The sequence below is a fragment of the Papilio machaon genome, chromosome 5 (assembly GCF_912999745.1).
Source record: "Papilio machaon chromosome 5, ilPapMach1.1, whole genome shotgun sequence".
In the NCBI taxonomy this organism is placed as follows: domain Eukaryota; kingdom Metazoa; phylum Arthropoda; class Insecta; order Lepidoptera; family Papilionidae; genus Papilio; species Papilio machaon.
In genome coordinates this window covers 2,470,276-2,597,590 of record NC_059990.1, presented here as the reverse complement: position 1 = coordinate 2,597,590, position 127,315 = coordinate 2,470,276, and the positions used below count along the sequence as shown (strand labels likewise).

Genomic DNA, 127,315 nt, shown 5'->3' with positions numbered 1-127,315 from the left:
ATTATCAAAAGTTATATACGATATTCAACATGATGTTTATTTTGGCGGAAGTCCGTTTATTACGAACGTTAGAAATGAAGGTGCATACAAATCCAATTAATGAGAACATTCATTTAATGTTACGAAAAGCGAAGACGTCGAGACGGAAGGAGTTGCTTTCTGACTTACCTAGATATTCTGGCGGGAATATTTAGGGTTGCCAGTTTGAAAAGCAGCAAAATGGAATTTAATAGCAAGATTTTAAAATCGATATTTGTTTATTAACTATTTTAAATTAACGTGGTTAGCAATGTATCGTGATACATGTGGGTTATAATGAATCTATTTAACGACGCGCGGGCACTAACCGAACCTCTTAATTGCTTTTTTCAATGAAAGTCGCGCCGAAATTAATGTTCGCGTTATAAAAATTCTAAATTTAAATTTTAAATTCGGCTACGGGCGTACGTTTTTACGATTTCAATAACGAGGACACGTAATTACATTTTATATCTTTTTAACCGTAAAATCAGATCATAACATAAAGTTACCACTTAAAATACTTATTTAATATCTTATAAATTCGTTTACGATATTTCGATTTCCAATCACTAGAATAAAAAGCTTCCGTATTACATATATTGTTCTTAACTTTTCATAGGCTACATAAGAGACATAAATTTTAATGAATTAGGATGTAATATAGATTATGTTTCAAGGCAGCCCTACGGCTTGCGCGCCATGCTCGCCGGATGAACACCAAATGTGTGATATTTTTAGGAATGTTGATTGCCCTCTTCCTGTTTCCGGCACAACGCTCTGATCAGCCGCCGCTCGTCGAAACGCCGCGGCTAATTACTTACCAATAATAAATTCTCATACGTTGACACCTTATATACTTTGATTGGATTCTGATTAAAATCTTCTAAACAAATTAAACTTTAGAAGTATTCTAAATATGTTTAAGAAATCTACTAATCGATTGGTATGCAGCAGCATGACCGGTTACATTTGTTTAATGGAGATTTTATTATAGCATATACAATTTAAAAAACTCTCATAATTAGCAAATAATGTCTCTGAGTACGTGTTTCACCAAGTTAACTGATTGTTTTGTCAAAGACTGTTTCATAGCAATGTTTTGTGTAGATTTGTTACGTTGATATGTTGATTACAAAACTAGTGTCTGTATTATGAGTTGTGCTGACAATTAGCGGCGTAATGTATTCGTAGCAACAACAACAATTACCGCCCACGCCCACTCCGCACCACGCAACGCCACGCCACGCCACGCCACGCCACGCCACGCCACGCCACGCCACGCCACGCCGCGGCAACTAGTACTACGCTTCCGTCAATTGTTTTGTCAGCCACGCTATTTGGAACGGATGATGACATGCGTACAGACACTTCTTTAAAGGCACAGAAAATATCTTACTTCTTACTAATATTATAATTGCGAATGTTTAGATGGATGGATGGATGTTTGAATTTATTTCCGGAATGGCTCAACGGATATTGATGAAATTTAACACAGATGAAGAACGTAGTCTGGAAGAACACATAGGCTACTTATTTTTTTTATGCTTTCACGCACAAGAGCTAGTGCTGTATACAAGGATTGCTAACTTTGAACTCGAATTGTAGCATTTGTTAATTCGGACTTTGACAAATTCAGTTTTTCGTAAGTAATTGGAGTTGATTAACCAAATAATATTAGAAACTTCGAGAAAAGCTGGAAAGCTCTGCATGCTCCTGCCTTTTATAACACTCCAAATAGTCATATTTTAAGTGTCTTGCAAGTTAAAGTGAACATGATGTGTCTAATAAGTCGCACGTATAGATAATGACCTTTAAAGTATGACGTGCAGGGTATTGTATAAGGCTGCAAGTGGCGCGGGGCTCAGAGCGCCCCGGGTCAGCGCCCCCGCCCTGTGACGTCACCGCATATACGTCACTCCGAGGAACGTTGCATAGTGAACTGAATTAAGACTTTACAATTCTTAATTGACGGCAAATATTTTATACGCACATTGATTTTAAAAGGTAAGGTTTAAAATTAAAATAAGATAAAGGTAAAATAAAAGTTAATTTAATCATTCGAATTATTGTTATATATATCTATACTCTGAGAATAAGTCGTCGAGTGACGTCTAATTTAGTTAACAACTGTGAGTGCGGTATTGTATAAAATATGTTTCTATTATGTACGTAGGCAGTAGCACTTAGAAGCAAAGTATCCGCTACTAAGTCTTAACTGTAAAAAAAAGTAAAAAATCAACATCGGACCTGACTGTCCTCCAAGTAAGGTGACCATCTATTACTGAAGTTGGTTTAGGAAAGATCATATTCACATTTATCTTTTCTCCTGGGTTCAAGTTAAATAACTATCTACTAAATCACTTTCAATAAAATATGTTTCTGTTAAGAAAAGGGTTCCGTATGCGGGCCCTACGGCATGCGTGAACAGAAATCTCTCGCATCCCGCATGCGGGCGCTAACAACTAATATATTTCCGCCTTTATCCTTAGCCAATCTATCCAAGAGGAACCTCAGTATTTGACATAGGCAAAGTAAATTAAAAATATATCCCAAAGCGAAAGTATCATGTGGTGTGATTAGCGCTATCCAGCGTGACAACTGGGCATTGAAGCGTCACCGGCTCACCGGCCAGTTGTGGGGTAGCTGTAAAAAGTGCGCGCACTCGACTATGACTGCACTGTCCACTCCACAGGCACACTTGATTAACCTTTACACCATTGCTGGATAACTAATCAATTGCTTGATAGACGTTATGATTGACTAAATCAAAGATTCTATAATGTACAATAGCTTTTGTTACAGTTGGTTAGTATAAACCCCGGCAAAATAGTACGAAGGTAAGTAACAGAGTAGACTTGATTACATCCTTGGAAGCTCTAATGGATAATTAAAACTGTAATTTACAAACAACTGTAGCGAAGTGTTCTCCTTGTTTACCTCTTTGGCTCATAGATAGATGTGATAATATTGTTTATTTGATAGAGTAATCCAATAAGACATAACCGTTAATCTGTTCCAGAAAAAGTTTGTTTATCACGAGCATTTATAATGCAGCCCGCATCCACTACACTCGCGTCTTCAAACAAACAATCGAAGACAATGATGTTTAACCTAGTTTGGCAGCTCGGAACAATCACACATGCAAATGAGCGAACCTCTAAAGATCCCATTCAATCGGCTCTGTTAGGAAATTATAATGATCATCCGTGCCGATTCTAAGAAGCGAGACAGGGGCACATAAAAACCGAACACGTGCAAAAGTACCTCCGACCACGTCCCATCAAAGAGAACAGGTCCCTAATAAAAATGATCCAAGCGATCGCCTCGGACCCTTTCGGTCGGCTCAAGGACCGCGCGCCCTTCTATGGTCCACGTTACATCACATCTTGTTTATTAAGGCGCGATGAATTTGAAATATGAAATCGGTTATCGTCATTAATTATCGATTCATCGTAAGTGCGCGGCCATCTTGGCAACGAGTGGGCGGCCATGTTGCGCGCGCGGCTTCCGGCGTGCGCGTGCGCGCGCATGCTAATGTCTCCGCATGCACCGTGTCCTGCGCGTCCTCTTGCGCGTTTCACTCGCCTCCTACACCATTACGCGACACATATGCAACACACTATGTCACCGAATTAATTCTACATAGTACATATTTGTTATTCGAAAACATTATTCTGCATATTCTATTTTGACAACGACTAATATAGTGCAGCTACATTTTACGAGATTTGAAGAGCATAAAAATTATTACTTTAACCAAGATTTAAGCAATTTAATCTGAGGTTCGGGGTTCAATTATTTACTTGTACAATCGCAAGTTTATCTTTATTGTAGTTCAGGCTAAATCTTTTGTCCGTGATTCTTGCTGTACTTATAAGATCATGGTAAGATATATAATCTTACCATGGTAAGATAGATTTTTTTTTATCATTAAATCCAATGACAGGCCATGGTTTAAACATTTCAGTTAGCGATACAAATAACGAGAAACAATTGCGAAACGGTGTCCCGCAGGGAGGCTTTCTCGGCCCTACATGTTTTCATAAAAACTATGCCCCATATTTGGTTGCGAAGACGTTCAAGACTTAATATTACATCTTTTCATCTAGACCTCCCACTGAGTTTGATCATATCATGTCAATTATGAGTCTAAAGAACCGAAAATACTCGTTTTTATTGTTGAAATATTCATTATTTGCAGATAAAAATCTTGCTTTTTTTGAAAGCTTCATGATAATTACAATCGAATGCCTCTTAAAGTACTAAATATATTTAAACTTGTAATATATAAAATAGAGTTTTAAGATCGCTGTTTCTTTATACGACTGCGTACAGAGGAGTATAGCAATCGTAACATAAGCAATATACATTCGTAGCTGCGAGGCAGCAGTGAGACAGGACGGCTGCAGACGATAGCCACTGTTAAAGTAACAACTTAGAAGCATCGATATCCGATAACATTTCCTATTCAATGACAATTACATTGTTTGCAACAATGCTATTAATGTTCAGACGCGTATAAAAATATTAAAGTTATGCACATAGCTATTACTATATTTTATCTATTCTATAATACTGTGAAAATGTAAACGGATTACATAATTAACGGATTAAAACGGAACGGAGTTTTTGTACCATATACAAGGTATGGTACAAAAATTCTCTGTTATGTAAAGTATGGTGTATTTAGAAAATAATAAATATGTAATAGAAGAATAAAACGAGACATTATTTATATTCGATGTGATAGACAAAAAGTGGATATAATTTATCACTAAATGTGGGACGTAAAACTAATCAATGGTATTTGGCCACATGCTATGAGGTCAATTTCATTACGTCAACATATCATTAAGTTTTCGCAATGCATACCTTTTGAATGAAACAAGTATCAGCTGCGTGACGAAATACTACGACCTCAGAGGACGCATTCATTGAATTAAACCTTTAATAACTTAATTTGTTACATGTGACAAGATAAGAAAGTTGTTCATTGAGTATGTTGAGATACATAATAACAGCTTATTTTATGTCTGCTTTTTGCTAAGAGACTTGAGGGATGAAATGTTTTTAAACAATTGTTCCGACGCTTAGATTCACACAATCGAATCGATGTAGTAACGGAAGAAATACAATATTATAACTTATTTCCTTTCATACGATCGCATATCTCCCTAATGATGGCATTTATAGATTTATTATTACAAAATAAAATTGCAAGCAGATGTTGAAAGCGGCAGCGCTTTGCTATGCTGCAGGTAGTGGGGTGCAATGTACAGGCTTATTTTCGCGAGCCACCCCTTCTCGGCTCACAACAAACAGTTTTACGAACGTTTGAATCTCAACCCACCCCGCATATGCTCCTAAAGGAAATGACATGTGGTTCCCGAAATTTCTGTCCGTAAGAATAATAGGATATGCCGAAATTATTAATTTGTATAATTTTAAGTATTATAATGTTATAGAGCAAGAGCCCGTGAACCCCAGACCTTCGTTATTTTATAAAAGCTGAAAGTTTGTCAGCGCATGCTCCCAACACAGGTAAGAACGATGGACTATTATGAAGTTTGGGTTACCGTGGCTTTGGCAGGTAAACGGTACTAAAGGTGTGTAAAATACCGATCTAAATTCGTCAAATTATAAAGTGTGATTTTTTGGTATTACCTTCAGAATATTATTAAAAATCACGTTATTGATTGCCAGACACTTAACATCGTGGCAACCCCTTGCCAGACACCCCTAATGTTCATGAAATTATAATTCTACTTATGTTATAGTATAAAAGCTGATTTTTATATATAATACTTAGGTAATAATTAGATGATGTTTCCTCATCAGCCAGACATTTTTGATAGTTCCAACCCCTTGCCAGACAATGATGTAGGGTCGCTGTAGGAGCGAGCGCGAGACAGTATATGTATGGTGGGTGCGAGTGAGATGGCGAGATAGGTCTATCGCGATCCCTCAATAACAGATTATAAAAAAAAAAACAAATAAATAATACTCAAAAATTTAATTAAAAATATATTAATAACATTACAAGTTATTATAGAGCAAGAGCCCGTGAACCCCAGACCTTTATTATTAGTAGTAGTAAAAGTAGTATCCATTTCAATGGAATTCTCTGCATATATTCTCTCCAATGAATCAGTATATAATTCATGTAAATGGAATTATATACTGATGACAGCGGCCATTGTTGATAATATCTTCTTCTATGATGCTACAAATTTCATTGAAAGATTCTTGGTGGTACTCTCGATAATGATGCCAATCACTTTTAACAGATATTTTCGCCAATGAAGATATTTTATTATTAAACTGAATCCTACAGTCAGTGTGATAGTATATTTTCGGACTTGCAATACTTTCCAATCTACTTAACAACTCATTATACTCTTTTTGATTTTCAATGCTAGACATTATACGAGACTGAAATTGGTTTTTATCACCTTCATGGAGTGGAAGCATTTTGATCTCACTTGTCTCTTTTTTTTATTGCAAAATAAACAAATTTTTTTACTTATATCAACACTGGTATCACTTTGAATCGAACTATTTACTTCTGTGGTTGCATTAGCATTTTCACTCACTTCTTCAAGTCCGCGAATGTCCACAGCTGCCTGGGAAGGTTGAAGTTCTGTTGATTGAGAAGCTGAAGGTGGGTGTGACACAGTTAACTCAGACAAATGCGATGAACCTGGTATTGAATCGTCTGTTGATATATTTACGTCTTTAGATGGCTCTTTTTCTTGCTCTGTTTCAACAGTCTTTTTAGAATTTTTAGGTTCTGGGGTAAAATATTTTTTCATCAGTCATAAGTCATTAGTCATTTTAATCAGTATAAGTATCACTCGACACTGGCCCAATCCGCTGAGGGAGAGCCATAATCAAGAAACTGAACAGTATAAGTAAAAAAATTTGTTTATTTTGTAATAAAAAAAAGAGACAAGTGAGATCAAAAATGCTTCCACTCCATGAAGGTGATAAAACCAATTTCAGTCTCGTATAATGTCTAGCATTGAAAATCAAAAAGAGTATAATGAGTTGTTAAGTAGATTGGAAAGTATTGCAAGTCCGAAAATATACTATCACACTGACTGTAGGATTCAGTTTAATAATAAAATATCTTCATTGGCGAAAATATCTGTTAAAAGTGATTGGCATCATTATCGAGAGTACCACCAAGAATCTTTCAATGAAATTTGTAGCATCATAGAAGAAGATATTATCAACAATGGCCGCTGTCATCAGTATATAATTCCATTTACATGAATTATATACTGATTCATTGGAGAGAATATATGCAGAGAATTCCATTGAAATGGATACTACTTTTACTACTACTAATAATGAAGGTCTGGGGTTCACGGGCTCTTGCTCTATAATAACTTGTAATGTTATTAATATATTTTTAATTAAATTTTTGAGTATTACTTATTTGTTTTTTTTTTTATAATCTGTTATTGAGGGATCGCGATAGACCTATCTCGCCATCTCACTCGCACCCACCATACATATACTGTCTCGCGCTCGCTCCTACAGCGACCCTACATCATTGTCTGGCAAGGGGTTGGAACTATCAAAAATGTCTGGCTGATGAGGAAACATCATCTAATTATTACCTAAGTATTATATATAAAAATCAGCTTTTATACTATAACATAAGTAGAATTATAATTTCATGAACATTAGGGGTGTCTGGCAAGGGGTTGCCACGATGTTAAGTGTCTGGCAATCAATAACGTGATTTTTAATAATATTCTGAAGGTAATACCAAAAAATCACACTTTATAATTTGACGAATTTAGATCGGTATTTTACACACCTTTAGTACCGTTTACCTGCCAAAGCCACGGTAACCCAAACTTCATAATAGTCCATCGTTCTTACCTGTGTTGGGAGCATGCGCTGACAAACTTTCAGCTTTTATAAAATAACGAAGGTCTGGGGTTCACGGGCTCTTAGACTATTAATATATCAGTACAAAACTACCATGCACATGTTTGTTCTACTTTAGGAATAGTTTTCACGAAGAAAAATGTTTCCTTATTTTCCCTGCCTCTGCTAAAGATATTCAAGTGCAAGAATTCACGTATAATATTAATTTTCTACCAATATTTATATATTACGAGTAAATATTTTTGTTTCTGCAATATGCTAAAAAGGCAAACTTTACAAATCTTAAACAAAACAAAGTAAAATTTCTTATTATAACCTTAGGTGTCATGTTTTCTAAAAAACATAGTTAGTAAAGAAGCTTTCCGTTCAAGTCAATAAATATTTAATTAATTCTAGTTGAATTAATCATATCCATATTATTCTGTCTGTGTTCCGACAGGCACACCTGCCGCATTCCGGCTTCCCGGGGCTTCGCAGACATCCTCCCACATTTACCGACACCGACAATACCATTCCACGTACACACAAAGACAATTAAATTCATTTCACCCTTATAATCAAAAGAACACCTTATTTCCTCCAACGCTATGTAAAAAGTCTTAGACTAAGCTGACGCGGCGCGGGACCGCGCAGTGATTCTTGTTAACGGAGGCCAATGCCTACCTTGTTTTGATGTACTCTTAACTATTAGTTATGTTAAAACAGATGCTCAAAGAACTAAGCAGTAATCCTTTTATTTGTGAAAAAGGTATAAATGTATTTTACAGAACAAACGGGACCAACGAACGCTCTGTGTTCTGTCACAAAGTTTTCTAAATCCGACAAAAACATATGAAGGTAACGCAAATTTAATATTAAAGAAGTGAACGTAGTACGAAGTATGCTAGTTAGTTTGTACATAAGAATATATAGTTCTAAAATTAGATAGAAAGAGCATTTTGGCGCGATTATTTAGCGTGCATAGATTACTAAAGTGCCAGAGAATATTTGTAGCAAGGGAGTGAAGTGTAGGATTTCTGTTGCATTAGAGCAGTACGACAAAAGAAAATAAAACGTGTAGGAGGTAAGAGTGTTGCATTCTTCTTATTGTTTGCGGGAGGCGGAGGGAAGTGGAGGGAGCCGGGGCTTTGTTTGCGGGCACGCGCCTCCGCTGCTTCACTCCTGACCAGAGCACGTCAACCTTTTAGAGTTAAACCTCGTATTTTATTCGACAAATTAAAATATTAATTAACACCAAATTATTTAAAATTGTATTATTTAAGTTATTTTAATGTAAAATACACAATTGAATTGTTGAATTTACATAACCGTTTTTAACATAAGCATATTTTTTTGTGGCTAACTTGATGTTAATTGACCACGTTTAACATTAACACAGAAGATCCTATGCAAGTTTTTGCGTAGGTAAACCAAAAAAGTGACAAAGAATAGATCGTAGAAGATCCGAATGGACTATAGCAATTCATTACTTATAAGATCAAAAGGAAAACACAATCATGAGCTTTACAGTCTTTGCAATATTAAGCATAAAAGTTACCATCAAGCGTGTCTATGGTGCAAAGTTTTAGTAGCTATGGCCATAAAGAGCGGCGTGTTAGCGTTTCACGTTATATAACGAGTTATGAGGTTCGACGTCCGCCGCGCAACCTTTAAGGTCGACCCGGGACGGCCTCCGGCCTTTATTTACTCTGTGCAAGACTTGCACTGAGGGATATGGATTCGGGAGAGGGAAAAAATACGTAAATATCATGTATTGAATACTATTGCGGGGATATTACCTAATTGGAGTGATGAAAGTTTTGGTTGCTTTATTTTCGGAACGGAGTATTGGTTAATTTTTCAAGCTGAATTACTAAGTAAATCGTTACGACTAGGAAAGTCCATGATTCGCAGAATACAGACAGTAGGGATGTCTATTTTTATTCATTTATCCTTATTCAGATCTAATATTATAGCAACGAATAGCAAATCTACAAATAGCCGTTAATGGCAGCAAATTCCTAACTACAAAACATGTCTCATATCATCAGATAAACAGTTTGCTTCTGTGTTGTATTCTGCTTAAAAAAACTGAAATGGATTAGCAAAAAATATACAGAAATATTTTTTTATTGTCACATACAATACATTACTATTTTAACTTTTCTAAGCGCATTTAATTCCGAGTAACATACAATAACGAAGCAAACAAATCCGACGGGTATTTGTAATTGGAGAAGTTTATACTGAGGAAAAAAAACAAAGCTGCTAAAATAGCCGGCACTTCCTTCCGGTGGGTTGTTATTTTTTGTTCAGAAAACGTTCACAGTAACGAATGCGTCCGACGGATGCAGGCCGCGCCAATAAAAACGGAAGGAAGCTATTGACAAATGTTTCTATGAGGGTGCTTTAAGGGTTCCGTAATATATTGTGAGAGAAGAACCATTTAAAAGTGTTTTGATATTTACTCTATTAAATGTCATTAAATATATTTTGGAAAAAAAATCAGTACACCAATTACTACGTTTCGGATTTACTATGGTGGCTAAACGGATCGTGTTGGTATATTATTTACATATTAGGAGATGATCTTTATAATGTTAAATCTAGCTTATTTATTAACTGCTGAAAAGGAATGTACAAGTAAAATTAATAAATTGTAAAATGGACACGAAAATTAAAAAAAAAACAAAAGATTATCCGAAACGGCCAGTACTTTTTTTACGTGTCAATTTAGGCATTTCGCGCGACGTGCCTTTGCCTCCGTTTTGCAGCTGACGAACGTTAGGGACGTGAGCGCAGGGCCGGGGCCGGGCTCAGAGCGGCGGGCGCGGGCGCGGGGCGGGCGCGGGGCGGGCGACATCCGGCGCGCACCGTGGGAATACACCCACCTAACCGTACCATAGATTATAAACGGATACTAATTAATTTAGGTAACGTACAAAATCGATGATCATAGACTATAGATTTATCTTAATCATTAATCTTTCAATTGTTATCTCAGAAATACTTTAGATCTGAGTAAAACTTGAATGTCATCAAAAATGTACAATTAGATAAAGTTGCATGTACCTAAATTGAAATAAATAGACATATCGTTAATGTCAATTTAGAGTTGTTTATTATTATTTAAAGAGGAAATCATAGGGCTATAAAATGAGCTATCATTTCTTTTATTCCTATAAGAGTAGGCCAGGGTCCCATGTCATGCGTCACGGTAGTCCAGTATTCAAATACGAAAGTACCTATGTGATTTTTCTGTAAATAATAATCGTACTATAAAATGTAGAAGTTCATATTGCGTCTGTGACAAGAAAACCAAGCGTTCCGTTCTACGTTGACGGTTTAATTAATATAGAAACGAGTTTAACACTAAACTAGTTATCTTCGAGAGGAATCAATGAAATATGCGATCCTGTTATTAATACTCGATGTTATCCACAGAGTATAAAACATCAGGTGTTCAGAGATTCGCAGAAGCGTTCCCTCCTTTGTTTGAAATACGTCGCTCACAGACGCAAGATGGCGGCACACCTGGCCTAGCATCTGCTTATACCATTCAGAACGGGCTATTAAATTTTATCAATTGCAGACGCACTTTGGCTCCATTCATTTTTAACTTTTTTTATTTACCAGCGAGCATCGTCCTTCAGTCGGCTTTACTCTTAATATTGAATTACATATTATGTACATAAAAAGTTGTTAAGTAACAATAAAGTTTTATACGTAGACTTATACCTTATTGTATTTTTGTACATGTAATTAAATAAAAATATTATCGAAAAAGAAAATCGTATAGTAAATTCATTAATGCTTACGCAGAGTATTTACCCAGAGTATTTACAGAAAGTATTTACTTTTGAAAAACTTAATTTAAAATTATCAACAGAATCCATCAATAAATATAGGAAAAAACAAACTATTCGTTTATAGTAAATACATTTGTCGGAGTTTACGCTAGTAATCGTTAAATACATTTATATTAGACACAAGCGTCTTCCTATTTATAAATCAACATCGTATTTATCTTATTCATGCGACTCGAAAACAAATTAAGTTGAATACGTCGTTATCTCTGAATATATTCATTCATAACTTTGTTGATAACTTCTCACGACTCCAGTCTCGACTTGACGCCACGATTAACTGATCTCGATCTGTTTCAATGACATTTTTGCCGTTGATAATTTACAAGAAAAAAATCAAGTATTTTTTTTTCAAATCGTTAGTGTTGCCTGCTAGATAATATAACGAAATGAATAATAAGTTCCATTATAAAAGTTACATACATTTCATACATTATTTAAATATTCTCTATTTTTTTGGTTTATTTACTATTTTTACATTATTTAGGTGGAAAACGGAACGTAATTGAAAGTATAATCCAAGTTCCATGTACTGGCTGTATAAGAAAAAAAATTAAAAAGATAAAGGTAGCGGGAATTCGTACAAGCTCATTTTTATTACCGCGCGTACCCACGAGTAAGTTGATATACGAAAGCGTATGGGTATTAATTCAATCCTAATTTATTAACGGCGATAAAAAGCCACATTATATTCTTATACGAAAAAAAAATTATTTAATCTTTCTCGATTCAGTTTGACGTCGACATAAATTATATCGAATATAACTAAAAAGGTGTAATCGTTTCAATCGACTATGCCAGTTTAGTTAATGAAAGCGTTGTATAGAGGTGGGAATACGACGCTTGTAACGGACCTTACATAATTATTCGTAAACCTTGTACAAAATATTACTTACTACAAACAGTAAAGTAACTAGAGGGCAACAAAATAGAGTTCAATATTGATACAGTTTTAGCTACAGTTACGTCGCTTCAGTTCTGAGAAAGAACTTCTGTACTCAATGAAACAGCTGCAATAGTAATAGTACATGTTGCATATGTACATTATATTTATATATAAGAGCTTAATTCTGTTAATGCTATTGCGACAACGATCTTTATACGACAAAACGTGACACGCACACTGGTCGTTTTGTCAATCGTACCCTTGATATGCGCATAAGACTAGTCTTACTAGTCTTAGTGACTAGTCACTAAATTTTAAATGACTAAAGTTTATGCACAACAGTTAAAGAACTTGACACTTGAATAGTTTTTTCGATAACAAGCATTTAAATAACTTATATTATTAGTATCCCATTCTGTTTAAAAATTAAAGTAGGTAATACATAATTCAGTTATCGATTTTCAAGCAAATTTATTGAATTTAAGAATCAAACGCATTTTTTTTCATAAAACTAAAATATATGGCGAAGAAATGTTATAAGATTTAATTTATTTTCTCTGTATCATAAACATAATAAGTAGATGAAGTTCTGTGGGTTGTATGGAGAACTAGATTGTCCGGACAGACCGGCCGCAATGTTAATGTGGCTTCGAATACCAAATACGTTCCGTACACTCGCCTACACAATGCTAATTATTCAAATATTTATCAGCTTTGTTTTTACTTCCACGAACGGATATAAGTGGGCTGTTTTAATGTTTAAGTAAAACTTAAGTTAATAAAATAACTTTTGTACAATAATCAATTAACTTAGACTAAGTAATCCATCGCCTATCTACTCCCAATCTCCTTCTACACAGCCGTATATGTCATCATCAACCTGCCCTTATCCCTATGGAGGGTCGGCACAGTATGTACTACTCCTCCATACATCTCTATCAGCCGTCTTATCTCAATTTACTTCCTTCTTACGCATATCCTCTTTGACACAATCTATCCATACTTTCTTTGGTATTCCTCTACCTTTATAGGCTAGGATCATCATCCCTCCGCAATAACATGTCCAAACCACGCTAACCTTCTGCTCCTCAATTACTCGATAACTGGCACTACTTTCAAACTACTTTATCTTTTCTTGTTACACCACACATCTTAGCATACGCATCTCAGCTTCATGTAATCTTCATTAATCCGAAACCGTGGTGGCCCAACACAGCTGTATATGAACGAAGAAGTATTGAATCCATATTTTTACTCCACTTTATATATCTAAAGTATTTTCTACTACTACATGTTTTGTCTTTAGTGTTGCACCACCATGGTCTCAGGGTTGAGTTAATTTAAATAAAATAAAAATGCTAACTTTAGTTAGCGACTGTACAGCGGACATTAATTATTCGCCGAAGCGTTTGCACGCACAAATTACCCACTTGGCCGTTTGCTGCATCCTTATAATGACATCTAAGACGACAAACTTTTTTTTTTATATTTCCGATTCCCCAGCGGACTCATAAATATACTATTAGTCTGTCTGACTTCGTGCGTTTATTTTCTACGAAAAAGAAAATGGCTGGGTGGCACTTTCACTAAAATAAAGCGAGATATCTATAGAAAAGCAGGTTCAGAGGTCGATTCCCTATTGTACAATATCTTTATCACATTTTTTGAGGAAAATTGACAGTTACAGTGATTAGCAAGTACGTTCTTCGTATCTACTACATCTACATCTCATGCATTTGATACATTCTTGGTTGTTTGTAACGAATATCAAGTTATATGTATTTAACTTTAGTGTAGTGACGTCACAACAAGGCGAATTACTGCGTGACGCAGACAAGACAGAACACTAAGGTTGACGTAATCACCCTCCCTCATTCAAGCTTCAGAAAATATTAGCCAATAAAATTACAAAGACCTCCCCATGACTTAAAATCACTAAATGTTACTTACCTTTTAAAAACGGCTTCTTTAAGTTCATTGAAGGCGGCTGGCGTCATGGTCTGTTCCCACGGTCGTATGAATGGGACAAGTGGGGAAGACCGGGACGCGTGGTGCAAGAGAAAGGGGCTCGCTTCCGCCGCAATGGCGTCTGCTGCTTCCGCCACCGGATGCCCGCTCCCTCACCTCTCCCAGTCGCTCCTTTGCTGCTCTCCCGCCGCTCCACCGCCTCTACCCGTTGCTCAATTAAAATTTCCTACTTACCGCTTCCTTTGAAGGGGTCGGTTTATAATTAGAAGCCATATTGTGCTCACTAGCTAGAATCTACCCAGAGTGTTAGTGGAGCCGAGAATGAACAACAACATGGAAACTTAGAACTTTAACTAGTTAAAAGGGACATACCTCTTCAAATCAAATTTAACATAAAGATAGCAACCGCTATCCTGATACTTTTTGGTACCTACAATGCCGGAATTTGTCACTAAACGTTTTATTTTAAATAAATTGACGTGTTTAATTGCGTAACGTAAAGGAATATGTGTTTTCCAAAGTAAACACACATTATAGGTACATAAGTAGACACAAGTATTATCCGATTTCAATTCAAAGTTCTCTAATCAAATCCAATTACAACAAACTAAACGTAATCTATACGTAAATGGCAACAAAGAATACTAAGATTATAAATGCGAATGTTTAGATGGATGGATGGATAGATGGAAGTTTATTTGACGGTATCTCCAGAACGGCTCAACGGTTGTAGATGAAATTTGGCATAGATGTAGAATATAGTCTGGAAGAACACATAGGGTACTAATATTTTTTTTAATTCCGTGCGGACGGAGTCGCGGGCGACAGCTAGTTAATAGTAATTTTAAAAGCAACAGAACACTATTTCTGAGCGAGCATTTGTTATACACGTACGCAATATTCAACGTTCGACCTTCAAACAAATCTCAAGTACGCAGGGAATCTATTTCGTAAAACATTCGTATACGACGAAAGACATTTAACACATATCATTAGACTGGACATCACGAACCATACCGTACCTTCAAGAATATGTACCACCGGTACAATTTCGATTGAGTAGTTTTACACATGTAACAGATAGAGCTACTGATGTTTGTGTGCGTGCGATTGCAATTTAAATATTTGAAGAAAAGTGCACATAATGTCCGCTCTATAACTAGTATTATATACGAATCTCTTTGTATACTAGATACTTTCACGGCTTACGGATTGTTTGACATCGCACTATGAATGGCATACGATAAGGCCTCTCTTTCCAACACTGCATCACTTACGAGCGCAGGACAAGGAAAAACTGCGGAAGTGAATTGAACGTGGGGTTCTCATTCATTAATATTTTTTTTCTTCAATGAATGGCAGAATTTATTCCGATTTCAAAATGAATACATGCAGTTTACCTTTACCTTAAAACAAAAAAAAATGCTCTTGAACACCCGCTATTAAAACTTATCAGTTTAATTTGATAAATATGTAACATTTTCATTCAAGAATTAAAAATAAAACCTGAACATTTTTACTGGGTCAAATCCAATTCATTATTATAGAATTACTAGCTGTCGCCCGCGACTCCGTCCACGCGCAGTTAAAAAAAACTAAATGGGGGGGGGGGGTATGAAAAATTGATGTTGGCCGTTTCTCAGACCTACTGAATATGCTCACAAAATTTCATGAGAATCGGTCAAGCCGTTTCGGAGGAGTTTAACCACAAACACCGCGACACGGCATTGCACGGCATGGCAGACACGGCGATTGATGGCAATACACATTTGAAGACAAGGATATACAAATGAAAGTATGGCCCTAAAGCATTTTCGAAAATACGTTTTTTTTTTAACCTAAGCCAACAATAATAGCCAATTATAGCTTCCAACTAATTTTCAAAGGCTCAAATTAAACAAAAGTAGATTAAGTAAAGGGTTACAAAAACATGAACCTTATCGTTTTTTTTTTCTTATTAGAATAGTAAAACTCTGCCTACACCGTAATGAAAGTTACCAGATGAATATATGCGTAGGAGAAAAGTTCCTAAGTTATTACCTCCCACTTGGGAGCGATCTATAAATAGTGCCCACGCTTTCTTTAAATATACAAATAATATATACATCTGTCTTTGCAATATCGAAAGCTCTGAGACATTTGTTCATTACCTTAGTAGAAATCACAGTATTTCAAGTATGTTTATTATCAATAAAATATTTATTACTTACTATAAGTACGTTGCCATTGAAGTTTTGATCAAGCTGTACTTACAACAACCGTATTCCAATAAAGAAATCTCATCTCCTTGAATGTGATCACAGCATTTGACAGTAGTAAATAGGTACAATCGAATCGGGATAAGCGAGAGTCGAAGGGACTTAGATATTTTCTCGCTCATAGAAGTTTCTCTCTTATCCGGATTCTCGCTTATAGAGATCGTCTGTCGTCTCAGTACAATGACTCTCGCTTATCCAGGTACGACTATATTAGAATAAATTCGTGACATCTGTAATTAGGATAGACAAATACCACGTAGATACATTCAAGAAAAGTCTTTGTAGAATCGATTCGACTAAAACGAATCATTCTTTGTTTTTATAAAAAAAAACATACATTCTCTCCCTGTATGTGTCTCAGTTGTTCCTTTTAATTACATGAAAAGCTAATATAAAATCATTATTGTTTTGTGTGTCGGCCAAGTGTGACGCAAGCTTGTTGTCGCCGCTCCCAGCAGTCTCTCCCCATTCAGTTAACTCCCCCGCTCCCGTGACGTCACTGGATTTGACGCACTCGATAGTATCGCTCCCTACGTTATCCAGCCACATCGTATGTTAAATAGATTAAAAGATTTAACTAGACGCGTATATTGTTTAAGTTATAAATTTCACAAATTTGTAAATATCTAGTTTGATATTTAATATCTTATTTATGCAACTTCCAATGCATTGCACAGACCTACTTCAATTCCAAACCAATTAACCAAAGATATGTATTTATCTTATATCAGTGTAAGTTGAAGTTATTTCTGTTTAGTAATTCATATTCGTCTTCAGCTGTTAAAAGTTAAAAATCGTTATACGACACTGTTACAGCTGTATTTTCAGTGATGCTAAATCGTAAGTCTGTCAGCTATCATACAGTTTTAATTAAGCACAATCGCCTTCGATATCCGTAGCTGTTACGTCAACACGTAGGAGGGACACGAGTATTACAAAACTTTATAAAAGCTCTGACAAGTAAAGATTAACTTACAGATAATATATAACTTGAATGGCACGAAACTGAATGAAACAGTGCGGGCCGACGCGCAGCGAACGCCGAGTGGCGAGCGGTGCGCGGCGAATGGGAGCGGAAACGCGCGGTTAGTCCACTTCCTGTTTCCTGTGGAGCGGCGCACGCGCACGCCGCACACTACGCGCACGGAGCACCGGCGCAACCAAACTTATACAACATATAAAGCTAGCTAACTAAGAGAAGTAGGCAGTAAATATAAACTCCTATTTACTATACTATTAAACTTGTACAAGTTCAACCTTGTAAAGTATTTAGAAGCCTTCTGTGTTGAACGGCTCAACGGATCTTGATGAAATTTGGCACAGATGTAGAACATAGTCTGGAAGAACACATAGGCTACTAATTAAGTTTTTTTAATTAATTCAACGCGGCGCGGCGGGCGTCAGCTATTTAATTTATAAATATGAAAATTTATTAAATTAATGTGCCTTTCCCAAGCTTTGTTGAAATGGTAAGTTAATAATTTAAAAAAAAAAACGAAAATAGTCTGGATTAAACCTACGCAAGATTCAAGAATAAAAAGTACTTTAGAGCTATTATTAGTCCTTTGTTCAAGTTTGAGATTTTTCTAATTAAGTCGTATGACGCATTTCAATAAAGTCAGTTATTTATAGAATGTTAAAAGAAAGTTAAAAATATTTTCTACTTTTAATGGAATCAATTTTACCTTCTTCTTAACAAAGGATGATTTTTCTTTTCATCAAAATTCTATTTTTGTATCAATTAGTCAATTTACGATTAAAATACGTAAAAGGGATAACGACCTGAGGAAATTTACATCAGAGGGCCTAGTACGAATGTTTGCGACACGTGCCTTCGTAACGTCATCGATAAAATATGTCAAAATTTGTATGAGATTTTTTGGCGTACTTCACGCCTGGTAGGGCGCTGCACAAATTGTGTCGATAACGTTTCGAAAACATTTTTATAGATATTCGTGCTAAGCCCTCAGAACTTCGAAAATTTATTTGAACATTTTAACTTTGCCATTACAATTTTTACATTGTAATTAGTTCTTGGCATTTTACTTAATATTTAGATTACAACATTAGTGTTGTTGATAAGACTTTTATAACCAAGGTTTAGAAAAAAAATTGAATATATAGAAATAAAAGATGAAAATTACGATTAATCCAGCTAGGTCATTATTTTTACAATTTTTTTTTATAGTATAAGGTGGCGAACGAGCAAGCGGTTACCTAAATTCGCCGATATAGTGAAGCGACCGCTGCCCAAGAACATCCGCATTTGTATATGCGTTGCCCACCTTTAATAGACAGAAGGGAACGTACAGAAAAAGGATATTTCAACTTCCCATCCTATCCTCAACAAGAAAAAGGTGGGAAGGGGACGAGACCCAAAATAAGACACACTCATCAAATGTAAGTTATGATTTATCAAAATCTATGTTTAGTATTACGTCATATCCCTCAACTTTTTTTTTTGACAGTGTTATTTACGAATCAAACTTTCTCTACCAAATTCTAGTGATGTCTATTGATTTTAGAACGTTATAGAGTATGTAAAATGACGTCACAAATGGTTCGATACTAATTACCTAAACGCGAATAACGTTGGCCTGTTCGTTGCCTCGCCTACGCTCGCCCACGCATCGCCTGATCTGCCCTGCGCCCCCTCTCCTTCGTACTAGCCCCGCACACCCCGCCGGCCCTAAAACGTACCTGTATAGGAATTCCAGTTGAAATTCAATTAATATCATAAAAAAAGCATAATTACATTCAGAACAAGAAGACTTACTTGACTTGACTTACTTATCGTGACATTTTATGTATGCACGATCTGAGTAAGGTCAAGTGATCCATTTTAATATGAGTTTACAAAATAATTTAGAAGAGATTTTTTTTTTCTTCGCTGCATCTGCAATCTGTCTTTAAAACTTTAAGCAGATATGAAGAGCGAGTAATTTTTCAGAATTATTTCTCCATCAAGAAACTTCTTTTAAACTGACCTTAGTGAGTCTTGTTTGTTACAAAAAGAGAAAATAAGCGAATAAAGTTTCTTTTTTTTTAAAGTTTTTTAAAGATAAAGAGTTTACTAAATAAGTGAATTCCACGGAAAAAACTTACAATTATAGGTATTATGCATGCAGTTGAATATTACTATTTGTTTCTTGGCAAAAGATAAAAATGAATGATAACCTCAACGCGACTTCGTGGCGCGGGTAATTCATGGCCAAAAAGGGGGGCGGCCCAACCCCACGCCCCCCGGCCCGGCGCCATTCATTCAGCCTTAGGGGAGGCACGAACACATTTGCATACTACGCCAATGTTCAAATATCATTCAAACGAATCTCACATTCACAAATTCGATACAAAGTTTTGAATTTACACTAAATTTAGGTCTATAATTTTAGTACAGTCTGTGTAAACTATTTAAGTTAGAATAAACCAAGTTACCTTGGAAAAAAATGTTTATGCAAACAGAGTAAACGATGAGATCGACAATTTAGAGTACTGCCCAAATTGAACAGCTATATTTGCTAATCCTTTATATATAATTCGTAAAATTTACGTACTGACGTTAATGTAAAGTTCTCTCCAATCTTGTTCTCTTTCAAAACAGTGAAGTAATTTATAATTTACCTGTTTCGAAACGTTAAAAAGTTACCTTTTCTGAGCTTGTAGCCCTTACGACATCTCTGCCACGACAAATAATTGCAAAACGTTAGCAACAAACGTCGCAACACCGTCGCTTGGGAGAGGAGGGCACGGCAGGGCGCGCGTGGGCGGCGGCCAACATGAATGAAGTCTCACTCCCCCCGTCCTACCTCTCCTCCCTCATATCTCCTTCCCACCGTCCTCAGCCATCGTGTCGTCAGACCTACAGAAAGTGCATCGTACGTTTTGTTGCAATTTGACTTGATAATATCATAGTATTTAAATCTTTTTTAGTCTTTCAGCCGCACATATTGTCGTTTAGGTCACTCAAGCACTGGCTTAGTGTAGATCTTGCGGTCAATTAATGATTCTAGGTATATGGCAGTTGTATAATTTATTTTATGTTGACGACAGCTGATTGCACATAATTATTAAAATGAATTAGAACTTGTTTAAAATCATTGTCATAATTTTTGTTACTGAAACTAATTTAACTTTTCCTTTGCTAAAATATTTTTTTATAGTATAAGGTAACAAACAAGCAAGCGGCTGCTGAAATTACACCGGATTCTTAAAGATAAACAGATCTAAGATAACTAAAGTTGTTGTTGTAAACTACTAGCTGAGATAATAAGGTGTTGAGTGAATATCACAATGAAAAATTCAACGAAATACATCACAGCCGCGTGATCAATTGTAAAGCTGCATGCACATATGCCACATCAACACGTTATAAAAGTATTTGCTTCACAGTTTAACTGCGCGGGAACTCTTTTGTCATTTGAAATGTATTTCAAATCCGATACAATAAATAGAAAGTATTTTTTTCTAAATGTAATGAAGGATAGATAAATATATGAGGGGAGCGAAAGTGATGACTTAGTACTCTACTTCCTGAGTACCTTTACTTCTCTGAGAACGCGGTACGTCTTCTATCGTTCATACAAGAACTAGTGCTTTATAGAATTAGTAAACGATTCGGTAAGTGATGGTGTATACGTGACTTAAGAACAGGAATCAGCACATTTGTTTATCGCAGCCCCATTCCCTGAACAAGGCTGATATTGTTACAGCGACCGGGCCGGATGCGGGCTCATTATCTGCGCCGGACGGACGGACGCGCGTCCGCCGCATCCGACTGCCCTCAAATCCGCACCACGCATTCAAACATCCTTTGCATACAGCGGACAATTGTAACACCATACTTGTTTCTCTCATATCAGACATTACTTCATAAGTCATATTTTATAAAAAAAAAAGGACTAGCACAACGAGGAATCTTACGAGTCAAGTATACCAGTGTAACTTGGTGAAATTCAAGTTGAATTCTATACAAATATGGTAAGGGAAAGGTTTGCTTTGTTGTGAAATATAATTTGAATTTTAGAATGTAGTTGACACATCGCGGGCAGGCGGCCCACGTGCCCACGGGCGAGCGGCCGCGGGGCCCACGCACCGAGAAAGTTACATTATACCTATCCCTTGTTTGATACTACTTATAATGTGTGTATTGAAATACAGCCAGTATTCAATTTATCAAGGATTGACTTTGTAGGTTCACTACATAAAACAAACGAATATCTGTTACTATTTGGAACGAAGTTCCTTATCGCGCGAAAGTAAATCTAGACAAATGATCTATAAAACTAATAACATAATTAAAGTAACTGATAAAAGTAGTGTTACTTATGTAGATGAATGAATATAAAAAGAGAATCAGATGTGCCAAATAGTTTTAATAGTCAGGGTAGACTTTTTAGATATATCTTGCAAAGAGTATTGTGCCGAGGATGAGTTCAGAAATGTTAAGTAAACACGTATGGCATCACAATAACTGGTTCTGGCAGGCGGCGATTGTGTCAGCGATCAATGGCAGAGGACAAATTGACGGCTCCCACATCCCGCTGCCCACGCGCTAACTAGTTCGCACCAACTGTTATCTTTACACTACTAGTTCCAATGATATCTGACAATTTTATAATTTACAATACCTGAGCACTATCTGACTGTAGATAAATTCATGTTAAACAATATTAGTAATACCCACATTTTGATTCGGACCCGATAAAACCCCTAATTAACCTATAACTATCAGTCACTATACAGATTTCATTTTGAGTTACGTTGTCTTTTTTTATCATAATTTTAACTTGAGAATCTTCATATATCACAGCTGGTTGGAGTTGTTCAATTTATACTTTAAATGTACTCGTAAAGGTGGATATTCATTCGAGCATTTTCTCGAGCATTTCTATGTAATGTAACGTTCTTACGAATGGTACACTAGAACACATAGGTAGAGCGGCTTGTAGTCTATACTCACGTATACTCACTCTATACAATTATACGATAATCCGGTAAACTTCAGAACGTAAAAAATGAAGCGCTTCTCTAAAAATAGATAGCCTCCAGACGATGGTTACTCATTTTGATTAAAAACAAGCTGCTTCATAAACATAACGTGACACCATTACAAGTCTGCCTTTTTAGATAATCAACTTTTTTGTATGCCAAAAGTCTGACTTGACTTGTGGATCACTGTTTCCTGACCTCTTATTACGTGCTACTGATCGCTACAAAAATCCTTTATTCTTATTAAAATTAAATTAAATCGGCACAGTTGAAACTTTTCTGATAAATTTAATTGAAGATGTCACTGATTTATAAGTAAAAAAGTAATTTTTAAACAATTAAAACTAAGTAGGTTTCCCCCCGATTAGTCAGTTTTGAAAACTTTGAAATTGTAAATTAAACAATCCCCGATCCTTTTTGAATCGATTATGTTGTTACCATTGAGAACCACTGGTATTTGTTATCAGTGCCAACTGCAGATAACTTCCCGTATATACGTGGCAGCCACGGTCATCGGTCACCCGCGACCAGCGGCTGATAAAGGCGTCCTCATTGTCTCCCGCCCACGCGTCTGTCGTGCTCGTAACCCGCACCATTCATATATGTTTTGCTCCAAACTGATCCAAATGGCTATCGGATAGCCTAAACATAGCTATTTATCATGTTCTATGTGAGTATCTTGCTCATATTGATGACTTGTTGACATCATCTTAATCTTGTGTGTAATATAGTAACAAACTTTTTAACATTGTATAGAATATTACGTCTATGGAGGTGTGTCATATTTAGTTTTTCTGAAAATGAGGCGCAGAATCATAAGTTACTTTTCGATGCTCTGTGATGGCATCAGTTACTAGTCTTTAAACAACTGTTATTCATTTTTTTAGCAAAAGACTTCTTTGAATAATTGATGTCCCCAACTTTAATATACTCCAACATAATAAATCATTACCTTTACCTCATAATTTTGTTACTTCACTGTAATAATGTGAGCTATTCTATTATCCTGCCCAACCTATTCAATGTTACATCGCTTTTCACACGACATAAATGGGTCGATATGTAAAAAAAAAAGTGTTCTCAGAATATAATATAACCTGACGTGTCTTTGTAGAGACAACTGATGGTGGATAAAAAAAACATCTCATCTACTGTGAGTGACGTCAGTTCTGAAGTGTCGGCCGGCTCGCGTACGCGGCGGCCATCTTTTATTTATACTCATACTTGATTGATTGAGCGAAACGTCGTATGAATGAATCGATTTATGGTTTCGTCGAGCGGACGCTGTTTATTTGCCCGTTTGACGTCAGGAATCTTAAACGAGAGGATTGGATAAAGTTATACTTACCTTGAACACTTTCTATATAGACAACAGCAGGCCTAGCATGAATATTTGTACCGGGCGCCATCATATCGACATCGACGTTAAAATTTCTGTAACACTCCTATCGATCGTTAAGTACACCAAAAGTCTCATACTGATGATTATAAGAAGACGCTTCTCGCAAATATTCGTCCTAGGCCCACATGTCTGTCGCCACGGACGTCCTAATGTATCCATGTTGACAATGTTGGATGCTAAATAGACAACAAGTTAAATGTTTAAAACCCATATTGTCCAGTAAGATGCCGGTTTGTACATTGTGAAGCATTTATGTCGTTATCGCGTTATGATGGGTGGCGAATTCAAAAGTAAGCTTTCATGTAAAACTCAGAATAGAACCCAAATTAAGCAATACGCGACAATATTCATTCATTCGCCATAATATCTAGTTACACGTTCCGATAAAGAAATAAGTGCCACATGACTTGATACCCGCGAACGAAGCTGCAGACATCTGGTACTAACATTAATGCCTTCATATCGCTTAAAGCCGCTTTATAAGTACACTCGAAGCCACGCTGTAGAAATAATTTCATGTTTTATAAATTATAATCTAAATTTGTAACGTTTTTGTTTTTTATCCTATACTTTTTTAGACAGTCCAAACTTTCCAAGATGAGCCAATAAAACACTCTATTTACTTCAGTCACTCAGTCATAAAGACTTATTGTAAAAATCTACACTTAGGGAATTCCTTTAGTAACCATAAAACGGCCATGAAAGAGGCAATTAGTTCTCAAACATTTAACTGTTTAATTCGGCCGTTGTTACACGATAGTTGGACAATGCTATCACTGGGCCGTTTGAAGACACCGCTTCCTGCAAGTTGCGTTATCATCGCCTGACAGCTGAGCAGCACCGCACGTCTCACAGAATTATCTGTGTACAGAGTGGTGTCGCCACTGTTGATAATAAAACCAGCAAATTGGCAAACATTATTACAGTCAAGGTTTTATATTTTGTAGTTCCTATTTTCACCACTATAGCAATACTTTGATCAGACAATAATTTAAGTTAATATAATGTCCTTATTCCATGTATTATATACTACTGTTAGAGCGTCGATGGCTCAGATGTTAAGTAAGCACCTGTAATCTGCAGATCCTGGGTTTGAATCATGTGCCAATTTGTTTTTCGATTTACACGTATCCTACGTTCTTAGGTCAAGGGCATATGTGTGAAGTTAGACAACCCGCATTGGGCCCAACCAAAGGTACCTTTCTTAACTTCTAGATACGTCATTTTGAATCACATGTTTTTCTTAATTTTCCTACCTACCCCTCGGATTTATGCCAGGATTCTCAAGAATAGGAAGCAATGCTATAACATTCAACATTCTCCTGTCATTTAATTTTATGTCATAAAAGTTAAAATTTGGACCATTTCCTTCAACCTTTATAATAGCCCGATAAAGTTATCTAACCCGGTGGACATAAGTCAAACTAAATTGACAACTCTCTAGCGCCCCCCTGTAAATACTTTTTAAGTGTCTCAAGATCCTTATTGTTCTGTACCTGTCTTGTAATTTTCCATGACATTAGTAGGTTTTACATATTTTTTACAGAACTAATCGCGATAGCATCGCCTCTCGTACCAACTTAAATAAGCTTGTCGCATTATAAGTACATATGTAACATACATCGTTGTTAGTATATGCTAACCCCATCCGGCGTTACGACTGGTGCCATCTGGTGCGTGTCCCAATTTATACACCATCCGACATTCTCTTGCTGCGACACGCAAAGCTACTTAGAAATAACATGTGTACAACACATACATGTATAACAAAGTATTATGTAGACTGTTTAATGTTACAGTTGTTAGACTTTCGAGCTAGTTTAGATTTTTATTTGTATTGAATAACTACGTATACCCAGTTTTGGTGCTTTTAAAAATCTCGTATAGCATTTCACCACTAAGGGGCTCGGAGGCTACCCTAATTAAAGGTTGACTAGGCTATAGTCAACCACGCTGGCCAATTGTGGGTTGGTTGACTTCAAACATATCTTTGAATTTCTTCGCAGATATGTTGTAGGTTGCAACAAGATGTTTTCCTTCATCTTAAGAACGTCCGATAAATGTACATATGTAATTAGAAAATTAAAAAAATAACACATTAGTAAATGGCGAGATTCGAACCCAGGACCTGCATATTACAGGTCAAGTGCTTAACCTCAGAGCCACTGACGCTTTATTTTGCCTACTCACACAATTTTCACTGAATCGTTCGAATATTCAGTTAAAATGTAGTTAATTTTATTATTTTTACATTTTTTTTGTCTCCTCTTTAATAATAAATACAGATACGTCCGTTGAAAGAAAATGTTTATGATTTATATTATCCGATTTTAAAATGCACGGCGGGTGAGAGCGTCCGTCGCGAAGGAAGCAGGAAATGTACGGGAGGCGCGCATCCCGGACGCGGTGGGAGGAAGTGAGGCGATTCACCGCTTCCTCCCGCCGTACCCCCATACCTCGCCCTCCCCCCGCACTATTTATACCCGGCCCGCCCGCGGGAACCTCGGTCACTGTCGGCCAGAGCGACCCGACTAGTCTAACATCAACGTATTCTATTACTACTCGTTCCAAAGCGTGCAGATGATAAATTATAAAATTCTAGATGAACTATTATGTATGCTTGGAGTTAAAAATTAGAAAGTTTTAGAATACGTTTTTGATCCTGATATTCTAAGCTATCCAAGTTAAAAGCTTGAAGAAATTTGAAAAGCGTTTATATTTTTTAGTATTTAGAGGCATACACGAAACAAGTCAGCTCAACCGCACGCGTAGAAGACATATACTATATTCAATGAACATAAACCCAGATTTATTTTTGGAATATCTTTTTTGTTTTCGAAAAATTGAGCTATATATATATAGGAAAGGATGTATCACGCTGTGTGGTCAGACACGCGGTAAGCTCTGATATTGCTTAGGCCATTAGTACACAAGGATTTGAATATTCAACGTAACAAATTAAAAATTCATACGAACATTTTATAATCTACTAGAATCTATAACAGGTTTTACACTTGTAATAATACCTAGCCGTTACGTAAACACTAAATAAAATGAGACGTTAAAAATCAAAGGTCAACTTAATAAGGAGATTGCGGAGACGATTGTGTTATCGCCGCCTCGTCATCCGACACGCTGCGGCGCGCCAGCCGGCTCTCAGTACCGGCAGGTCGGCTATGAACACCGCCTGCGCCGCGGCGTCACATACACCGCGCGTCCTGCCTCACATCCGGAGTGCGCCGGACGCGGCCGACGTGCGCACGCTTTCCTCTCACGAGGGTGGGGAGGTAATGCAGAAAAAACAAACAAGATGTAGTAAACATTCGTATTTATAATATAATGTCGTTTTATTTACAAATAAATACAAATTCAGTTAATAAATAAATGGTAAATTATCTACATCTTAATAAGTATGTTTTATATCTCATCTCTTAATCATCTCCGGATTCGCACTGAATCCAAAATACTAATGTTAGCGTTATATGACACGTTTCGGTCTCAAGAAAATTTGAGACTCGCGGCGTTCGGCGTTGGGCGTTCGGCGTTTGGCGACACGTTCACGTACATTCACACTATACGGCTATATTTACAGGCAGACGATCACTCGGGCGCGGGGCGCGTTCTGGCCCTCGGCCCTCCGCACTGGGCGCACGGCACACGGCACACTCACTTAGCTTCTCGTCCTCCCGCGCGCTCCGACCCGCGCGCCAATAAATATTTGTACAGCGCGTGCGCGGCGGCGGCCCGGAGGGCGCGGGCGTGCGCGACTAGATAATACTGGAGGGCGGATGCGCGTGCGCTCGCGGCGCGGGACAGCGGCAGCCGGCGCGGGAAACGCGCGCGTACGCCGCTGCGCCCGCCGCCGCGCACGCGCGCAACGGCCAGTACAGGCACAGGCACGGCAGCGGCAGCGCCAGCGCGCCCACGCACCACAGCCGCGGCCCGCACGCGCACGGCTCGCGCGCCTCCTCCTCGCCGCCGCCGCAGTGGTACAGCAGCGCCTTCACGCAGCACATGCACGACGCGTAGTCGACGCACGCCTCCGCGCTGCACAGGCACGAACCGCACAGCCAGCGCGAGGGGAGCGGCCGCGGCCGCGCGCACTGCTCGCAGCGGCACCGCCCGCACTCCTCGCACACGATTGACTGCTCGGCGGGCGCGCGCCGCTTGTCCGCGCCCGGCTGGCTCGTCACCGGCTTGAGGGGGCGCGTGGCTGCGTGCGAGCCCGCGTGCGTCGCGCTGTGCACCGCCGGCGGCGAGCGGCGCGGCGCCTCCACGTACGCGTTGCGCTCGCGCTCCGCCTCGGGCCGCGGCCGCAGCAGGGAGACGTGGGGCCGCGCGCCCCCCCCGGCTCCGGCGGACGCGGCCCCCGCGCGGTGCACGCGGGCCGCCGGCTTGGGCGGCCGGGGCGGCGCCGCCGGCCCGCCATACTCGTCCATCGAGTCCGGCTAACGGCTCTCCGGGCCGTCGCCTTCCTGTTCCCTCATCGTCCCCACCTGCAGGCAAACAAATACATTACATTGTAGCTTCATTTACTCGCGTTCGTGAGAGACATAATTACAACAAATATCATCATTATACGTTGCAGAATATTTCCGATGCCCTAAAAGCTAACAACTTTATTTTCACAATTGAAGAAAGGACCCGATCTTCTGAGGAATCGTTCAAATAACAATACAACGACGTGTACTAGAACTACGCGGTTTTTTCCAAACATCCACGTAACGATTTCAATGGCAAATAGTACAACCATTTGTCTCATAATTGACTAGATACACGAAAATGAACAAACAATGTATGCAGTATAATTAAGTATTCGTGTCGCAGCCTGGATATATAGGCATTGTGTGAGTATTTTATATCCTAGAATTAACGAGTAGCATATCAATTAAAATTGATATTTTTTACAAAATACTGCTATCACATTATCTTCAACATCTACACTTATCCTAGTATACATAAATTAATAACATTGTTTATAGTTCATTCCATGCCTAAAGTTTGTAAATATACAAACGTCACTATAACGTAGCTAGTAACACATTTATTTAAAGTTTCATCGGAAAGTTTGTAATCTCAAGGTAACTGTTGCATAACGTGAGATGAAACTGTAAAATACAAAAAGCTAACTCATATTATAATGAATAAAAAGTCTGTTTCTGTACGCATTATTTATATACATTATATATTATCTTATTCTATATAACTTTATTTTTTAAATAAATAAAACGTACTAAAAAATAGTGCACCACCGGCTGCGGAATGACTCAAGCAACCAGTGGTGAGTGACGTGAAAGGAACCTTCTCACAATGCGAGCGGTTTCTGAAATAACTGCCTTTTGTATTAGGTCTTTAATCCAATTGTTTAGCGAAAGCTTCTCATGGTGTTGAAAGCTCTTCGATATTAGCCCATTTATCGATACGACTTAGCTAGTAGTTAGCATTCTTAATCGAATAACATTATTCCGATGTTATAAAGTTTTAGAGAATATTAGTTAAAATCATTTGGAGCCGAATGGCGCGCTAAAGTTACCGAAACCAAATTTCAGATAGTTGTAGTGAGGGGACGTAAGCGTTGATATTTTTGTAAGTCTAGTGTTGCGCCGATACACCGGCACAGTATTTAATTTTCTGTGTAACAAAAGGTAGGTACACTAACCGCAGGTTTCTGAGAACTAAATCTCGGTATAAAACATATCGCCATCCCTGTACGTATAAAACATGTCGCCAAACGGAGAATTTGTACTCAGAAACTAGCATTATATTACTATTATCACTGGCACGTGCCTATTAATAACGCCATCTATTAACTCGATAGAAAAACTTATTTTTATTAAGAGATTTCACTCCAAGCTATTGCATTTGTCATGGACACTTTTCTTATAAGCCAAACTATATTCAGAACACATGACTATTATTTATGAGTCTAGAATTATCTAAAGTAAGCAAAAACTTGTGACTGGACGTATTATGCACCGTTTTTATCATGTTACGTAGAATTATGTATCCATTAAAACAATAGTTATCAACAATTTTATTCATATGCTTATTTATAAATTGTACTAAACAAATAATCAGCGTGCAATAACGCGGTTTATAATTTTAATATTAAAATTTGTTCATTGCGTAATTTATATTAAATCTAAAATAAAAAGTTAAATGTTCTTTTGCCGTCTAACTTTTCGATGGTATTCAGTTTTTTTATTTGTTGTAGGTACATATGGTTGGTCTATCAAAAAAAAAATAAACTTTTCAATTTGAGTTTTAAGTGTAAAGGGAATAATTTTGAATGAGTCTTGACACAAGAATTATTACTAGTTAGTAATAGGATTTAAAGGATAATAACGATTAGAATATAACAATAAAAGTTAAATGTAAACAAATTATAAATATTTTAAATTGACCGTTGGTATCAAAATCCCCGTTTACAGCATATTGCAATCTCTGTTTTGTTAAAGGTAATGAACTAAATCACTAATCTCTATAAATGGATAGGCGATTGCTTAGAAATGACAGCTTTTGTTTCGTTCCGATTTAAACGCGTCTGTTGATGCTACGTGACAGTTCTATCTTAATTATTAGTTCGAATCCACATTACCGCTACAAACCGCTACCAACAGCGCCAAAATGGCGAGGATCTAATAAATCACGTCTTATAGCCAGTCCATTTGTCCATTTGGGAAAGCTGCAGCAACTAGCATTTTGTCCAATAGTTCTAACTCTGCCTACTAATCTGGTTAACGGGCGTGAGTGTTACGCATGTAAAAGTCTATTTCGTAGTCTATTTTAGTTACTTAATTCATTAGTAGTAGGTGAAAAAAAAAACATTCCGACGAATTGTGAACCTCCTCCTTTTTTGAAGTCAGTTAAAAAGGACCAAAAACGTCGGTCATTGGCCGACGTAATCGGGCTGATAGGAATGATAGCATCGGCGATAGCGCATCTACTCCAGTTGCCTTCTAAAGGTCATTAACCATACAGTGAAAGTGTACACGTATGTTTATATTAAAATGTAAGCATACGTAAAATTATATTTCAAATATGTAACAAATGTATTAATTTTTTTTTAATCTGTCCCTGATTTTTTTAGCACGATATTGGAACACTGAATGATTCTTTCAAACACATTATACGATCTTCAATATCTCCTTATTTCGATCGATTTCAGTTTTTTCTGGATTATCCACAAGTTATTCAATTATAAAAATTATGACCGAAAATATTTTTGAAGCTCTATTCTATTTTAATCTTTGTGATGTTATATAAGTACTAGCTTTTGCCCGCGACTTCGACTGCGCAGAATTAAAAAAAAATGAAAAGTATCCCATGTGTTTATCTAGTCTATGTACTACATATATCTGTGCCAATTAGATTTGTTAAACCGTTGCGGAGTTATATATCAAAGATAGCCAATCTGTTCTTTCAGACTATGCTCTACCTGCATCTAAAGTTCAAATACCTTCAATTCTTCGTGCATATGTGGCTACTTGACTCTCACATAATAAACATAAATCTTACTTTATATTATAAATGCGAATGTTTAGATGGATGGATGGATGTTTGTTAGAAGGTATCTCCGCAACGGCTACATGAATCTCGATGAAATTTGACAGAGAGATAGAATATAGTCTGGAGGAACACATAGGCTACTCATTTAGCGCGGACGGAGCCACGGACGACAGCTAGTATAATATACACAACTAATATAAAAGTGTTTTAAAAAGTCTTACTAGATGTCAACCGCGACTCCGTCCGCGCGGGATAAAAAAAAAATAAGTAGCCTATGTGTTCTTCCAGACTCTGATCTACATCTGTGCCAAATTTCATCAAAATCCGTTGAGCCGTTCCGGAGATACCTTCAAACAAATATCCATCCATCCATCCAAACATTCGCATTTATAATATTAGTAAGATATTGTGAATACCATGAATCCTTTCACCATTCATATTCAGATGTTATTATTATTATATACTTTGACTACTAATAAAGAAATATGAAAATATTTATAAACCAGTGTATGGATTAGTAATTACGAATAAAAATTACAATGTAACGCTATCGATATCCTGTGCAGTTTACAATGTTCTTTCAGACTGTACTCTACATCTATGATAAATTTCATCGAGATCCGTTGAGTTCTGTAGACACCTAACAAACATGCATTCATACATCCAAATATACGCATTTAAATATAAGTAACATAAAACAACGCCTAAAAACCTTACTTTTAGTGGAGTGGATAAGCGTAACAATAGTTTAATTTTTAGAATGAGTTTTTTATTTTTGATTGGATAGATTAGTATATACCTACAGTACATTAAGTATGCAGTTTTTGTATCATTGTCAAGGAATGGTTAAGAATGTCTAAAACATGAGATACTGTGTATAGGAGAATACTTCGTGTGAAAAAAAAATTAACTTAAAATGTTTAATTTAGGAAATAATATCGATTTAGGTCACAATCGAATGAGAGTTCTCTTCTTAAATATGCCTCGTTGACAACTTCGCTCATTTACCTACAGTATCAGTTACATTTATATAAAAAAATAGTAAATATTTTTTTCGACATTTTATATAGGGACCTAGTCCGATTGTAATATGATGAATTTCACAATTTATCAGTGACATACATATTTGTAAAAAGTGCTATTGACAAATCCTTGACATAGCGTCACTAAACTAGAAAAAAAATCAGGAAAAAGGATATTTGTGATAGTTAGACAATATTAATTTTACCATCACATTAATCAAAAATATAGTACCTAAGTTTAAAGCAGATGTAACCGTTGGTTATCACTGTCCATGCACCTGTACCTAATTACAAGATGTCATATCTCAGTCAAGTACCTACGAATAAATATTTTGTACAAAATCTATCTATATATATAAAAGAAAGCCGTGTTAGTTACACTATTTATAACTCAAGAACGGCCGAATCGATTTGACTGAAAATTGGTGGGCAAGTAACTTAGAACCAGGAAACGGACATAGGATAATTTTTACCCCGTTTTCTATTTTTTATTCCGCGCGGACGGAGTCGCGGATAAGAGCTAGTTATTAATATTTATTGAGCCTTTTTAAGCCTTTTTTTTTGAGATTCGCTTATTTAAGGTTTATATTTAGTCACAACACATTTTTTGTAATTCTGACTAACGATTTTTTCACAAGTAATACTAGAGCGGAGATTAAATACACTATCCTTTAAATATTTCAAATAAAACCGCACATAATCGTCAATGCCGCTACGTGTAACAAGTGTCACTAGACAACCTAAAACCCTACTAGTACTAGTAGAGTTTTTAAGCGTACGTTTTGGTTCGTTTTAGCGCAAATAAATAATCCAACTGTAGTCAATAACAAGAGGTTAACGGAGAAGTACAAAGTGTGTTTCTGGAGGAGTGGTTTGACAGTGGAAACGCACCTTAATAAAAAGCTGAAAACGACGTTACATTTTCACTCGATTTAAAAAGAGGTACGGAACTTGTAATGAAGGCAAATAACGATAGAATGCTAAATTATAATAGGTTATAATAATTTTATTATGAATAAATTAAATCAATTCATAGAAACGTTAAAAAATTAGTTGATTGCTGCATATGTTTGTGCAAGAGGTCAATGCCCCGATAATATCAATATCTACAAAATCGATCCGGTTACGAATTATACAAAGATGCCATTTAAAAAAGTAATAATTTCCCACGCTTAGAAAATAATGTCACATACTATTTTAAAATGTTAAATGATAAGCAGTTTATCGTGTTAAGTGTCGTGACTATGGACGCTGATTTGAATCGAAAAATTAGCTCTAGCAAAGAAATTAATATACATTTTGATATTATATTTCATGAATAAAAAACGACTATCCCTTGAATTGCTATTATGGTAAGCCACAAGTTACATAATATAAATAAATATCTAATCTACTAGATATATGTGTGTAATGTAGTATTTGTAAAATTTGAAACGAGTAACGAGAATAACGAATGATTATAACTTTTTTTGTTTTCTTTTAAAACACTTGTAACGTTCGTTGAGAGATATGTTATGTATTGTTTACAATTTTATTATTCCTTATCTGCAGTTAACCGTTATCAACTCACTGTCGAAATTGGTCTCGCTGTTGCTATAACTCAAAACATGAACGCTACTGCTTGATATTATATCGTTAAACCTCTCATAAACTTAGGGACATTCGACATTTACTTCGGTCTCACGAAAAATCGTGTCCAACGCGTGTTTCGGACCTGGCAGGGTGTTCCGTGTTCCCTGTTTCATACGCACGAAACTTTTGGTAATCGTTCAAACGAATTTAATCAAATAAATGAAAGATTATTCTAAAGTTGATAGTTGAGAACATTCTTTCGGCGAACGGCGAGTGACAGCGTTGCACGTGTGCCGGCGCGCGGCCGACGACGCCTCGCCGCTCATTCATGTTCGTTGGCCTCCTGCGCGGGCCCACACCCTCCCTGCCTACGGCTAGCCCCTACCGCTACCGGCACGCTCGTATCGCCGACAATCCAAGGAATATCTAGCCCGTATCTCTATCCGCTCTAACGAAGTCCTACATTGTATCAATGCCGGCACGACGGCGGCACACGACGACGCGGTCGACGTCGCCGGGACGTCACGTCCGTGGGTGTACTTACGAAGGAGACGTTCCACGGTCACACGTCTCCTAGACACATCACACACAGGGCACTCGGGCCGCGGCCCCACACACTGCACTGCGCTGGCCGGCCGCCGCTCGCACCGGGCCCGCGCCGGACTCACTCACACACAAAAATACGGCAGAACCACCGAATTTCGGGCGCGCAAATCCACGGGAAGGCTCACGAGAGCGGCGCGGTCCGGCGCGGCACCTGGCGCGGGCGGGGGGCGGCCCACGCACCGGCCTCGATTCTCGTCCGCCCGCCGCGCGGTTATCACTGCAATATGGCCGCTACTCACTTCCTCGGTGAAGTTCTCCGTTGATTTCTACCGCCGATCTCGACTACGGCGTGTTTCGCAACCGTTCCGAACTCGTGTGGATGCACTGCACTTATTCTTATACACATTTTAATGGAAAACCGGGAGCGCTAGCGCTACGCTCCAACGAAACGACCGTTTCGTTCGCTGGCACATTCCGCACTGGCGTCGGGCGCGGGCGCGGGTTGGCGGGAGAGCCGCGCCCCGCCGCCGCTCCGCCGTCCGACTGCTCCTCGCCTTTTTATGAATGGAAGGCGGCCATACTGAATGAATCGCGTACACGGAGCGGTCGGCCGCTATTTTCGCAGGCGAGCGACGGCGTGTGGCGCGGAGGGGGGCGCGGGCCGGAAGCGGGTGCGAGCGCTGGCGGTGCCAAATTTTGCGGCGCGGGCGGCGGCGGATGTGCTCGTTTATCGAGCTTCCGGCGAGCCCTCTCCGCTTGCGCCCCCCGCCCCTCCTCGCGGCCACATCCGGGAATTAGGTTTCCGGTCGGCGAGAGTCGCACAATCCCACCTACTTTCGTCCTGCAACTGCACTTTCGTTCATCTGCCGCGCACCACGCGGTCCCTGATAGGCGGCCGCAGCCGAAACCCGCTGGTCTCGCGTAGGCGTGCGCCTGCGCAGCGACATGCAACGAGCCGCGGGCCTAGCTCTCTGACTTTCTATTATGAAATGTCAGCTGACGTATCGTTGTGTTACGATACTGGGTGTGCGGCGCGTGGCCGAGGAATGAAGACGGCATCTGTTATCTCGGACGGTAATTTTCGCAAGGTTGCGGCGACAATAAGGCACGTTGTGCGCGTTGTCTCTGTGTCAAGGACGAGCGATAACGCCACGCCGCGCCGCCCCCGCCGCGTGCCGCACAGGCCGCAGCCTGTCGCCTGTAGCCTGTCACCCTATTCCTCAACACCAAGACACATTTTCTGCCTGAGTATGGATATAAAAATATAAAACAACTATATTTCATAAATATTTGTAAATAAAACTTATCTATTATAGGATATGTGGGACATTGATTCGTTTTTATAATGTAATAGTTCATATTTTGATATGAGGTCGATCTTCAATGAATTATAGTTAGAGAATTATAAATCAACGGAGGAAACAAATTATTAGAAGTTGGAACAAAAACGTTAATCGGTCAGTGAGTATCGTGAATGGCTGCTCCTACAAAAAATATCTACCTGAGTCTCTCCATTCTGTTGTTGATCATCGTCTTAAATAATAAAACTGTGTCTTTAAATATACGACTTGGCAATAACTACATCTAGTTATTCTGAATAACAATAATTATATATAACATACGTTCTAAATTACAAAGCAAAATCAATCAGAAAAGTAACGGCCTAATCTGAGATTGTTTCTTATTATAGGCTAAGGTTAAAGTTAGAGACAGGGATGTGAGTGAACGTTTCCTAATTCAAAGCTGTGATATGTACCTACTGTATGATGTACTAATGCAAATAAATGTTGATCAGTTGTAGAGAGAAAAACGCCTTTGTAGTAGGTACCTACTAAAATTCTAGTCATAGGACACATATACAATCGGTCGGGATATAATCTTTATTACTGCGATATATCAATGCATAACAATAGAATTGAATTCTATGGCGGTTCGTTGTTGTAAACGCAATGTGCAGGTGGGTGCTATGTGGTTCCTCTACGGGATTACTCCGACCTCGCATCCGTTCGTCGCACGTTCCGTCACTAAAAATACGTTGCACGAAAGTATCGAACAAAATTCCGAGTTGCTATAAAGTTTGTATGGTACTGTACCTACATGAGTATGTGGACTTTGGTTACGAAACAAGATACCAAATGAGTAGGAACAATGCCAGTGATAATGGCCCTCCTAAATATGTACACGGAGTGAAAACGACACCCTCGCGTTCTGCCACACGCCGCATAAGGCGGTCGCTTCAAGGAACGAGCTCGTTACGTGCCCACAATAAGCTTTGTGCCACCTTCTCAGTACCTCCTTCGGTTTTATTTCAACATAATCTGTCCTGATACTGTTCTCATTCGACGAATGCACGAGCCAAGAAGCGAAAACAGCAACATCTCATTTTCTACAAAATAATATTTCGTCGGAAAGTTTTTTAGTTATGGCTGCTAATTTTCAATGAACATAGATCCAAATGACAACTGACGGCATTATGGAAGCCCAAGACTCTATCAAAATATCTTTAGTTATTGTAAAAATATGTTAAAAAAGATGGTTGGCTTAGGACCATCGCAATTGTTTTTTTAGCTCTAATTGAATGCCGTGATGTTAGCTATCAATGGCGTGGTTCCATAGACACGGCCAACTTATGGTTTACGAAGGAATAACTGGTTGACTTTTTTTCTCATCAATCCTTCGGGGCTTGTTTTAATGAATGAATGATGGCCAACCCTCAACTAGTTGACAAAATCAACTAATGAAAATTAATGTTACGTCCCAACCCTATGCACCTACAACACTGTGTGGTAACTTTATGACGTCTATTATTAAGCTTATGATATTGTTGGAGCATATTCATTAACTTCAAATTGAGTAGGTAGTATTTGGACAGTTAAATCGATTCCATGATCGCTGTCCCACTCGATAGAAATCAGGTTTCGTTTGTTATTCGGTTCGCGCCAGCAGTGAGGGCGCGGGCGGTGAGGCACGGGCGAGCGGAAACCTCCGCCCCCGCTTTCCATCCGCCTCAGATTGCAGCCATGCAACTGTCACCGCCAAATCGTATACGCTGCCGGTTTGTAATTTACCTAGACAACACCTCGAATGAATTCGTTCACAAATTTTTGGATGTGATTTCGGCAATTTGTAAAAGAGTAATTTAATTAGTAATACCACTGTCATCAGTTGCCAGCAACTCTGCGATTATTTATTGCCTGCACAGCCGAAAAATAATCGAAATACGACATTTTTAGAATTAATTCATTGAGTATAATTTTTAACGTGGGTTTCAGAGGCCGAAATCTCCGTTAAAAACATATAGTTATCGCTCAGAAACCCTCGGTTCCTTGAACATATTTGAAACGGACGGCGTGCACGATTTTCCCGTAACATAACATAAGCTCCTATCTGACAGCGACTTATTTACTTCGAAACACGACTATAAATTTTACCATTCAAGAACTGCCATTCCTTTGTAGAAGTGTAATAAAAAATTAAAAATTCCATAAGGAATATACACTCACACAAATTTTCCGAGAAAGATTTCTTGAGAAAGTTTAGTCAGAATTTTTAAGTTTTTTGATCAAAGTAAGTCTTAAAACTATTGTCAAATAATATTAAATTGCAATTGCCTCAAGACCCGGAAAGTAATCTTAGAGAAAAACTACCGAAGCATTGTGAGTAAGAATCAATTAAATAATCATAGATTGTCACAGGTTACAGCACAATGTTTCTAAATTCTTCGTAAAAATACAGTTTGTATTAGCACATTTAAAATTGATATTACAAAAATGTACATTTATAAGAGCAATACCTACAAGAAGGAACTTGCTTGTTTTTGCTACAGAAAAAAAAAACAGATAAAAAATAATTCTATAAAGGACCATGACATCTCGCAACCGAAAAAGTTGAACATTTATAAAATAAAAAAATGTAATAGTCTTTAATGCGTTAAATTTGAATATAAATATACAATAAAACGATTGTGGCGCTAGCTATTATCAATCATTGTCGATTGTTTTGTGAAAATAACCTTATCTGTGAACTTCCTTCTGGAGTCAAACGGTGCTATCGCGCGTTTTATTCGATTGCATGTAAATTTATTACTGTTAATATTTCTTATACATAACGTAGCCGAATAATTTATATTATTCACGTCCACTTATAATAATACGCTTATAATATTACATATTTGAATTTTCGACATCTATCGTATATTTTGATTTGTATGATTTTATCGTAACGTATATTTTTCGTAAACATATTATATTAATATTTACGTTTTGCGCTGAATTTATTACATAATTTTATATCGTAGTACGTCATGTTCTTTTTTCATTCATTCGTGTCGTTTAAATTTACAATATCCTGGTAACGTAAAAATTGTATTACTAAAAACAATTCATGTTTATTATTAACATGATATTTATCACAAGGCACCAGTTTTGTTGGATGAATGAAAAATATATACAGCTTGAAGTCTACGAAATCTACTTTAACTGCAGCAACTAAGGTTCAGTTTCCATGAAAACTTTTTTTTTTATTTCTCCGTAGTATCAAAACGAGCATATTATATTTACTAAGTTTGGGTCAATCACGCATGTTCAAAATGTACAACTTATTCAGCGCAGCAAATGTTCATGGCCAGTACGTCGCGTCCCATAAAAAAGTAATTTGCGATAATAAACCTCTTTCGACTGACATAAAATTTGGCGCGAAATGTAACAACGTAGCCGTGCTCTAACGTTGTAAATTATTAAAATTTAACAAATTAATACAATAAAATTGTCTTTAACCATTTGTTTTCGAATGTTTCTAAATCACGAGCACGATAAGCAATTCTGTTAAGATAAACATTTGTTTAAATTGTTTACTCGAAATCATAAGACAGATTAAATATAGCTAACGATGTCTCCGTTAGAAAACGAAACCGGATGTCAGTAATAGATAAAGGAAACGCGACACAGAGTTACGACGTGTAATGGCTTACTATTACTATGTTTCCTCCGTTCGTTGAAGTACTATAATTAAAAAATAAGGTTTTATATATGCCGACATTCTCTCTCTTTGTATTTAATATGCTAAAGTTACTAATTCCTTTATTACTTTAAAATGATAAACCTAAGTACATACGATGGATAACCAGTAGTGTACATTCATACACTTCTTTCCCGTTTAAGAAAAACACCGAAAATTTACGTATCAAATTAATTAATACTAAGAATTCAAAACCGCAATACATTATCTATTCTACGAAATAATCAAAACACGTTGTTGAGGCGGATATTCTTAGCTCGAAACCGCTTATTTTTTTTATCGTAGACGTAAACGAGCAATGGCTCATCTGATATTACATACACATACGCTATATAAGTGGAAATTTTTATGGCTCATGACCATTGTTGTACTGTTTCTTTTACACTAAAAATCACTAGAATGTTTATATCAATGAACTTGGATTGATAAATTGGAATAAAATCCAAGTTAAAACTCGGTGCTTAGACATAAATACATGGCCAATTCGCCCATACGCGTTACAAATGAAACAATTAGAGATAATCTAAAGTGCGTATTATCTGCCATAAGTATGAGAGACCGTTACGTAAGAACAAAAGCTAGAATGAAGGATGTTGTTGAATGGACGAGTGTTGGAACTCGGTCCATTCATGGCGCGGCTGACCTTAGGCCGGGCGGCGGGCGACGAGCGCGCGGCGCGGATGTTCGTTTGCAATAGCGATGTGCGACGCCAGACCGCGGCCGCAGATAAACAAACTATCGTAAACGGTCACAATTAAAACATTGTTCTAGCAAAATGTTTGTTAATAAATGTTATTTATCATGCTTTATTTTTTAAACTTTAATTTGTTCATACCCATTAAAAAGTTTTAAATATAATTTTATGAACGATAATTAAAAAAGTCGATGTTGGCAATGATATTATCGGTGTAATAAATTTGACATATGTGTCAGCCGGGTGTCACCAAATTGGCGGGCTTTTAACGAACTGTAAAGTGACAACATGTGCACCGTTTCATGTGTGGCCGAAGATGGAACATGCGATGTATGAATTCTTCTCATTTTAATTGAAGGCAATTATATGAATTCCACGTAGCATGCGGAGGGCATGAGGTGCGGGGGGTGAAGAGGGGCAGGGCGCGGAGGCGGCGAGGCGGTCGACCTTCCGTGAGGCCGTCCGCGCCCGTGCGACTCGCGGCGACGCGACGCAGCCAGCGAGACTTATTACAACTCGACATGCGACGCTCGCGGCCAGCTAGTGACGCCACAGTAAATCACATACATAAGCTTTCTTATACTCCACCACTTTAAAAAGGCAAAGATTTTATGCATTCATCCACAACACAGATAATATAAAGTTATGTCAATGAAAACTATAAATAAAAATTAAATGTAAATTAGAAAAAAGTAAGTAAACTAAATCCCACATATTAGGAATGATAGGATTATAAAAAAACATATCATGTCTTATTGTTACTAAACTAATCTTACTAATTCGAAAAGGAACTGCATCGGACAGTCTGATCGATTAGGTGAAAACTAGAAATTACAATAATACCAAAGCAGGTGATCGGTATTGTAAGCTTTTGGGGCATCGCAGAGGGATCAAATTTGTGTAGCAATGACATGCGTCCTACATAGAGTACAGCGGCAGTGCCAGAGCGAGCTACGTTACGGTTCACTGATTTTCAATGCTTGTAATCGAGATATTCCACTATTTAATATGAACCATTAATATATACGATTAGATATATTTATAGTTAAGTAGTCAAGTATTAGTATTACTAATGATTAATTTTTATCACGACTTTCGAAAAATGACGACCTTGTCTTTTTGCTATCATGTTTAAAGGCATCGGTTGTCAATAAATTCTAAAGTGACAGGAGGCTCGCCTACTAGCTACAAGTACACACAACAGCTTTGCCTAAATACTTAATTTAGGCAAAGCTGTTTCAACCTTTTTATTTAGGAGGGGGGATTCACTGAAAGAGAATATTACCCCTTTCTATGCGTCCCGTTCTCCGTAAAATTCCCTTCCCATCCTTTCTTAATAAGAAACTAGCTTTTACCCGCGACTCCGTCCGCGCGGAATAAAAAAAATAAATAGAAAACGGGGTAAAAATTATCCTATGTCCTTTTCCTGGTTCTAAGCTACCTCCCCATCAATTTTCAGTCAAATCGATTCAGCCGTTCTTGAGTTATAAATAGTGTAACTAACACGACTTTCTTTTATATATATAGATAGAGGTGGGAAGGGAAAAAAGATTGAAATTAAACCTTCGGTATCACACTCACGGACGAAAAGCAGAATATCTTTCACTTCACGGCCGTTTTCTATGTGGTCGGTGTATTGCACCGGGATAGCCGTCCATTTTGTTCAACAGATATTGTTGTTGCTGGCGTCGACTACTACTGTTATTCAAACCTAACCATCCGTTACAAGCAAGGATATTACGCTCAATGTGATTTTAGCATAGAAAATGGTACTTAAGATAAAAGTTGTTATGAAGAATACCATTGAAAGAGACAACGCATAAAAATTTGCAAATATAACCTACAAAGTACGTTGTACAAACATTTATTTACGTGTAGATAATCTATGTTGACTAGAAGCCAGTGAATATACACAATAACTATTTGATTATAACTATCCCTATGTGTAGTTCATCAGAAGTTACTGCGTATCTATGCTATTCATACACTCGTCATTACGTACTAGAGTGTGGGATGATGTACAGTCACCGACACTGACCACTTCGACAAATTATTTGAAACTAAAACTATTTGATTTTCAAAAAAACGATTCGGAGAAAGTGATATAAATTTTCTGGAGATTTTGATCCTTCAACACCATAATTAGTTAAAATATGTTAATATGTCTCTATTTACGATGAAGCAATGGCAAAAAACATCGTTGTCAATGTAAAGTATACATATATGTACGCTATATGTTGTACTGTAGTATAAAAACATTGGCCTTGTAGTGCGCATATATGGTTGACATCTGTCCGTGACTGTACTGTTTAGTTTGCGTGTTTACGCGTGGTCGTGGCGTGGGCGCGTGGGCGACGCTCGCCCACTGCGGCGCACCTAGCCTGTAAATCACCACACCCTTTGTCACCGCAGTGGTAACTGATTGCCAGTTGTTACCAGTAGAGAAACCCCGGCTGTCGAAGATAGCTTGAGTTTAGAATTAAGCAATCTTTCGTAAGAATTAAGAAACAATACATATATTGCCATCAAAAAAGCACCAATATGTAGTGAACAAAGGTCAACTTGTATTGTAATATTTGCTTGTTTCACTATAAAACAACTAGTTTGTGGTTATTTCCACATACACATTTGTATAACGAAGCTGTCTAAATATTATCTCATATTTTAATAAAGGGAAATAACATAAAATGAAAACCATAGAAATAAAATAAAAAGAAATGATGATTCAATGATTCATTTGTAAAATTCAATCGGATTCATTTTGAAAAAAAAAATAACTTAAGCAATAGTTATTTCAAAATGAGTTGAGATTTCATCTAATTTCCCGTGAAAGATATCAAATTAACCTGTTCAGAGGCAACATTTCACTATATTGAAGCTAATAAGATAGTTCAGTACAAATCGCCAACGTTTCTCGGAATCCGTTAGAAACTCGACTGTGGGAACTGATCCGAAGATTGTTCTCTCGCAGAATCGATCGGAAGCCGCATTAAAAATGATCTCGGGATAACGACGAGAATTACCTATATAATTATAGATAACAACCGGTTTCAATATTATATTTATACGTTAGAAATTTTACATAAAAATCACTTCAATAAAATAAAGTTTTTAGATCCGATTAAGCCATTCTAAATTCTCAGTAACTTAATTTTCAGTTAAACGGTCAGTTCGATTATTTTGTTTCCAACCGTATTGTAAAACCAGTCAAATACATCGACCATGAATAAATTCGTTTGCATAGTATATAATTTAACAGCAGTACAACTTCCGTGGATGTTTGATGGCTCCGATCCCACATGAGGGATTACAGGTGCGAAGAACGCACGTACATGTTATATGGGATTTTCGTATACCATAAAATGTGTCTTATATCGCCGCTGTAGAGCAGAATATTGGATGAATCTATTGTGGTGTGTTGATGGTGGAAAGTGATGTCATTGGCCTACGGCAGCAAGCGGTGTTCCACTCTCTGTCACTGCTACTTTTGCTTTTTTGAGTGAACATTGTCGCTGCGTCCTGGACACGTCAGACGTTAGGAATTTTCTAATCACTTCTGTGTCAACCGCTCCGGAATGTTCGACACACGACCGCCCCGCCACAATGCGGGATGCGACAAAAACTTTCATGTCAAAGGTTTTGACTTTCCGACTATAGTGGAAAAAAATAAAGTGCTGCAAGAAGGAATTTGATAAAGACGAATTCCAGGTTAAAAATTAAATTAAGGAAACTATAAGCTATTACGGCTTTTCACTAGTAAGAATTTAACGTTACAAATCTTAGTGTCTTGTGACGTCATATTAGCTTAATTGACGTCATATGAATAAATGACATAAGTTTTATCAAATAAATACCATTTAAAAAATTCCACCCATAATGTCAGCAAGTATTTCGATAATCTGTATTCCACTGATGTGACGTCACACAAATTCTCAACCGCCAAAACAAAATCTTATTTACAGACGTGCTTCTTGTAATTGGACTTTCCTTGTTATAGCCACAGGAGTTGTACATAGTAATAGTATAATTTCCGTTCAAGTTTCAGATTACTCACCTACATTGTGTGTCGTTTCCTTGCAACCGTACCTAAAAACAAAACAATATTTAAAAAATCAACATACGAAATGTCTAATGACAGTCGACCTTAAAGAAATAAAAAAAATATCGTTACCTTGTATTAAACTTGAAACAATTTTGTGAAATAAAGTACTTCAAGGTCATAATTTTGAATACTATCTGAATCCTAATTTTAATAATTTTGTTACACGTGTTATACTATACAAAGGTGTGCAGTAGGTATAGTAGAGCGGATGGCATTACGTAACACATATCCAGGCAGCATCTGCATCGTAAGTACGGAAGTAGGTATATTTATCGTATGACTAATGTTTTGATATCTGCTGAACGCAGTGTCCGATGCGGTCGATTAGAACTCGTTTTAGTTACCAATAAATAGCACAGCTCGCCCGAAAACTTAAATATTCTATGCATAAGTTATATACTTGCAATATATAGTAATTTAAAATTCTTTCCTTTCCTTAGGATGAGTAGATTTTTTCGATTCAACTCACCTTCGATACAACGTAACATGTCTGATTTAAGAAGGTCGACTCATAGGATATATAATATATACGTACAACATAAAATAACATTCATTTGATATAAAAATATTCATCATGAATGAATAAACAATTCCACGTTCATAGCGTTAATCAATGAGTTGCATGCAGGCGGCAGGCGGCGCGGCCCGGCCGATGTCGAGCTCATTGATCGATCGGCTCGGCGGTCGGCGGACGGCGGCGGGTGCGGGCACCACTACACGCGCGCGGCGCAGCGGCTGCGCGCGCGCACCGGACCGGATGGCGCACACTGCCGCGGCGTCGCTGTGTGCGCCGCGTCGCCACGCCGCTTCCTACCGCACGTCCCTGCCCCCGCCGCACCGCGGTTCTCCGCCCTCCGCCCCGCGGACCTGTTGCTCCGCTACCGGAGTTACGCCGCATAGTTACCAGCGGCCTGCCGCGCCTGCGCCCCTCCCGCCGCGTCCCGCGCCTCCGACCACTGCCCGCACACACGCACGCCCGCCGTCTAATTATCACGGCGCACTCGTGAAATTGCCGCTCGTTCAAACCGCTCTCGTCGACGACATCTTTTATTAATCCGATATCTTCTATCGGCGCTCGCATCCAACTAAAACACCTAAACCGATTCGATATATAGTCGATGCAGGCGGATATGTGACATCATGTGATGTTAATTCGCTCCGCGGCGGCCGGCATTATCGTTTTTGGGAATTGGGAATTAGTGGTCATTACGCCGACCGTTTCGTTAGGATTGAATGTTTTAAAATGTAAATAAGGGGATCTTTATAGTTTTATTAATTCGATTTTTCATTTGTATCTTGAATTAATGCGTGCCAACAAAGAAATAAAATTCTCTGGAAATGCAATTTTATAAACGGTCGAATTAAACTTATTTACAAGAAGACTGCCGATAAGATATAAAACGTTGTAAATGATATTTGCATATTTTCAAAGATGTTGGAGACACACTAAGATGAATTTTCTGCTTGCGACGGAGACTCAGTCCAATGCGGCCCGAAAACATTGGCAATACAACTATAAATCCAACAAAGTTTGTGTTAATACTAAAACACCTAAATCCTAATTTTAAATAGGAATAATTACATAAGTACCATACTCAAATAATTATGTTGACGTAAATGCGTTTTCATTTTGTGATGTGACTCTAAAACAACTTTCAATGTAAAATAATACGTAAAACGTTACGCTAAAGATGAAAATAGTTTGTGATCGTGGTCAGCTGTAAACCGGTGTGTACAGGCATTATAAACGAGTATTATACACCAGCACAACACAAGCGCCCCGATGGCCTCAAGCCTCAAGCTCCAGTGAAAAAACAAGTAGCGCCTTTCTGCCGTATCGATGTTTATGTTATTTTTCTTATTTATCTTTTTTTATCTGTGGCTCGCTCCGAGTCTCGGAGCCGAACGGAAGTTGTAACGATTTTTAATCGCACCAACTATCTCGGCCGGCCGTGGCCGGTTCGGACGCCAACTTCGAATTGTGTACATATATATATATTTCTATATGTGCATGTTTTTTTGTAAACAACCACCGGAAATGGTGGAAAGAATGCGTCTCCTCGGAACACATATATTCAATTAAGACTATGTCTCAGGAACATTGATTAGTAATGAAGATAACGTGTACAATAAAAGAAATAAAAATGCGATTTTTACTTTTATGAAGCAGTAATCACAGGCTTAAAGACAGACAGAAGATATTTGTATAATCAATTTAAGCACTAAAACATTCCTAAAAAATCCATAAATAATGAATGACTTCGCCGCAGAATTTGACTATACACTTCTGAAGGTTTTTTTTTTGGGATAGAAGATATAGATTACAGTATAATAATTTTTTATGATTATTTATTTTATCTCGTTTTTAATCCTTTTGCTGAAAAGAGTCAGTTAAACGATTTATACACTGCCCTTAGCCCTTGCCCTATATCTGTAATTAATACCTCAAATATTTTCACAATAGGGATTCAATAGTTTGAGAAAGTTTGATGATTCTAAGTAAGAATTCGGAGTTCGATGGAAGAATAGTGACCAATGTCAGTGGAGCAGTTGACCCCGATGAAGACCGGCACAGAATTGCGACGTTGTATTTTTGTAACATTTTTCTGCCGATAGCGGGCCCGTGGGCCGTGGGCGAGCGATAATGGCCAGAAATATCCACATTCTCTACGCCCACCCGGACCATCGAGAATATTACACCACAGACAAAAACATATAACTCTATAATATATTATAATCTATACGAATAATAACATAAATGTATGTACACTATTTTTGCCATATTGTTAGATTTATGGTATTGCTTTTTCAAGCATCAAGAACTAATTCAAAATAACGACCCTTAGCTTGTATATTAATAAGCTTTAAATATCAAGAATACGACTAAAACCTTCGTTTTAGAGCTATGAAATAAGTCATGAGCTATGAGCTAAGAAATATGTCTTCGACATAAGTTACGTGAGTAGATATTTTTCATTCGGTATTAAAAAAGATGTTTTTATTGTTCTTTTAAATTAACCTTGCTTTTCAAATTATTTTTAAGTTTATTTTTAAATTATTTTTAAGTTAAATCCGAACGTAATTGCATTTAAATTTGAAAAAAGAACGTAATTTTTTTAATTCTCAAATCACTGCGCTCAGATTCAGATTCGCAATGGCCAGTGGCAATGGCAGTACGGAGTCGCGCTGTAAGTGGCCGGTTAGCTCTGCTAGTGGGCAGATTGTTATTTTAGAGGAGACTTCCGCCCGCGCCGCTACGCGCCTATCAATTCCACAGCGCGTTGCTAATTTTAAAGTCGCTCAGGGTTGCCGTACTATTTATTATTAATCTATATCGAGACACAAGACCTTTATAAACAGTTTGATGAGTAAATTTATTGGATGTTGAAACAGTTATATTAGTTTACAATCCTTAACATTAGATTTGTTTTATTGTTAACGGTAGTGATGCAACGGAAGTGTCTTACCGGAACCAGAAACGGAAACAGATGTCAAAAATAAATTTTAGCAGAAACGGAAACGGAAACGGATGCGGAAACAGAAGTGTAAATAATAATAAAAAACATATTTACAAAAATATTTTTTTGGGTATAAACAGTTTGTATTCGTTTTAATTTATTAAGGCATTGGGTATCGGTGTCCTTTAGCCTTCAATGTATGTATTTTTACTGCACTGCAATAAGTTAAAATACGCGTTTTTTTTTAATTTATTTTCAGGAAACAAAATTACACTATTTACAAATTAATGTTCGCCAAACCACTCGTGTTGACAAACGACAAATATATTTCTTTATTAATACATTCACTGCTGACCACTCGGATCCGAGTGGGCAGAGCTATTAGTAGCAGCGCCTTCCCCACGGATCCGAGCGAGGAGCCCGTTCACTTTGTAGTAGCCAGTAAGCCGTTGGCGTTTGAAGCGAGTCCATGTTGCTTTGTGTGGCCACTCTGGCAATATAGTCAACTAACGAAAAAGAGTATTAGTTTCATTCTTACAGTGTTGTAGTGATTAGTATCACGTTCGTACGGAGGCAAACATAAATATATTATCTTGTATCACATGAAGCTAAGGCTGAACTTTGTGTTATGTATGTATATTTTTTAAATATATGTATGTCCTGTATGTGTGTGTATATGTGTATATGTGTGATGATGATCCCTAGCGCTCAAACGCAAAAAATGAGTTTTTTTTAATTGAAATAATTATAATAACATTATTAATTTATCTATATGTTCAACATTCTCAGATACTAAATAAAAATTCATCATAAAATGTTTTGGCTCCCAGCTGTTACATTTTTTTTAATTTTGTAAACAGTGAATGTGTTAAGTATCAAATACACCAAATCTAGAATAGAAAAATATATAATTATTAGGCGTCGGTGGCTCGTGGCACTTGACTTGCAATCTGCAGGGCCTGGGTTCGAATCCCGCCATGTCCCGCAATGTGTTTTCGATTTTCGATTTTCATAATATGTACATTTATCCGATGTTCTTACGGTGAAGGAAAACGTTGTGATGCTGCCTGCACATATCTGAGAAAAAATTCAATGATATGTGTGAAGTCAACCCGCTCTGGGCCAGCGTGGTTGACTATGGCCTAGTCACCCCTAATTTGGGGTAGGCTCTGATCCCCTCAGTGGGGATGCATAGTGAGCTGATGATAATAATGATGATGATATATTACATGGTTATCACTTATTCAAAAGTACATTTAATAACTCGTAAGTATGAAATAGTCACATTTTGCCAGTTGTCAAATTTTATATGGACAACAACTAGACAGTTCACTCCAGCAAGAGAAACTGATTGTTTCAAACAGCAGCAGAAAATATTACGCGCTTAAATTCACAAAATAGTACGTAAACAAACAAATGCGACAAGTGCCGAAAGGCCGCGCACGGACTGCGCGTCTCGCGCCGCGCATTTGGATCTCTCAGCCGTCGTAAAGTTCCGTTTTATCTCCGTTATAAAAGTTGCGGAAACAGAAGCAGAAACGGATGTTGAAAAGCACGCGGAACTTCCGCACTTGCGGAAACGGAAACAGACATCCGTTGCATCACTAGTTAACGGGTATCATCAATGAACACAACTAAATCAAAGAGAAAACTTGATTCGAGGTAAAGACGAAGTCAGACACCCACAAAGTCTCTCTCTTCAAAGTATGAACAAGAACTCTTGTTTTAAAGTAACGTCTTATCCTATTTTCCTATCATGTTATCTATTGATATTCTTGCTGAAGAAACAAAACTCTATCTCGCAACAAATACGAGTACTTGCATATTAATAATAATTCAGTTGAAATCAACCGTCTCTTTGTTTATCGCTAAAGGTCACAGAGTTCCCATAGCGTAAACACAATTTGTATGAACAGCTGAGTCCAAAAGATGAAAAAAAAAAACTATCTACTCGTCAAGTGCGAGAGTTGGCCACAGTTTGTTTTCCTACACTTTATCGACGTGTCACTTTGTCGAGGTATAGATATCGTGGCTCCGAACATTACTTCCTTGTTAAATTTAGTGAGAATTAAAAAAAATGGAAACTATTATAATAGGTACTACCTATTTTTTGGTATCGGGGTCATCTCCAAGGTTTCTCTCTGGATTTGGGTTCTGTGTTTTTCGTATTACAGTATTGCATAGCATGATTTCATGTATACCTTCATGCTATTTAATGCAATGCTATGTAAAGAAAACAACAGACAATCAGAGCTGTTAGTCCTCAAGTGGCATGGGCGTCAGCAAAGGGGGAAGCAGCCTTCCCTAGAGAAGCGAAAAATGTTAAATAGATGTATGATATTTCTTCGAAACACTAAGATACCTACAATCCCTACAGATTCAAAAAGATAACTCAAAAACTACTAATCAGTTTTTCATTCCATGAAAAAGTAACTATTTAAAACAAAAGCAAACAGTTACATCTTTGTTTATGGAAAAAGAATGGGGTTAAGCTGTTCAAAGGGCAGAAGGATGTACCGCCTGCGCGGGTGAATTATATACGTCAGAAAGTTTGAAAGATTAAGTAAACGGTTATTGAAAGCGGTGGCAAAGGAGCGGCGGCTCAAAGGGATTATAAATAAGTTGGCGCCCAACAACGTGAGGCTCCCGCAGGACTACTGGAAGACTGGCAACCGTAGGAATTTATTATAATTATTTTTTATTTCTGCTTACACTATTTTTTTACTTTTACACACACATAAGTAAACGATTTGGGTATTTCCCGTTCTACCTATCGGTCTACCGATCTATCGCCCCAATGAGATTTTTTTTCCCATTGGGCCGATCGATTGTATGGATTCGATCGGACCAACAGAAACACCCTTCGATATCTCGCCAAATTGACTAGCAGTTTGTTGGTGACTTTAAATGTCTTTGTTTTAAAATGCCCAATAGATGGCGCTATTTCATCCATTAGAGCCAGTCACTCGGGTACCTATTTTGGTTTTTAAAATTAAAAAAAAAATCGGTTTTGATTAAGACAAGCGCTTATTTTTATCGACAAGAAAATAACATACCTACACAATATTGACAACTCGGCCACCGCTACCGGAGATCAGTAACACAAACTTCTCGCCTTTTACTATGCGAATGAATCCAAACATTTGTCACTAAGATAGGCGCTCGGAAGACGCGTCCATTTAGGTGTTATCGTTCCCATCGCATACCCATAAATTTCATGGTAGGGGGACACAATAATTGCTGTTCGATCTCTATGAGGTCCAATAAACATAATTCTGATATTATCAGATAACTCGGTAAACAAACACGGCAACGCAAATTGGTTAAGTACACATATCTTGCATATTGTTACTACCTACACGAACGATAAGTGAAATTAGACGGTATGCAATGGGAATAAGGTTTACTTTAACTAATGGTATAATTTTAATAAACGCAGCAAGTCTTAACCACTGACAGTATTCTAGCAAATAACTTTATTACACGGACCAGAGGTGCCTTGTATTAATTATATAAATATTTATTGCAGTTCCTATTTTAGATTCCTAGCTAAATTTAAAGCATTCCGCCATCGTAAATTCTCATTAATTTATTAACAAACAAGAGGAATTAAAAAATTTATGATCTTACTGAATGATTTCCCGCCAAAACCTTATATTTTTGTCGATGGTACACACAACGTCGATAACATGACACAATATTATGTTATCTGTGTCTACGCGGCAACGAAATAAAAAATAACGTTCGGTCAACATTCACCAAGGCCACGCTGTACGCGGAACTCTCGAATCGTCAAACGGAAACTTGGTTGAAAAAAACCTAAATGGTTTTTTTTCTTCAGTTCGATGTAAACGATGAGAGCAATGTCAAATAAGTTACTGAGGACGATTTAAGGGTATTTGCTACTTTAAATTTTATGATCTGATAATAATATTGGCATTTTCAATATTTACTAATATTTATTTTATAGATTGTTTAAAATGTAAAAAGTTTTCATGTATTATGGGATAGGATAAATATAAAGAATTAATAAAGCGAAAGACATGGATTACATAGAATAACGACGTATATTAAACATAATATTTTGTAGGTTATGCGCGTTTCGCCTGATCCATATATCTATTTAGGTACCACTATTTTTACGTATTAGCTTTTTCTAGTTAAAAAAAAATGTATAGGTAGATCAGAAAAGAATTGTCATTGTTTGTTTCTATCTAAATTAGATGCAAGCGCAGATAGAGTGGTTGAATCTAATCGTTATTCTCGATATGTTAATCTATGTAAGGGATCGTTCGGTATGCTTTGCACACCGCATGCCAACATGTCCCACCCGGATTCATCATATACGGACTTTATTGTGTTTTCCTCTTTAATTACTTATACGATGTCAACTGGCAGCACAGACTAACAATGATTTTTTAACGAAAGAAGACATCAAATGTGTCAAATGGGTAACTGTCAAAAAGTAGTTAAATGATTAGTAAGTAAAGCCTTAGTGTAGACTTGTCGTTAAATCTAAACTAAACCCTTAGTAAAAATTAAACCTATTATTGCTAACTTAAGGCTTTGTCTTTTTGGAGGTAAATAAAATCTGGCATTGTCTATTGCAAACTTATAAAAGTTAAAATTTTGTCGTTGACCGATGTCCCTCATGCCGGATATTTAAATAATAGTCCACATGTAAGTCAGCTTTTTTCCCGCCATTAAAAAAAAGTGTTACAAAAAGCGGCAACAGCGCGCCCGGCCACATGCCCTGCGAACACGCACGCACGAATATGCGCTACAGATGTGCCAACTGTTAGGGTTGCCACTTGCCAATACAATACTAAAGTATACTAATTATAAATGCAAAAGTCACTTACCACAGCCTAAGACTCGCTATAATTGATTTATTTTACTATGTCTATACTGGATTTTACCAAACTTTACAGAGATATATTGACTATGAACTAGGAATCAAGGCAAACAGTAGTCGTAAAGAATTTTAAATAGACGGAAGTTATCCATGACACCTATAAATAAAGAAAAAATCACTATAAAATAAGTTTATATGTTCTCTGGCTACCCCACAAAGTTGTAAGTTTTTATGTATTTTTCGTGATTTCTGAATAATGTAACTTATTAATAATAAGATTATTATTTTATGGTTATTTATCTATCTTAGTAGAGAAATGAAAGATTACACAGTAGGTTTATATGAGTGTAATCTAATAACGGACATAAAACTGTTCAATTAATATCTAGTAACGAGGTGCGGAGGAAATTAAATAATGAAGGAAGCGTTGTAAAAGCCTAGCGGATATTGCGACGGCGTAAATCAACCGCGATAATGCGACAGTCTTCATACCGCGCGCCGGACTCGAACCTACATACCGGCTAATGGGAGAATAACTTTCATTAATAAAGTATGTGAGGATGTAACCTCAATTAAAAATTATTAAAATCTTTATAGGAAACATAAATTTTTAAATGAAGTAATTATTTGTATCAGTCTAAGGTTTAATTCATATTCGTGATTTGGAACATTAAGCTTACGCAAAATTTAGTTTGCTATTTGAAATGACATGATGAAAAACTAAAGCAAGTGTATTTCATCAATGCCGCTATACATATTATCGTATAAATACAGTTTCCCTGTATTACTTGCTGATAGATAATGTTTGTGTCAATTTGTCAAATACAATATGATCGGTTTATGAATGAATTAATGAATGACAACAGTTCGTTCGGTTTGTTTACGCGCGCTCGTCACAACTCGGCCGTGCTCGGTCGCGTCCGCCGCATCGAAATAGCACGCAGCGCGGCAGCGCAGCGACGCACCAACGACCAAGCGGTCGTCGACCCTGCAGCCACTCCGAAATATTGGAACTCTTTACAACACGATCCTTGATTCACCTATAGGGCTGTTGTTAGCTCACTTGTAGGTAAAAATCATAAAATAAGTGATAATAATAATAATGTTCTACTTGATATAAATCGTTATTAAAAAGGTTATCGATTCCCACAACATTAACTACGTTAATAACATTAACCAGTTTCTTTACAAGGTCTATAAAACACTACATTTATAGATGTCATACATACAGACGTCTTCTAGAGTTTGTAAGTAAAAAGTTACGTAAAAATGTTAACTGAAATAATATATTCAAGGTATGTTTAATAAATTTACTTTTGCTACTACCGAGTTGTATATGCAGACTAAATAAATAGTTTTATTTTTCATTTAGATAGGGTTTTTGTTATACGAAATGGATAGAAACCTTAGGATGGAGAAATAGTTTAAGCGCCATCTATGTTTAAGGACACTTAACAAATCATTCTACTTAATTTTTTTAGAAAAAATAACCGATATAATATTATTCTTGTTATAATTTCGTTGAAGGTTTAATAATCGTCGCCCGCAACTCCGTCCGCGCGGAATCAAAACAACTTAATTAGTAGTCTATGTGTTCTACCATATTATATTCTACATTTATGCCTATGCGAGATCCATGCAGCCGTTATGGAGATACCTTCAAATAAACATCCAACCATCCATCCATACATACATCCAAATATTCGCATTTATAATGTAAAATTACAGTAAAATTAATGATAAAAGTTTTAACGGACAAACATTTGAATTTCTATTGTTCTTGTCAATAGATGGCGTTGTTTCGACCTTGGCGGTTTTATTTTCGAATGAAAAGGTTCAGTAGGTAAGAGAGATGTGATTTAATTTCATAATCGTTGTGAAGTGGGCAAATTCGATTGCTGTAGCTTTTATATGTTATATTAGGTGGAATTAGCGGCGGGGGCGCTCCCACGTGATGGGTCCCAGCACAGCGCGGTCCCACACCTACTGAATGTACTAAATGTTTGCCTATACAGATAATGTGCCGCCCACCAGCGCCCGACAGTTGCACAAGCAATCCTATTAATTTCAAAGTAATGAGATGTCAAGCGTTAAGTTAGTAATCTATAAATAAATATTATACGATCAGCCATATGGGTTTCCTCTATATATAGATAGAATAGAACGTAGAATCTCCAAACGTACCTAGTTACATATTTACATCTTGATTGTTATATTGGGAACAGCTCAATAAGGCCGAAAGAGAACACTGCAAGCAAATACAGCTGTAGAATAAGTTACTACTACTGTTTATGTTGTTGATGGTAAACTAAAAATCAAACTAAGTGACTACACTATAAAAGGATTTCACATCGTATTTGAAGACAGTTACACCTGCAAAATAGTAGTGGAATAAGGAAATTGTTCGAAAACTACACAAGTTCTGGAATGTTGGACACCAGAATTATTTATGCAATACAGAGATCATATTTGCTATTTAATACAAGCATATACATGTAGAGTTGTGTCCGTGGGATGCATACCAGCCGGCCTACGTTCCGGTGCAGCCTTGGCGGTTTCGCAACAACGATGCATCGCCTCGCCTCGCCTGTCACACAGGTATGGTATGGTGGGCACACCGTGGGCAGGTGGAAAGTCCACCACTATACAATTATGTAACTATTACAAACTCTTACCTCAACGGTTACAGGTAAAGTCTATTTAAAAAGACTGTTGTCGAAAATTAATTACAAAATTGTGAACAGAAAGGTTAATTATTTTTCGCGTTCATTTAATAACTATCAAATACACAGTTATACAGTTTAATTTTGCAATGCATGTGTATACATTTTTTTTCAATAGATATCCGTTTTGTCGCAGCAAAGGCTATTGGGGTGTGCATTGGTAAGCGGCAATAAAATGGTAAAATTGTGTCATTTGTCCATACCGATATGGAATTTAAAATACGGCGTGGGCCGGCTCACCTACATTGTGGCGAATGGCCGGAGCTACGGAGCCTAAATGTAAACAAATCGTTATTCATATTCTGTAAATGATCAAAATTCACCGGCCTCTAATTGAGCAGTGGGCAGCCGAGAAGGACTAAACATCTAATATGGTATTCAGTGGCGATAAAATCGAAGTATATAACATAACTAGAACGATACAATTTAATATTTTTTGTAAAGTTATTACAACATTCGGGACCTTCATTTGTTTAGGTAATGACATTTGTAGCTGCATGTAATCTAGCTCATCCATTACACTCACGTAACCTTGACCACAGCGAACTTATATTTGTCCACACTATAGCATAATTTACGTATTACGGGTGCACGTTGTCGCTAAATATTTTGTTTCTTTTTTTAGAAGAAAAGATTAGGTTATGAAGCTTTACATTCAGAAATCGAGTTACATAATATGTGGTAGGTAAATATAATATTTAACATTTTAAAACGAACGAGGGAAAAACCTACATTAAAGCCAACATGTGTATTCTAAAACGTGACTTGGGTCGTAATACTTTAACTAAAATTAGTATTGATTAGTGTAAGAACTCTGTTGATTCTATTTCGAGTGCATTCATTTAGTGAGTTATCGGTTTAATTTATTAGACGCGGGCACCACCAGCAGATGAATAGCCTAGATAGTTGGTACCTACAAATCTAGGGCATTCGCTCCATACGTGATACGATGTTGCTATCGACTCGATGCTCACCACACTACATCTGGAGCCGGGAACTATGCTATAGAACTTACGAGAGAGATCTCCATTGCACTTGTATTTTTATTACAAGTATAGTTCGAATAATGTCTTTCTTCTTACAAATTATTTAAACCAATTTATGTCCGTATCTTGTATTGTGTTAGAATATTTCGAGACAGCGTTTCCGTTCGATAGTGTATCTACAATGACATATCAGAAATGGCTAGGGTTGAATATTTTGCGACCGCAAAGTATGTCGTATAAGGTGAATGAGAGCATGCAGTGCGGCGTGTTGCATTGCGGTGCGGTGAGTTGCATCACGGTGCGGCGCGGAGTGCAGCGAGCACTTCCTGCGCCGCACGCGGCCCCTTATCTTTTTCATTGATAAATATATCTGCACGGGGTCGCAGCGACCGCTCCTCGCGAATATACACTTTAAATTAATCACAGTCGGAGACAATAGTTTTAACTGTTCTTGTTTAATTAGAAATGACATTTTTGTAGTAAAAAACTATGTAAACTTGATGCGATCACTAACATGCGCTAACACTGACAAGTAATAATTTAAAACGTCAACTCAATCTGCAAAAGTTTATTCGCAGTGTGACATCAATAAAATATTAATGATCGTAATAAAATGTGTACCTATTTATCACTAAAGTGTTATATCTATTAAAGTATTAAGAAAATATTTCAGTTTTATTTAAAAAAATTCTAGACGGAAAATTACCTGATTTTCCGCCATTATTTTTACCTAAGTAACATGGAAAAAAAATATTTCGTACACAACATGTTGTTTTTGCATAGCGAATAACGAAATAGCAATTTTTTTTTATTTGTCTTTTTTTACGGGATTTTGATGGAAAGGTAGATGATGCATGCGGGCATATTATACGCTACTTTTTTAATTCTACGGCGACGAAGTCGCAGGCTACTGCTAGTAGTGTAATAATTTCCGCTGTTCCGATATGACTATTATTATGTGCTTTTATTAAAAAAGCTACTTATTTATTTGTAAAGAAATCTGTTAAATTTGTATTTCATCATTTAAAAAACATTGTTTTTTTTTCTGCTAGTTGCATTGCGTTATCTTAGCAAAAAAGGGAACTGGCGCCATCGGTATCCGGCTTTACCATTCTGATGTTTGTGCTTTTAAAAGTTTTGAAACATGACATTGATAAAGGCTTTAATTCTTTTAAAACGTTCCTAAGCTCGTGGTAGTCGCGAGTGGTTTATCTTATCTGTGGAATAGTACTTCGAAGTGCTTTTTTACTTCGAACATCATTGGCACGTGTTTTGTAGTTTATGCACACACGACAAAGAGGTCTTATTCGTTTGTAGGTAAAAAAATAGTGGGTGCAAGACGAGAATCACTTCCTGTTATGTGTATCAAGTTACGTATTAGTATGGTCGGCGCTGCAGTTACCATTTTCATTGTTAATTATTTTAGGACATAGCTTTTTTATTATCACTCTAGGCTTAACCACTATAAAGTATGTTCATCAGTATGTGTACCGGGTTCTTGCTTTTCCGTCGAATTCGGCATCTAAAGGTCCTATTAAACGTTGTGATTTTTTTTATATTTTTCTTAATGTTAATTACGGAGATAAAAAGTCATTATTGAAAAAGATTTTTTTTATTTCCGGTATTATCATTTTTCCTTCATAGCAGAGAATACGCCCGGAATACACAAATGAAAATTAAATACAATGAAGCTATAAAAATTAGCTTTGTACAATAATTATTGAGGAAGTTATTAAAGAAATACGGTTTTTTGCTTCTCCTAAAAATTTGATTTTTCCTATTACAGGGTTATTCGGTGGGAGCGTCGATATTTTCTAAAAATAACTTAGCTCTCTTCCACAACCTGCATTCAGCCTTTGAAAATGGCTGTAGTTCTGAATGTACCTATTTCAATTCCATCACTTCCTTTAAGTTACATGTCTCTTAAATTATATAAAAATGGTAATAATGCAGAATTGTGTATTAAAACATACTTTTATTCTGATATGTTACTTGAAAGCACTTTAAATGACTGATTCCTCGTGTAACACGATCCATGGTCACCGCAGTCACGCGCCGTGTCGCCGCAACGGGACTCAACCGCAGCCCGACCCGCGCCCGCGCCCCCGCTCGCCGTCCCGGCGACAACTTTTAATTCTTGTCACTGTCAGTACATTCCCAGAACTATAACTATTAATATTTTTTACATACTCTGCCAACGACTGTACTTTGTAGCGGCAATTAACACAGGAAGATGTAACCCGTTATTTATCTGTAATCCTGATGAAAACGAACACAACTTACAAATCAGTACGTATTGTATACGAATTGCCAATTTTCACGCAGATGGGTTAGTTCAGTGACGCTCTTCTAGCGCCCTGGGTGAGATTACTACGGCGCTCTCTTTGTCTTCCTTGTCTTTGGGGGAAGAGACTTAACAGGGTTATGTGAGACTGTGTAATTCGGAGACCCGTGGCCGAACTGTGCCCTACTCTGACGCCGGCACTGGGTACATCTCAATCCGTAACATCCCTACTTTACGCCGGTTTAATACATTGCTTAAATATTGTCTTATGTCATAATTTGAAACCTTAACCGTCATCCGATGATATTATCGCACAATTCTCCGTTAAAATGACGTTGAGGGAGACTTCATATCTTAATCTACGTAATCAGAGACATTACATTCTAGTAAATCCTAATCTTTTGAGGCCTGAGGTTAATCAATGAACAACGCGACATTGTAATACAATTAAAACTGATCGAATTACGAAATAATTACGATGGAACGATTATTTTTTGTTGTGATTTTGCACAAGGTCGGAGGTTGGTGTATAAATAACGCACCCAGTGTTGATCCGACGGCGCTCGGAGGCGGTGGGGACAAGGCGCAATGAAGTCCGTTTCCTTGTCCGATGTAAAATTGTTCTGTTGCGATATGAGATTCGCGGTGCGCGGACGCTTCCGCGGCGCAGCTTGCGCGCGGGCGTTCGCCGGTCGACTGTTTCAGAGAGCGCCCCTCCTCCCGTCCCCTCATTCATTCGGACGCATGAATGAACGACACACGTGGCCCAAAAATTTCGACTGAAACTCCCGCGATGCCGATAGGGGGAAAACTATAACCTCGTACCGACGTCTAGACTGACGGATAGACTTGTCTATACCTCGCCAGAGACTCCGGAGCACGCAATAAAGATTATATAATGCGTACTAATGATGCTGCTGATGCAGTTGTTGTAATTTCTGATATACAACACAAGTGGCATGACTCTAATATTAAACTTTGTTTTCTAAGTATCAATTGTGGATTTCAATTTTATTGTTGTATAAGTATGATGATTGGTGATGAGTAGTAGGAAATAAACTATTGCGCACCAATGGTTACACATAAAAAAGATTCCAATATTTTTAGATGCTTAGGTAAACTGTTGGTTGGTGACATTATAATCAGCTTTTACAAACGCTTTCTCATACCTGCTAATCAATTATTTATTAAATACTAGCTGTCGCCCGCGACTCCGTCCGCGCGCAGTTAAAAAAAAAAAAAACAAAATGAAAAATAGATGTTGGCCGATTCTCAGACCTACTGAATATGCTCACAAAATTTCATGAGAATCGGTCAAGCCGTTTCGGAGGAGTATGGCAACGAAAACTGACATGAGAATTTTATATATTAGATATAATATTAAACATGTATTTGTTAAAAATATTACAAAACAAGACAGGGAAATAATATGTATCTACTTATTTAATCTATCTGATTCTACTCGACGATTAGGCTCTATCGCGGAATTAAAAAAACACTTAATAAGTAGCCTATGTGTTCTTCCAGACTATGTTATACATATGTGCCAAATTTCATCAAGTCTCGTTGAGCCGATCCAGAGATACCTTCAAACATCCATCCATCCATCCATCTAAACATTCGCATTTATAATATTAGTAAGATTAAATAAAATAATAGTCTATTCGTCTAAGAAAAACATTATTTTTTTATTTTGTGGTTTGTTCACTTGATCATTTCTTTTAATAATTACGTAAAATCTTAACAGTTAAATCCCTCACCGAAACTTAAGAATACAAGATGAAGCGTTGCAGTACGTTGCATTATGCCTCATTAATGAAATTAAATCTGAAGTTATCTGAACTTAAGCCATTTCGATTTGTAATAACATCATCTTAAAAAATTTGCTTTCTTTATAATTCTGTGTTACCGTAATTGTCTATAGAATCGTACATTATGTGTTTTACTTAGCGTAGGTACAATAGTTCCGCCGGAATTAACTTATTTTTGTTTTTTAGTTAATTTATTTAGCGACGAAACTCTTTTTGATAATTTATACGTAAAATGTATTTCAAAATTTAATACACAGCGTATACATAAAGTTTTAATCTAAAACTTATTACGTTTAGTTATTAATACTTAAAAATTCTAGAAAAATACTTACCAGTAGTCTTGCAACGATTATTTCTCTCCACAGTAACACAATCATAAAAAAATCACTTAAAACTCACTAAAAGGTATAACGTTGTATATTTTATATTTTTTATCATCAATTAACAGGCAATGTTCTCGAGAAATGACTTCCAAGAGGAACTGTCGGTCCGGATTTAAGCCGGGATAGTTCGCTAAGGGAGGTCGGAAGCTCGCGCAGGCGCTGTGGCCGACAGGGCGTGACCTAGACCCTGAATAACAACACCCCCTCGCCCACGCACACACCGTTACTATGGTTACCAGCGACTCAATTCCAGAAGTATCGAGGAAATTAAATTAAAAAGATTCTATACATGCATATTTTAATATAGTGCACGAGTTGATTTTTCATTTTAATATTTACCATTTAAAGTTGATTTTTATCACTTAATTTATTTCAATAATATCTTTAAATCATGTCAATTAAGAAGAAAAACACAAGGAAAAGTAGCGGGTGACTACAAATCTCGCTCCTCCCAGTGAACGTTCCATCTGGGCGTAGATTGGTCTTCGTACCTGGATGGTGTGAGGCCAGACTGACTTCCGGTATGGTACATTATCGATGAACAAACAACATCTACATCATTTCTATTGAATCTATTTTTGTAATTCACACCCACGTTAGATAAATTCGAGATTGTTCCATCACTAAGTGCTACTTAAGCGATTAAATTGTTTTTTTCTCGTGTTGAGGAGTTATGCAGCGTGATAGGACAGAGGGTTTTGTGTTACGCATTATCTAATGTCCGTCATACACACATCTAACCAAACACATAGTGTAAAAAATATATTTTTACATACTGAATATCACTGCGTTGCATGACTAAATTTAATCAGAATTTTATATGGCGAGTAATTAAATCAGCATCAACCTACCTTTGTTCCTACGGAGGGCCAGATTACGAGAAATTTAATGTTAATAATTATTTTTGCAACCCTCATATATCTGCGAAGAAATACAAAGATAATGTGTGAAGTCAACCCGCCCTAGGCCAGCGTGGTTGACTATGACCTAGTCAATTCTAAATTAGGATAGGCTCCGAGCTTCTCAGTGGGGACTTATAGTGAGCTTATGATGAATACTTTATCCCTATTTTCGAAATATATCCATAGTTGCATCTCGCATATGTATTTCTAATAAAGTGATAATCCATTTCTCATGTTTGCTTTTTCTTTGCTATTTCTACGTATCTTTTTTAATTATAATAATAGCTAGATACTTGCATATCAGATTGTTTCTTGGTAGTAGTCATTTAATGTGAATCTCTTCGTTTGTTGCATATGTTTACGATTATTTATTTCATCTAGTAATTTAGTAGGTACTTTTATAGAACTGGTAAGGGCTAAACATTTTATAAATTTCGATGACGAACCAGACGTTTGCCAGCTCGTGATTAAATTCGATTTTTTTTATAAGAGAAGGGGCCAAACTAGCAGCGGGAACACCAAGGTGTTCATCGACGTCCATGGACATCTGCAATACCAGAGGAATCGCAGATGCGTTGCCGGCCTTTGAGAAGGTGATATGCTCGCTTCTTGAAGGACCCAAAATCGTAGCAGTTTAGAAATACCGCCGAGGACAGACCATTCCACATCGCGGCGGTACGCGGTAGAAAGCTACGCGAAAACCGCACAGTTGTGGATTGTCAGCCATCGAGATGGTTTCACAAGTTTATCCAATGTATAGGAAACAGGGTTAAAAAGAAAACAAAACAGTTACGTATTTATTAATTTAATAAAACTTCTTCAATATAAGAATATGTCCGATTCCATCTGTATAGTACAAATCATTTAAAAAAAAAATGGATAAATACCTACACAAAATACAACCTTCTGTATCTTCTTTTGACTCCAATCTCGTTATATTAGCTCTAGGAACATTCGTGATAGCTCATCTTAATAAGAAAATTATAAAACAAATAAAGAATTATTGCCTTCAGTATCCATTTCTCTTAGGAAAAACGGGAATTATATGTTTTAATACAGGTTTTTTAACAGTGTAAACTCTATGAACAATAAGTTACATAGACCATAGACCACGTCGATACATATTTTAATGTTGGTTATTTGACATATCAAAATCTTGTCGATGATTAAGTCGACTATAAGGATCATTTTTATTTGTTTCTCAGTCCGCCTAAAGGTTTGTTTCCATTGTTTTATGTATAGAAAATAAGAATCATGATGTAATATAGTTATCGATATCTTACATCGAGTAAAAGAAAATATATCGATGAAGTAAAATCGATTTTAAACACCGCGTATAAACAATACTGAGCGTACCAATGAGATCGTATATTGCACTAAAAGAATACGCTCCAATGACAACGGTCTTTATAACTTCATATGCAATAATTTATCTAAAATTCTCGAATATTTACAAATAAATATATTAAAAAGATTCTAAGCGGCTCGGGGCTCACAGTCTCGGAAGATACCAAAAGGTTGTCTGTTGGTTTGGACCAAAATAAATAATGTATAAATGGTCTATATACAATGTATTGCAAATTTATCGACAAGTTACAACATATAAAACATATGGCGAATATGACTGAGACAAAGGATTATTTTTTTTTTGTAAAAATCCAACTTTTTCATAAAAAAATCTGCGCTAGGATGAGATTCCGTGCGACTGTTAGATGGATCAGACACGGGGGGACGATATTTATAGCGAAAAGGTTCGCATCTACGACGTAAAGGACGAGAGCATTGTGTCTCATTGGAGACCAGAGGAGAGGTTTCTAGAGGATTTGGAAGAGCTTCTTCAACTCGACCATCAGCTGCCAATCGGTCTTGATAAGATCGTCACGGAAGTAGTCCTTGCAGGCGTCGATACTAGCGCGCGAAATCTGTAACAAAATAATTGTTTAACAATTAATACCATTCTGCCGTAACACTTGCATTTCAGAAAAAAAAAGAACGGGAAGACAATACAAATGTTTCAGCACCAACCTACTGAACACACAAAACTAACTATGTTTGCCTTTATTTAACTCATAAAAAAATACCCATTTCCTCTAATTATAATATGGATTACCTAAATTATAATTTTATTTACTAATTTTAGTACAACTTTACATCAACTTTTGTTTCTCATGCTACTATTGCACAAGTACATTATTCAATTAACCTATAAATATATCTGAAGATTCTAAAAATAGCTTGCAAGATGAATGTAACAGGGGTTTCATTGAGAACGACCCAGTTTGGGGAACATCGATTCACCTCGGGTGAATGGTATGACGTCATAGGGAAACTAGGGCAGGTTGTGCAAGTGGGTCGAGACCCCACCTCCGAGCCCCCGCTGCAGCCTTAAGGCAGCCAGCCCAGGCCGAACACCGCAGGTCACGGGGAAAAGGAAATTGGATTTATAACTTTAGCGTCAAGGATGCGCAAAGCAATTCTGAAGGCATTTATTTATACGAGGGATAATAAATGTTGTTATTTACGGCAAAAATAATTTTTACATGAAATAAAAAAAAACTTGTAAAAATTATACACCTTTAACGGTTTTAATTTTTCATACTGAAGATTGATTGATATATAATTTTTATGGTCACGATGCAGACATGGGCGTCGTCAGAAGAGGTAGGAGGGCAGCTGCCAGTCCCCCCAGTTCTAGCCTAGATCATCAGCTAATGAGGCCCGTGGGTGCAGATATTGTATTTTTTACAATAAAAATTAAACAAACATCAAGATTTATGTAATGGTCCGATAACCGCGCGAATACATTACCTAATCATATATAGTAAATAAATTCGCACAATAAACGTTGTTCCGTCAATGAAACTGCGGTGCGGAATATCAATGGAGATTCTAGAATGAGATGTGACCCGGTCATCGCGCGCTTGTGTGGGTAACATCGCCTCACAGTAACGTCTAAGCGAAATTAACCTTTATATCTATGACACTAAGATATAATCTTGTACTGAGAAGTTTTAATAGAGTATAACCTGATAAAGGTTCCCATCATTAGACGGCGGTAGGCTTTCAATGGCAGACGTCGAAAGTGCCTTTTAGGGTGCGCCAACACGCTGCCAAAGGAAACGACGACTAGTTTGTGTTCGCGCACTGTAATTACTTATTAATGAACGACAAACCAGTTATCTATTACAGCAAAAAATTGTATGATTGATAGCTGAATAAGACACACAAACATACACATATTTTTTATTCTATTTGATACTGAGTTACATGTATATATGTGTGTATGAATATTTTTTTTATAATAACAGATAAATTGATTTCATACAATTTATTAGAGCATACATCTATCAAATAATAGGTAGAAGTACAAGACATAGACGATTTTTGTACTTTTTTCTGTGCTTCAAACTGGTCGTTAAAAATAAAAAACAACTAAAATCTTAATTTAAAATCTAACCCCTGACCAATAAACACTAAGGCAACTGACGAATCACTGATCGGACTATCTATAACGAATATTTGCGAGAACGGTAAGGGAACTGCACAAATCTAATACAAATTTTGTCGATTATATTACGAAAAAGTTCTTACGAATATTCGTGATAAGCACTCTGTTGATGTTACGTAAAAATCATAATGAATAGACGCCCGCACATATTCCCATAACAAGTGAATCAGCTAAATTACGCAAACCAGTGTTATTGCATTCCTACTTCTATTATGACCTTGTTCATTCATGTTTATAGTGGAGATTGTCATAGATCACTGTAACGCATTACGAAAGATACATATATAAACTAGCTACTAGAATTAAAAGAAATGTAACAAGTAGCCTATGTGTACTTCCAAACTATGTTCTACATATGTGCCAAATTTCATCAAGATCCGTTAAGCCATTCCAGAGATACCTTCAAACAAAAATCCAACCATCTAAACTTTTGCATTTATAATGTTAGTGAGATAACAACTGTATTCTATACGCGATAAAGTTTTGTCATCTTTTCCACCTTTGAAACATGTTTTAAGAATCATCGAACTAAAAACTTCTCTAAAGTTTGACGTAATATAGTTACAAATAATTGAAAATTCTTGATATTTCGAAAACAAACATGGGATAGAATTATTTAGATGTACTTTTTCCATTATAAGAATTAAATACTACGGCAAAAAAACTTCAAAAAAACTTCCCCTTAAAGTTACTACTTTGTTATATCCTAAAATTATGTAATAACACAAATTAAGACGACTGCAAAGTCAAATAAAAAAAATCTAAAACAAGAATTGAGTCACAAACTTCCATTACATCACAATCTATTTCAGTATAAATTCTGAGAACATTTTCATATGAACGTTACATTTAATCTAGAAATTCGTTCGTAAACTAGAAAATCAATTACAATAATAAAGGTACATATTTAGCTCTAACCCCATTACCTACTCGTGTAAGATCACATCCGCACGTGTCCCATTAGGGGAGACAATGGCCTTGCTTGCATGACTGAATTGACAAAGTCGACAATGGTATGAAGATATTTATACCTTCGTATAACTTCAGGGATAACCTCCATTGTTTTTGATGTTGAAAACAGATAAAAATATATAATTAGTAATTCAATGTTTCTCGAGCTTTACTCAATGATCAACATGAATGAAGGGGAAGTGATGAATGTCTTAATCATACTAAATATCATCTGTATCTCGTAATGTACGTATAAATATAATGTATGTTCGTGAATAATAAATAATAAAGCTCAATAAACAAGCAATATAGTGCACAGTGATAATTACTGTCCGTCCGTTTGTGTTATCTTATCGGGATGTTACATTGACGTGAAATTATGCGCGTTGCATACAGGTTCAGTTGCGTGACGGTTGTCGCTAGATAATAACTCATTCGATTTCCCGATGCCCTCATAAGGAGCGAAAGTCTAAGGAAACGATTATTCAATATTTTCTATCCAGATGTAATAATATTAATTCAATGAGTAGAATGCTAACGAATATGTCGTATATTATGACGTCATAAACTAGGCCTCCGGCACGCATACGCTTCGGACAAAACGTGGAGTCACTTCCACTTTACTCCTGTTTTGTGTGTGGTCGTATTGTCAGCGGTCGAACCGACCTATTCCTACAACTGAATCTCGTGTCTATTTCAATTCTTGGATTTTATTTCACTTTATCGTTTATCAACAAACATCCTTTTTGATGCTGCAAGATGAACATGTATGTACGAACTATAACATATTCTATGCGCTTTCTACATCTATTGTGCACCTTTGACATAATTAAAGACCATCTTAATCATATTGTGTACACCATTTTCTCTGAATCATTATATTTATCCATTAAGAGAGATAATGTCGTAGGCAGAGGAAACCGGAGGAACAATGACTGACACATCGGCCATTGTTACCCATCAATTAACAAAAGAAGTCACGTACTCGTGTTATTTCAATAAAGATGCTTTCGAGTTTAAGAATTACTGAGGTAGAGGAAAGAATAGAAAACTCATATATCATTTATATTAGTTCCTAATATTATTGAACAAGTATAAACATAACAAATTGGAGACTCAAAATTGTTTTTTTATTGGTATATCAAACTATTTTGTTCTCCATTTGAGACCCAAAATCAGGCATAAGATAGGCTATAAGGTAATGTGTACTTGAATAATAGAAATTACAGTCAGATTTTATTTTTCAAGGCTTGTTTTGCGCTAAACAAAATGAAAATTGTCGAGTATGCTACACGTGGTAAGAGAAGGGGAGATGTGGGGGGGTCAGCTAACGTATGGAAAGCGATGACGTCACGGGGCACGGAAATAGCCCGGCCTTCGCGCGGTGACGGGAAACCGCTCCGCGCTCACACCCGCCCATTCTATATTATGTATTTGGATTAGACAAAGATTGATGGCTCGATGTAGTCCGCTCGTAAAACTCTAGCTGTTTGCTTTGCTATCATTTTATTTTTCAAACACAATATAAATCTTTTGCGCACTCATCTTTGCAATAGCCGTTTCGAGTTTTGATCGCTTCGCCTATGAAACATTTTTCTCCGGAGCAATTGAATTAAATAGTTATAACGTGCAAATAATAAATTACATATAACACAATATTATAATAGAACGTAGCCCTGTAGAATATAAATATAGTATTTATATTCTACAGGGCTACGTTCTGTAGCTTGGATGTATTAAAAAGTATAAAAAAGGATTATTCACTGTGTTGTGGATGGACAATTTATATACAACTAGCTTTTACCCGCGACTCCGCCCGCGCGGAATAAAAATAGAAAACGGGGTAAAAATTATCCTATGTCCGTTTCCTGGTTCTAAGCTACCTGCCCACCAATTTTCAGTCAAATCGATTCAGCCGTTCTTGAGTTATAAATAGTGTAACTAACACGACTTTCTTTTATATATATAGATGAACGAAGATTCAAATCGAATCGAACTGAAGATTAACAATAAAATGTCACGGTGTTAGGGCTTTGTCATACGTAATTAAAGAACGACGAAACTTTACGTGTGGTACCATTGAAGTATGTGACCTTGTTGTGTGCATCTGAGCATGGCATATAAAGTTGCACGCTGCATGGTGCCTGCACTTTGCAGTGTTCGCGTGGTAACGGCGGTACAGTTAGCAGCTTGCGGATGCCGCATCGCCCTTCCCCCCTCTACTGCCCCCCCAGTCATTTCCCTCGACCCACTGACCCGGGGGATAGAGTTACCAACAGTACTAGTACTACACGGATATTTTTTTTTAACAATATAAGTATAGATAACGACTTATATAATACGTAAGAGTGGAAACTATTTTTTTAGACGTAAAAATAGTACATTATGTAAATTTTAAAGGGTAAAATGTCATTAAAAGAACACTAGATATTTTTATGAATTTTATAGAAATGTTAGACAAACTAACAATCTAACAAAAATCAGTATATAACTTGCAAGATCTATAGAGTTAAGGTTTTAGATAGTCTCAGAACATGTAGTTTACGTAGTCACCCTATACCAGCGCGGTGGACTCAATGGAGGCAGGAGGGCGGCCGCCATTGACGGCGTGCATTCATGCTGCCTTTACACCACTCAATGGCTGACTATTTTACAATTACAACGTTCCTCAATGAAAACTATAACTAGACGTAGTTTCCGCAAGTTAATAAAAAGGGTACCTTTAGATTAGAATAATAAAATAAAACGCAATAATGTTTCCAATCGATTCAAAGAACAGAATGCTTTCTATTTTTTAAGAGTTTAAAAAGTAACAAAAACTTTGTCTTAGAATTGTTCGGACATTTGTCTATTTGAGATTTATATTATTTACTTCGGAGATAGCGGTTTTCCACTGGTGAAATTATTGCACTAATTTGGCTATTTTTGCCAACAATATATATGCACTAGTTGTCTCTTACTGCCGCACTAGGTAGATCCTTAGTGCTCAAGTTCGTCAGTTGTGTAAAAAGTTTACAAACTAAGGGGGATTACCCAATAACTCAAATTCGTGTGTTCGTGTAAAAAGTGTGTACACTAATGAGGATTACCTAATGACTCATGTTCGTTAATTAATGTAAAAAATGTATACACTTTTTTTATATTACAAGGTGGCAAACGAGCAAGCGGCCTCATGAATTCGCCGAAATGGCGAAGCATTCGCAATTGCAATTGCATTGCCTACCCTCAATCGACAAAGAACGCACAAAAAGAGAATATTTAACCTTCCTATGCATGTCCTCCTCCATCAAATCAACCTCCCCTTGCCAACCTTTCCTTATAAGAAAAGGGATCGGAAGGGAAAGAGGACTAAAATTAGTCCTCCGGCACCACACTCATCAGACTGTACTTGGAATTAGTTCCACTTGACGCCTGTCTTCTGTATAGTAGTGGTATTTCACCGGACGAGCCGGACAATTCCTGCAACGGATGTTGTTGCTGGTGTCTACCACTGTTAGTGGTACTGTACCTATATACTACCGGTGATGACCTAATTGCTCAAGTTCATCAATAAAGCCTAGGCTTTAAGTCTAGACTTACCTTACTGACGAGCATGTCAGTCTCATCGAAGTGACGTCCAAACATTTTTGGCGACTCGCCGGGAATTGGCTCTATCTTGATGCACACCTCTTGTCCCTTACGAGCTGACTCCACCTGCTTGTGGTTCACCTCGATTGATGTCACCAGTCCCAGCTCCACGAACTGTACACACAACGTACAAGACATACAATTATCATTCATGAATGAGTGAATGATTCAAAATATATAGTGCTTGAGATACATTCAAATATATTTAAAACTAGCTTTTAATAGCTATCGCCCGCGACTCCGTCCGCGCGGAATAAAAGAAAAATGCACACAAGATAAAAAAGTTCCTATGTCCGTCTCCTAGTTCTAAGCTACCTCCCCATCAATTTTCAGCTAAATCAGTTCGACCTATCTTGAGTTATAAATAGTGTAACTAACACGACTTTCTTTTATATATATAGATAGATACTAGCTATTGCCCGCGATTTCGTCCGCGCTGAATTAAATAAAAATTAATTAGTAGCCTATTTGTTCTTCCAGGCTATGATCTACATCTATGCCAAATTTCATCAAGATCAGTTCCGGAGATACCTTCTAACATACATCCATCCAAATATTCGCATTTATAATATTAGTAAGATGTAAATAAAACCAAATTAAAGATAATTAACAAGTTGTTACGTGTATGATGTACTTACCTCTTTACTTGGCACACATATAGGTGTGCCCTCCTTGACAATGCCCGCCTCAACCATGACACCCATCACTATGGGATCGCGGGAGTTGAACACGAATTGTGGCAACACCTGACAAAAAAAAAAACATTTTAAATAGAAAGAAGCAAGGAATAGATAAAGATCAGGACACTTAAAAGATATAAAAAAGGTATTGTATTAATACTGTTGATTTAATGAATTCTTTCATTCATTCATTGAGTGATTGAGTGTCAAAGTAGCTATGCTTCCGAGTCATTCAATATACTACATCTACCTTTTTTAACTTTTCTTCGAAAGATATAAATATGTTTATATAATCATAATTTCTGTCGTACCTTAATTTTACATGGGAATACAGCGATGTGCTTGAACTCCTCGCGCTTCCTCTGCTTCAGTTCCTCTCTGTATGCGGTGAACTTGTCGAACAGGTGGTAGATGATGTCTGCAGCGAAGATCTTCACACCCAACTGGTCTGCCAACTCCTGAGCATCGCGCTCAATCTGAACATGGACACATGGATGGATTATTATGGATTAGTTAGTGTTTGCAACCTAATTATATATTATAAAGTATATTTTCGCTTTAATTTTTACTGTTAAACAGATTCATAGACAATTATGAATTCTTCTTGGTCGTTACAAACTTGAGCAACTTTTCACTCTTGACTAAAACCCTTTTTTCACTAGGAATTATTTCACTCTTAACTAAAACTACTTTTTCACTGGAGAAATTAACAGTTCGACTCAGCCTATGTTACAAAAATAGTTGCTTAGTGGAAAATAGACAGCTGTTTTTTTCATAAGGGTATTTCCAATGCGTTTTACGCCTAGTTAGATCAGGTTATGTTAGTAAAAACAGGCATTACCTTAACATCGAATGCCAATATGGTGGCATACTGCGAGTCATGCTCCAACATAGCGGACGCCTTCATCACATCGCGCTTCACCACAGGACCTATCCTGATCGCGGAGTACTGCAACAAATGTATCTTTTTAAGCAGAGTATACAGAAATAATTAAATTCAAAATTAAATAAAGAGTCAAATAACACTGCAGGCCATATCCAATCATTTCCCTTTTTCACATGTGGAATAAATCTTTTTATTTTACAAAGAAACTATGGCAAATCTTCTTTGTTGAAGACTTTTATTAGAGCAATTTACAATTTTATTGATAATATATAAATTACAGGTCACAAAAGTTATAAAAATCTCAATATAAACTAAGAAATTGTTTAAGCAAAATAATTTGACTAAAAATGAGCACACAATATACATATATATGTATGTATATTTAGTCAAAAACTCTTCATAGCTATACAGAGCTTTCTGGATAAGCCATGATTTTAATGTATTCGCCATACCGCTCATTGTATCACAGAGATCAGTGTATGAAGTACTGACCGGTATCTTGCTGGTCCTGAGGAACTCCAGCAGAGCCTCGAGCGAGCCCAGCGTGGAGGCCTGCACATACACACCGCGCTCCGACAGCTTGATGGACGACAGCGCAGACTTCAGCTCGCGGGCCACCTCCTCCCTGAACAATAAATAAAGTTATTACCCTAAATAGTCTTTATTTATTTTAACAATGGGGAGAAAAACTGAAATTTTCTTACAAAAAAAAACACTACATACAAAAGTCAAAATACTCTGTGGAATGTAATAACACTTTCATCAAATTTCATCCAAAAAAATTCAAAAATATTTTTTCAAGATAGTACATAAATTTTTCATAATTAAAAAAAAGAAAACAATTCTTTTAATCGCTAGAATAACGAATTAAAAAATTTGACAGACGATAGATGACAGCCCGCTATTGACGCTAGCGCCATCTACTTAGAGCTTTCAGTTTTTCTCCCCATTAAATAAAATGGTAGCTTTACTTCAAGACATCAACTTCATCAGGTTTCTGTGCGACGAGAAGGTTGAGTCCTGCGATCGCCTTCTCCAGCTCCTTGGCGGCAATCTTCACCCCTTGCGCACCCACCACCTCCTTGTGCTCCATGTACGCGTTCTACAAGTACATTAAATGGTACAATTTTATCAGGGCTAGGATAAAAAATAATTAAGGCAATAATATAAATAAAAAAAGTTTAACAATAATGTTTTAAACATCCAATGAAAAAAGAAAATTATATTTAAGGAGAATCTATTACACAATCAGAACGATAAACAAAAAAAAAATAATTGTCTATCCATTTTCCTGCAATCTAATCCACGCATCAGCAAGATGATACTCTCGAACTTGTGAAACAACTTCTCTTTCGATAAAGGCCTCTTCTAATTTCCACATCTATCTTTCCTAATGCAGTTTCACTCCGGACCTGCTACCTTTTTTAAGTCATCATCATTTTACTTTTTAAATCATCCTCCAATCTTTTAAAACGGTAATAATATATATAAAATTAATTAGACACTAAAAGCAAAAAGATTGAGATATAATACAGAAAATAAATTCTTACCTTAACCCTCAACTCCTTCATAGGCTGAGGCATCAACAGAGAACGGATCTGAGTGACTATGGGTCCGTCTGTACCAGCTAGGATAATGGTGTCACCCTCATGCAGCGTACCATTGATCAGAATCGTATCGATAGTCGTACCAAGACCAGGAATGGCTTTCACCTGTTTAATAACATTTAAATTAGTAACAAATGCCTACAAAACTGAACATTAACTTTATAATTAGAACTCAAAGTAGAGATTATTTTCATTACTCTGCTTTCATCTGGTGTTAATTACACTTTCATGTCAGACTACTAGACTTTTTTCCCTGTCATACACAATAGGTGACAAAAGTAAATATAACTTATATTGTGACAAGGTGGTATAGATGACAGATCTCTCAGAGTTGTACTTGGTGCACTAAGTGTAGTATAGAATGTTAATATAATATGAACCATACATACTTTGCAAAAAAAAATTAAAGACGAACTAACCTCTAAGACGGTGGCTAGAAGCTGATGTGAGAACACCAGCCTCTTATGCAGCGGTCCTTCACAAGCTTGTACGATCATGGCGAGCAGGTTGCCCATACCTTCACCCGTTACCGCAGACGTCGGCACCAGAGACACATACGACCGCGGGTCCGGGTTGTCGTAGAACAGCGCCGCGTTCAGACCCTCAACAAATACAAATTAAATATATAAATTGATACTATATAAATAATTGTATCCCATAATTTTGGAATTGGCACAATTTTTAATGTTTTTAAAAATTATACAGTACAGTAGATAAGTACAGATATATATAAAGACTAGCTGATCCGTGACTCCGTCCGCGCGTGAAATAAAAAAAACTTAATATAGTATTAAGTAGATGATGTATAAAGTAGATTATCTGTTCCTCCAGACTATGTTCAACATCTGTGCCAAATTTCATCAAAAATCTCTTGAGCCGTTCCAGATATACCTTGTAACAAACATCCATCTATATCAGTGATTATCAAACTTATTTCTTTTACCGCCCCCTTTGAAAATCAATTATATTTCAGCGCCCCCCATTTTTTATTCACCCCTAAAACTTAAAAACCACAATTTCATTACTTTAATTAATTTCAACGCCCCCATTTTTTTTTGGGTCCCTTAACGCCCCCTTCTAGGCGATAACGCCCACTTTGAAACCGAAAATGAAAATGAAATGGGCACACAATATCACGTCCTATAGCCTGTCCATATAGGTCAGTGACAAAAATGTCATCGTCAATTTCCTTAGTTCAGCAACTTCCTGTTACACTTACAATTTGTAATTTTAGTAAAAAAAAATATTTACCTGTTCAGCAAACTGTACAATAACCTCCTTGCTTCTCTTATCAAACTCCAGCTGAGTGTTGGGCTGCTGCAACTTGAGTATATCTCGCACGTCCTTACGCTGTGAGCTCTGCCAGTCGTAAAGACGATCGATCTTGTTCAAAGCTACAATGAATGGTGTTTTCTTCTGCTTTAGCAGATTTATGGATTCTATCGTCTGAGGTTCCAGACCATGCATAATATCCACTACCTGGAAAAAAAATAAAAAAAAACATATACAGAAGGTATATTTTGGAAAATTATATTTCCTCATTTTTTAATGCAAAAAAGAGTCATTATGTTCTGAAAACATACCAGAATTGCGATATCACATAATGACGAGCCTCGATTTCTAAGATTACTGAACGATTCGTGGCCAGGGGTGTCAATAATGAGTAGACCGGGCAACTTGAATGCTATTTCATTCACCTGAAAAATAAAAACGTATTAATTTAAAAGTAACACAATACCACAACTTTTTACAAATGTATGTACATTTTAATGTACCCAAAAGTATAAATAGCTGTGGTGTAAAATAGGTTATTAAAGAAAAAATTAATGAACAAATAATCTTTATGGTTTCAGCAGTTTTTGAGCCTATTGAGGTCAACAATCAAACCTTAGGTACTTTATAACATTTTGTCAGACTTCAGCATTTTTTTTTAATTACAAAAAGTAGTGTGACACAACATGGTGTCAACAAAGTGACCTTGTAAGGCAAGTTTTTGAAGCATTGAATGTGTTAAACCATTGACACTTGAAACCAATTCAGTCTTACCCCTTTAACATGCTTTGTTTGTTCTTTAATATTCTCAATGGGTACATTGGTGGCACCAATCTGTTGGGTGATACCACCCGCTTCTCCGTCCTGAACATTGGTGCGTCGCAGCTTGTCCAGGATCTTGGTCTTCCCGGTGTCTACATGACCTAGTACACACACCACAGCCGCACGGAGAGGATTGTTCACTTTGTTTTGTTCATTCTCTTCACGACGTTTCTAAATAAATGGTGTAGTTAAAATTTTTAATCAGATTTATTTTTATAAACATTTCTATCTTTATTACTTACTAACGGTCACCAAATAACTAAAAAAAATTCCCTATATGTTCAGCGGTTCCAGAGATTACTCAGAATAAACGTGCCCTTGCAGACAGACATACAGAGAGACAAAGATTTTAAAAATTGGTTTTTCATTGTCAGCTATGCAAATACATCATGTGTACGCAATATAACTTTGTTTTTCTATATTACATACAGACATTCCAATTTTCTTGATATGTATAGATAAGGCTTTCAACTATTATTTTGAGCGTAAATGTTTATTATATTAAATAACAAAAATAGGTAAGTAGTATTATTTCACAGTAAAACTTACTTCTAATCTCTTGAGGACAAGCTCCCTCTTTTTTTGTGCATCAGTCATTTGATCATCTTCACTATCTTCTTCTGAACTTGAATCCTCTTCGGAGCTTTCTTCATCTTCTTCTGAACTTTCTTCATCTTGTTTCTATCGAAAGTATTATACAATAATTTGAACAAAGTTAAAAAAAATATGGAATCAATAAAACTAACATAAGACAAAATATGTTACCATTTTCTGTTTATCTTGTTTTGTCTTTACAGGCTCTTTAGCAGGACTTGCAGTTTGCGCCGGCGCGGGTTCAGGCTTGGCAGGTTCTTCAATTTCTTCTTCAGAAGACTCCGCATCCCACGAGTCTTTGATCAAATCACTCTCTTCCTTCTTTTCTTCAGATTTTTGAGGCTCTTCCTGTAAATAGCCATTTAACTTTGGCAAATTCAGAATGTGGTAGATTTTAAAACTTAAATTTAAAATTATATATAAGTAATCAAATAGTAGATTACTATAAATATTACCTTTTTCTGTGTAACATCCAAGTCAAACTTCTTTTCCTCTGCAGGAGTAGTAGGTGTTTCTTGAGACATTTGAGTTTTCAATTTCTGTGGCTTAATTCTAGTTCCTAGCCTAGGAGGTCGCTTTTCTGTAGATCCTATTTCAATTCCTTGTGCTTTCAAAGATTCCAACATAGCTTGAGCCCTTGCCTTTTCAGCTTTTTGCTTTGGGGTCAATAGCTTGCCTTCAGCTTTAAGTCTTTCTTTTCTCTCCTTTTCTTTTTGCTTTTTCCTTTCCTTGCGCTCTTTTTCTAGTCTTATAGCTTCAAGTCTTTGGCGCTCTCGTTCTTCCTCTTGTCTTATCCTTTCTTCCTCTTCTTTTTTGAGCCTTTCCTCTTCTTCCTTTACCTTTTTCAGTGCTTCTTGCATTGCTGCAATAGTTTTTTTTGTGGGACCTTTTTTAGCTTTGTCATCTTTTTCAGCCTTATCACCTTTTTTCTTTTTCTTTCCTTCAGTTACAGGAGCATCTCCCTCAGCATCTTTATCTTTTTCCTCTGCAGTTACCTTTGGTTCTTCATTAACAACCTGATTTTCTGTTGACTTAACATCTGCTTTAGCCTCAGGGGTTTTCACAGGCGCTTTACTATCATTAACATCTTTCTTAGGATCCTGCTCTTTCTTTTTAGCTTCTTGTTTTTTCAACTTCTCACGTTCTTTCTTTTCTTTCTTCTTCTGAGCAGCAGTTTTAATTGTTATATCATTTTCATTATCACTATCTTTTTCTTCTACACCTGTTTCTTCTGTTTTACTACCTAGTTCATCTTTTTTACCTTTTTTCTTGTTTTTAGATTTATCTTCAACATCCTCTTGTGGTTTTACCTCTACTGGAGCAGGTGTTGGTTCTGTTTTAACTCCAGCATATTCCATTTCAAGTTCAGCTAGAACTTTTTCTATATCCTCATCACTATCATCTTTCTTTCTCTTTGCTTTTTTTCCTTTTTTGCCAGCAGGTTCTTTTTTCTCCTGTGCAGGTTTCTTTTGTTGTTTCTGTATTGGTTTTTCATCATCTGAAGAGGGAGGTGCTTCAGGGGCTGATTCTCCTGAATCTTCAATGGCCAACAAAGAAAATGCACTTTTTTCCTCTTTTTTCTTGTTTTTCTTAGGCTTTTGCTCTACCTCCTCATCTGACTCATCTAGTAATTAAAGTTTGGTGTCATTCAGATAAATAAAATAATAATTGTTAACAAAATAATAAAATATGACAAAACTTACCTTCACTACTGACACCTTGTTTCTTTTTTTGAGTCTTATTAGAAATGGATACATTCTTAATGTTTTTTGTGACTTCCTTAACATCAGTTTCTACAACTTTCTTAGCTTTGGATTTAGTTTGCGGTTTTTCGTTATCACTCTCATCTGATTCAACACTGATTCTAAAATTAAGCAAAAGTTAAGTGTAAAAGTTTCAGCTAATATGCAAAATAAATTATTGTATTTACAATTATTGCAAAATATATGTAAAAGATAGAGCATGCTATATTCGTTATAATTTCTTATGTAAAGATAAATAAATTCCAACAGTCCGTATGTTACTTCTCAATTTGATATCAATAATATTAAAAATAACCTATATCACTTACTTCTTTCCTTTAGTAGGCGCCGGCTTTACAGTATCTATGTTGGTTGTTTCCACATCGCTGCTACTGAAAATGATCATTTTTAAAACCACTGCAATAAAATCAAGTCTTACACTTATCCTTAAATGATATATTTACCCATCATCTGCAGCCAGGTTCTTCTTTCCTTTTTTTGCTTTCCCCATGTTGTCGTGGTACTTAATCTATTAAGTCACAATATCTGTAATGTAATGTTTAATTTTCGTGTGTTTTATGATTTCTATCATGTGAAAAGCAGACTTCGGACGTATGTAAATTTTTATAGGGAATAAAAGTAGTTCTCTAGTGAATATTGCCTCGTCGTCGTGTCTGTCCCCCTCCTTTACTTTTTTTAATTTTATGTCAAACACGTTCGGAATAGCATGGAATAGCAGATCAAAGAGTATAGATTACAACATCGTCACAAAAACTTAAAAAATTACCATTTCATCAAGGCAGACACAAACCAATTTGCTCATGGGTTTACTCATAGTTTATCGAATACTATTTTAGTCAAAGTGTTTTCAATTATCTTTTAAGCCCTGTTTTCAAATATAGCGAGAAAAATGCTTGTTATTTATATGCTTCTGTTACATATGTTTTGAATGATTTGGACTAAATAGTAGTAATTATAATTACATGTAATAAAACTTTTAGCATGACGGGTGTATAAAATGTTTGTTGCTTTAACGTAAACTAAAACTTTTTTATAAACGGTAAAATAGGGTGACATATTATGGTGAAAAAGAACATCATGGCAATTGGAACTCTAATTATTACCATTGTTGTATACTCTTTGACGATTGACAAATGGTATTTTTTCTGCACCTACATGTTATAATTTGTTTTATTAAAATATTGTGCTGAACGTGAAATAATTGGCGAATGTTCCGATTGATCCAATTGCATTTACATTATTTGTCGGCAGGCAATTTATAGCATTAGATATTATTAATTTCTATGAACTCAAAAAGCGAAACTGACGAAGCTTCAAGGTAATTTTATTTGTCATTATTTTGCGATGTTAATTTTTATTCTAATATGTTACAATTTTATATTTATATCATAATATAATGTAATACTTATTTATATTTATTGTATCATATGCGCACTATCACAAAGACAGATTCTAAAGGTTAACCATTACTTGCTATTTTCGCTCTTTGTTTTGTTGAGTAAGTTTCAAATTATGCACTTTGTTTCAGGGGGAGGGAAGCATCATCGTCAAATAATAACTCAACCCCAAACAACATTGCCGAGGAACAATCTCAGCCAGTTTTATGCTTGAATCCAGTATCTGGTAGCACTCAGGACATCATGAAGCGTGCAGCTAAGGAGCTGATTGAGAGATATTTCTATCAGCTACTCGAAGGCTGTGGGAATCCAAACTGTGATAATGAATATTGTGCATCAAGTCAGAAGGTAAACTTTGTTATTAAGGACAAAACATCAAATTTCATTGATGGCCGTTAATTTATCAGAAGTGTTGCAATTTTATTGAAATTGTGCAATGATTTTTTTTGATAAGATTAGATATTATGCAGTAAGGAAATTATTGTAAGTTTTAATGTAAAATTTGAATCATATTGACTGTCATAATTATGCTTTCATTTGGAACAAGGGATATACTGAAAATTGCATTTTTAATTCATAGAATGGTATTTTATTTTAGGCTAAAAAGCTAACAGCCAATGAAGCTGCTGCAGTAGCTATAAAATTAGCAGAGAAGAAGGAGGCTCTTCTTTGTGACAGGCATCCAAATAAAGTTCCTCGCACAGATACAAATAACTGTGATTCAAATTCCAGGTAATATCTTAGTCCATATTCTATACTATACTAATTTTAATACTGTATTAATTCTAATGATATAAGAAATTAAATCTTACATTTTGGTGAAGCACAGTCTTAAGGTATAAAGTTAATTCTACTATGCTCTGTGGTCATTTTACACTCACCGTTACTGCTATGTAAATCTTCAACTTTTAAATTCTCATATAATACATTAGCTGGAGTAACCAATAATTACTAAAGCAATCCTTTTGTATTAGTAAAATGTTTAGTAACTCTGAGCAATTAAATTTTCTTTAATAATATGTTGTATAAGAATTTTTATTAATATTTTGTTTTTGTAATTCAGCACATGTGAAACATCAAATAAAAAAGTTAAAAAAACCAGCAGTAATCAAAAGACAGACACATTGTCAGAGAACAAAGAGCAAGAAGACAGTCAAGGTAAAGAAACGGCAAATGAATCTAGTCCAATAATAAAACAACAAACTGAATGTAAAGATATTAAATCTACTAGTAAGTGTTTTGACTTACTTATCAATTGTTTATTGACGCATTCAATGCCACTGTCACATTAAAGTGAACTCACCGGATGAGTTGGTGGCAGTGAAGGTGTTAAAAATAATGTAGAATATTTGACTGTGATAGACAGATAGCGTGCCCAAAAACTAGTTATTTTGTTATAGATCTGATACAGTATAACAGTTTTATAGGGGAAAATGTAAATTCCTCACTCTATTTACTTTTTTTATAAAATTCATAAAAACAAAATTTTCTGTCTCCGTTAATTATATTATTATTGTTTATTATGTAATTAATTCTAATGACTAGTTGATTTATCTTATAGTTTGCAGGCCTAGCTTGAGTCAGCTTTGATTTAGAGTTTTTACCAGACTAGATCTTTTTTGTTTAATATATTGTTACTAGATAGTGGTCCTTTAACGGAGGAGAGAATGCGTGAGCTATGTGACGAGTGCCTGCAGAGTCAGTCGGCGCAGAAGTTGTTATGGGCTCTGGGGTCAGCGTTCCGGCAGCCACATGTACTTGCTCAATCATTTCGACGTCAAATCAATGAAAATGAACCAAAACCTGAAAGCGATGTTAAAAAAGGTAAGAGGTCAAAAAAAAAATAGAAAAACTGTTACATTGTAGTTACAAATTTTATATACGGATTTGTACTTTAATTTTTTAGATAAAGAATCTAAAGCAATGTGCTCATCAAGTGATCCAGATAAAGACATAGATAGTGTGACGGGCCCAGAGTTTGATGCTGCCTCGTGTCACAGAGCATTCCTGTATCTTGCTAAAGTAAGTTCAAACATGTTTAAGTTTCTATCTTTAAATCTAGATTTTTTTTAATATAAGGTGGAAGACGAGCAAGTGGCCTGAATAGGCCGAAATAGCGACACGACTGCTACCTATAGACATCTTTATTCGCTATTATTTTATCTTTAATCGCTGGAGACACAGAAAAAAGTATCCCCCTCCTACACATACACTTCTCCGTCATATCGACTTTCCCACTTTGATGGTGGGAAGTTAAAGGGGACTAAACTTAGGCCTCCGGCACACACACTCATCAGATTGTACGCGGAATTGCTTCCACTTCACGCCTGTCTTCTATGCGATTGTGGTATTGCATGGATTGAGTCAGTTTATATGTGCAACAGATGTTGTTAATTACAGGTGCCATCAAAACATTACAATTCAGTGTTAGTCTCAGCACTGGAAACATTAGCCTTACATCTGAAGATAGATTTGGAGATCAGTAAGAAGATTTCTATGGAGGATGTGGTGAATTGCTTCGTGATAGCTTTTGAAATACCAGATATTGGTTGTAGTGATTACCTGGAGGTTGCTCTGCCCACGTTATGTCACGCTGTTGAATATTTACCTATTAAAGGTAGGATTTTTATTATTTTTATTCTTATTACAAATTGATTTGTTACACTATTTCAAAATGTGTCAAAGTTTTTTAATAAAAATGATTTATATCTTCATATTTAAGTTGTTGGAGTTGTAACATTTGAAATATATAAGATGTTGTTTACTAAACCAAATGATTACTAGCTATCGCCCGCGACTCCGCCCGCGCGGTATTAAAAAAACATAATAAGTAACCTATGTGTTTTGCCAGACTATAATCTACATCTTAAGATACCCGTTCTAGAGATACCTTCAAACAAACATCCATACATCCAAACATTCGCAATTAATATTAGTAAGATTAGTGCCATTTGAGGTGTTAAATTAAATCAATTTGTTTTCTGGTTGCTCAGTCCTCCATCTGTTGACTAACGAGTGCTTGTTTTATAAGAGGTGACCTTTAACACTCCTGTTATTTCAGCACAAGCTCGACTGGCACGTCTCTGGTCTGAGTACTGCAAGGAGAGCTTGCGTCACATCCTGGAGGCACTGCAGCAGCTCATCACCCTGAGGGTGGTGTCCACTAATTATTCCAGGATATATCAAGTGCAGGATGATGAATGTGTCACTAAAGCCACAAAGCTCATGAAGGTGAGTTTTAATTTAAATTAAGTAAATCTCCTAAACTTTCAATAATATTCAAACCGACAAAAGCAAAGGCAACTCTAAAACTATATATTTAAGGTTATTTTTTTACACCTTAATATCGTGTTTCTTCGGGACTTAAGTTTAGGAAAGAATTATTTGTGCTTAGTGGAAAAAAGACTTGAGGATTCTCATTTCCTTTTAACAGTTTCTAACTTGTAACCATTCAAATTTAACTCTAGGCTTGTGCAAGGATATGGTTTAAGTCGAATTTCGGGATTTGAACCGACAATCGATACATTGGTAACTTTAACCGTTAAGCTATTTGTAAGTTACTAACAAGATATGGATTTCTATTGTTAGAAAAGACGTATAACATTGTTATTAATTGCATTCAATAGATAGTATACTACGCGAACATGTTGGCTGGTGAGGTGGAACAGAACCCTCAGCAGGAGGAGGCTGTGGTGATCACCAACCAGTTGGACCCTCTTGGTGATGCGTTGCATGACCTGCTTCCACTCTCCTCCATGAAGACCTCAAAACAGTCATTACCTGAGGACCCATTAGGTATAACAAACTTGTTGTTAAAGAACAAATCTTTTTACTGGTCTTATTTGACAATTTTCAGGAAGATATATTATAATTCAACTCGCTCTTTAAAATTTATCTACCTGTTTAGGCTGAAACTGCTGGAATTTTTAACATTATTAAAAAAAAAAACTACCATTGTAGGAAATGTATTTGAGTAAAAAATTACTACTCTTATAAATTTACGTGAAACTTTAAATTCGTAGATTTAAATTTAAAACTAATACCTTGTAATAAATTTCAAACATTTTTCTTTGTATTCTGAACTGATTTGGTTTTAATATGGAAACTTCAACAGTGAAAATAAAAATAAATATACATACTTGTTTTTTTCGTTATATCTCGTTATTTATGACACTTGGTTTTGCAATCTGCGGGTCCAGGGTTCGAATCCCGCCATGTACCAATTAGATTTAAATATGTAGATTTATTCGACATTCTTACGGTGAAGGAAAAACATCATGATGCTGCACATATCTGAGAAGATATTCAATGATATGTGTGAAGTCAACCCGCACTAAGCTATGGTTGACTATGGCCTAGTCACCCCTAACTTAGGGTAGGCTGTGTGCTCCTCAGTGGGGACATATAGTGAGCTGATGATGATATATTTATACTTTATGTAGAATGTAGAATATAACCTTACTATTGTTTCAGCGGTTGAACTGAAAATAAACTCGTTGGATGTGAGGAAGCCATACTTGCCGTTCGAGGAGTTCTACAACGAGCCCCTCAGCGACAGTATTGAAATGGACATTGACTTCGCCAGCTATAAAACTGATGTTAATAGCGGTGAGTTAGTTAATAATTTATACATCTCGTATCTAATATTGAAATGAAAATTTTCTTTATAAAAAACATGTTTTTTCCTCTCAGCAACAAAGTTCGCGTTCCTAAACTACCCGTTTATATTGACTGCGGCGACAAAGTCCCTCGGCCTGTACTACGAGAACCGTATCCGTATGTACTCGGAGCGGCGCGTGTCGCTGCTGCACGCGGTGGTGGGGGCCGCACCCCCCATGCCCTTCCTGCGTCTGCGCGTGCGTCGCTCACACATCATTGCGGACGCGCTCGTTGAGGTACGCACTTATACGTACACACCAATTGACTATACTACTGTAAGGACTAAGGGAAGACATGTCTAACTGTTTATCTGATCGGAATTTAAAGTCAATTAGTTGGTAAATCTAATATATAAATTCTCGTGTCACAGTTTTCGTTCCCGTACTCCTCCGAAACGGCTTGACCGATTCTCATGAAATTTTGTGAGCATATTCAGTAGGTCTGAGAATCGGCCAACATCTATTTTTCATTTTTTTTTTAATTGCGCGCGGACGGATTCGCGGGCAACAGCTATCTATATATATATAAAAGAAAGTCGTGTTAGTTACACTATTTATAACTCAAGATTGGTCGAACTGATTTAGCTGAAAATTGATGGGGAGGTAGCTTAGAACTAGGAGACGGACATAGGAACTTTTTTATCTTGTGTGCATTTTTTTTATTCCGCGCGGACGGAGTCGCGGGTAAAAGCTAGTTTCTAATATTCATTAATGTAAAATCGTTATATGCTTCCAGTTGGAAATGATTGCGATGGAGCGAGCGCTGGACCTGAAGAAGCAGCTGATGGTGGAGTTCGAAGGCGAGCAGGGAGTGGACGAGGGTGGCGTCAGCAAGGAGTTCTTCCAGCTTATCGTCGAGGAGATATTCAACCCCGACTACGGCATGTTCACGCAACAACCGGATTCTCATACCGTCTGGTCAGTATAAGAAATATCTATCAGATTATTTAAAACTAGTTTTTACCCGCGACTTCGTCCGCGCGGAATAAAAAATGCACACAAGATAAAAAAGTTCCTATGTCCGTCTCCTAGTTCTAAGCTAACTCCCCATAAATTTTCAGCTAAATCAGTTCGACCTATCTTGAGTTATAAATAGTGTAACTAACACGACTTTCTTTTATATATGTAGATACTTTGTCGATAAAACAGTGCAGTCTATGTCGGTAAAACAGTTCAGTCTATGTCGGTAAAACAGTTTTGTATTAGTTATAAATAATACGATTTATTAAAGCATACGTTCAGTTTTTCAATATTTATTTATTCAGTAATGATATTTCCAGGTTCAACCCGACATCATTCGAGACTGAGGCTCAGTTCACGCTGATCGGCATTGTTCTGGGGCTGGCGATATACAACAATATCATCCTGGCGGTTAACTTCCCCATGGTGGTGTACCGCAAGCTCATGGGCAGGAAGGGATCCTTTGAAGACCTCGCCGACTGGAATCCTGTCAGTACTGTACCAGTTTATAACAATAACTTGTTAAATACGTTTATAATTATTGAATTTACTAATCTTGTTAAAGGAATAGTTTTTTTGTATAGGTTTAACTGACTGGGTTTCGACTACAGTGACATCTAGTATTGAGACATTATCATTCCTCACTGACAGTAATATGTGTGACAGAGTAACAAGTGTCACTGAAGTTGAACCTCGCAGTAATACTGAATTACTTATGAAGTCACAATCTAGTATTATAAATATTAGTTCTCAAATATTATAAGTGTGAATGTATAGATGGATGGATGTTTGGATTTTTGGAACAACTCAATGGATCTTGATGAAATTTGGTAAAGATGTAGAACATAATCTGCAAGAATATATAGGCTACTTATTATGTTTTTTTTAATTCCTCACGGATGCAGTCGCGGGCTACAGCTAGTCATTAATATTTTAGAATTTCATCTTTATTGATAATATTTTTTTTTCTTTCAGAGTTTATATAACGGTTTAAAAGATATGTTAGATTATTGCGGAGATGATTTAGAAGAAGTGTACTATCAGACGTTTAGGATATGCTACAAAGATGTATTCGGCAACAACTTATTCCACGATCTCAAAGATGAAGGAGACAGCTTGTTTGTTACGCAAGCTAATAAAAGGGTATGATGTTTATTTAATTTAATTTAAACTTTAGTATCTGCATATAATGTTGTCTATGCATTTTCAAAGAGATTGTGAAATGCTGTGTCAATACAAGTGTCATATGACATGAATTTTTTAATTTATAGTCAAACAAGGATATCTGAACCGTTCAAAAAGGCACTGCTGTTTAGGTTGGTTCTGTCATAGAATACGATATAAAAAAAAAAATTGTTTTTTTTTTATATTTCAAGGTGGCAAACGAGCAAGCGGCTACATGAATTCGTCGAAATGGCATAGCGACCGCTGCCTATAGACATTTGCAATTGCAAATGCGTTGCTTACCCTCAATTTAACCTTTCTATGCATCTCCTCCATCAAATCCACTTCCCCTTCCCATCCTTTTCTTATAAGAAAGTGGGAAGGAAAAGACTGAAATTTGGGTATTAACAGGGGGGCGCTAGTGAGCTTTCATAATTTAGTTTTTGACTTAAGTAATGACTTCGAGGATTAATTTGATTGTATTTGTGTTACAGGAGTTTGTAGATCTGTACGCGGACTTCTTACTGAACAAGTCAGTGGAGACGCAGTTCCGTGCATTCCGGCGCGGCTTCGTCATGGTGACGGATGAGAGCCCGCTCAGTGCACTCTTCAGACCTGAGGAGATCGAGACCCTCGTCTGCGGAAGCAAGGTTATTATATATCTAACAATTGATGCCTTCACTGACTAAATAAATGTGCTCTCCGCAAAATACTGTACATTCTGTATTGAAGTCTTAGCTAGCTTTAGGAATATTGACGTAAAAGTAGTTGGGGGACTTATTCATGTACTCTCTCTCTCTCTCCCCTCCCCCCTCTCTCTCCTCCCCCCTCTCTCCCCTGAAACATTTTTGGATTTAAAGCATAAATAATTTTTTTTAATTATGCTCTCAGGGTTTGTCTTTATAACGTAATTGTTATTTAACAGAATTTCGATTTCAACGAGTTGGAAAAGTCAACGGAGTACGATGGCGGGTACACGGCTGAGTCGCGTATAATAAAAGATTTCTGGTGCATCGTTCACAACCTGTGCATCGTGGAGAAGCGCAAGCTGCTGCAGTTCACGACGGGCTCGGACCGTGTACCTGTAGGAGGTCTCAGCTATCTCAAGCTGGTCATAGCTCGCAACGGTCCTGACTCCGACCGTCTGCCAACTGCACACACCTGCTTCAATGTGCTGCTGCTGCCGGAGTATGAATCCAGAGATAAGCTCCGTGATCGTCTCATGAAGGCCATCTCATACTCCAAAGGCTTTGGAATGCTCTAGATGCCATCCATCCATCACATACAACCCACCCGGTACACACACAGTGGAAGCGATAGCTTTAAAGGTCATCATACATTAGATAAACTCTACGCTGACTTTAATTATTGAGAGTCGATTGGATCTAGTCTGGGTCGAGTTTGTCAAATGTGCGAGGACCTTTATGTCCTACTCATAGATGGCTCTGTAACGTGAATAAATGTTTGTTGTATTTATACGAACATTGTTGGTTTATTTTTACGTATAGGTTTTTTATATGCCATTTAACTTGAAGATCCATGTTCATGTGAAATCAATAATATTGGATTATTTTCAAGTTTTAAAATCTTTGAATTTGTGATTTATTAAGATAAAATTTTATCTTTTGACACTTTATTTATCTTTCTGATAAAACAACAGAATATGTAATGTGTACATGCATCATATGAATTTTAGGAGATTTAAGTGGGTAGTTGAGAAATAAAAATCAGTTTTGTTTTGTAATATATTTTACTTTTAAAATTTTCGCTTAATAGGTAAAAAAATATTTTATCTAAAAATATAAGTGTTAGAGATAAAAAATTCCTGACTGCGCAATATAGAAATTGTTAGATGTAAGTTTTTTCAAACTACCCTACTTTCAATGGTCGTGTTTTTTTTTATTTACAGTAACTTAGTCACAATCAATTTGTTCATTAAAGTTTACGAGATATTCCTAAATAATTTATATTAATTAATAATAACTAATATTAACCTATATTATATTCTGTATAACGGAATAAAAGTCTTGATAATTTGTTGAAACAAATCATAAAATGGGCTAATGCTAGTTTGATTAAATTATAAAATAATTGCCCGAATAAATAAAAAAAAAACTTAGTTAATAACATTGTTTACGTTTAAGTTATCTGTCAATTTGAGTGTTGCACTTTAAAGTCAAAGCTTTTTCACAATGTATTAGGTAATTCTTGCCATGTATACATACAGTGAGGAAAAATTGTTCAAATATATATAAAAATAAACAAAATAATAAAAATAGTTTATTCTAAAATAAATAAATCTAAAAATTAGATAAATTGAATGGTAATTTGCCTATGAAAATATTGCTTGCTTATATCGAAATGCATTTTATTGATACAACAGCAATATTAAAAGCCATTTTGATACTATTTTGTACTATCTTGTCGGTAAGTTGTTCAGTCTTTGTATAATATTTAGGGTAATGCTTTGGTAAGTCACCTTTTTCGCCTTAATCCAAAATGTTGCCATCTTTTTCAGTCTCTAGAAACACAAGGATGGCAATACGATTGTTACAATAGTTGAAATTGTCGGTTAAGATGCGATAAGTTTCATCTTGACGGTGTTGAGGCGGAGGTCGTGTACAGCTAAGGGGAAAGGCTGTCGGCAGGGCGGAGACTCCGCCTGCAGCAGTGGTAGGTTGGCGGAGGCGCGACGTAGACGATTTTTTGGCCTGTAAGGTGTTTAAAGGTTAACACGCATTAGTAAACTTTTCGTACTCGCGTTAACTCGCCTTGACGTCGAGGATTGAACGCTTTCTACCCGCGGACCTTTTGTCTTCAACCTATGTTAACAAATTTATATCTACATGTGGCTCATTCGGCGACGGCGAGGCGAGGCGATGCCGGGAAGGCGAGCAATGCGCGTTAACCTTTACGTTCGACAAAACTTTATTGAACGTTTTCCTTTTTATGCTAGTGCTTTAACAGTGGAAATCTGCTATAAAAATACTGGATATTAAAAAAAAATGTATGTTAAGAAAACATTTTCTGTTCGTTTTGCTTCTACGAGTCATAGATTAATTGTAATAAAATTGATGTTTAATGAATGTGGAAAATGTCAATGATAATTGAACTGCAAATTATTCAAATATATGTTTGCGATTTGTAAATATCGTTTGCATCTTTATTTCTACCAATATTAGTTTATCAAACTCTTACAGAACAATATTTACAATATGAGAAACTAATAATGCAACTAAAGTTAGCTTCCCACTTAAGATCGAAATGTCATAGCATCGAAAAACGCTAGAACGTTGTATAAAAATTTGATTGCAGCTTTTCTCTCCATTTGTGGCTAATAGACCGACAAGGATATCGGTGTAAGTAAATCTAATTTAAGACAGCTAACTATCGCCCCCTGTCGTCGTCAAAAAAGTGTATTTTTAAATGCCATTTTATATGCCTATTACACATATTTTCTGTGAGACCTTACCGCGACAGTAGCGCCTCTCTCACCGGCTTAGAAATCCTTGTTTGACTATTTATATGCTATAAATGGTTTTTGACCTTTTCTTATAATTGCAATGCGGGCGACAAATGACATAAGCCGAATCCACAACTACACTCCTTATATCGTGTTTTTGTATAGCACTGATCTGATTATAAAGTGTACCTGTGCCTGGCATCGCACGAGCACGCCGTGTCAGTGTATATAGCGGCGGCGGCGATGCGACGCGCGTGACGCGAGCACACCCGCGTCACCTCGGGCTCGTCGTGCGCGGGGTGCGCGGGGTGCGCGGGGTGCGCGGCGGGCGCGGAGAAGCGTCGCCGCGCGCGCACCAACGACGCGTACGTCGGCGCCGCTACCCGCTCCACCTGACACCCGAAAACTGATTTCATGTTATACTACCGTTACCGATCCCAACGACCATTTATGTTCCTTACAAATATTTCCATAGTAACCCAAACTGTAAAGATTATAGGCACCGAAAAGAGTTTTATGCGGTCGCATAGCACGAAGATTCGGCTCGATCGTCGAGTTACCAATGTGCCATTGTTTTATAAAATAGATTACCTCGAAGCCGGCCTGCTTGCGGTGGCGGCGGCGCGCGGGTGCGGCTGGCGTCTCCACGCGCTTGCGCCGCGTGCCCTCCGCCGACCCGCCGAACAGACCGCGCTCTTCCGCCACGCGGATCATGTATTTCGCGTCAAGGCGGGTTATTTCCTATTTGAAATGAATTAGTACCGGGTTTCGTAAGTTATATCTGTCACAGGTTTTCATTTAACGTGACATAGCGTTGAATAAAGCAAAAAATACCTTTCTTTGAATGAGACCGAGGTAGCAGCCATCTCTATCTAGAATATAGTTGATGTCCAGTCCGTTCCCTAAACCTGGTAATGTCTGAATTTCAAATAAGTCACAGTCTGGCACCTGCGAGTATTAAGAATAAATAGGCTTACTGTTAGCGCTTAATATTTTATTGCGCCAAAAGACAACACTTAACATTATTTAAAAAAAATATCAAAAACTAAATTTTACGTATCGGAAAACTTACGTATACATCAGGACTATCTTTATCAGGATCTCTTGGAACGACATAGTCAGAGGTATTGTCTTCTGGTATGGGCCTGGCGTTAGTCGTTCCCGGTCTCATGGGAGGAGAGTTATTCGTTTGCTTGGATAAAATATTTCGTGCACCTGCAGAACCCGGTCGTTTTAGTTCCTTATCTAAATCATCACTCGAATAACCTTCTTCGTAATCATTTTTATTGAAATCCGATTGCGTCGGATCTATTGATTCAGAAGAATCTGTCGCTGATAATTCTATTTCTTCCTTTGGCTTTTTTACCTGGAACATTTGGACAGTTAAATCGTTGTCATTATTATCTTGGCACATCAGAGAATTATATACTTAAGAGAAGAGACCAAAGTTACTTTATCAAAATTTCAATTTGATATTTAAACCGTGTTACTAACAACGTGGTCCTTGTGCTTCTTGCGGAGCAGGGCGTGCCGCTCGCGCGCCAACCGGTTGGCCTCGGCGACTGCTCGCGTCACCTGCGCCTGGTTCTCCGCCTCCAGCGCTGAGTGCGTCTCGTACAGGATCAGCTGGATCTAACACCACAGCGTATATAATATGTTTCATCTGTCCTTCGTCCAATGCAGGGGATGATTTGGAAAGTTAAGGTGCTTTAAGTTACTCGTAGCTAGGCATTCTAAGGTATTTTTAAAACGTCTATTACCTGTGGTTTTGACATAAGAGTTTTTAATGTTTTCTTCTGTTCTTCCAGTATTGATTGTACTCGTGCTTTGCCTTTCACGTCGATTTGTGATTCTGTGAGAATCTAAAAGAAACGTATGAAGTGAATGTATTTTCGGTAATTTTCTGGGAATATAAATTTTTGCATAGAAATTATTTAAGACAGGTTTTATTACTTCGAGCATGGCCAAATCTCCGCCACGACCGCACACCAAGTCGATGGGGTCAGTGACGGCGGAGTAGGAGTTCGGCGGCGTGGCGAGTGCGGCGACTGCGCCGTCTAGTGCGCTTGCAACGGCCGGGGACTCGCCGTGCACCGGTTCGCTCAGCACGTACACCGGCGCGCCAGACTGCGGCGCCTCCGACGCCTCGATGCCCAGCTCCCGCAGCGAGCTCACGTAGCTGCCCACTCTGGAGCGATTATAATTGAAATAAGCGACTGTGAAAGTACCCAGACGCACATCACCACATCACGGACGTAAAGTGACCGCATTCATTAAAATAATTCTGTAGTAGAGTACCACATTCTCTGCTTTTGGTTATCAAAACAATGATAGATAATTGTAGCTATTAATTTTTAACTGTACTTGTCGCCCGCGCCAAAAACGACGAGTTTGCCGAGGTGTGGCGTGGCGGGCGCGGACGGCGTGCCGGCCTGCAGCGCGGCCGCCAGCTCGCGCAGCTGCGCCGCTAGGTACGCGGAGCAGCGAGGTGAACACGCGTGCGTCTGCACCACCACGCCGCGCAGAGCGTTCGCACGCAGCGCACGGCACAGCGTCGATGCACCCTCGCAGAACTCACGCTCCTAAATACATACAATTGATTTCATTGACATTGACGGCTTGGTTAACTTTAAATTTACCTAATAGAATACAATAGGTACAGGTAATAAATTACATGTTTGCTTGCTTTGAGGAAGAAACTAGTACAACTGCAATTCAGTGTTAAGGAAATGATAGAATGAGGAATTTAAAAACTTTTTACCTGAAGTACGATGATGCCGCTTTTAACAAGATCCAGTTGTCCAATGCTCACATTGTCAGGTGGTCGTAATGTGATAAATCTGTAATTTTGATAAATAAAACTAATACAATTTGTCGGGTTATCGTTTCAAAAGTCTGTCGTGTGTGCGACATACCTGGGACAAACGCGATCGAATCTGTACTCTCCGGCGCACAGCTGTCGCGAGCTGCTGTACGAGTACCCCAGTTCGTGCAGTCGCTTCACAAGCAATGGAACTTTCCTGTAACAAGGCATCAAGCTGGCACATAGGCACACCTCCTTCACTTTTTTTTTCATAAACACTAGGTATATATGTTTAGTTTTTGTATGTTACCAATGTGTTCGTAAGATTTTGTTTTAGGCGATTTGTACAAAGAATGCTAGTCGAATTTGCGTTATAAATGATCTGTATCAGCGTTTCTCACTTGGCTTTGAACGTGTTGACCCAGCCGGTGACTGTGTTCTTGTTGACGCAGGCCGATACGCACTCCTCGCGCAGATGCGGCGGCAGCAGGTCCGTCAGTCTGCACAGATACATTTGATAAACCAGATTCTAACATTACTTATCTAAGCTTCCCCATAAATATCAGACGGGCGGATAACAAACTAAGCAAAATTAACTATAACCACTACACCACATACTATAAGTGTAATTTCGAATAAATGAGGGTTTCCACTGCAGATATCACTACAATAACTTTTTAATATACAGTTGTATATCACAGTTGTATTCAGATTGAAAAAAAATAGGTGAATGTTTCTGCAATCCAACAAAAAATTTGTTCTTACGTGTAAGCTTTGTTCTTGATTCGTATCCTAGCTATGGCGGCTGCAAAATGCACCCTCTGATCCCAGACTGCGTGCTCGATATCTTGAAAGGGAGCGCCGGCATCGCGCAGCAGCGAGGTCGCGCGCGCCTCGTTGTCGCGGCCACGCGCGCGCCACTTGCGTCGTGCTAGCTCCATTAGAAACAGCCAGGTGACGTGCTGGTGCTCACAAAACTAGAAACCATTCATGTTTTTTAATACTTCTATTGATTTTTTATCTATAGCCAATTAAAATAAAGAACGAGAGTAACAAGAAACGTAATAAAAAAGCTTTCAGTTACTTTCGCTTAAAACGACTACAAAAAATGTAAATAGCATTTTCGTGAGCGTCCTCGGCATATCGAAAAGAAATGCCCTCGGTCACGAGACGGCTATAATGCGAATATGATAAGTTCGATTCCCCGACGGTACCTACATGTCGAACCTGCCCTAAGCGAGACTAACAACTGTCCGACCTTGGCAGAAAAATCACGAAACCTGAGCAAGATTTATAGCATCCATTACTTTGGGGCATTTTATCTCATAAATATGGTAATGACAGAGTTGGGTGATTTGCTTAAGTGATTATTATAATCCCAATAATTATTTATATTATGAAGTAGCAAACGTGCAAGCGGCCACCTAAATTTGCCGAAATATCGAAATGACTGCCGCCCATAAACAATCGCAGTTGCATATGTGTTGCCTACTTTAATTGAGGAGTATAAACGGAGGAGAGAGCGCACAAATTACTAGTTAATAATAAAACTTTTTTTTTGTTATGACTCACCTGCGGATAGTCTCCAAAGAAATCGATATCCTCAATCGCCTGATTCAAAATGGTCTTGTCTGTAAAGGAAGATCTAGTGTGAAAATCAAAATGCGTTATTTTAGTTGCTGATTTTTTTACAACTTATGGTATGTGTTACGGGGTCAGAGTTGATATTGTTATGGATTATTCCTCACATATGTTACGCATTACCTCACTTGTACCAAGCTTTAAATCGCGTGCCACAAAATATTCTGTCCATAAACCCAAGGGCTGAACAATAAAAGTGTCATAAACAACGTAAAATAGGTGGAGGTTTTATGGACGTTTTTAGTCACATGATATGATGCTATAGCATATATATGTAACTAGCTTTTACCCGCGACTCCGTCCCGCGCGGAATAAAAAATAGAAAACGGGGAAAAAATTATCCTATGTCCGTTTCCTGGTTCTAAGCTACCTGCCCACCAATTTTCAGTCAAATCGATTCAGCCGTTCTTGAGTTATAAATAGTGTAACTAACACGACTTTCTTTTATGTATATAGATGGATTCCAATGTTCATAAAGTATTGTCTAATATGCCAACCAAAAGAGGGTGGTTGATAAACAAATTATTTATGAAGAATTACACTTAAGACTTGTAAAGTTTTTCAACTAGTGGCATTTTCTTATAGCATTCTTGTTTCGTGTGATAGAATGTGGTAACAATTTCAATATAACAAGCGTGAGCTCACGACCCACACTCCGGCTTGCGAGGCGTGAGGCGTGAGGCAATACAAACACGCCATCGCTTATCGCACGACACCGTGTTCTGATAAACTTAAATAACTCCTGACGCCCCTAAACTAGTTCATAGCGCTGTATGGTGTATTTTACAGCTGTTATTCACTTGTATAGGAACCACACGTTTATAAATGTATATTAGGAACTTGTACTATTTTTTAATTTTACTTGACTGTTTAAGAAATCTGGATAGGGATAAAGTCGTCAATCCCTAGTGCTATCCCAACAAGCCTAGATTTAGTTTCGTGGTCTTAATTTCTATCCTAAGTAGTTTATTACATAGAGAATAAATATGTTATTCTTGCTATTTTAAAGTCATCCATGTTAATAGTTGTTTTTTAATTTCAATATAACCAAATCCAAATTCTCTAGTACGTGTCCATGTTTACGGGTCGTGACTATCTCCATGAAATAACTTCTTTGATCTTAGTTTTGTAAATATAATCTTATAATTTTCCAGTAAATTATGGATACCTTGTTATTTAACGTGTTAGTTTAAGCTATTCGTGTCACTTTATGTTAAATGCCTGCAGAGGTTTAGGCAATCGTTTGTATTTCGCCTTATAACTTGACTTTACAAAGCTGACTTTGAAGGAATACTTAGTTTTTATAATGGGCAATAAAAGATAGATGGGAATGGTTAAACGTAAAACTATACCTATTAAGTTTTATTTCTTTCATAGTGCGTACTTTTTTTTTTCTTTAAATTTTCAATGAATTGTGTTCGTGTGATCATAGACATATCAAGAAATAAGAGTTTCGGTACTTTATAATGGAACTAGTGACACTGAAAATATCACACATAAAGCGTGATATATTAGTAGCATTTTCTGAAATACTTACATCGAAAAACATCATAGATAAGAGAGTACACGCAACGCATTTCTTGTTCATCGGTGAAGTCAACGTTCATTGGAGGCTTAAGAAGCAAGCGGGCTGCTTTTAGAACCTGAAATAAATGTATAAACTTAGAAACTATATATTTTTCGTTTAGCTTTCCACACATAAGTAACAGTGTCATTATACCTCAGTTAGCAGCGTCTTCGTGTAAATGATGTGTCTAAACCACTCAACGCCTTCGTCACTGACTGCCACAATAATGGCCTAAACCTGATAGCCACGGCGAGGCCCTGCTCCACAGTTATTCAAAGTACAATTAATTGTTACCTGTCCTATGTCCCAAGCTGGTCCGGGAGTAGTTTTGACATTTACGGGCGGCGGTGCGTTCGGACTCTTAGCGCACAGCTCGAGGTTCCATGGAGCCCACTCTTCTGATATGTTCTCGGATTCCTGCTTGGTGATTTTGACATCATCCTTTCTAAAATTAAAAAAATCCGATTGTATTGATTCTACACAAATTGGGGTAATCGCGATAATTATTGTCTATATTTTATTAAGGTAATTAAAACCTTTATTGATTAAAAAACCGGCCATCAAGAAGCGAAAGAAACTTTTGATCGTTTAAAGAAAGAAAATTTTTGTAACGGAATCAAAATAAGAAAGAAAAATATGTAACTAGTGCATTTTCTAAAATCTGAGAAAAGTAAAAATCTTACTGAGACGGCGACCGGTTACTGTGTACAGTCATTCCTATTGATTATTTATAATCCATTTAAGCTCCGTTATGAAGATATGCATTTATCCTAGAAGTTCCCATGATAGAACCGTTGTATAAACAGTGTCTAGGTTTTTATTCCCTTTAATTATCCATTAAAATTGTAAGGAAATGTAATAAATAGAGAATAAATAAATTTAAAAACGTTACAATTCAATATATACACTTGTCGTAAAATTTTGATTTGTCTGACTTTTGTTTTGTATCCATGACGCTTGATTATTTTTCCTCGAAGTAAGACGAAAAAGTTTACTTCAGATGAGTTTGTATTAAAAAAAATCTGATCCTACTAATTTTACGTAGGGTAGACAGAAATTAGTAACTCTTAAATTCCTTTTGATTAGTAACGTACATACGAGAAATGTTTCATCAAAGGTATTGCTGCATGAAACCTATAAATACATATGAGAAACGTATTGTGTGGGTCACGGTCATTCCATAATTAGCATATCTGTATGTATAAAAATCGATACACTATATTTTTAGTAATGTATGGCAGCTTGGTGATTTTAATTAGAATAATGTATTTTCATTATCACAGTAATTCAGCGGTTTGATGAATGCAACATTACACGATATGTGCTGGTTCGATTTAATTTTGTCTCTACTGACGCGCGATATATTCCTGATTGAACCTGCCTTTCTGTTTGCAAAGATTTCTGCATGTCGACAAGCAGGAAGTACTGCTTCAGGCGCCACTCCCTGTCGCTGGGCAGGACCAGGCGCTCCGCCTCACTAGTGTCGCCTTCCTGCCGTGCAGCATCTTCCTGACTGAACAGTTCAGCAAGCAACTTTGGATATTCATTGAATATGTTCCCGTCACTATACTCACTGAGCGCCAACCATAACGTGTTAGGGTCATATTTGCTTGGCATTTATTTAAACGTATTGGAATTTTACTTAAGATCTTAGTCAAAATGCCTGTAAGTTAACCGATTATTTATTTTTATGGTGTAGTAGCTGTTTGCTCGAGTGCCTGACGTCTACTGAGCGCTCTCTAAACGTAGTGTGGAATATCAACCACCTGTTGCGGTATCACGCATTCAAAAGGTTCGCGTATTCATTTTGACTTTTTTGGCTTAAAAGCTCTCTGGAAACTCTTACACAAATATGGCCTAAAAATGCAAAGCAACGTAAAGAGTTGTGATGATGAGAACTCACCTGTAGTAACTGTATCTGTACTCATCACTGTATGGTATTGTATTTATCAGTGACAGTACGTAATTTATTCACTGTTTTTTTATGATCTAGTTTAAGATATAATAATTTTTAATTTGAAAATCAACAAAAACCATTGATACTTACAAATATATAGCATGCATTACAAACATTGATCTCTAAAATAGAGATTGCTTGAAAATGACAGCTTTTCCTTCGTTCCGACTTATCTCACGTAAAAGTTAATTCTATCTATATTATTAGTTCGAATTCAAACCACCGCCTCAAACCGCTACCATCAGCCCCAAAGTGGCGAAAATCAAATAGGCACAAAATACTAAATCTCATAGCATTCCATTTATAGGTCAGTGATTACATGTGAAGTGCTACAATCTCCTTGCTTCTACTTTAGTTTCAAAATAAAAATTATTTATGATAAGTAAAGTCAAAATGTCTTGAAACCAACACAATGTCAAGCTGATTGAACGCTAGGGCTACGCTGACCAGTCTACCATCCAAACTAACAATGAAATAGAACAGGGAAGATGTGCATATAAAACTATTAAAATAACATAAATATGGACCGATAATTTATAGTAATACAGATCATACTAATATGGAAGAAGTACCGGCCATTGCAGACAGTTTTGAAGAACGTCGTAAGATTTTTAAAGACATTTGGGATAGCAGTGATTCTAATGATTCTGAAGATCATAATCAGAAGCCAAAAGTTATCAAGTATTACTTTCCACCTATATATATAGCATGATAATTTACATATGTATAATATGTATAACTTGTACATTATACGTATACACGTAATCTAGAGGAATAAGCCTAGTTTCTAAGTTTTTGAATTCCCCAATTAATTAAATGATCTTAATATGTTAGTATCCCTTTAAATAAGTATGTATCATGGCATTAAATATAGAAAGTATATCTTTCCTCCTACTGTACATTAGTAATTCACTACATTCTAATCGTTTTAGAACTGCTAGATTGAGCAATGACGTTATTGCAATAAGAAAGAAGCGCGTAAAGAAATTGAAGAGCGTGTGCAAAAAAGTGTTAGAAATATCTGATCGTAAAAAATACATACAAGAGGTAATGATTTTATTGCTTAAATTTTTTAGAAGCGTAATCTAAATAATACTTGGCTGTTCTGATCTTGTACAATAATATGACGTTATGTCTAATGACGTCATAACGTCGTAGACCCAACGTCGTGAATAGGTAAAGTCTAGTAAAATAAGTTATTGAGACGTATCTTATTAATTTGAAGACAATGAACATATTTATTTTTATAACGATTTTACCTATTTTGTAAAACTAGAATTAAGATAAAACATACGTTTTTTTCTCTATAAGATAACTATAATCGGGACCAGGAAATCAAAAAAAATTAAATCTGCATTTGTCAGGCGAAGAAGAAAAACAGTTAAGAAAGTAAAAAGTACATCATCCTGTAAATCATCTTCTAAGAACTTACCGCTGATGAATGATGTAACGAGCGAAGATAAAAATGATGATGAATCTTCAAGAAATGTTCCAGTTGTTACGCAAAAGGAGGACATTAAAGAAAATACGAAAAAGTTCATAAAAGCCGTCAAAGGAGAAGGCAAAAAGTCACCAATGAGATTTTATTTAAAACAACAGGTTCAAGTCCAACGGGAATTAGCTACATTGACTACAATAAACCTATGTATGTAATATAATGCAATTCTAGGTAAATAAAAGCAATCTATAAAAAGAGAAAAATGATTTTATTTCCAGAAAACAAAATAATTAAAAAAATACTTGGGATGCTTCGTCTCTAACAGGCTACTAAAAACATAGTCAAGTGTGCGGAAACACGGATTTAAGGCCAAAAAAATATTAGATTTGAATACTAGTCAACAGATAAAATTGATTGTTATTCTCCGTCGCCCCATTTCTAAATTGGAGTTAAGAAAGTTAACAAATCAACAATAACTCCTATGTCTCGTACATAAATGTAGTAGGGGTCAGGACCTCCGTGAAGTTGGCCCCCTCACTTTAATTTTTTTAACTTTTTTTTACGCAAATCGTTTGAGAATCGTTTGAGAGGGTTTGAGAGAAAAGAAATATCGTTTGAGAGTTCCTACTTTCTCCGTAAAAACAATTTCAAATTCTAGTGTGAAGTTGGCCCCCTCACTTTACTTTTTTTTATTTTTTTCAATGCGAATAGTTAGAGAGTCGTTTGAGAGACATTAAGAGAAAAGAAATATCGTTTGAGAGTTTTTACTTTTTCTGTAATAAATATTTTAATTCTGGGCATCGAAAGTTACAAATCGGTTTTCCTTTTTTTCCGAATTAAATATGGCAATCATGCACTTGGACGTTTCAAATTTATTGTGTAGGTAGATAATGGTAAGAGAGTGATTGAGAGAAAAGAGAAATCGTTTGAGAGTTAATACTTTTTCTGAAATATATATTTCAATGTCGGAATCGAAAGTAACAAATCGATTTTCCTTTTTTCCGAATTAAATATAGCAATCATGCACTTAGACGTTTCAAATTTATTGTGTAGGTAGAGAATGCTTAGAGAGTGATTGAGAGAAAAGAGAAATCGTTTGAGAGTTAATACTTTTTCTGAAAAATATATTTCAATGTCGGAATCGAAAGTAACAAATCGATTTTCCTTTTTTCCGAATTAAATATGGCAATCATGCACTTAGACGATTTAAATTTATTGTGTAGGTAGAGAATCCTTAGAGAGTGATTGAGAGAAAAGAGAAATCGTTTGAGAGTTAATACTTTTTCTGAAAAATATATTTCAATGTCGGAATCGAAAGTAACAAATCGATTTTCCTTTTTTCCGAATTAAATATGGCAATCATGCACTTAGACGATTTAAATTTATTGTGTAGGTAGAGAATGATTAGAGAGTGATTGAGAGAAAAGAAAAATCGTTTGAGAGTTAATACTTTTCCTGAAATAAATATTTCAATTTCTGAATCGAAAGTAACAAATCGATTTTCTTTTTTTCCGAATTAAATTTGGCAATCATGCACTTAGACGATTCAAAATTATGGTGTAGGTAGAGAATGGTAATAGAGTGATTGAGAGAAAACAGAAATCGTTTGAGAGTTAAAAATTTTTTTGAAATAAATATTTCAATGTCGGAATCGAAAGTTACAAATCGATTTTCCTTTTATTTCGAATTAAATATGGCAATCACGCACTAAGACGTTTCAAATTTATTGTGTAGGTAGAGAATGCTAAGAGAGTGATTGAGAAAAAAGAGAAATCGTTTGAGAGTTAATACTTTTTCTTAAATAAATATTTCAATTTCGGAATCGAAATTTATAGATCGGTTTTCCTTTACTCCGAAATAAATATGGCAATCATGCACTTAGACGTTTCAAATTTATTGTGTAGGTAGCGAATGGTAAGAGAGTGATTAAGTGAAAAGAGAAATCGTTTGAGAGTTGATACTTTTCCTGAAATAAATATTTCAATATCGGAATCGTAAGTAACAAATCGATTTTCCTTTTTTCCGAATTAAATATAGCAATCATGCACTTAAACGATTCAAATTTATGGTGTAGGTAGGGAATGGTAATAGATAGATTAAGAGAAAAGAGAAATGGTTTGAGAGTTAATACTTTTTCTGAAATAAATATTTAAATTTTTGAGATTTGTAAGTTTTTGAAAATCGATTTGTTACTTACGATTCCGAAATTGAAATATTTATTTCAGGAAAAGTATCTACTCTCAAACGATTTCTCTTTTCTCTCAATCACTGCCTAATCATTCTCTACCTATACAAAAAATTTGAAACATCTAAGTGCATGATTGCCATAATCATTTCGGAAAAAAAGGAAAATCGATAAGTAACTTTCGATTCCGACATTGAAATATATATTTCAGAAAAAGTATTAACTCTCAAACGATTTATCTTTTCTCTCAATCACTCTCTGAGCATTCTCTACCTACACAATAAATTTGAAACGTCTTAGTGCATGATTGCCATATTTAATTCGTAATAAAAGGAAAATCGATTTGTAACTTTCGATTCCGACATTGAAATATTTATTTCAAAAAAAGTATTAACTCTCAAACGATTTCTGTTTTCTCTCAATCACTCTATTACCATTCTCTGTCTACACCATAAATTTAAATCGTCTAAGTGCATGATTGCCATATTTAATTCGGAAAAAAGGAAAATCGATTTGTTACTTTCGATTCCGACATTGAAATATTTATTTCAGGAAAACTATTAACTCTCAAACGATTTCTGTTTTCTCTCAATCACTCTATTACCATTCTCTGTCTACACCATAAATTTAAATCGTCTAAGTGCATGATTGCCATATTTAATTCGGAAAAAAGGAAAATCGATTTGTTATTTTCGATTCAGAAATTGAAATATTTATTTCAGGAAAAGAATTAACTCTCAAACGATTTCTCTTTTCTCTCAATCACTCTCTAAGCATTCTCTACCTACACAATAAATTTGAAACATCCAAGTGCATGATTGCCATATTTAATTCGTAATAAAAGAAAAATCGATTTGTAACTTTCGATTCCGACATTGAAATATTTATTTCAAAAAAAGTATTAACTCTCAAACGATTTCTGTTTTCTCTCAATCACTCTATTACTATTCTCTACCTACACCATAAATTTGAATCGTCTAAGTGCATGATTGCCATATTTAATTCGGAAAAAAGGAAAATCGATTTGTTACTTTCGATTCAGAAATTGAAATATTTATTTCAGGAAAAGTATTAACTCTCAAACGATTTCTCTTTTCTCTCAATCACTCTCTAAGCATTCTCTACCTACACAATAAATTTGAAACGTCCAAGTGCATGATTGCCATATTTAATTCGGAAAAAAAGGAAAATCGATTTGTAACTTTCGATGCCCAGAATTAAAATATTTATTACAGAAAAAGTAAAAACTCTCAAACGATATTTCTTTTCTCTTAATGTCTCTCAAACGACTCTCTAACGATTCGCATTGAAAAAAATAAAAAAAAGTAAAGTGAGGGGGCCAACTTCACACTAGAATTTGAAATTGTTTTTACGGAGAAAGTAGGAACTCTCAAACGATATTTCTTTTCTCTCAAACCCTCTCAAACGATTCTCAAACGATTTGCGTAAAAAAAAGTTAAAAAAATTAAAGTGAGGGGGCCAACTTCACGGAGGTGGGGTCAGGTATTAGCTTTAAATTTATAAACTACCTACACTTTTCGAATTGCCTCTAAACTCTTGGACAGAGTTACCATGCACGGCTATGTTGTTATTTAATTTTTAATGTGGCAATCTTTTCATGTAACGTCAATTCATGATTGAATCATGAATCAACATTTTACTGAACGATAGAGAATTGAATCGAGTAAAAACTGATTATTTTATTGCGACCGTTTTGTTTCGACGACCGTTTTATACTTAATTTTGTATTTTTCTGAATCAAAAGAAAAAGAAAAGGATCAAAAATATACAAAACACACGATATGGTTCTAATGGTTAACGCTGGCTAATAAAATCTTAAAATTTTTTTGTATCTCAAAAGTATGTTACAAAGCGACAGAGATCGATTTTATGTTAAAATCGATACAACGACAGTAAATTGTTTTGTCTGCTCTGTGAATCTGATGACCTGAAGTTTACCCAGTAAAATAAAATGCCCTAAAACCAAAACCAAAATTAAATCGTATAATGTCTTAAAATTAAAATAAATAAAGCGTTATCGCACTCTTTTGGTAAGATAATCGTATAACAGTATTGTTGCCGCGATAAGTGACTGCTATGTTTATTTAGGGTATAACTATCTAACAGTGGTGTGAAATGTGTTTAAAAAACAGTGTATATTTTATTATTCCCACGCTCAACTGCTGAAAATATCATTGTAGATGTTAATGGAAAATAACACATAATGTCTGACTACGATCTTCAATTTCAAGCGGATCTGGAAAAGGCTCAGGCTTTGAGTTTAGAAAGTTTGGCTCTTGAACAGTTTCGAAGACAGAAACTACTGTCTAATACAGGTAACTGACGTAACTTTGTTTACTCTCTTCTTTATAGTGAAGATTCAAGGTCTTTTAACCGATACTATTGCTTTTGCTGTCATTAATTTCATAACTGGACAATAAGATATAACTATAAAAAGTTTTGTGTCAGATTACAGTGGGAATATATAGCACACATTTAACATGCTCAATTGGATACATGATAAAATAGCTATCAATCAGAAAGGAAGTAGAGTTCATTTACCCTTCTTTTAGTTAAACACAGGGATGAGAGGATCGAGCTGTTATTTTGTTTGTTGAAATTTATTAACATATAAAAGAAGTCTCTTGATTATTTCAAAATAATAAAAATCAGCTTAGGTCTATGATTCAGTAGGTATGAACTATAAAATTATCTGGCTCTAACAATTAATATTTTAAAATAATTATTATAGGAAATATCTTTATTTTAACAAGTCTTTTCAAATATCAATGGGCCATGGGGCACATTCCGTTATGCCTGGCTACACCTAAATTTGTGTTCTGCGCAGCAACTCAGCCAAAGTTAAGGGCCCCCAAGATATATGAAAACTAAATATTAATATACAATTTATTGAATTAAATGTTCTCCTGAAATAACAATGTAGATTCCTACCTATGATTATTTTCACACATTGGCAAAGGTTTAAAGAACTTATTAGACTAAATTAGTTCTTACAAATTTCAAGCCATACGGTGTTTTAACCCTTATAAGAGATCTGCTAATGTCTATTTGTCATGAAAAGTTTAAGTATAAAAGAGTAGTTTTTGTCTTGGTTGTATTTTTCATGAGTTATGTTTGCATCAATTATCAATTTATACTAAACAAACCTGTTTGGTTATAGTTCCACAGATTAAAAAAGTACAATACAATAAAGTACAATAAAGTTGATTTGTAAATCATTTATCATAGTTATCATATCTATATCTTTTAATAGATAATGTCCCAGACAACTTTGCAAGCAGTACGCGTCGACGCAACGATAGTGAGGGACCCCCGCCGGCCCTTCCACCACCGCCAAGGAAGCCCCCGCGAGGACGTATATCCACATCAGAGACATCTAGGTACTGTAACGATGAAAATCAGAACATTACGAAATTAATTTCAATATTATCTATTTATCTATTGTTGATCTGATATAGTCTGTGAAAATACGACGTATAATTTTTCATGATAAAAATAACTTTGTGTGTTACTTTTATATACAATAAAAATGGTGGGGAAATAGCTTAGAAACAGGAGACGGACAAAGGCAACTTTTTTATGTCATTTCTGCGGGACTTGACAATTTTTTTATAAAAGCTAGTGATATATAAATATTTCTGGATGTTTACTGTACACTGTCATACATTAGATAAATATCAAGTGTAATTTTTTTTAGTGACCGCTCTACAGGCACCAGCCCTACTAGAACTGAAAGCAGTGACTTGATATCCTTTACAAGTCCCACCACTAAGACAGCTCCAAAGGACTCCCATGCCTCTCTTAAAGAGTACATCGATCAGATTAACAAGTATGTATAATACATAGATTTTACTTTTACTTTATGTACTGATTGAGACAGCCTTGATAGTTTATTTATATTTTTAACAGATTGGGGCAACAGACCGAAGAAATAAATCTTAATGTCCCAGAAACCCCACCTACAATGAACAATCATCCTTACAATCAAATACCAGGCTATCCATACGCTGCACAATATGGGTACAACTATCCACCGCCGTACAACCCTGTGCCCCCCTATCCAGCCGCCGCGCCATACGGCATGCCCGCGCCTATGCCCTTAGCACCTAACATACCTGCTTATTCGTATTATACTCCAATTCCTGCTTCACAAGATCCCCTAACTCCTTATGTACCAACAAACCCACCATTGTATACACAAACAATACCATATAGCCAAACGAGAATGGCCTCTCCGACCCCATATGTTGGATATCCACCCCCTAATCAACCAACTTATAACTATAACACGACAAATATGATCTCCCGACCTACAAGACCAGTTAATTTGTACCCCCAACTAAGTCAAATGCACTCATACCCGCCAATACCCCCCAACTCTTCCAATATTGTTCAAAATGTTGGTCAATCGACCGCCCAGCCTGCTGTGAAAACAGAACCTTCAAGGGATAGTGTGGAGAGCAATAGCTCGCGCAAATCATCTGAAGTTAGTGTTGGGGTAAGTTGCGTCAATGTATATGATTTTATAATTTCTTTTGTTCAGTCTTATAAGTTAAATTATAGCTCTGATTTATTGTTGATTTAGAAGTCTTATCGTTGGTTTCTGAGATCGAAATCCCTGTATGAAACATGTCGTCCCTCTCATTATCTTTGGAAAACAGAGATAACAATATGTTTTAACCGGAGATTTAAGTCTTATAAATCAACGATAAAACTCTTTTTAAGATAATCACTCATAGTGTAAGATTAGGGCAAGAAGATGATTATATAAAAAGACTAATATTGTTGTATGATTGGTCAGTCGAACGAGTCAAACGACGTAGTGGGCAGTCTGCCCAAATCTGCGAACCTGATTGACTTTGGTGGGAGGCAGACAGGTAGCGTAAGAGTCAGTGTGCTAGAGGCCTTCGATCCCCTACTAACTGATCACACACATTCCGGTGAGTGGCTTTTATGTGTCACACAAACGCTTATACAAACTGTGATAGTCATTTATATTTTGCAAAAAAAAATGTCTATGTAATATAGTTACGAAATACAGAATTGCCCATTTCAGGATTTAAAAAAATGTGTAATAATTGCAAAATAAAATTATTAGTTAGTTATATTTTTTAGTACATTTTGTATCTTTTTGTACTGTATGTGAAAAGTTACCATCACAGTTTGGTTTTATCAGGACTTCTTCTGTAAAAGGTACTGTTCACAAAAAAAAGCGAATACATGTCACGCATGGGATTAATTTAGCACTGGGTTTTATTATTTTTTGATTTTGTGTGACCATCATTTTGATGTGTGTGCAATCATCCGTTTGGTGTTCTCTTGTCAATAATTTTCATTCAACATATTTAATGTTGGGGAATCTTTATGGTTGGAAATAGTGTATGGTCCGCAAAAATTAGAAAAGTACAGAAAAAACTAGATTAATAAAGGCCAGTAATTGGGAACCCTATTTGAGCTACAGTTGTTTATGTGGAATGTATATACAAAAAACATGTTAAATTCCTCTTAAAACAAGAGGATGCCTTTTTGTATTAATTCGTATTTGTGTAATGGGTTTGAATGGGTCATAATTATCGTATGTGTTTTAATATTGAAAGTAGGGGTCAAGGTAATGTGAAATAAAAACAAACAAGACATTCATATGATAACAAATTGTACAACAAACGTATCTCTGATACGTTTAATTCGTGTTATATCATGGCATGCTTTGTTAAATAAGGATGTCTCTAACACATTAAAAAAAAGTAATATAAATATATGACTTATTATTTTGCCTTTAGGAATAAATTGATTAATGTTCTTTGCTATTCTCTATGAACAAAACATCCTGTATAAGGACAAAACCTATCAATTTAAATTGAAATCCTGTCGTAGTTAAACTGTATGGTGTCATTATTATGTTTGACTGTACTTGCGTGCTGTGACAAAGGTCTATAACGAATTCGCAGAGTTTTCATTGACCAAATTAGGTTCTATGCAGATTTAACTATGTTGTCTTGAGGTATAGGTGCATTTAACTATAGAATACGCAGCGGCGAGTGAATGCAGCAGCGTGTACGAGGAGTATGACCCGCTGGACTTTCTGTATGGAGAGACGGAGATGCGAGACACGCCCGTGTACGCTACGGTGAACAAACGCGAAACATTGCCCTCGCCACCCCCCAAGTCCATACCCACAGTGCCCACGCTCACTAAACGACCTACTACGGTGAGTTAAGTTACGATGTAGGCTAGCTGCAGCACTCCAACTTGTTAATATCTACAATAAACGAATGTTTAAGCAAACTTTAAGCTTTGCAGCTTTGAAGCTACTTTAGAGACCCTCTTAGTATCCAATTAATGATTATAAATTATTTACTGTGAGTTTCTAAGACCAAAATCACCATTTAAATCATATTGTTATCTTTTTTTGCCCAAGATAATGACAGGGATGACGATATCTTTTGTACAGAGTTTTTGGTCTCAGAAACCCACGTTTAATGAATGTTTCATATGTCAAATAATATATAGTAACTAATAATTTTAATATATTAATTTTGTTGCAGAATAAACTTTACGATTGTATCGTCAGGATTAGAAATAAAAATTACGACAGTGAACATAAAGCGTTTTTAAAATTGGTACTGGATGTTAGAAGTAAGTTCTATTATAAATATTATAATTTAGTCTGAATTACGTTGGTCCATGATAGGAAAAGTGTATAAGATGGTGTTTTTTTACCAAATATTTGTGTTTCAGAAAAGTTTGTGTACTCTGACGAGCGCACAAACCCGGGCCACGTGATCGCGGCGCGCTCCGGCGGCCGCTACCCGCCCAATACCAGTATTAAGATACTAGTGCACCATGCCCACTCTGACGAACCTATCATATTCACCTCTGATGGTAAAATCTATCTTTTTTTCTAATGCTCAACTGTTTTCCTTCTGACAAGTAATTGTAATGCAAATTATTTCAGCGTGTTAAAATAATAACTTCTTTTCCAGTCGAATCGACCGTAGAACATGTAATCCTGACTGTAGTGTGCTCACTTGACGATGATATTAGAGCAGATATGTCCCGGTATATGTTACGAGTAAGTTAGATATATTATTATTGTTAATTCTTTCTTTATTAATATTATACATTAATACCTTGTAATTATTATATTTACTATTATTTATACCGTAATACTTTAACATTTTTTGTACCACATTTCTAATGCTTTGCTGTCTTTAACAGTATCCAACAAACAAGCGCGTTTGTCTGGATTTATAACCGGACCGGGTTTGAAAAACATTTTTGTTTACCCTTATAAGCTGTTAGCGGACGCCCGCAACTTTTTTTGCGTAGAATTAAAAAAAATAATTAGTAGTGCGTGTTGTTCCTGATTATGTTCTATATCTATGCCTAATTTCATAGAAATTCGTTCAGCCGTTCTGAAGATAATTTAACAAACATCCATCCATCCATCCAAACATTCACATTTAAAATATTAGTAAGATAGATGGGTTTATTTAATTTGGTAGGTATGGGGCGCTAAAGAATACCTAACAGCGGGCAGTTCTCTGAGCGAGTACGACTACATCCGCGAGTGCGTGCGCCTGGAGAAGGACGTGCGGCTGTTCCTGCACGAGGGCGGCGACTGCGCGCTGGCCCGCGCTGACCGCGACGACGCGCGCCACGCGCACCTCGCGCTCGACGACCTCATGCCCGACCAGACCACGCTCAGCTTCGACAACCTCTCTATACTGCTCGGTTAGACAACAATGGACATATTAAGCACTAAGCAGCACACATGCCAAGTAGTGAAACACATGCCAAGCAGTGAAACTCATACCAAGTAGTGAAACCCATACCACGCGGTGAAACACATGCCAAACGGTGAAACAAATGCCAAGCAGTGAAACCCATACCACGCAGTGAAACACATGCCAAACGGCGAAACACATGCCAAGTAGTGTAACACATGCCAAACGGTGAAACACAAGCCATGCAGTGAAACACATGCCAAATGTAAATATCGTGATTGTGTTCGTTTTGCTTCAGAAACGCTGGAAGGTGAGCTATCCCGTGCGGTGGGTGTGGTGGGAGCAGAAGGCAGCTGTTCCCCGAAGGCGGTGTTCCAGGCGGTGAAGGCCATCTGCGCGCTGGCCGGCGGTGTTGAGACCCTGCACGTTACATACACTCTCAACGCCTTCGCGCAGGCCTGCACCGCACAGGTATCAACTTGCTATGCGATATTAACAAGTACAACCCCGATAAACACTGAATAAATACTGTATTGACTTCAATTAAGCTTCTATAAGCGAGATAAATTGTCTGGTACCGATGCACGACCTCAATAAACGAGAAACTTTACTATATACTAATGTATATACTAATACTGAAGTTTAATATCTTTACAATACATGTAATGGTTTCCAGGGCAACGGCAATGCAGTGACGCCAGAGATTCAATCAGAGAACGGTCCCTACTGTCAGGTGTCAGTGCGCGCGGCGACTGCGCGCGAGGCGGTCGCGCAGCAGTGCGCGCGTGTACGTGACGCCGTGCGCGCGCTGCTCGCTCTATACACGCGCACGCGTCTGCTCGACTTCCAGCTCGCGGACCCTCCCACCATGCCCTCGCAGTCCAACAGTCAGTCATTTACTGAATACTATAATAAAATCTTATTTTGACACATAATGAATAAAGCTTTATGTTAGATAAAGAAGGGAATAGACGGAATGTAAATTTTCGGGGACTCTAATATTCTCAGCGCCATCTAGCGGCATCTATAAGTCGTTTCAATATTTTTTAGCAGTTCAAGGTCAACTGCGCAGTGGCCCCCTCATCGTATGATTTTCTGAGTACCTTTTTAATTTCTAATTATGTTTATTAAGAAGTCTTATGTACAGAAGCGGTGGCAGCGCATAGTATATCAGAGACGATGCTGTTCTGTATCGAGGCGGTGCATTGCCTGCCGATGTGCTGGAGTCACGACGAGTACTTGTTCCATGCGCAGATATACTACGGCACTCGTCCGCTCAAGACCGTACACGCTACTCACTCCTCTAAGATAGAGTGCGGTGGTTTCTATCCGAGAATTATATTCGATACGTGGTGAGTTTTGATGAAGATTTGTTACGAATAGTGACACAGTGCTATATATAACCGATACAACGAAAATTAGCATACCGCATACATACATACATACATACATACCGTTCGACCTGTCTAGTAAGGAACGTTTGATTTTCAACGAGATAAAAGTTATTTATTTTAGTCTATGTAGTTTGATCCTAAGTTTTTTGATTGTAACAATTTACCATCAGGTTGAATCTGGAAGATATGCCTGTGAACACATTACCTCGTGAGTGTCGGTTGGTGCTGACGTTGTTCGGGCGCACGCAGCGGACTGACGACAGCCAGCACCAGGCCAGTGATACCAGTCAGGAGGAGGAGGGGGGCGGGGAAGTGGGCGGAGTCCAGTACGACCAGGTCGAGCTCGGCTGGGCCGCCATACAGATGTTCGACTACGATTGGTAAGTCGATACTACGAATAAAAAACTATATGAAAACTCGACACATTGTGACGTCACAGCATCCAAATTAAAAAATATTTAGGGTCTATGAAACTGATTTGTATTTTTAAAATAAAATGTATTATTACTAATTTGTTTCTTTTAATAATAAATTAAATCGTTTTGTTAATTCATGACTAACTAGGCGTCGAATTAAAAATAAACTTAATAAGTAGCCTGTGTTTTACATTTGTACCAAATTTCATCAAGAGACGTTCAGAAGATACCTTCCAATAAACATCCATCTAAGTTCGCATTTATAATATTAGTAAGATAATAAATGTGCTGTTTTCAGTATGCTGGCGTCGGGCAACTATGTGTTACCGTTGTGGCCTGCGCAGTGTGACCGGCGTATTGGACCCGCCCCTCACCCACTGCACGCCCCGCCCACTCCACACCCACTCATCAACATTGGTCAGTCATACACACACACACACACACACACATACACACACATGAAAACTTGAATTAAACTAAATATATTACTTGTCTTTTTCCAAAAAAATGAAAATCAGTAATCATGAGCACGAGCTGTCTTTTAAATGCTCACATTTCTTAGTTTAAGGCTTTATTTTAAGCCTTTCGCAGTTTTTGTTGAATTACCTTTTCCAAATATTCTAGAGATTCCGATCTACACTCGTACTGGCGTGAAGTGGACGAATGGGGACGAGGAGAAGCAGAAGAACAGCATGCAGGAGGAGCTGCCGGCTTTCGACTCGCTGGATGGTCACACGCAGTCGCAGCTGCTGCACCTCATAGAGCAGGGCGCCTACCAGAGGATGCCCACTGAGGGGAGAGAGGTAAGAACTTTCACCAGATGTCGCTTAAATAACATGGTGACTACAGCTAAAAGTTGCAATGCATTACCTAAAATTAATGATCAGAAGAGACGGTGTACTAAAGAATCTTCCCTTTTTTACCCTTTGCTTAATAGAACATCGTCTGTAGGAAGGAGGATTAAATTTGGAACTTATTTTGCTACGTTAACTTAATTGTGACATGTTTGTGATGGTACTGGTTTATATCATACTAATATTATAAATGGGAATGTTTAGATGGATGGATGGATGTTTGTTTGAAGTTATCTCCTAAACGGCTCAACAGATCTTGACGAAATTCGGCATAGATGTAGAACATAATCTGGAAGAACACATAGGCTATTTAATTACGTTTTTTTTTAAATTCCGCGCGGACGGACTCGCGGACGACAGCTAGTAAGTTTATAAATGTGTGACTATGTATGTGTGCAGGTGATGTGGGAGAAGCGCCAGTACCTGGTACAGCTGGCGGGTGCGCTGCCGCTGGTGCTGCTGGCCGCCACCAGCTGGTACGGGGAACACCGAGCTCACCTCGTACGTCTGCTGCGTCGCTGGGAGAAGCCCTCGCCTCTTAATGCCATGCATCTTCTACTGCCCTGGTAATTTACAGAACTCTGGACATGATTTTTCCCTCTTTTTATCTGAGTTAGGAGGTCTTCAATATTTAATGAATGTTGTGTTCAGTTTCCCTGACTTGGCGGTGCGAGAGTTCGCGGCGGAGTTGATCAACGGCATGTCGGATGATGATCTGATCCGCGTACTGCCGCAGTTAACGCAGGCACTCCGTTACGAGACGTACGAGGCCAGCCCACTTGCTGGTATGTCAAAGTATAACTCATTTCAAATACCTTGATGATATAACGGCGCGCTGCGCATGTTCTCCCCCCGCTTGTTACATTCTGCTACATCTAAAATAGTGACAATTTGTGTCTTAGCAATGTGGTTGGTTTTAGATTTTAAAGCCTAGAAATGAAGCTTTGAATTCATAATTTTCAGAGCTCTTGCTATCCCGCGCTCTTTCAGCGCCGGCGGTCGCACACAAACTGTTCTGGTTGTTGGTGCACTCTTTACCAAATGTGCCTCAGGTAAGTTAACATAATTTATTTGAAAAATAACAATAACAAAGGCTATCTTTCTGGAATTGCGAAGTATTAGTATATAAGAATTGTAAACCTTAAGTGGCGATGGGCCGGCCATATTGCCCGCAGAACGGATGGCCGATGGGGCCGCAAAGTGCTGGATGCAGCATGATCTGGTCAAGGTTGTGGAAGTATCCTGAATGTGGGTTGCACAGGACCGATCATCGTGGCGATATTTGGGGGAGGCCTATGCCCAGCAGTGGGCGTTACGAGGCTGAATAGATAGATAGTATATAGGAAGGCAAATAATTTAGTGTAACATTACTAGGCACCGAGTCAGGAGTTCCTGGGCATCTCGCTGGAGGAGAACGCGAGTGAATGTCTGGAGGTGGACGCGACGCTGACTGCGACATGGCGCTACCGGCTGCTGCTGCGGGCGCTGCTCGCTGTCTGCGGAGACAACCTCACCCGCACGCTGCTCCGCCAGCAGCTGCTAGTCAAGGTACAGCCAACCTTTAACGTGCTAGACACAAAGAGACAGTTCTATCTCATCTAGCGTGCTGTGTCAGACATAACAGACATCATCGTTGATACATTTAATTTATGTCATTTTACTAAACATATTTTAACTATATGGAACCAAACTAGTTTGGCATTTTTTTATTGTAACGCTAATTAGCCACCTGAATTCGCAGAAATGGCGAAGCAACCGCTGCCCATAGACGGTAGAAGAAACGCATAGAGAACATTTCCCCTCCATATACCCCTTCCTCCCTCCTAGAAAATTTTAATATTTAATTCGGTTGTCTGGTTGTATCAGACGGTGTCAGAGGTGGCACTGTCTGTGAAGTGTGCGAAGGAAGGCGTACGGCAACGTGCGCTGGCTGCGGGCGGAGAGAGACTTGCTGCACTGCTGCGTCAGGAACCTGTCGCACTGCCCCTCGCACTGCACAGATACGTTCATGACGTCGACATCAAGTACGTACAACATGCACACGTATACGTACACGTAATTTGTTCAAACTTTCGTGAGACATAATAATTAATTAATTAAGAACGTGTACGGCACCGACTAGTTTCGGAGCCGTCGGGGGTCCAACTTCAGGGCGAGTGTTTCTTTGTGGACTTCGCGGTTGCGTCGCGTCTCGCACTGAGACGAGAGAGTGAAACTAGTCGGTGCCGTCACCGGACGATCACACGTTAGTTAGGCCGTTCTTAATTAATTCATAATTTGTTCAGCTAAAGAATTCGACAGCTGAATATACTTCGACAAGGATTTTGTGGCAGGCGGAAAATACTTGAACTAACAATGTCATCTTGACAGCTTCATATTTTGTCCAATGAGGGAACGGCAGTTAGTTTAATGTTGCCATTATCATAATTTCGAAATTAAAAAAAAAATCACGCAATAGTAAGGAATTAATACGAAAACTCAGCTCATAAGTTGCAAATCAATTGTATGAATTGCTTATAACCTTTAAAACCCTACAACATCTCCCTATTAATGGCAAAAACTGCCTTAAGATCCTTGTGTGACTGTAAATGTGAATCTACTTCTGAAGTTGTAATTGTGTTAATAATTTTAAAAAAAAACTTTCCTCTACTCACAGATCTTGTTCCTATTTCTCATCGAACACATTACCTCTCAAGATTAACTTCATCGGTGTAGACAATGCAGTAGTGCCGGCGATGTTTAAGGTACGTATAACTTTATTTGGAATCAATACAATGGCAATTACTAATAAATGCGAATGTTTGGACGGATGGATGGATGTTTGTTACAAGGTATATAAAGAACAGCTCAACGGATCTTGATGAAATTTGGCATAGATGTAGAACATAGTCTGGAAGAACACATAGGAACATTTTTATTATTTTTTTTTTAATTGATTCCCTCGCGACAGCTAGGTTTCTAAAATACTATTGTAATAATTATTTAACACTAGCTTTTACCCGCGACTCCGTCCGCGCGGAATAAAAAAAATAGAAAACGGGGTAAAAAGTATCCTATGTCCGTTTCCTGGTTCTAAGCTATCTGCCCACCAATTTTCAGTCAAATCGATTCAGCCGTTCTTGAGTTATAAATAGTGTAACTAACACGACTTTCTTTTATATATATAAGAAGAAGATATAAAGATGTTATATGTTGTGTGTTTAGGTTGGTGATGATCTAAGACAAGACTCGTTGGTGCTGCAAGTGATAAAGGTGATGGACACTCTGTGGCTGAAGGCGGGTCTGGACCTCAGGATAGTCACCTTCCAAGCTCTACCCACTAGCAACCAAAGAGGTAGTTCACACTATCCTCCACGCATTTTATGTTTAGTAAACTATACGATTGTTTTTTTTAAATCGTATTTTATTTTTGAGATTTGTTTTTTATAGAGCGATAATAATTAGATCATGGAGTTTAGAAGAAATGGGATTCTTACCACAATTAGGATTTTTGACAATTGTGTATTGTAAATTTGGTTGTCATTGGAACATTGTAATTTTTTTTTTGAGTGATATTATTGAGTATTATATATTTGTGTGAAGGTATGATAGAGATAGTGAGTGAGGCGGAGACATTGCGCGCTATCCAGACAGAGTGGGGGCTGACAGGCTCGTTCAAGGACAAGCCTATCGCGGAGTGGCTCGCCAAACACAACCCCTCCGAGCTGGAGTACCAGCGCGCTAGGGATAACTTTACTGGTAAACTATTAACATTATATATAACTGTATTGTTAACTCCCTTCTTCCATTGTTTTCTTTCTCTCTTTCTTTCATTTTCCTCTCTCTTTCTCCCTTTCTCTCTAGCATCTCAAGCCCAAGGCAATTTAATGACTTAAATAGAACATGATCTTTAGTGTCATCCGCAGAGTCGTCAAATTAACTCTAAGGTAGGCCTTTATTGTAGATTAATTGTGAGAAATCTACATTAAGCGAGCTTTTAAGTAACCGTTAGATAACTGCGGTAGGTTTTTTGATGTCGAGTTTAAAAAGCCATCGTTTATATGACATTTTTGACGTATGTAAAATAATTTTTAAAATAGTTCCAACTGTAATATTGTTTTTGTATTAACAGCGTCGTGTGCTGGCTACAGCGTGGCGACATATCTGCTCGGCATCTGCGACAGACACAACGACAATATCATGTTGAAGAACTCCGGACATCTCTTCCATATTGACTTTGGCAAGTTCCTTGGAGACGCGCAGATGTTTGGCAATTTTAAGAGGTATGTTCCATTTACACTATCTTTTTCCTAGTTCTTGATAATATCGTATTTAATATAATTTATTGTAAGGTAATCAAGGTAACTGATATTACTTCAAGAATTTCTCGTAATGCGCATAGTTACATGCGCATAGATTATAGGGATTATAGATAGGGTTAAAAATTATATAATGGCCTCGTACAATCGAGGAATCTGACAGTATTCCACCTTAAAAGCGACAGTCGTTTGAACGTTACGTAAACATTGAGATGACGACGCGGAAACAATAAGCAAGGACGTAGCTTTTAAATGTGTTTGTACGAAAAAGGTCGGACACGACTAAAATCTTTTTACTATTATTATGTCGTTTGCGCATCTCACTGCTACCTATTTAGGTATTTCGTAAAAAGAGGCAAAGTTTGTCTCGTTACAAGGTAGTTTTTCTGTAAGTAGAACACCATAAAATTCTCTGATTGTTCACTTTGATGTTGTACAGAAAATAGAAATAATGTCGTTGAATTTCTTATAAAATGGGTAAACGTTTGATCCAGTTCTTCAAATTTATTGGTTGATAGCGGATTTATTATCCAATCTTATTTATTCTCATTGTAATGTGTTTAGAGATCGAGCTCCGTTCGTCCTGACACACGACATGGCGTATGTGATCAATGGCGGAGAGAGGCCCACTCAGCGCTTTCAGCACTTTGTTGAACTCTGCTGCATGGCCTTCAACGTGGTGCGCGCGCATCGCTCACATATACTAGATCTATTTGCTTTGGTACGTATATACACATACATGGCGACTTCTCTAAGCGCGAGATTCAAAATTTCTAGTGGGTGATACATTTCAGTATATAGCCATTTAATATTCCTAACACTTGACTCAATATGTTTCTATATATTTATCCAAAGAAGTAAATTCAATATTTTAAGATGGCGATGTCGGGGGTGCCGGGCGTATCGAGCGCGGCTGTAGGCTACGTACGAGCTGCTCTACTGCCTACCGCTACCAATGCTGAGGCCGCTGCAGCCTTCGCAAGGCTCATACACTCCTCACTCAAGAGCAGGTACCCTACACATACAACATAACTGACAGTGAATGTATGAGTGCATAACAGAGTGACAAAGAGACAAAAAGATAGAGTCACAGAGCCAGAAAGAACGAGTACTTTTAATTTGTTTTTTTTTTTTTATAGATTTACACCTATCAACTTCTTTTTGCACAATCTGGCGCAGCTAAGAGCGAGTGGAGATCAAAGCAGTAGTTCTTCTGAACTACTTTCTTTCATGCCACGAACATACACGTAAGTGTCATTTAATGTTGTCTTTGTCCGTTTGTTTGTCCAATAAAATAACACGTATACGTTCGTAGCATGTCACAAGAGGGCCGACTGGTCCGCGTAGAGTGTCTGAGCTACGAGAAGCGCTACGACCCGGAGAAGCACTACGTGTACGCGCTACGAGTGTACCGACAAGGTCAGGCCACGCCCTCGCTGCTCTACCGCTCATACAAACACTTCACAGAACTCTACCAGAAGATATGTCTACATTTCCCCCTAGCTAAAGTACACGGGTAAGTTTTCATTGACGAAACATTTGTATATGTTACTGAGAAAATAATTATGTCATTTTTTTTATTAATTGCTAGCACTCGCCTGCGATTTTGTCTTTGTTTGAGAACGACGAAGTGGCGCACAAAAAAGCTAGGAAATGAGAGAGAAAAATGAAATGCAAAGTTAAATAGTTTTATTTCAAAAAAGTATAAAATTTGAAATTCATAATAAATAAGCTTAAAAGTAACTTAATATTTATAATTATGTTACTTACACTTCGATAATTCTCTAAGTTATTATCTTAAAGTATCAAGTGGCTCATAATCTTTCTAGTATAAATTTAGCAAAGAAACTTACTAAACAAAATAAAATGATATATGAATTTATTGATTATGCATAAAAAGTATAAAATTAATAAAATAATATAGCGATAAGACTAGGTAATTTTGTTGGAAAAAATCTGTCAATCTGCGTAAGACACGAGTGTTGACGTCATATTTGCAACCCGTGACGTCATAAAAACACCACAGCCTTATCATACAAATGAACATAAAATAGGTTTATCACATCACATAGTACAGCTTTGCATTTAACGCGCATCTCGTGTTATTGTGAACGCATTAAAATTGTGTTCTAGTTATACTTCACTATTGTTTTTAACCTCCACAGAAGTCTGTATACCAGCATTATAGTTTAAATCAAGGACCCTACTCTTTGGCTTTGTAGAAGATTTAGTCTGTGGTCTGTTTAATTGTTCCCTGTGTTGTAATACAAGGTCCCAACTACTCTCTTCCAATGGTTTACTAAAGCTGGTGTTGCCAGTGTTATCGTTCTGATTGAGCACCACTTCAGCTGAGTATGGCGGTGGTCCGCTGCTCCTGCTGATGGAACTTTCCAGAATGTTGCTGGAGTGTTGCGGTATTGTAGGTGGTTTGGGAGCGCGGCCTTTCTTCTTCTCTTTTCTTGGTTTGTCTTGATGTGGCTGTTCATTTGTATCTTTTGTCAACTTCTTTATATTGTCTCGTTTACGTGGTGGTTTCTCTCGTTTACTATGTTCTGTGCTTTTTTTTCTTTCGCGTTCTAAAGATGGTATGTCGCTTGTGCTTTTTCTAGTGTTTTGATGTATGTCGTCAACACTTAATAAATCGCTGGTACTTTTGGAATGTTGGATAATTTGCCTTTGTTGATTTGAATTCGTCATTGTAGGTGTTAACTTTCTTGGGGAATTATTAGGAATGTTGTTGACTACTGAAAAAGATAAAACATTGGATATTTAAACATTGACATTTCCGGATAATTTAGATTTCGTATCAAGAGACAAATATTACAAAACATTAAGCATTTTTTTTGTATGACAATTAAAAATGTTATCTAAGCTCACCAAGGATGGTAATTAGATTAACATAAGACTGAATTTTTATAACGAATGTTCAAAATTAAAATTAAATGTTGTCTTAAAAAGTTTATATTTTAAAAATATAAATGTCAAGGTTAGTCTTAGGCACTTAGTCTGTAAATACGCCTCATAGGAATAGCCTTTCTTATCCGGTGATGTAAACGTTACCCTTAGAACGTGTGATTTCCTCGTGTTAAATACTATATATTACATATTAATTCGTACATACTCATGCTATATACTAATTCGTTTTTATTATTACCATAATATTCCTCCTTGTTCCTCCTATAAGCGCCCAGTACAGGTATATCAGACGACTTGTCAGATTTTTCCCCGCCATGCTTTTTTCCCGATAACAAATTAAACGAAGCTTTAAATCCTCTAAGTTTTAACATCACAAATGAACACATTATCCCACTTAAAATTAAAATCATCGGCACTGCCGCAGAAAATTCGACTTTATAATGTTGGAATAAAGCACAATTTGTTTCGGAACTTTGCTTTCTGTTTATGTTTCCTAGGATTTTATTGCACTGTTTTCTTCAAGTATTTTTGTTTTGTAAGCGCCCGCTGCTGTCAGCGGAATGGGTACTCGCGATTTGCTCGATAAGATTGCGCCGAGTGTCAGCCGCAGTTTGAATAATGTAATCTTATCAGGAACAAATTGTTTGTTATAAATATATTCAAGTTATCGTGTCCGACGCACGGAGGCATGTTCATTGGAAATGTATAATCGATATTGATATCCGATTATTGGATACGATGGAATTTGTTTGATTTAGATCTATAGAATTACAAATAGGTAGCGCCTAGATTAATTAACTGTTATGACTTTTTGATAACATTTAGTCTAATCAAACAAATTAAAATGAAATGTAGCAGAATTAAAAAATAATAATCAAGAAAGGACCACCACCGATCACACAGAAGACAGGCGTGAAGTGGAAGCAATTCCGCGTTTCGTCTGATGAGTGTGGTACCGGAGGCCTAATTTTAGTCCTCTTTAACTTCCCACCCTTTTCTAACTAGGAAAGGATGGGAAAGGGAAGTAGATTTGGCGGAAGAGGGGACGCATAGGAAGGAAAAATATCCTCTTTCTGTGCGTCCCTTTCTCCGTCAATTAAAGGTAGGCAACGCATCTGCATTTGCGGATGTCTATGGGCAACGGTCGCCTTGCTTTATTTTCGAATCCAGGTGGCCGTTTGCTCGTTTGCTACCTTTTGTTATAAAAAAGGAAAGCACAGAGCAAAGGTATAACATAAAATATAGATATATAATTTCCATTGATCCTTTATCCGTTAGTTTGCCGTCGGGTCTGCACGTGGGGAGGTCGAACACGCGACAGGTGGCGGAGCGGCGGCTGAGCGACGTGCAGGCATTCCTCACCTCACTGTTCAACTTGGCGGACGAGATCGCCCACTCGGACCTCGTCTACACCTTCTTCCACCCCCTGCTGCGCGACCAGCAGGACGTCGAGCCGCAGAGGATGAAACATCGAGGTACGATATAACATTACTTCATTAAAAGATTAATAGATTTTGGTCGATTATAAGATGCGTTTGTCTGTTTGTTTCAATCAGCTTATATTTGCCTATAATGACTTAATGAATTCTAACACTATAATGTATTGTGTTTTTTTGTAGGTGAGTCGATTGAGGCGGAGAGCAGCGGGTCGGGGTCGCTGAAGCTGTCGGTGCAGTACGCGGGCGGTGTGCTGGCAGTGCTCATCCTGCACGCGCAGTCTCTCGCCGCCACGCCGCAGGGTCTGCCCCCCAACCCATACGTCAAGGTAATGCGTACAATACGTGCACGTGCGTACGTACAGTACGTACATAAATGATACTTAAGTATTGCGTGTTTCTAAAATTATCTTATTATACTAGTTGCCTGCAACTATGTCCGCGAGAAATTTGAAAATAAATTAGTAATATAGCCTATGCCACCCAAGGATAGTTTGTGTATCTTTCCAACAATGGAAGAATTTTTCAAATCGTTACAGTAGTCTCCGAACTTATTTAATGCAAACAAACGAACAAATCTTTCCTTTTTGTAATATGTACTAATATTGACAATTCTGACAATAGTGTACAAGTTACAACACCTTTGGTTTCCTCTACAAAAAAGCTGACATATTTATAACTTTGTTGTAATTTAATTTCCAGGTCTACTTAGTCCCTGATCCAACCAAAGAAACGAAGCGGAAGACAAGAGTGCTGAAACGCAACTCGCACCCGTCCTTCATGGAGATGCTGGAGTACCGGCTACCCCTGGAGGTGGTGCAGGCGCGCAGTCTGCAGGCCACCGTATGGCACTACGACTCACTTCAGGAGAACCAGTTCCTCGGCGGCGTCGTCATACCCCTCGGCGCTATACCACTGCGCGAGGAGACCGTCGCCTGGTACCCGCTCGAGTACATACCGCGGTAGCTGCGGCTACCCCGAGCGCCGCGGTAGCTGCGGCTACCCCGAGTAACGCGGCTGCTCCCGTCACCGTCACGATGAGTACACACATTTGACATAATATAATTTTATTAGATCTCGTATAATTGTTATGAAATTATTTTGCCTTTCGCAATTTTGTTGTGTGAAATCATAATTTCAAATATTTGTAAAATATTAATGAATTATTCTGATATGTGTATAAAACTGATTTTTTTTTATAATATCACACTTGACACACAGGAAAGAATAAAACGCGATATGCGCTATTTAATTTCAATTTAATATTATGCGATATTTTAATTCAACAATAATTTACAGCACAAATATGTATCATAAAATCAACAAAATAGTATAATTATTTGTGGGAATTAATTTTTACTTATCGTATAGATTTTTTTTACTATGAATTATATAAACTAAAATACATAAGCCGTGCATAAGATAGTTTATTTATATTAAAAAAATATTTTGTAAAATATGTTTCATATAAATTATATTTATACATTGACAATTCTTAAAGCGCACATCACAAAGTACGATTACTGCTTGTTTTGAGACTTCCATAGAGATCATAAATATTAAATTAATTTTCCATATTTATCACAGTATTTATATACCAGTTAACAAAGTCTGCAAATCAATTACCATAAATAAATAGTATATAGTAATTATTCATATAAAAAAACAAGTAAATATTTTGGAATAGTATTTATTTATAAATTTGTGATAACATCATCATCACAATACAGTATAGTAAGAATTGTATCACAAATTCAGTGTTTCGTAGAATTCAACGCCCACGCCCTCCCCCTCGCCCACTCCCACGCTCCCGCCCACGCCCCCGCCTCTTTTCCCTTTATTTTTCACAGTTACGAGGAACGAAGTTATTTTCTTTGTTCGTTATTTCGTTGAAATTATTTTGTACACTGTATCATAATGACGTCATCGAAGTTGAGGACAAGTTATGGTGCACGTGTAGTAGAAACTTGCATTTCATTTCTATTGTAAAAACTTTGAAATCAAATAACATTTTAATATTTTCGTTTGGTTATTAGCCTATACCTAGATGGATTTAGACTTGGACCTAGATCTATTAGATTTAAGTCATACTTTTTAATATCTTGAGTATGACAGACCAGTAATATTTGATTTTTTTTTATATCTACTTAAGATAGGATATTTAATCGAAATTAGATTAAAGCTTAAAGTGCCAAATGCTTTTAGCAGCGCATAGAAACATCCTATCGATTTTAAAAACATATCTGGCTTTTTTACATTTATTGGCCAATTAGTCACATTCCAAAGTTAATCTTTTACGAGTAAGGCCTTATTGCCTTATGGTCTTTACAAAAAATTATGTAAAAAAACTTAACCTTAGATATACCATATCGTGTGAAATATATAAGGAATTATATGCATTATGTAATCGTTTACTGTGTGATATATTTTTATATAGCTTTATGCTTACCTTTTGTGCGTTTTATAACATGCCTAAAGCATATACATATATACTTAATGATAATCAAATTTTACATAATAAAAATTAAATAAAACATACATAATACTGGAAGTTGGTAAATTGTTGTTGATACATTTTACACACTTTGTTATTTATTATAAACTAGCTGTCGCCCGCGAATCCGAACGCGCGGAGTTAAAAAAAATATTTAATATTGCCAAATTTCGTCAGGTTGAAGAATTCATTTTAAATGGTTACATTAAAACTGATGAAATTCAAAGAAATGATTAAAAACATTATATCAACTATATTTCAGTATCAAATAGTATTATATACTTCAAAATAGAATATTAAAATGGTATATAAATATTAAAATATTACTCGCTTAAATATTATGTATTTTAAATATTTATGCTTTTGATTTATTATCAAATATTTAGTACTCAGTATCAACGTTTTTTTGAATGGATTTTGTTAAAAAAAATTGCTATTATGTACTTTGTTTCTAGAATTAATTTAATGCTTTTGATATGCGAATACAAGTATTAATTTTGTAGAGTTTGTTAAATTTATTATTTACTTATATATAATGAATTAAATAATAAATTGGAGATCTGAGATCTGTTGATGAAATGCACAGTCAAATAATGAAATGGTTTTATATATTATTTTAGATGAACCGTTGGTTTCTGAGACCAAAAATTTCTTTATAAAATATATCATCCCTGTCATTATCTTTGACACAGAGATAACAATATGTTTTATACAGAGATTTTAATCTCAGAAACCTACGGTTAGTTTATGATTTAATGTTTTAATATATTAGTTACGCTATTGTATTTTTATTAAGTTAACGATCAATTATGCCACGATTTTTTATAATCTACAAAAAAGCATTTTGTGTCTATGTTCATGTAAAAGCTCAAATTGTCTATGGGCGAAATATTCAATACATCGACTGAAAATCGTTAACTAAACGACCTACTATATATAGGTATGTATATACTTAGATAGTTTTTGTACGAAACATATATAAACATATAAACGTTTTTGTATATTTAAATATAATAATGAATTTTTGAATAAAATGCTAAGATTTATTTTATATTTTTATTACAGTTTTATATAATTATATCTTCATCGGGAGATACTTTTAGAAGGTAAGCATTTGGTCCATAAGGTCTTTTTACTAAAGCTTCTTTGTAAATGTAATATGGATCAGTTTCATTTGTGGGTAAGTAGTAAATACCGGGTCTATTGAAGTCTGTATTGGATCCTAACACGTTGGTGACCAATTGTTGATCATAGCAGTCGCCATGTCTCGCTCTAGATACGGATTGGCAGCGTACAGCTAGAAATTTGTCCGGATTGTTGAGTGCTGACACCCAGTACATTGCGGAGCGCATGTGACTGCACAGTGTCAGACAAGGTAACAGGAAGCCATTCACCATTGATTGTTGGTATTCTCCTGGTCACAAATAATATGATTGTTAAAACGAATAAATAAATCTTCAAAGTTTATGTACTGAAATGAAAAGAATGATAATCGATATCGACGCCCCCATCGAATAATTCTGTAATGCACTCTTACCGGGTTCTTGCTTTTCCGTCGAATTCGGCATCTAAAGGTCCTATTACACGTTGTGAATTTTTTTATATTTTTCTTAATGTTAAATACGGAGATAAAAAGTCATTCTTGAAACAGTTTTTTTTTTTATTTCCGGTATTATCATTTTTCCTTCATAGCACAGAATACGCCCGGAATACAAAAATGAAAATTAAATACAATGTAGCTATAACAATTAGCTTTGTTTTGGTATCTAAAAGATTCTTGTACAATAATTATTTTAGAAGTTATTAAAGAAATACGGTTTTTTTGCTTCTCCTGAAATAATTGATTTTTCCTATTACGGGGTTATTCGGTGGGGGCGTCGATATATAACTACTTGCTCTCCCTTTTGGTGATTTCTATCTCTATTCTCTACTAGCAATTACCCGCGACTTCGTCTGCGCGGAATTAAATAAAATCTAGTAATAAATATAGCCTATCACCCGGATAATGTAGCTTTCCAACAGTGAAAAATTTTTCAAATCGGTTCAGTAGTTACGGAGCCTATTCAATGCAAACAAATATTTCCTCTTTATATTATTCTGTATGAATAAAAAACAGCAACGCATTTGATAAAAGTATATATGTATTATTAATATACATACAAACTTACCACCATTAGCATATATATCAATGTGGCCGACAGTATCCGCGAGTCCGAAGCCATCCATGTTAGAGTGCAGCGCGTCCACCATGTGCGCCGCGCTCGCGCTAAACCTGTCCTCTGGTGACAAGTTGCGGAAACACGGACCTGCCGGGTCCAGCCCTGGTCATAGTGAAATTTGGTTGTAATATTGTCTTAATTAAACTGTATTAAGTAAAATTACGTGTATAAAAAACCTTTTGACAAATATACAAGCATTTTAAACAGTTTTAGTCTTCGGCTAGACGAAAGAAACTTGTAAGATAGTAAATATTTAAAAGATAGGTACATAACTTCATTATTTAGCATCTTTTAAAACTCACCAGTGAGTCTCATCGGCTTTCTGTTCGTCAGCTGATGGTACTTGATGGCGGCGTGGTACGCGATATGCGCGCCGAGGCTGGCGCCCAGCAGCTCTATGTCCTTGTGTGAGAGGCCGCGGTGTGCCAACTGGGCCAGAAGCTCGCCCAAAAGGTAACCCAGAGGCTTGGTTAGACGAGCTGCTCTGTTACATCACGTAAAAAGTATTATTCAACTTAAAGCATACGAATTTTTAAATATCTTGGCTGCTCAAGTACATCGGTGCGTTGCGCAGTACCCTCCCCCTGCATCCCTTTACGCTCCGCTACACCTAACTAAAATTATGTTCTTTGCAGCGACTCTCGCGAAGTTAAGAGCACCCTTACCATTTCTTTCTTCCTAGCTTTAACTCAACCTTTTTATCCGACTCACAGAATGGTGACATTTTTGTCCGATCCCTGAAGAATACAGCCTCATCTATTTTCATTTCCATGACCATTTTTGCAACCTAAGGAGCTCAAACAACATGACTGACTGCAAAATTGATGTGTCATAAAAATCGTTTTTAAATTTTTGAAAAATTTATGTTAAAAGTAAAAAAAATACTTACATAGGATAGCTACGATACAATATAGGAAACATCTCCATTACTATGACATTGCGTCCCATCTTGAGATAGGGGTCCAGCACCATCCGAGCCATGGGAGAGAACGAAGCGTCCAAGTAACCGCTGATCAGCACCTGACAAATATTTGCTTAACAAGAAGTATATACTTTGTATTCTTATTTAATTAATTATTATTAATGGTTATCCTTCAAGAATATATCGACGCTGGAAAGCATAAACGCTGTAACCCTTGAAATCGCGAATATGTTTTTCACACGTTAATAATTTCAACCATTATCAAACGATAATGATTTTATTATAGGTTAGCACAAACTACACAACATTGCTAAATACCGCATGCTTGTAGGCGTATCAGCTCACGAGTTATCATTTTTTGGCTCTCCTGTAAAGTTCATACTTTCGGGGTTACAGCGTTTACGCTTTCCAACGTCGATATTATCATCAGTTTCAATCTGTACAAAAGACACCATCTCTCAGTTATCTGTTCGATATCTAGTTTGTTCCGTTTCGACTTTGTTTTTCTGATAATGTTGATGTGATAATACGAATCGAGTCACCTGAGTTTTTCTCCGCTTGAAGTGTAAAACACTGGCGATACACGCGGCACCGTCTGGACCGAAGTTGCATTTCTTTTCGTTAATTTCAAATATATGAGATTTAGGCCAAAAAACGACCACAGAGAGCGAGAGTTTCGTTTCTTCCGATAATTTTGTGGTGCGATTCATACCGGGACCTAAAACGTTATTAGACATACATACATTTCTATGATAATACTTAAAATTTACACAACATTAATTATGCCTGGAAACAGCAATTTTGCTATTTTCAACGCTAGGAACATTACAAAGAATAATCATGAAGCTTAGAGAGTACAAATGAACGGATAATTACGACTTATAATGTATTTAAAAGTCGAGACATAGGGCTTATTCCCGATCCGATCCTTATTAAGCCGCCTAAGCCCTACCGTAGGACCTTCAGTAGCATACAACTTATAAATAAGACAGTATAATTAAAACATTAATTCCATTAATTTATTACTTATGAAATTCCGGAGAAAAAAAAACATCCAATGAATCTAACAAAACTAAAAGTCAAAATGTAACTTACAGTCAGCAAACAAGCCTGCCGGATACCCAGTGTCCTGAGCTGTTAACACCAATCCGCATCCAAACACCAAACCTAAAAAATATCTCATCTCAAATATTTTTAAAGTTTAATTTTCTTTTCACACACGACTGATCAATGTTATCATCATTGTAAAACTGATGCGTTTACGAGATTCGAAGCGTAAGGTCATACTGCACAAATATTCAGAAATGTGCGTATGTATTAAAACAATTTTAATCTGCGTATTAACTATAAGTACCTATTCTGTAAAACTAGGTGATATTGTATGCATTTTACAAAAATTGTTTCCCGTAATAATCTAATACCAGTGGAAAAACGCATGAGATCTGGAACCGATGACGTCATACAGCAAAAATCGATCTCCGTTGGACAGTGACAGTGAGCCTTCTTACAAGCAGGTAAGGTCACATGTGATGACACATAAGC

At 36.9% G+C, this 127,315-nt stretch overlaps 7 protein-coding genes and 1 long non-coding RNA gene across 14 annotated transcripts; 3 read left to right on the top strand and 5 right to left on the bottom strand.

The window, feature by feature from the left end:
- Nucleotides 1-27,599: 27,599 nt before the first annotated feature.
- LOC106721625 (protein sprouty homolog 3) lies at nucleotides 27,600-59,909 on the bottom strand. Of its 5 annotated transcripts, none has more exons than XM_014516618.2 (3): nucleotides 59,580-59,909; nucleotides 44,684-44,715; nucleotides 27,600-28,766 (listed from the first exon to the last, which is right to left on the bottom strand). In XM_014516618.2, exon 3 carries the CDS (start codon nucleotides 28,707-28,709, stop codon nucleotides 28,038-28,040), a length of 672 nt encoding a protein of 223 aa, XP_014372104.1. In that variant the 5' UTR covers nucleotides 28,710-28,766; nucleotides 44,684-44,715; nucleotides 59,580-59,909; the 3' UTR covers nucleotides 27,600-28,037. The 5 variants fall into 5 exon arrangements, with proteins under 5 accessions (XP_014372104.1, XP_014372122.1, XP_014372113.1 ...); XM_014516636.2 differs by lacking the exon at nucleotides 59,580-59,909 and adding an exon at nucleotides 45,267-45,431; XM_014516627.2 differs by lacking the exon at nucleotides 59,580-59,909 and adding an exon at nucleotides 45,201-45,272.
- Nucleotides 59,910-62,943: 3,034 nt separating this feature from the next.
- LOC106721615 (eukaryotic translation initiation factor 5B) lies at nucleotides 62,944-78,536 on the bottom strand. Of its 2 annotated transcripts, none has more exons than XM_045677872.1 (18): nucleotides 78,287-78,536; nucleotides 78,152-78,214; nucleotides 77,784-77,944; nucleotides 76,536-77,704; nucleotides 76,252-76,428; nucleotides 76,036-76,167; nucleotides 75,439-75,657; nucleotides 74,976-75,089; nucleotides 74,644-74,871; nucleotides 73,812-73,994; nucleotides 73,336-73,497; nucleotides 72,757-72,887; nucleotides 72,278-72,410; nucleotides 71,741-71,848; nucleotides 71,211-71,375; nucleotides 70,858-70,965; nucleotides 70,172-70,333; nucleotides 62,944-64,055 (listed from the first exon to the last, which is right to left on the bottom strand). In XM_045677872.1, the coding sequence occupies exons 1-18, from the start codon at nucleotides 78,331-78,333 to the stop codon at nucleotides 63,948-63,950; spliced, it is 3,570 nt and encodes a 1,189-aa protein (XP_045533828.1). In that variant the 5' UTR covers nucleotides 78,334-78,536; the 3' UTR covers nucleotides 62,944-63,947. The 2 variants fall into 2 exon arrangements, with proteins under 2 accessions (XP_045533828.1, XP_045533829.1); XM_045677873.1 differs by having other exon boundaries at nucleotides 78,152-78,211.
- A 428-nt stretch (nucleotides 78,537-78,964) lies between these two features.
- Nucleotides 78,965-87,504, top strand: LOC106707735 (ubiquitin-protein ligase E3A). The gene is made up of 16 exons (XM_045677857.1): nucleotides 78,965-79,161; nucleotides 79,372-79,588; nucleotides 79,839-79,972; nucleotides 80,304-80,398; nucleotides 80,882-81,064; nucleotides 81,147-81,262; nucleotides 81,641-81,857; nucleotides 82,302-82,471; nucleotides 82,867-83,035; nucleotides 83,714-83,848; nucleotides 83,933-84,135; nucleotides 84,635-84,816; nucleotides 85,179-85,347; nucleotides 85,834-86,001; nucleotides 86,517-86,672; nucleotides 86,948-87,504. Exons 1-16 carry the CDS (start codon nucleotides 79,127-79,129, stop codon nucleotides 87,284-87,286), a joined length of 2,688 nt encoding a protein of 895 aa, XP_045533813.1. The 5' UTR covers nucleotides 78,965-79,126; the 3' UTR covers nucleotides 87,287-87,504.
- An 845-nt stretch (nucleotides 87,505-88,349) lies between these two features.
- On the bottom strand, nucleotides 88,350-97,113 carry LOC106721189. Its single transcript, XM_014516086.2, has 17 exons — nucleotides 96,874-97,113; nucleotides 95,791-95,937; nucleotides 95,467-95,572; nucleotides 93,861-93,919; nucleotides 93,054-93,265; nucleotides 92,690-92,788; nucleotides 92,401-92,505; nucleotides 92,247-92,325; nucleotides 91,850-92,067; nucleotides 91,439-91,673; nucleotides 91,246-91,347; nucleotides 90,980-91,117; nucleotides 90,558-90,851; nucleotides 90,320-90,433; nucleotides 90,077-90,226; nucleotides 89,675-89,877; nucleotides 88,350-88,733 (listed from the first exon to the last, which is right to left on the bottom strand). The coding sequence occupies exons 1-17, from the start codon at nucleotides 97,111-97,113 to the stop codon at nucleotides 88,595-88,597; spliced, it is 2,640 nt and encodes an 879-aa protein (XP_014371572.2). The 3' UTR covers nucleotides 88,350-88,594.
- A 919-nt stretch (nucleotides 97,114-98,032) lies between these two features.
- LOC106721270 lies at nucleotides 98,033-98,420 on the top strand. Its single transcript, XR_006756120.1, has 2 exons — nucleotides 98,033-98,134; nucleotides 98,386-98,420. It is a non-coding gene; the product is annotated as an uncharacterized LOC106721270 (long non-coding RNA).
- Nucleotides 98,421-103,047: 4,627 nt separating this feature from the next.
- On the top strand, nucleotides 103,048-121,285 carry LOC106707565 (phosphatidylinositol 4-phosphate 3-kinase C2 domain-containing subunit alpha). Its single transcript, XM_045677844.1, has 32 exons — nucleotides 103,048-103,412; nucleotides 104,351-104,477; nucleotides 104,795-104,926; nucleotides 105,007-105,595; nucleotides 105,899-106,037; nucleotides 107,121-107,305; nucleotides 107,643-107,733; nucleotides 107,836-107,979; nucleotides 108,081-108,169; nucleotides 108,603-108,831; nucleotides 109,123-109,295; nucleotides 109,501-109,711; nucleotides 109,972-110,176; nucleotides 110,389-110,598; nucleotides 110,933-111,051; nucleotides 111,259-111,437; nucleotides 111,888-112,054; nucleotides 112,140-112,273; nucleotides 112,452-112,540; nucleotides 112,863-113,036; nucleotides 113,355-113,512; nucleotides 114,145-114,232; nucleotides 114,693-114,822; nucleotides 115,071-115,226; nucleotides 115,600-115,750; nucleotides 116,351-116,507; nucleotides 116,663-116,796; nucleotides 116,926-117,033; nucleotides 117,102-117,302; nucleotides 119,981-120,177; nucleotides 120,322-120,467; nucleotides 120,841-121,285. The coding sequence occupies exons 1-32, from the start codon at nucleotides 103,301-103,303 to the stop codon at nucleotides 121,102-121,104; spliced, it is 5,388 nt and encodes a 1,795-aa protein (XP_045533800.1). The 5' UTR covers nucleotides 103,048-103,300; the 3' UTR covers nucleotides 121,105-121,285.
- LOC106715687 lies at nucleotides 117,700-119,568 on the bottom strand. Of its 2 annotated transcripts, none has more exons than XM_045677843.1 (2): nucleotides 118,941-119,568; nucleotides 117,700-118,527 (listed from the first exon to the last, which is right to left on the bottom strand). In XM_045677843.1, the coding sequence occupies exons 1-2, from the start codon at nucleotides 119,110-119,112 to the stop codon at nucleotides 117,920-117,922; spliced, it is 780 nt and encodes a 259-aa protein (XP_045533799.1). In that variant the 5' UTR covers nucleotides 119,113-119,568; the 3' UTR covers nucleotides 117,700-117,919. The 2 variants fall into 2 exon arrangements, with proteins under 2 accessions (XP_045533799.1, XP_014364507.2); XM_014509021.2 differs by having other exon boundaries at nucleotides 117,700-118,530; nucleotides 118,941-119,566.
- Nucleotides 121,286-123,699: 2,414 nt separating the features above from the next.
- LOC106715667 (lipase member H) lies at nucleotides 123,700-127,004 on the bottom strand. The gene is made up of 6 exons (XM_045677924.1): nucleotides 126,869-127,004; nucleotides 126,316-126,491; nucleotides 125,741-125,871; nucleotides 125,154-125,335; nucleotides 124,801-124,953; nucleotides 123,700-124,046 (listed from the first exon to the last, which is right to left on the bottom strand). The coding sequence occupies exons 1-6, from the start codon at nucleotides 126,954-126,956 to the stop codon at nucleotides 123,700-123,702; spliced, it is 1,077 nt and encodes a 358-aa protein (XP_045533880.1). The 5' UTR covers nucleotides 126,957-127,004.
- Nucleotides 127,005-127,315: the final 311 nt, after the last annotated feature.

Coding starts and splice junctions, on each gene's coding strand:
- LOC106715687 (XM_014509021.2), bottom strand. CDS start 119,112: ATGATTTTAATTTTAAGTGGGATAATGTGTTCATTTGTGATGTTAAAA. Junction 118,531..118,940: donor GAACAAGGAGGAATATTATG/GTAATAATAAAA, acceptor TATCTTTTTCAG/TAGTCAACAACATTCCTAAT.
- LOC106721615 (XM_045677872.1), bottom strand. CDS start 78,333: ATGGGGAAAGCAAAAAAAGGAAAGAAGAACCTGGCTGCAGATGATGG. Junction 77,705..77,783: donor ACAAGGTGTCAGTAGTGAAG/GTAAGTTTTGTC, acceptor TTTAATTACTAG/ATGAGTCAGATGAGGAGGTA. Junction 76,429..76,535: donor TGGATGTTACACAGAAAAAG/GTAATATTTATA, acceptor GGCTATTTACAG/GAAGAGCCTCAAAAATCTGA.
- LOC106721625 (XM_014516618.2), bottom strand. CDS start 28,709: ATGGACGAGTATGGCGGGCCGGCGGCGCCGCCCCGGCCGCCCAAGCCG.
- LOC106715667 (XM_045677924.1), bottom strand. CDS start 126,956: ATGAGATATTTTTTAGGTTTGGTGTTTGGATGCGGATTGGTGTTAACA. Junction 126,492..126,868: donor GGCAGGCTTGTTTGCTGACT/GTAAGTTACATT, acceptor ATAACGTTTTAG/GTCCCGGTATGAATCGCACC. Junction 125,872..126,315: donor TCAAGCGGAGAAAAACTCAG/GTGACTCGATTC, acceptor AATATTTGTCAG/GTGCTGATCAGCGGTTACTT.
- LOC106707565 (XM_045677844.1), top strand. CDS start 103,301: ATGTCTGACTACGATCTTCAATTTCAAGCGGATCTGGAAAAGGCTCAG. Junction 111,052..111,258: donor ACACCCACTCATCAACATTG/GTCAGTCATACA, acceptor CAAATATTCTAG/AGATTCCGATCTACACTCGT. Junction 115,227..115,599: donor CGCTAGGGATAACTTTACTG/GTAAACTATTAA, acceptor TTGTATTAACAG/CGTCGTGTGCTGGCTACAGC.
- LOC106707735 (XM_045677857.1), top strand. CDS start 79,127: ATGAACTCAAAAAGCGAAACTGACGAAGCTTCAAG. Junction 81,858..82,301: donor TGAATATTTACCTATTAAAG/GTAGGATTTTTA, acceptor CTGTTATTTCAG/CACAAGCTCGACTGGCACGT. Junction 83,849..83,932: donor TAAAACTGATGTTAATAGCG/GTGAGTTAGTTA, acceptor TTTTCCTCTCAG/CAACAAAGTTCGCGTTCCTA.
- LOC106721189 (XM_014516086.2), bottom strand. CDS start 97,113: ATGCCAAGCAAATATGACCCTAACACGTTATGGTTGGCGCTCAGTGAG. Junction 92,506..92,689: donor GTCAACACGTTCAAAGCCAA/GTGAGAAACGCT, acceptor GCCTTGTTACAG/GAAAGTTCCATTGCTTGTGA. Junction 90,227..90,319: donor TCGGTCTCATTCAAAGAAAG/GTATTTTTTGCT, acceptor CATTTCAAATAG/GAAATAACCCGCCTTGACGC.